The sequence below is a fragment of the Furipterus horrens genome, unplaced genomic scaffold (assembly GCF_987537825.1).
Source record: "Furipterus horrens unplaced genomic scaffold, mFurHor1.1.pri manual_scaffold_3, whole genome shotgun sequence".
NCBI lineage: Eukaryota > Metazoa > Chordata > Mammalia > Chiroptera > Furipteridae > Furipterus > Furipterus horrens.
Window position 1 is genome coordinate 160198403 of NW_028327173.1, and position 144179 is coordinate 160342581.

The 144179-nt window shown below is 38.2% G+C and overlaps 2 protein-coding genes and 2 pseudogenes across 3 annotated transcripts; 1 reads left to right on the forward strand and 3 right to left on the reverse strand.

The window, feature by feature from the left end:
- The first annotated feature begins 19226 nt into the window (after positions 1-19226).
- TEX9 (testis expressed 9) lies at positions 19227-80400 on the forward strand. Of its 2 annotated transcripts, XM_090272011.1 has the most exons (12): positions 19227-19271; positions 19415-19506; positions 28933-28996; positions 31294-31373; positions 49015-49060; positions 49835-49917; positions 52076-52251; positions 54488-54570; positions 54914-55087; positions 72657-72791; positions 79513-79647; positions 80219-80400. In XM_090272011.1, exons 1-12 carry the CDS (start codon positions 19245-19247, stop codon positions 80294-80296), a joined length of 1173 nt encoding a protein of 390 aa, XP_090128137.1. In that variant the 5' UTR covers positions 19227-19244; the 3' UTR covers positions 80297-80400. The 2 variants fall into 2 exon arrangements, with proteins under 2 accessions (XP_090128137.1, XP_090128138.1); XM_090272012.1 differs by lacking the exons at positions 79513-79647; positions 80219-80400 and adding an exon at positions 76044-76139.
- Positions 23894-29256, reverse strand: LOC150016540 (small ribosomal subunit protein eS4-like; annotated as a pseudogene).
- LOC150016541 (large ribosomal subunit protein eL20 pseudogene) lies at positions 38927-39363 on the reverse strand (annotated as a pseudogene).
- Positions 80401-81197: 797 nt separating the features above from the next.
- On the reverse strand, positions 81198-116934 carry MNS1 (meiosis specific nuclear structural 1). The gene is made up of 10 exons (XM_090268352.1): positions 116494-116934; positions 115425-115646; positions 105473-105600; positions 93980-94082; positions 88687-88916; positions 87677-87893; positions 87454-87561; positions 84680-84937; positions 83595-83720; positions 81198-81533 (listed from the first exon to the last, which is right to left on the reverse strand). The coding sequence occupies exons 1-10, from the start codon at positions 116932-116934 to the stop codon at positions 81441-81443; spliced, it is 1926 nt and encodes a 641-aa protein (XP_090124478.1). The 3' UTR covers positions 81198-81440.
- Between the last annotated feature and the right edge of the window lie 27245 nt (positions 116935-144179).

Sequence of the window (144179 nt, forward strand, 5' to 3'; positions counted from 1 at the left end):
GTTCAAATACTTGTAGAATTCAATTACAGAAAACTAGTTTTGAATTTGCAATTCCCATTTACAGTAGACGTAATCAAAAGAATTATTATCACAGAATACTTCCTTACCCAAGAAAGGCACTGTGAGAGAGATGTGGCATCCATGATTTGACTTACAGCTGATTCTTTTAGTCATTTAGTAGGTAGACAAGTATTATCTGGAAAACACCAGGAAGTTACTATTATTAAGGTAGGGCTGGAGGAGACCTTTGTGACCTTTGTCATTTGGGGGATGACAGATCAATATAAGGTGCAGCTTTGCAACCAGATCTAATAATTATTACACATAAGCATTGGCATAGATAGAATATTTTGAATAATTACAGATAATACTCTGCTTTTTCTCGGGAAGGATTTAACACACTCTTGCACTCTTGCCTGCCCTCATCTGACATTAATTACACAATGTTTAAAGGCAGGGAACAGCTGCTGAAAAATACATAGCAAAGAATAAGGGGAGTGAATGTGTCTCGTTGTTTACTGCCAATTGTCAGTCTGCTGAGGAAGAACACTCAGAAATCATTACTCCTTCTCAAAATAGATGTCTAAACATGTTTAGGGACAGCAATGAGATAGGAAAAGATTTTCTTAACTATTCATTTTATGTGTATATTCAGTATGACTCATAGGAAGTTGAATTTTCTATAGTATTGGACTAGTCTATTACTTAAAACTTAAATTTTTTTATGGTAATAATTTTAAAGTAGGCCATTTCAATAAAGAGATGGATTTTACTGAGGTGTCCATATTTATTTTAAAATATTGAAAAAATAAACCATCTTTAAATAACAGTAGCCTTTTTTCTATAGGTGAAAAGAAAGTGAGAACTTTCTCTGACTGTGTTACAAAGTTCTTTGATAACTAAACTTAAAAAAAAACATTTAAAGTTTTTCTACTAAATTTATAACCAAAAAGAGATTAATTAAGTTGGTTCCATAATCATTTTTTCTATTTCCCTGACTGGACTGGCCTTGTTTTCTTTATACACACTTTTAATTACTTTATACATTTAAATGTACATTTGATTTATTATACTGTTTGCATTTTCTTGTTTTAATTATATTAATGCATATGTTTTTTTCGGTTCTGGCTATAATTCTTCACGACAGTCATGTTGAAAATGAATAGTCACTTCCCACAGATGCCTCAAATAAATGTATAGCTTTGGATATTTTTAAATAAAAAATGAAAGTAACAATTATTACTTAATTTCTGATATCTCAATAAAACTATTACTCAATAAAGTAATGCCAATGCTGTAATAGAAAAGCACTTTTGAATATTTCTGAGTTGTGAATAATAGCTTCTTTTAAGGTTACATTAATTTAAAAGGAATCAAATAATTATTAAAAGAAATGTTGGCCATGGTAAAAATTGTTATTTTAAATGACATTGAAAATAAAATCTAACAAAGAGAGATAATGTGGTAAACATTTAAAGAGACATGTAAGCAACATGAAGCAATTCAGTTGGTCAGGCCTCAGTCTCAGATTTTTGGACATGGACTGATTCAAAATAGACATGCAACCACACTTTGGCATCAAATTCCTCAAACATATTGTTGTAGTAATTGCCTTCCACTCATTCCTTTGTAACATGGCTTCTAATTCTTCTTTACAATAAATATCCTTCCTGAAGCCAAATCCAGAGGCTTTTTCTCAGTCTGTTTATTGCTTAATCTTTCCACTGTATTTTAGGTGGTAGCCTCATATTTGTTTCATTTCATTTTTAGCATTTTAAATATTACAAAAGTAATATGTATTCTTTGTAGTGAATTAGAAAATTCAGATTTAAAAAATCAGTTGTGATAACCAAGGGTAACATTTTAGTGGTATATTTCCTGGCTTTTAAATACATTTATATACATCACATATTTTTATCCTTTCAGTTGGGGTCAGAGATAGGAATCATTCTTACATTAATACTCAGATGTTGCTTGCTTTTGCAATACCTGCCTACAGAGGACATTACCTATTTCTGCAGTGTCCTTCAAATATTTCTGGGAGTCCCTAGCCCTGTCTCTCTGGTACTTACAAACAGTGAGGAACCCACCTCCCCCCCACTAGGCATTATGGGCTCTGGTGAACACTAACATTGGCTCTTTAGCCCTTGAACTATGAGAGTAGAGCCCATCTTCAAAAGTAAAGAGATGGGGAAAAGATAGATGAGCAAAATGAATTTTAAAAACCCAAGTTAGTTATATGTATATCAGATAAAATTGACAAACCAAAATTCATTATTGGAGATAGACAGATTATTGCATAATAATAAATGGTTTTATTTCACCAATATTTAAACCTTATTAGCTTCTACCACATTGCAATACCAAGATGTCCTTATTTTTGCTCACATTTTAAAATATCTCAAGTCAGAAGGCATTTATAGTCACAGTCAGATAAGTGACAGGAGGAATGTGATTATCATTGTTTGAACAGTCACATCAAAACTTACAGAACAGGAGACTTCTGGCCAGTATGGAGGCGTAAATACACGCACTGCTTCTCCTCACAATTAGGAAGAAATTTACAACCACTTCAAAACTAAAAAAAAAACCCCAGAAACTCCAAAAAATTAAAACTATAGGGAAGTCCAGCAAGAAATAAAGAAAAAATAATCAGCCAGAAAGGTAGGAGGGGTGGAGCCCAGATGGAGAGAAAGAGGAGTGGAGCAGCGGCTGCGGCTGTGGGGCGGTGCTTGGCAGCAGCAGGGCTAGAGGCCGTGCGGCTCATGGGAGAGCGGCAGGCGCGCGCGACTAGCAGCAGCCCTGTTGAAAAACACAGTCATACTGTTTAAACCTGAGAAACGATCCCAGCCCCAAACTAGACCACACAGCTTGCAGTTCCAGAGCCTGGGAAAATAGAGCCACATTGCTTCTGACTGTGAAAGCAAGTCGGGGCTGGGGCGGAGGAAGAAGCTGCCAGTCTCAAAAAGGAGGCAGCTTGCTTAGTAATGGAAGGGGAAGAAGTGCCTGGAAAAGCAGTGGCAGCTTTTCCCTCTCAAACCCTTCCCCCACATACAGCGCCAAAATGTGGTAAACTGGTTGCCAGCACTAATGAATACCTAAGGCTCTGCCCTCTACAACATAAGAGGTGTGACAGCCCTTTCCCAAATCACAGAGGCAAACACAGAAAGATGAAGAGACAGAGAAGTACAACCCAGACGCGGGAGCAGGAACGTCCCAGTGACACAACTAATCAATGAGCAGCTAGCACGCCTAATGGATGAGGACATAGCTTAACAGATGCACAGTTTAAGGCATTGGTGATTAGGATGCTCATAGACTTAACAGCAAAGATTAAACAGGACAGGGAAAGAATGAAGGCTATTCTGGCTGAAATGAAGGAAAATCCATATGAAACAAGTGGTGAAGGAAAGGAAACCAGGGTTAAATCAACAAATTGGAACATAATGAAGAAACAGTCAACAAGTACAGAAGGAGGAAATAAAAACTTTAAAAAATGAGGAGAGGCTTAGAAACCTCTGGGACAGCAGCTATAAACGTGCCAACATCCTAATCATAGGGTTGCCAGAAGTTGAAGAGGGAGAGCAAGAAACTGAAAAATTATGTGAAAAAATAATGAAGGAAAACTTCCCTAATTTGGGGAAGGATATGGACACACAGTTCCAGGAAGCACAGGGAGTCCCAAACAAACTAGACCCAAGGAGGACCATACTAAGACACACCGTAATCAAACTGCCAAGGGTTGAGGATAAAGAGAGAATCTTAAAAGCAGCAAGAGAGAAGAGGAGAATTATGTACAAAGGCGTACTTATAAGACTGTCAGATGATTTCTCAAAAGAAACTTTGAAGGCAAGAAGGGACTGGCAGAAAATATTCAAAGTAATGAAAAGCAAGGCCCTACAACCAAGACTACTCTATCCAGCAAAACTATCATTCAGAACAGAAAGGGAGAGAAAGTGCTTCCCAGACAAGGTAAAGGTGGAGGAGTTCATCATCACCAAGCCATTATTATATGAAATGTTAAAGGAACTTATTTAAGAAAAAGGAGATCAAGACTATGAACAGTAAAATGAAAACAGTATCTCAACTATCAACAACAGAAGCTGGGGAATGGAAACAAAGGCAAACTAAGCAGACAACTAGAGTGGGAACAGAATCATAGGTATGGGGAGCATATGGGGGGAGGTCACTGGGAGGGGAAGGAGTGGGAGAGAGGGAAATGGTGCAGGAATTAAGAAGCATAGTAGGAGGGTGCAGAATGGACAGGGGGTGTTGAGAAGAGCTTTATGTATGACCCATGGACATGGACTAAGTGGGGGGACTACTGGAGGGAGGGGGGTTGCTGGGTGGAGGGGAGCAAGGGGAAAAGAAATTGGGACAACAGTAACAGAATAATCAATAAAACATAAAAAAAATTGGAAAAAAAAACTTGCAGAATGGGTGTCAGATCATGAAAGTAAATTCTGGAGAAAATAGTAGAGCCCTGTTAGTAAGTGCTATGCTACCAACACTTGACTGTACAAAAGAAAATACTGTATGGAGAAGAATGGACATCTATGACTCTTAAAAGAAAAGTGATTCAAACAAATCAAACAGGATACATATGAGGAATAATTTACACACAATGAAACTCACTTATTTTAAATGTATAGCTTAATGAGTTTTGACATTTAGATACAGTCATGTGTCCACCACCACAATCAAGATACAGAACATTTCCAACAACTAAAAGTTCCTTGTGGCCCTTTCCAGTCAAGGCCTTCCTTTCTCCTCCGATTCCATGCAACCATCAATTTGCTTTCAGTCACTATGGTTTGCCTTTTGCAGACTTTAATATTAATGGAATTATATAGTACAGCTATTTTCAACCTTTTTATCTCATCTTGTACATAAACTAATTACTAAAATTCTGTGGCACACCAAAAATATATTTTTTGCTCATCTGACAACAAAAAAATAGGTATAGTTTTGATTCATTCAATCTAGACAGCTATTATTGTGTTGACTGCTGTCATTTCTTAAATTTGACAATCTAAGGGAAAAGGGGTTAGTACCCCAGACTAAATACTCAGTTATTGCACGTTTAAAAAATTTTTGGGACACCAGTTGAAAATTGTTACTATAGATTATAGCCTTTTGTGTTTTACATGTTTACATTTGTCTTGGGTAACTACCTAGATTGCTCTGTTGTATGGTAACTATATGTCTAACTTCATAAGACACTGCCAAATTGATTTTTATATGGTATGAAATATGGATCAAGGTTAAATTCTTTCATATGGATTTATAATTGCTCCAACAATATTTATTTAAAAGCCTATCCTTTGGCTCCATTGAATGTCTTTGCACTTTTGTACCTTTTAAAAAAATGTGTGGGTTTACTTCTGAACTCTCTTCTCTTCCATTGATCCATGTGTCTACATTTTTTTGTCAGTATGACACTGTATTGATTACTGTAGTCTTAAAATAAAGTATTGTAAGTCCTGCAACCTTATTTTTCTTTTTCAAGATCGTTTTAGCTAGCCTAGTTCCTTTGTCATTCCATATAAATTTTAGAATCGGCTTGCTAATTTCTACAAAAATCCTGCTGGGATGTTGTTTGGAGGGAACTAATACCTTCACAATATAGTCTCCTAGTCCACAAACATAGAATATCTTTCCATTTATTTGAAATTCTTTGTATCCTTCATCAGTGTTTTGCAGTTTTCAGCATGTAGATTTCGCACACAAATTTTGGTAGATTTATGTGTATAGCTGAGCATTTCATGTTCTCTTGGTGCTGTTGTAAATACTACTGCATTTAAAATTTTAATTTCTAATTGTTCATTGCTAATATATGGAACTTCAATTACTTTTTGTATATTGGCCTTGTATTTTAAAATTTTGCTAAATTCACTAATTAGTCCCATGGAGATAGATATATATATCTATATATCTATATATATAGATATATAGATATTAGATTCTTTGGAATTTTCCAAATAGGCAATCATGTCATATGTAGATAGAGACCATTTTACTTCCTACTTTCCAAGATCAATTGATTTATAACCTATTGCACAGGATAAAATCTTCGGTTCTTCAGTATAATTATGAATAAGAGTGGTGAAAGTGGGAATCCCTGTCTTGTTCCTCATATTAATGGGAAAGCATTTGATTTTTTTTTATCATTAAATATGTTAAATGTAAGTTTTTTGAGATGCTCTTTATCAGGTTGAAGAAGTTTTATTCTATTCTCAGTTTGATGAGCATCCAGTCGTTTAAAAACAACCAAAACTCCATAATGTAGACAGTATTAATAGTAGGAATTTTAGAAAAATGATTTATTTAGACCTACATACATGTTTACCATTTTATTTGTTTACCATTCTTCTGGCATCCCAAAGGGTTCCTCTGGTATTATTTTATTTCTTCCTGAAATACATCTTTTAGAAGTTCCTTTAGTACTAGTATGTGGGCTGTAAATCTTGTAGATTGTATATATCTGAAGATATCTTTATTTCACTTTCATTCTTGCAATATAGTATTAGAGAGTGAGTGAGTGCACAGTTCTATACTCAAATTATTTTCTTTAATCACTTCGAATATATAATAAAATCCCCTCACTATAAGATTAATTAAGATGAAATTTTTTCAATTGTGTAAAGAGAAAAGTGGGCTTCTTGGGAAAATTAAAGAGATGAGTCATCTGAGTCTGTCTAGCTGATGGGCTAGCAGTTCTAGTGGTCTGATTCTATAATAAAAATCTTTGCTCATCCTGGTTGTGGTCTGGCACTACTTGGTGGTTGTCTGCTTCAAAATAAATGTCAATTCTGGATCCCATCTCATTGGCTACAGTGGCATTTGTAAATCTATCAACCTGGGACCACTTTGGTCAGTCTAATCAAAGAAGATAGGGCTGGAAAAATATTGGCAATAAAGGACTCACCGTCTGCTTCCCTGTTTCCTAATGTAGGGTGCTTACTTTTTCCTCACCCAGCCTTACCCTTTCCTCCATGTCCTCTAATCCATCCACTCAGAAGATAAAGGTTTATCCCATCCAATTTGAAAATGAGGGCAAGACAGAAGGCAGCCAATCAATAATGATTAAGAGATAATTAATCACCAATCATACTTGATCCAGATTCTCATTATAATGGGGCTTATTATCTTGAGATTTCACTCATTATTTTACTGTTTTCTGGCTCCCATTGTTGCAATTGAAACATCTGCTTTTAGCCTAATTGTTTCTTTGTAGGTTGTCTGTCTCATTTCTCTCTGGCTGCTTTAAAGATCTCTTTTTCTTTGATGTTTTGAATTTTATGACAGGTCTCAGAATAACTTTTCAAATTTATCCTCCTTGTGATATTTTGTGCTTCTTGAATCTGTGCATTCGTGTCTTTTCAAAATTCTGGAAAATTTTAAGCAATTTACTTTTGAATATTGCTTCTGAATATTTCTATGTAAGACCTTTTAAGTCTAATTTCTATAGTTGTTTGACATTTCTTTAACATTTTTCACTTCATTTTATTTTTTAAAGGTTTATTTTTTATTTGGCTGCCTCCTGCATGTACCCCACTGGGGATCCAATGAAGCCTGCAACCCGTTCATGTGCCCTGACCAGGAATCCAACTGGTGAGCCTTTAGTTATAGAACAACACTCCAACCAACTGAGCCAAGCTGGCAAGGGCTCTCTCATATTTTTTATATTTTTATCATTCTCTAATTTTCTTAGATAGTTTACAAATTATCTATGTCTAATCTGCCATTTAACCTGTCCACTAAGTGTTTCCATTTCCACAAATACGTATTTTATGTCTAAAAGCTTCATTTGATTATTTGGCACATCTGCTTGTTCATTTCTGATAGTCTCTGTTGCTTGCTCATCATTATGATTCTATCCCTTATTTCTTTAAATATTTTCTACATAGATATTCTATATTTCACACCTAATAAAATTTTAATATCTGATTTGGTGAGGGTTCTAAATATTATTTCTTCTCATTTCTCACTCATGGCTTGCTTCCTGGTCATTTTTGTTAATATACTCATATTTTCTTGATCTTAACCCAGGAATCTGGTGGGCTTAATTAGAAATATTTTTTGTCAGAAAAAGGTTTGTGTTTGATTCTGCTAGGAGCCATGGGCTCTACTAATCTAGAACTACATGGGCTTTTTTCAGTGAACTTAGAAAAATCAAGAATCTCAGGCTCAGCACCATCATATTACTGTTGACCTAAGCCTTGTTTTCTAAGTACAATTCTTTTATGGCATTTTCTCAGGTTAGTCCCTTTGTTCTTGTAGGGCAGGAGTTCAACTCCAGGCAGGGCTGCTTTGGATTCGCCGAGACCAAAAAACAACAGTGGAGGATTGCAGAGGGAATTCATACCAAGTTTCTTCTCGCAGCAGCGGGCGAGGACAGCAGCCAATCTGCCTTTCAATTCGCGCAGTGGCTTGTTGAGAACAGGGGCCAGAGAGAGGTTCATCCGCCTTCAGTCTCCGGCAGTGAGCGAGGACAGGAACAACAGGATCTGCCTTCTGGTCTCATGGAGGTGGATGAAGAGGACATGGGATCCAAAATCATCTGCGCCGCCTGAGCAGTAGGGGCTCGTATATATAGATGAAGTTAACAGAGGTGGCACTCGGCCAAACCAGAGCTGTGTGATAGCGTTAACACTTACATGCTAAGAAATTCTCTTAGATGAGGGTGACCTGGGAAAATGAAAATACATGCGTATGGAGGTGGGGATCCTGGCTACGGTCACCCTGACATCACAGTTCTTAACTGCCTATTTGAAGAATCAATTTTGTTTACTTGAGGGAGCAAAGAGCTGGAGGCGATATGTCAGGAGGACAGAAATTTTCTCTACTTCCTTTAAGTTCAGTAATGCATATATATGCATATGTATTGTATATATTATAATTTGTATAATATTATATATATATATATATAACATTTTATTTCTGTTCTTTTGCTCTCTTTAAGCTTAAATTGCTCTTCTTTCTCTCATTGCCTAAGGGGGAACATTAGATTGTTGATTTAGATTTACTTCTTTTTTAATATATGCACTTAATGCTAAGCACTCTTGTCTAAGCACTGCTTTCACTGCATCCCTCAAGGTTTAAAAAGTTGTATTTTCATTTAATTCAAAATGTTTTTAAATTTCTCTTGAGACGTTTTCTTTGACCCATGTATAATTTAGAAGGGTATGTTTAATCTCCAAATATTTTGGAATTTTTCCAGCTATTTTTCTGTTATTGATTTAGAGTTTAATTCCACTGTGGCCTGAGAACATAGTTTGTATGATTTCTGTTATAGGTTGAATTGTGCCCCTCCAAATACAATAGTCCCTCTCTATATCGCAGTTCACTTATCGTGGCCTCACTGTTTTGCAGGATTTAAAAAAATGTTATATTTAATTATTTGTCACCGATTTTTCACTATATCACAGGATTTGCGGTCGTCGTCGTCGGCAGCCGTCCGTCTCGAGAGACGATGGCGTAGCTTCCCGAGAGTCTATCTGCACTGCCGAGAATGGCTGTGCAGTCCGATTCGGGAGTGACAATCCCTGCCGCACTTGGTACAGGTGAAGGCAGATGGCTGTTGTTGCTGCTGCTGACGCTGCTTCCGCCTCGATCTTTTCTGGACCGCCTCCTCGTTGCGCGCAGCCTCCGCGGAGGCTGCGCGCAACAGGATTTGCAGTACTGTATACGTATGTTGTTAAAGTTACGTAGGTTTAAGAGTGTAGAATAAATGTAAGGTTCCTACTTCGTGGAGGGGTCTAGAATGTAATACCCACAATAAGTGAGGGAATACTGTTTATGTTGAAGTCTTAAACCACTACCACCCCCATCTGTGAATATGACCTTACTTGGAAATAGGGTCTTTGCAGATATAAACAAGTTAGGATGAAATCAGTAGAGTGAGTAAGTGCCTGGCAATGTGCTTTTATTGTAATATAAATTCCTGCTATTAAGCTTTTGGTTGCTGGAGCATCCATTTCAAAGCCATCCATCTTGGATACAGTATTCCCTCACTTATCGCAGGTATTATGTTCTAGACACCCCCACGAAGTAGGAACCTTACATTTATTCTACACTCTTAAACCTACATAACTTTAACAACATACATATACAGTACCGCAAAATCCCGCGATATAGTGAAAAATTCATGATAAATAATTAAATATAATATTTTTTAAAATCCTGCAATACAGTGACGCTGCGATAAGTGAACTGCATTATAGAGAGGGACTACTGGTAAACTCATTGCTAGCTGGGTGACACAGCTACTAGCTAAACAACTAGTTAAGGAGCCAGTCCTCCCCCATTCATGAAGTTCTCCTTTTAGAAAGCCTTTAATAACCTACATAACTGTTTGAGAGACTACTGTTTTTCATCCTGCAACCTAATTCCTGAATTTTAAAATTCACCAACAAAAAGTGAACCTAAAAAACCCTAGGCACCCCAACCTTGACTCCATTAAAGGAGAACCCAAGGTTGTGCTTTGTCTCTCTACCTGGAACCTCTCTGTGAGGCCATTGGACTTGCCATGTATCTTTCCTTCAGGACTTGTGAATAATAAACCTTGTCTTATCAGAGTTCCTTGATGATTGTTGCTGAGGTGCATCTTGCCATCACAGTAAGAACCACAAGGTCCAGTCCAGCCACAATGCTGGCTCTGGTTGTGGAAATGGCTGGGGAGGAGGGATGGAGGGGAATGTTTATGGGGGCTGGCCACAGGTAGTAAGAGCCCAAGTGAGTGCCCCTAGTCATTCCTATCCAATAGCATCACTATCAATAGACTGAAACTGATATGAAATCAGGGTCCTAAGCCAATTGATTGGAGTTTTTATGAGAATAAATGTAAAGGTAGAGACACACAGGGAGAACACTATGTTGATTATAGAGGCAGAAATTGAAATGATGCAGCTGCAAGCCGAGGAACACCAAGGAGTGACAGCACCAGAAGCTAGGAAGAGACAGGGTAAGATTTTTCCCTACAGGTTTAAAGGGGAACATGTCCCTGCCAACACTGATTTTAGACTTCTAGCCTCCAAAACTGAGACAATATGTTTATTTTCTGTTAAGCTACCTAGTTTGTGGTATTTTGTTATAGCAGCCTGAAAAAATGAACATAATTTTGATTCTTTTAAATTTATTAATGTATCTTGGTGGAATGTTCCATGTGACCTTGAGAAAAACGTGTATTTTGCTGTTGTTGGGTACAGTATTTGCTAAATGTCAATTAGATCAAGTTGATAGTCCTGTTCAGGATGATTATATCCTTACTGATTATCTGTTTGCTTAAACTATCAATTACTGAAAGAGGGGTGTGGAAGTCTCCAAATACATTAGTGGACTTATTTATATATTTTTTGCCTTCCTATCAGGGTTTGCCTCATGCATTTTGACACTCATTTTTAGGTGCATTCACATAAAGAATTGTTATGTCTTTTTGGAGAATTGACCTGCTTATCATTACATAATCCTCCTCTTTGTCACTGATAATTTTCCTTGTTCTGAAATAATCTTTGTTTGTAATTAAAATAGTTACTCCAGCTTTCTTTTTAATAGCATTAGAATGTTGTACTTTTCTATATCTCTTGACTTTTTCATTTTAATAATTTATTTTTAATGTTGAAACAATTTGATCGATGTCTTTCACAAACCTAAAATTCACCCATGTAAAGTGTACTATTCATTGGCTTTTTGTACAACATATTCACAGAGTTGTGCAACCATTAACACAATTTTAGAATATTTTCATTAACTCTCCCTCACCCCCCTCAAAAAAACCTCCTGGCAACCACTTAGTCAGTCCCCATCAACTGCCAGAGCTAGGCAACTAAAATTTAATGTCTGTTTCTATAGATTTGCCTGTCCTGGACATTTTATATAATATGGAGTCATATTTGAATGGAATATGTGCTTTTTTGTGAATTCTTTCATATAGCATTTTTTATATGTTTTGATTATGCTGTTATAGTTGTCCCAATATCTTTTCCCTTTCCTCCCCTCCACCCAGCAATCCCCTCCTCCAGCAGCCTTCGTCCATGTCCATGGGTCATGCATAAAGCTCTTCTCAACACCACCCTGTCCATTCTGCACACTCCTACTATACTTCTTAATTCCTGCACCATTTCCCTCCTTCTCCCTCCATCCCCCTCCCAGTGACTTCCCCCCACATGCTCCCCATACCTATGATTCTGTTCCCACTCTAGTTGTCTGCTTAGTTTGCCTTTGTTTCCATTCCCCAGCTTCTGTTGTTGATAGTTGTGATACTGTTTTCATTTTAATGTTCATAGTCTTGATCTCCTTTTTCTTAAATAAATCCCTTTAACATTTCATATAATAATGGCTTGGTGATGATGAACTCCTCCATCTTTACCTTGTCTGGGAAGCACTTTCTCTGCCTTTCCGTTCTGAATAATAGCTTTGCTGGATAGAGTAGTCTTGGTTGTGGTTCAGCATGTTTTTAAGGTTCATTTATATAGTAGTATTGTCAGTACTTTATTTCTTTATTTGCTGAATAATATTCTATTGTATGTATATACCACTTTTTATTTACCCATTACAGTTTATGATTGGTTATTTTCCCATTTTGGCAATTCTGAACAATGTTGCTATAAACATTTGTGTACACTTTTTGTGTGGGGAATGTTTTCATTTTTCTTAGGTATTAACCTAGGGATGGGTTGCTGGATCATGTTGTAACTTTATGTGTAAACTTTTGAGGAATTACCTCTTTTTTCCACAGTGCCTGCATAATTTAATATTCCCATCAACCATATATAAAGGTGTGAATTTCTCCATATCCTCTCCAACATTTGTTATTGTCTATCTTTTTGATTACTGTATAGTCATCTTAGTGGGAGGAAGTAGTATCTCACTGTGATTTTGATTTTGATTTCCTTGAAGACTAATGATATTGAGAAACCTCCCATGTGTTTTTGGCTATTTATATATCTTTGGAATAATGCCTATGTGGGTTTCTTGCCCCCAAATTACTTGGTTTATCTTTTTATTTTTGAGATTTAGTAGCTCTATATATACTTTAGACACAAATTTCTTATCAAATATAATTTTTGTAAAATTTTCCTCCCCTTCTATAGTCTGTCTTTTCACTTTATTTATGGTATCTTTTGCAACAAATGTTTTTAATTTTGTTGTTTGTGCTTTTTGGTGTCATATCAAATAAATCATTACCTAATTCAAGATGGTGAAAATTTACACCTATATTTTCTTTGAAGAGCTTTATAATTTTGGCTCTTAAGGTTAGGTCTTTGATCCATTTTGAGTCAGTTTTTGTACACAGTGTAAGATAAGGGTCCAACTTCATTCTTTTACATGTGGACATCTACTTACCCTAGCACTGTTTGTTGAAAAATTCTTTCCCATTGTATGGTCTTAGCACCCTTGCTGAAGATTAGTTGACCCTAAATGTGAAGACTTACTCTGGAGTTTATTTCCCCCAAACTGGAATTTTTGACTGTTTACTGTGTTCCAGGCATAATCCTAAGCACATTTCATTTACGCCTCATATCAACTGTGAGATGGGCTCTATTCTTACTCCTGTTTTACAGATGAGCTAATCGAAATAGAGTGTTTTTGTCCAATACTATGTTACAGTGTGAAAACAAAAGGGTCCCCAAAATTCCCCACAACACATGGTTTGGGGAATGGGGGATGGGACTCAGTGGTACATAACCACTTTTCTTAAAAGATGCCTTTGCATACCTATGGTGGGTGGCTAGCATCTTAGTTATGCAAATAGCCATGGGCCATCCAAAGCACCAAGGAGATGGGATGGGTTTTGACCATAGAATGATGATGAAAGAGCTTACAGGGCCTGTGCAAGGTTCTGCTAATGGTCAGAACTGGTTACCCTGCCCATTGTTCACAGGCCACGGTCAGGGATTCAAAAATAAGGCGGCAGCCATTGGGGGAAGTCCTTGCAGTTTGGGAAAGAGAGAAAGCTGTGCAGTCTGAAAGAAGGAAGGAGCAGCTCTGTAGTTCATAGGTATATGGCCATATGGCCTGGGCTAGTAAGAAAGCAGGCCTGCTGCAGCTTTAATTGTGCCAGCTTCAGCAGACTCAAAGCTGCCAAGAACTCCTCTTTGCAGACTTGGCCTTTCTGAACTTTTCTGGACTTCACCATGATCCAGTGCAACATCATGCATGTTTTCCTGTACTATTATAAGGAGGTTGATGACTTCATACTTCAGATCCTGAAGGAGAGAGGTGACAGATAGGAATAGAGAACTTCTGGGCATGTTTTTGGCTTATAGCCTTTTGGGGAGCAAGGGGAATGCTGGGTCCTGTGGAGGAACAGGGCTCTGAGCAGGAGAGCTCACACACACACCCCGCCCCGATCCCCCAGGTTGGAATATTTTAAATAAAAACCTTTTTTTTTTCTCAACACTAATTGTTGGGTTTTACACAAAGGCACCATGTAAAAGAGCCCCCTTTTGTTTGGTAACAACTACCAAGCTAGTAAATGGCACAACCAAGGCATAAACTTAGGCCTAATGACCTGAGAGTCTGAGCTCTGATGCATGCTGTAAATAATTGTGAGAAATCAGAACTTAGAATTCCACTGAAGAGTTCATTTTAAACAAAACAATGGAGGTTGGCTTGGCCACTAACTTTGGAAAAGCACAAGAGAGTAGGGGCTTTACTGTCTTGCTTCCCACTGAGTATTAGAAATGGACCTGCCAGACTTCCAGCAAAGATGGAGGCATATAGACAGACACACTACATTTCCCTCCACAACTAAGAAGAAATACAACTACCTCAAAACTAGAAACAACCAGAAGTTCCAGAAAATCAAAGTGCATGGAGGTCCAGCAAACAAAGATATAAAGAAGAAATACTCATTCAGACCGGTAGGAGGGGCAGAGCGTGGGCGAAGACAATACGGTGTGGTGGTGGCAGCAGTGGCAACAGCAGCAGGTCAGCAGAAAGTGCAGTTAAAAGTTTTAAAAAGTCAGGAGGGACACCTGGGGAGCGTTCCCAGCTCCTCACCAGAGCAGCTCACTGTCCCAGCACTGGAGAAAATCAAGCCTCGTTGCTTTTGACTGTACAAACCAGTGAGGGTTGGGATGGAGGCAGAAACTGCCAGTCTCTCAGCAGAATCTGCTTGTTTAAAGAGCCCCCACAGACCTAGAGTGTCCGCAGACCCACCCACTCTGGGAACGATGGCCAGGGCAACAGCTAGAGGGGTGCCAGTCTGGTGCGGAAGTGGGAGAAGTGCCTGGAAAAGGGGCGAGTGCTGGGCAAGTGGCATTTTTCCTTCTCAGACACCTCCCCACAGACAGCGCCACAACGTGATGAAACAGGTCGCCCTGTACTGACGAATCCCTAAGGCTACACTCCTTACAACGTAACAAGAGTGACAGCTCTGCCTGGGACATGGAAGCAGACAAACACAGGAGACTTCCAGTCAAGATGGAGGCCTAGATTGACACACTCCCTCTCCCTCCATAACTAAGGAGGAATACAACTATTGCTAAACCAACAATAACCAGAAGTTCCAGAAAATAAATGAAAGTCCAACGTATAAAGTTATAAAGAAGTGGTGCTCATCTGGACAGGTAGGAGGGGTGAAGCCAGGGAGGAGAGGTCAAGCTGTGCTGTCTGCGGCAGCAGCAGTGATGGTGGCAGGACAGCGGTAAGCACAGACATTCGTATTTAAGGGGAGGCGAGAAGCTCCTGAGGAGCACCCCCAACTGCAGACCAGACCTGTCAGCTTATGATTCCAAAGCTGGGAAAGGCAGACCTCCATTGCCTTGGACTGTGAGGGCTGGAGGGGGTGGGGATGGAGGAGGAGGCTCCCGGTCTCTCAGCGGAGAGTGAATGGCAGGAATCCATCTTGGACCCCCATCCCTGCAGAAAATGCCACAGCGTGGTGAGATGGGTCGCCCGGTTGTGACGACTGCATGGGGTTCCGCCTGCTATAGCATAGGAGGTGTGACAGCCCTGCCCAGGAAGCAAAGGTAAACACAAAACTGTCAGGATGGCACAGATCATGATAGAGATCCCAGTGACGCAGCTGACCAGACAGCAAATTTCTAATCTAACGAAGCAGGAAATAGAAAATCTTTCTGAGCCACAGTTCAGAGCCATGGTTATAAAAGTTATTACAGACCTAACAGCAGATCTTAAACAAGACAGGGAAGAAATGAAGGCTAGTCCTGCTGAAATGAACAAAACACATACAAAACTAATGGTGAGGGCAAGAAAACCAGGGATCAAATCAACAAATCGGAACATAGGGGAGGAACAAACAGTCAACCAGTGCAGAAAGAGGAAACGAAAAGTGAGGAAAATGAGGAGAGGCTCAGAAACCTATGGGACAGCTATTAGCAGGCCATCATCCAAATCATAGGGTTACCAGAAGGTAAAGAAGAACTAGAAATTGAAAAATTATGTGAAAAAATAATGAAACAGAACTTCCCTAACTTGGGGAAGGAAATAGACTTACAGGTCCAGGAAACACAGAGAGTTCCAAAAAAACTGGATTCAGGGAGAAACACACCAAGACATATTATAATCAAAATGTCAAAAATTAAGGATAAAGAGAGAATCTTAAAAGCAGCAAGAGAGAAGAGAATTACGTACAAAGGGGTCCCAATAAGACTATCAGCTGATTTCTCAAAAGAAACTCTGCAGGCAAGAAGGGACTGGCAAGAAATATTCAAGTTAATGAAAAGTAAAAACTTACTGCCATGATTACTTTATCCAGCGAAGCTGTCATTCAGAATAGAAGGGCAGAGAAAGTCCTTCTGGGACCAAGTAAAACTGAAGGAGTTCTCAGATCCAAACCACTGTTACATGAAATGTTAAGGGGACTTGTTTAGGAGAAGGAGGATAAAAACTAAGAACATTAAAATGAAAACTGTATCACAACAACCAACAACAGAAGCTAGGGAATCGAAACAAAGGCAAACTAAGTAGGCAATGAGAATGGGAAAAGAATTATAGGTATGGGGAACATTATGGGGGGAGGTCAGCAGGGAGGAGAAAGGGGGGAAAGGGAGGGAGATGGTACAGGAATTAAGAAGCATAGTAGGAGGGAGTGTAGTAGATAGGAAGAGGTTGAGAAGAACTATATGCACAACCAATGGGCATGGACTAAGGATGGGGACAACTGGAGGTGGGGATGTCACTGGGTGGAGGGGAACAAAGGGAAAAGAAATTGGGACAACTGTAACAGCATAATCAATAAAGCATATTAAAAAAATAAGAGAACATATGAATAACTTAAGCCAACTACATTCAACAACTAAAGGGAAAAGGACAAATTCTTTGGAAAACAGACAATGTACCAAAACTGATACAGGAATAAATAGAAAATCTGAATAGCGCCCCCCCCCCCCGCCCCCAAGGAAATGGCCCTGCATTCTTTGGTTGAAACTCCTCCATGCCAACTTAAGAATTCACTTATTTATCTTTTTGTCTTTCTAAAAAGTAAAGTGTATTGAAGTATTACTCATCTACAATAAAATACCATTTAAGTATACAATTTGTTGAGTTTTAACAAATTTATACACTATATAACTGAAACTACCGAACAGGGGTGGGATCCCCAACGTTCCCACAGTCCATGGTTTCGGGGATGGAGGAGGAGATACTGCTTTTAAGGTACTTTGCATATTGATGGCAAGCTGATAGCTAGATAATAGCTGTGCTACTGCCTTGGCAAAAGGTGTATGTGACTTCCAGGATTTAAAAGAAGGGCGGGCAGCCTTGAGAAGAGGAACATGTTGGAAATGTGCCTTGTTGTAGGAGCATTGAAACTGGAAAAGCCAGTGCCCATGCTGCCTGTCATCTACCAGACCCAATAAGCAGAGACAGGGATTGAGTCTTTATGGGAGCTTTATTCAGATGGTTGGCAGCCTGAGAAGACAACGGGTTTGTACCCTAATAGACTGTCTTAAATTCCAGTATAAAATGGGCCCTTTTATAAGGAAAAGAGTAGGTATGGGGGTTGGAATTCAGGGAAAAGTTGAATTGGATAAAAGCTACAGTGTCCTTTCATCTGTGTCCTGGGTGGTCCCTGTGTCCTCCGCGGTGGTCACCCTGGAGTACAATGGCTTGGATGCCAGCTTGAGTGCTTGCAGTCCTCCTGAGGCACAAAGGTGGAACTGCTTATGGTTTCCTGGAATCAAGGTGGGTCATACCTCCAGTTCCTCAAACGATAGCTTTTTACATACATTGGTTAGTAAGCTCATGCGCTGTTACTTGAAACTAAAATTTTCCAACATTTGAGTCCCCGATCAGCACGTTGTAGCAGCCATATGAGGAGGAGCGAACAGTCATGCAGTTTGTAGTCAGGATCCAGCCATGCAGCCTAGGCTAAAAAAAAAGCAGGTGTAGTAATGCTTTGATGGTGCCTGCTGAAGCCATGAAGGACTCTGCCTTGCAGACTCGAACTCTATCTGGACTCTTGGAACTTGAGACCTACGGAAAGGACACTGCTTAACAATATTGTATGGTGCTCTGGGTCAGCATTTACAATAAATGCAGGCAGAGAGAGAAGAGGGAGAGGGAGGGAGGGAGAGGGAGGGAGGGGGAGAGAGAGGGAGGATGAGGGAGGGTGAGGGAACTAGGGAGAGAGGGGGAGAGATCTGGGGTGTAAGGAGAAGCCACGTGGTTTTGAGAGTCTGCCAGGAGGTCTGGTACCTCTGACTGGCGTATTCTGTAATTGGCCTGCTTTGGCAGAGAGGCACTACTAAGTGTTTTAAGTGTTTTGGGGTATTTTAAAGGGAGTGGGACCACAGTAGAAACCTGATGTTATTCTGAATCTGTAAAACTTTTAAATGAACCCCCTTTCCTTTTCCACCAAACTTCTGTATTGGGAGTCACGCTTCATGGCAGCAGGCAATCAGACCCCACAGCTGTTATAGGACAGCAGAGGCTGGGGTTCTGTAACAGTCCCATCACTGTTAACCCTCCCCTCACCCCACTGCCCCATCACTGCCCCACCACTTAAGAATTTATAAGTCAACGCAGCACCTCGGCCCCTCATATTGGAGGCCGCAGTTCTTAATTGCTCTTCACGCTGGGGAAAAGAGAGGCCGAGAGGTGCGCGCCGCACCCCCGCCCCCCCCGCCCTCAGGCTCCGCCCAGCCCCTGCGGCTCCTGTTTAAGGGCGCGGGAGGGAGTGAAGGCATAGCCGGGGGCTTCAGGATGCCCGAGATGAGGTAGATCTCGCGGTAAGTTACGCCGTTGCCTCGGTAACGGCGTCTTGGTCACGAAAGATGGCGGGGCGAGGTCTTGGGGTCAGGGTCCGTGTAACCCCAAACTCCTGGGTCGTGAATAGGATTGGGGCGCGGGGGGAGGAGTGTCTCGGGTGGTGGTGGTGGTGGTGGCGGCAGGGGACGCCGAACCTCTTTAACTCTGGGTCAGAAAGTCTCCGTCTCTTTTACAGAGACGGACCGCTTCAGGGACGCCACTGCCGCCACGCGTTCAGCAACCTGCTACACCTCGACGAGACTTCCTCGCCCAGGAGGAAGAATATAAGTAAGAAATTTGGCGGCTCACCTTTTCCTTCTTTCTTTCGCCTGAGTGAGGCTGCTTACAAGTACTTTTTATGGTGATTGGATTTTTGGGACCACTCACTGCCCAGCATTCTCTTCTGTCTTTTTAACTTGAGCTCGCCTTCGTCCTAGGTGTTTAAAGTGAGTGAAAATTTAATTTCACCCAAGCAAATGTGTTCGTTAGTAAGATGATACTGCTAAACATGGTTTTGATAGCAAGAACTGCCACGATTAGTTCAGTTTCTTGGTTAAAGAATTCCATGTAATTCAAGTTCCTAGAGTTAACGTCTGTAAATTACTTTTAGGCTTGGTTTCTAAATTGAAAGCTTATCTCTCAGGGCATTTGGAATTACTTTTCTTGTCCACATGTGGTGGAGCCGAGAGAAGGATTTCCTTTTTTTTAAAATATCTGTTCAGCGTAATAAACTATGCTGACAACACGTGCTTTCATTCTTGGATGATTTCACTCTTCACCCCCCCACCCCACCCCAGTTTTCACACAGATGCCAAGAGTAATCATTTTATTTGATCAGGTCATTCCCTTGCCTAAAACTTTGCAGTGGTTTCATGTTGAACTTCGAAAGCTCTGTCAGATCTGGCTCCTGCGCCTTGTTTGATCTTGTGCTCTCTCTTATGCCTACAGCTCTCCAGTCTACTTGACCTTTCAGGTCCTCAAGCTTTTCCCTTAGCTCTCCTTGAAGGCAGTCACGCATGCCTGCTCCGTGTAATGCTCAGAGTGGCCTTCTTTGACTATGCTAAATAGGCTCCTCTGTTACTCTTTTTTTATTGTCTTATTAATTTTTTCTTTGCGTTTAGCATAACCTTACAATAAATTCATTTGTTAGTTTACTTTCTGTCTTTTTCCTCCACTGGATGATGAGTTCCACAAGGTCCAACGTCCAAGGTATTTTTTCATTGTATATACCCTTACAACAAAAATTATATTTTTAGCAGTTCACTTTCTTTTTAAAGTAACTAATTTAAATTTGGATCACATTCCAGCAGTTCTTTAAGCTGTTAAACAGAGTTACCATATAATCTGTACTTAAAATTAAAATATATTTAAAGTTAAAACTGATATGTACTCTCTTTAGACAGAGAAGGAAAACTCTGACTCCAAAAAACCTCCGCTGCCTTGCGGCATACCTCTTCAAGGGAAAGGCTAAGGGAGTAAACCCCGACAGAAAATCCGGAGCCGGAGTCCCTAAGGCGGTTTGACGTTGTAGTCAACACCGGCAACTCCTGCGGCGCACCTGAAGCCAAGCTGTATTGACTCCGTCTTTCCCTTGGACCCTTCAGCTGCGAAGAGAGGGGGGCTCTGCTGCATGGGCAACAGCAGACCCTCCATATCACCCTGCCCAGGCTCTGTAGCTTCAGCTCCACTGGAGAGGACACTCCAGCGTCATCGCAAGATGTCGATTCAACATGGGAGGAGACAGATACCGTGTCACTCCCGAGTCGGACTGCACAGCCATTCTCGACAGTGCAGATAGACTCTTAAGAAGCTACACCATCGTCTCTCGAGACGGACGGCTGCCGCCGACGACGACTCTCTTTAGATGAATGAGACACATGCCCCCTTGCCATAACTGTAGGAATATAATTATTCCTATTTGATGAAATGGGTCTATTCCAGTTTAAGACTGGACTTAAGAAACAGATCTGTTGTCCATACACAATTCTGAATCTGCTGTGCTCAACCTAAAAGTTATTTCCATCACCATACACCAGATAGCATTAACTACCTGTATTGATTAGGTCAATTCATTTGTTTATTGAAGGGTATATTTTGCACCTGGCTCTGGCTGTCTTTAGTAATATGGTCCTGCTTAAAGGCAGGCATCTACAGGAGCTGTTCTATTTTAGCAAAAGTTGTTTTGTGGTAAAGGCACCCAAGTGTTAACTTGTTCTGTAACCTGTACTCTGCAGTGTACAAATTGGAGGCATTACAATAGTAGTTTCAAGCTCTGACTGAAACTTGTAGATCATTTCTGCACCATGGAGAAGAGCAAAATGGCCATTTTTTATTGTGATAAAATTGGTATACATTATATATATATTAGGTGTCCGATATTATAATTCAGTATTTGTATATACTACATAGTGATCACTACTGTAAGTCTTAATTACTCCCTCTCCCAACCCTTACCCCTCTATTATCTATTTTTTGCATCTATGAGTTTATTTTTGTTTTGCTTTGTTTTCTCTCTCTCATTTTTAGATTCCAACATATAAGTGAAATCATATGGTATTTGTCTTTGGCCATTTTTATAGGCAAGAATACAAGTTCATAACACAGTATTTTGCTACACGTTGTTTTGATGTTAAGCATATTATGATGTCTTTTCAATCAGCTGAACACAGGACTTCCCAGGGGTTTCAATCCAGAATTGGAGGAAACAATCACTACGAGGATAGACTAAGGAACATGTTGATTATTGAAATCAATAAATTTTCCAAGTTTCATGTGTATATCATACAACCAGAGAGCTAAACAATAATATTATGTGACATCTGTTTTAATTGGTCTTGATAACTGGTAGGGCAAACCTCCACACCACCCCCCACCTCCCCAACCCCCTGCCTATAAATGTCATTTACATTGTATTTATAGATTAATTTGCAAAGAACTTACATTTTGATGCTATTGAATCTTCCATAAATATGGTACATTTCTATTTACACATGGGTATTTTGGTGTCTGTTAATAGTATTTGATCATATTACTACATAAAAGTCTTGCATATGTACTTTTCACATTGTTCCTTATAGTTTTTATTGCTATAATTAATGGCTTTTTTTCCTATTATATTTCCTAATTGGCTAGATGTATTGGAACATTGATTTTTGTATATTGATCCTAACACCTGTCTACATAAATATAGGTCATCAGGTCTGCTTAACTTTTTTTTTTAAGTTGTATCATAGCTGTCAGTTGTTAGAGTGAAAGGTTACAAAGCAAAAGCAGTAGGAAATGGTGCATGGTGGGAAGTCTGGGGAAAACCAGGCAAAAGCTTCTTACAATCCTCTCTTGGAGGTTTTCAAAAAATAATGAATGAATATTGGCTTTTTTTTCAAATACTTTTTCTGCATCAATTTATATGATCATATTTTTTTAGTTTGTTAATGTGATGATTGCATTAATTGATTTTGAATGTCAAATGAGCCTTACATACCTGGAATAAATCCTGTTTCATTGTGGTATATAATACTTTATACATTGTTGGATTTTATTTACTAATATTTTATTAAGGATCTTTGCATCTATTTCATGAGAGATACTCATCTGTAGTTTTAGTTTCTTGTAATGTCTTTTTCTGGTTTTGGTATTACCTTTATTCTGGCCTCATAGAATTAGTTAGAAAATGTTCCTTCTGCTTCTAGTTTCTGGAAGAGATTGTAGAGTATTGGTATCATTTCCTTCTTAAATATTTGGTACAGTACACCAGTTAAAAGCGTCTGGGTCTTGCGCTTTCTGCTTTGGAAGTTTTATAATTATTGATGTAATTACTTTTTGATATATGCCTCTTCATATTATCTATTTCTCCATGTGTGAATTTGATAGTTTGTATCTCTCAAGGACTTGACTTATTTCATCTAAGTTAATCACATTTGTGGGCACAAGTTGTTCATAGTACTCCTTCATTATCCTATAGTCCATGGGATCAACAGTGATGGCTTCTCTTTAATTTGTAATATTAGTATTTTGTGTGTTCTCTCTTTTTTTCTTGGTTAACCTGGCTAGAATTTTATAATTTTTTTTGTCTTTTCAAAGAATTAGCTTTGGTTTCATTGATTTTCTCTATTGTTTTTGTTTTAAATGTCATTGATTTCTGCTCCAATTTTTATTACCTCTACTTCCTTTAGGCTTAAATTGTTCTTCATTTTCTGGTTTTCTAAAATGGAAGCTTAGATTGCGGGTTTTAGATCTTTCTTTTCTAATACATGCATTTAATGTTACAAATTTCCTTCTAAGCTTTGCTTTTACTGTATCCCACACATTTTTACCCATTGTATTTTCATTTAGTTAAAAATATTTTTAGATTCCCTTTATCTTTTGACCTATGAGTTACTTATAAGGATTTTTTTTGTTTAATCTTCAAATATTTAGCAATTTTCTAGTTGTCTTTCTGTTTTTGATTTCTAATTAAATTCAGTTATGGTATGTGAACATACTTTATATGATTTCTACTCTTTTAAAATTATAGGGTGTATTTTATGGACTACAATATGATCTATGTTAGCAAATGTTCCATGTGAGCTTGAGAAGGATGTGTATTCTGTGGTTGTTAGATGGACTATTTTATTCTCATCCTGTATTTTTAATTAAGTTAAAAAAACTTTTCCAATTATATCACCTATAGATTATTTTATCCACTGCTCATTTTGATTGCCAGTCTCTTGTCTCTATCTTCAGCAGTAGTGAGGCAGATACCTTTTTCCATGGTGAAGAGAAATTGTCTTTGCCAATAATAAAGATATTGGAGAGCTGAGTGGCAAAGCTATTTATTGCCTTTGATATCTTTCACATGAACCATATTAAAAGAATCAGAATGTTTCTGTCTCTTGGTGATCACACCAGTTCTTCCCAGGTTAGCACCTCTGGTTACCACCATACAGTTTCCAATCAATCTGAATTGTGTCATTCACATTGATGAGGAAATCAGAGTGGAGTGAGCATCATGAGTAACCAGAGGAGAGATTCCTTTGGGCCCACAAAGATCTTTCTCACTCTGCAAACTTGTATGTGGCCTCCTCAGCTATAATATAATGAACAGCAAAGCAACCCTTGGTATTATAGATCAGACAGAAATTATTTCTGGTCTTGCTGATGATATCCATAAAACCAGCAGAATAGAATAGATTGTATTGGTTCAGACCTTGCTTCAGAGCTGCAACACACCTGCATTTACTTCTTGGGACCGAAAGAGTTGGATTCACTCCAAGTACCAGTGCTGGAGCAGCAGAGTGCTAAAAAGGCACCAGTCACACTGAAGTGTTTGGCATCAGGGCAAGACCTGGAGGGGCAGCTTTCTCTCAGACAGTAGTGCTGGCAGAGGCTTTTGTTCCTTTTCTGAGCCCTTCCCCCACAGAGCTGGCAGGCTGGCTCCATATCTGAGTCTCCATCAACCTCTCTGCTTAACTTTTATTCATTCTGTAGAGTCCCTTGGATTTTTCATAAACACAGTTATATGCAAATTATCATTGTTTTCTCCCTTTATACTTTCTCATGTACCTTTTTTCTTGATGTGGTTAGATCCTGCAGTTCAGTATGGAATAGAAAAAGTGGTGAGCATCTTTATCTTGTTTATGATTTTTAAGGAGCCCACTTTTAATAACTTATCACTGTGTTGGAGTTTGCTATAGAATTTTGGTAGATTTCTTTTATCAGGCTTAAGGATGCTGTTTCCCTTAATTCCTACTTTGAATGAATGTTAAATTTTATCAAAACTTTTTTCTCCAAATTAATTTAGGAGATGAAATGTTTTTTTCATCCTCTTGTTTAATGTTTTAATATACTGAACTACAAAGGCAGATTTAAAAAGTTTTTCTTTTAAAGACTGCTAAATATGTTGCTTTCATTTTATGTAGGTTTTTTTTACATCTATGAACAAAAATAAAATTGGTGTTTCACTTTTTTTCTAGTTCTTTTCCTTTCTGGTTTTGATACCAGTATTTTCCTTATAAAGTGAATCTTATTCCTGTTTTAGAAAAATTCTGTTCTTGGGAGCTTTTTGTTATCAGGGATCATCTGCTGCTCTTTGATTAAAATTGTGAAACAGACTGGTGTGGGCTTTTTTCCCCTTATCAATTTAGTTTCTTTAATAATTGTTGCTTCTAGAATAAATTTTGGTTATTTGATAGTTTTCTAGAAAAGTGTCCATTTAATGTGTTTTAAAATATATTAGAATAAATTTATTCTAATTATCACTTATTTCTTAAATCTTGGTTGTCTCTGTAACCCAGTATACAACCTTTTGGGGACTTGCCAATGTTGTCTATATATTTTATTGCTCTTTTCAGAGAATTAGCTTTTGGTTTTATTGCTAATTTGTATTTTTAAAATTTTTTCATTAGTCTTATCTTTATTATTTCTATCTCTTCTAATTGTGGTGGATTTATTTTTTCTTTTTTTTATTAGTTTTGTCTTTCTTATTTTTTAATAAATACATTTAATTTCTGTAAATTTCTCTCCAACTTTCTCTGTATTGCAGGACCTGTTTTGACATCTATTTCTTTTGTGCTAATTTAATATTTTTAAATATTTTATGATTTTCATATAGGTTATTTAAAGAGTGTGTTTTTTGTTTCTAAACATGATTTTTTCTTGTTTTAATTTTATTTTAATTGCACTATAGTCAGAATGTATATAACATTGATTTTTCAAAAATGTATTGAAACTTAGTTGTGATTAAATACAATACATGCTCACTTTTTAATAATATTCTTTGATAGTATATTACTATTTTTGACCAACTGTTAGATCAAGCTAATTAATTTTTATGTCCATAAGTATACCATCCTTTTTTCCCTAGTAGCTGCAATGGTTTCTGTTAAGAGATGTGCTGAAATCAACTATAACTATGTTTGAAGAATGATTATTAATGTAATTGTGTTCATTATTTGTTTGGAGGATATATTATTTGATTTATTTAAATTCTCTAGAGATGAATTATTCCTTTCATTATTATGTAGTGTCTGTTATATCTTTATTCATTCCTTTATAGTCAAACCTTGTATGTCATTTAGCTGTAAGAGAGTATTCCTTATATTGTATCTGATAATTTCTGCCTTCTAATAAGTGAATTTATTTATATTATTTTGTTGGTTAATTTGAAGTTGTTTTGGCCATAATATTTTTTGTGTTTTGTATTTACTATGCTTTTTTGTTGTTGTTGTTCCATCTTTTCTATTGAATGAGTTTATATTTTGTTTATTTTTCTTTTACTGGTTTGGAAAGACCTTATAATGCTTTAACTTGGTTTCCACCGGCCTGTCAGTTAGATACTAGATATTTTACTTCCTTTTGTTCTGAATATCCCTGCCTGATATTTTTATAGCCTGTACTAATTTAGATTTATCATTATGTTTTCTAATTTCTTTGCTCACCATGATTCTTTCTTTTTCCAGGTTTAATTTTTTTCTTCCTGAAGTGAAAATTTGAGTCTTAAAGCCTCCAGTCTTTTCTGAAAAATTTCTTACTTATTCTTCAAAGACAGTTTAGCTGAACATATGAACATAGAATTCGAGATGGCCAGTATTTTTCTCCCCACAGTTCATTAGAGATACCATTTCAATGTCCGTTGGAATGTAGAGATGTTGATGAGTCATGTACTTGTCAGCTTTTTAGACAATCATGCTGGTAACTATCTGTTCTTATTAAATATTTGCTTTGGTGGTTTAAAGGATACTCTCTTGGTCTTTGCAGTTCTGCCATCTCACTATAGTGTGTACAGATGTGCATTAGTTTTCTTAATTCTGTTGGAAATCCATCTCTTTCTTTGTTTCTGGAAAATTCTCAGCATATGTCTTCAAATATTGACATTCCCTCCTTATCTGGGATTTCCTTCTTTACCTTCTATTAGGTAGATATAAGTCTGTCTTTGTCATATAGTCTGTCTTTAATGAATGTTAATCTTTCCTTCATACTTTTAACCTTGTTTCTCTACCTCCTTTTAGGTGATTTCCTCATATCTGTCTTCTAATTCATTTATTCCTCCTTCAGTTCATTCTGTTGTTCAACTTATGCATTGACTTTGAACTTTAAATTTCTTTGACTGTTTTCATTTAGGTAATTTCTATTTGGTTCTTTTCCATATTCAGCGTTCTTTTCTAATAATGTCTGATTCTTACCTAATGGTTTCTATTCTTGCTTTGGTTTTTTCTTAAGTGAAAAATGCTTATTTAAAAATCTTTTTAAGATTGTTTTATTATCTTCAGTTCTTGTACAAATTTTGTTGCATCTGCCGAATCTCCCTTTTGGTGACTCATTTCTTCATGCCATTTGTTATCTTTGTGGAGTCATCTTTAGCAGGGTTTACTTTCTGAGGGGGTTGTATATGTTATAGATGAGTAAATGTCCTTAAGTGTGGTTTTGCATTTAGCTTACCAGTTTTTCACTGGCCAACTTTCTATATTAAAGTTTTGTTATAAAATCTCTCTACCATCTGAGTGAGATGAACTTGGACTACATTCCTCTATGTTCTCACTACTCACAAGAAATTCTTTTTCACCTCTGGCTATAGTTTCATTTCTGCTCACCTAAGGTTATGGTTAGTGTTTTTGTTTGTGTTTAACAGGTGTGGCTCTTCATGACTCCCACACATGCATCATTTTTTAGGTGTTAAGCTGTTTTGTCTTCTGTTCCTGTTAACTGCCCTCACATTTAGTTGCTGCTTTATTTTTGGTGCCAAGGTATTTCTCTTGCCTGAGTTTGAACTTAGCAATATATCCTTCATTATATTATATCCAGTATTTCCATTGGTTCTGAGCAGAAGAAAAGCCTTCTGAGTCATCTTGGTCTACTATATTGACCAGAAGCTTCTGATAGTTCTTGTTAGGGAAATGTGAAACCTCAGATAATTCTATCTTATATGGAACCTCAAGTCTTTATTAGGTAGTTTTCTTTTGATTAACTATCAAAATATAAAAATATTTCCTAAAACATTGGACTATTTTAAGAACGGATATGTTACTGATTTTTTGGGGGGAGGCAGAATTGGTGTTGCAGGTGGTTTGTGTTACTTCTGAATCACATACCTAATAAAAACAAACAACAAAAAATCTCATTTTAAAAGTTGCTCAACATGTTTTCTTCATATAACTTCAAAAGATCCTTGATGGTCTAGAAAATTTTTTTATTTTATTCTATGAATAGAAAAAAAAAAGTTACATGCTTTTGAATATGTTTATTACAGTGTTACTTTAAAAGTGAAAAAGGGACTTGAACTAACAATAGTAATAGATTAATATTATGTTAACTTCAACTATCAGAGTATTTTATATCCATTTAAGGCACTAATTATAAAGAGATAAACATCTATCTTCTATTTGTTATGGGAAAACAAATATAGTATATAGTATGTATATACTATAGTTCATCCCAAGAAGGTGGAGCATGGAATTGAGTTTATCCTTCCTAAAGAAATTATTCCACCTGAAGTGAGGGTCAGAGAGAGGCCAGGAGTTACACTGTTTGAATTTCTACCATAAAAAAAGAAACAAAAAAAAGAAAGGAATCATGGGGAGTTGGAGATAAGTGTTCTAATAGTTATGTTAATTTTAGAATAAAATGTGTTTATTTTGGAATTTGTTGCTTAGCTGAAGTGTAGTTACTGAAATTTAATTACTTGTATTTTTGTTAGAATCTTTAGTACATCCTAATTAGTAAATTATTTTCTGCCTTTAGGCGTTTAAACGCAGAATTGGAGGCAAAAACAGCTGATCTGGTTCGACAAGCTGAGGAAGCAATAGTAAGTAAATGTTGCTAGTAATTTCGTGTAAGTGCTAGATTTTTAATTCAATTTATAAGATACATACAAAAATACACAAAGTGTTAATTTTCAGCTCAATGAATTATCAGAGATTGAACCATGAATATGTGTATAGGTAGGTATATGTATATGTGCACGTATGTGTTTTTGGTAAGCACACATTTTCTAAAAGCCACTGAAAATTTTTCTATTTAGATGTCCAATCTAATAAGAACATTAATATTTACTAATCTTTCCATTATTTTAAGATTAATATTTTGAGAGTAGTTATGTGGAATTAACACTAATAATTTGGTAAGGAAAGAAAGTAATTTCTTGGCAAAAATTGGATAAAGGATAATAATCGTCGAACATCAGATGGTAATTTGTTTCTTAAATTCTGCAGTTGGTTATAACTTAAATTCTTAAGGCTAGACCATCATCAGATTTATAGTTAGGAAAAATGTAGTGAGGTTTTAACAGTAGACAATGTAAGTGTATTTTGCCTCATTCTGAGTACTGAATTGGTTATTCCTGCTTTAAGCATCTATTCTTTAGCATCAGCATTTCCATTATTAATTGATAGTATATAGTAGCATTCCTTAGAGGAATAAAGTGGCTGCTTTCAAACATACTTTCTTTAGTTCTTACTCATTTAAATATAATGTCTTTTTATAGATTTTATTTATTTTTAGAGAGAGGTGAAGGGAGGGAGAAAGAGAGGGAAAGTAACATCAGTCTGTGGTTGCCTCTTGCACACCCCAACTGGGGGCCTGGCCTGCAACCCAGGCATGTGCTCTGATCAGGAATCGAACCTGCGACCCTTTGTTTTCGCAGGCCGGCACTCAATCCACTGAGCCACTCCAGCCAGGGCATAATTCTTTCTTTTAAACCCCACCCTCCACCCCATCTTGGAGTTGATGGGGGCAGGGAAGAAGAGGCAATATTTTATTTTAAGGCCCTGTACAGCTTCATTATTATTTGTTAGTTTAGAATAAGGAACATTTTATATATATAGTACTCCCTCACTTACCATGGGTATTATGTTCTAGACCCCCCGCCATAGGTGAAAATCCACAAAGTAGGAACCTTATATTTATTTTAGTATTTATATATATTTTAAGGCTTTATAAACCGTTCCCAAACACTTATAAACTGTTCCCCGTCCCTTAGTAAGCTTTCCCACTCCCTTATTAACCTTTTCCATACTTTTATAAACACACTACTTAGGTTCTTAAACATATTCTACACTCTTAAACCTACATAACTTTAGCAACATACATATACAGTACCACAAGATCCCATGATATAGTGAAAAATCTGCAATAAGTAATTAAATATCATATTTTTAAAAATCCCACGATACAGTGAGGATGTGATAAGTGAACTGCAATATCGAGAGGGACTACTGTATGTGTGTATATATATACACACACGCACATATATATATATAATTTCTGGTAATATATTTAGGTAATGGTTGCAGATTTGCTAGTTATATTTGTAATTAAATATTTCACTAAAAAAGAAATATTTTTATTACATCTTTTTTAGTTTTTGCCAATGTCTGAAGAGCCAGAAAATACTTGAAGAAACCCAAAGTTATAGTAGAATAAAGGGTTCGTTATGTATTCTGCTCCAAGAGCCCTCTAATAAGGACCTCCTTTTACTTATTTATTTCGAAAAAAAAAAAAGAGTAGAGCAGAAAACTGGGAAGGTCTGGGAAAGGGAAGAAGGCATTCCTGCCCCCACAGAAGCTAATGGATATAATTTTTTGCCACATTGAATATTAGTTTACTCACTTTCATTGCTTGATACATCTTTGCCAAAAGGTTTTACTCTTACTGCTTCTTTTTTAGCCTTTTTGTGGTATTCTTAACATTGAAGCTTTGTGTGATTTGTGAGAAATTTTTCTAACCATTAAACAGATTTATGTTTTTATTTCTTCTGAGTCTAATTTCCTTTGCACGTTACACAAGATAGAAGACTAATGTAGTGTGGAAGCAGGAGTTGGATAAGATATTGTAATGGCATTGACACTCTTACATTTTTTTCCTTTAGAATTGACTTTCTTAACCCAGAATGAATTAAAGGTGAAACTACATTGTAACAGACATTATTTTCATACCATAGTGTTTAGAATTCTGTGCCTTGATTTCATGGAAACTGTGAAACAGCTCTGAAATGATGAATGATCAGAAAGGCACTTGAATAGATTCTACTTTTGTGGTTTTTTTTTTTTTTTTTTTTTTTTTTTTTTTTTATCCTATGTGGCTTATTTTTACTCATTTAACTAGAGAGATCAGCAAGAAGTACAATCTCGGCCTATTTCAGCACAAATTAAATCATATGAAGAGGAAGATAATTACAGTTCAAGGTAAGTCACTTAAACTCTCAAAATGGCCTTTTGTCTTAACTGGGTAAATACTTTAAGATTGATTTTATTTTTAATTAAGATCTGTTCAACATAGAGCATTATGTTATTTTCAGGTGTACAATAATTATTTGATATTTATGTATTGTGAAATGGCCACCACAATAAGTCCGGTTAACATCTATCACATACATGGCTACAGAGTTTTTTTGTGTTGATGAGAACTTTTTAAAACCTACTTTGTTATCAACTTTCAAATATGCAATACAATATTATTAAATATAGTCATTATACTGTACATTACATCCCCATGGGATTCCACCGAGAGGTGAGGGCTGTAAGCAGTTCGCTCTCGCAGAGAAGGAAAACTCTGACTCCAAAAAACCTCCGCTGCCTTGCGGCATACCTCTTCAGGGGAAAGGCTAAGGGAGTAAACCCCGACAGAAAATCCGGAGCCGGAGTCCCTAAGGCGGTTTGACGTTGTAGTCAACACCGGCAACTCCTGCGGCGCACCTGAAGCCAAGCTGTATTGACTCCGTCTTTCCCTTGGACCCTTCAGCTGCGAAGAGGGGGGGGGTCTGCTGCATGGGCAACAGCAGACCCTCCATATCACCCTGCCCAGGCTCTGTAGCTTCAGCTTCACTGGAGAGGACACTCCAGTGTCATCACAAGATGTCGATTCAACACGGGAGGAGACAGATACCGTGTCACTCCCGAGTTGGACTGCACAGCCATTCTCGGTGGTGCAGATAGACTCTTAAGAAGCTACACCATCGTCTCTCGAGACGGACGGCTGCCGACGATGACCGACATCCCCATGACTTATTTATTTTATACTAGAATTTTGTTCCTTTTTACTTCCTTTACCCATTTTCCTCACAACCCTATCCTCAGCCTCTGATACCAATTTGTTCTTTGACTATGAGGTTTTTTTTTGTTTTTTTGTTTATCTCACATACAGATGAGATTATATGATATTTGTCTTTCTCTGTCTGACTCGATGTCCATCCCTGTTATCGTAAATGGGTCTTCTTTATGGCTGAATAATATTTCATTGCATTTATATACCACATCTTCTTTGTTCATTCATCTGTCAATGGACATTCAGCTTGTTTTCATATCTTAGCTATTGTAAATAATGCTGCAATGAAAGTGGGGTGCAGACATCTTTTCAAGTGTGCTTATGTTTTCTTCAAATAAATTGGAATTGCTGGATCATATGTGTAAGAACGGTGTTGCTCAGAGAACCATGAGGAGGCAGCAAGCGGACAAAAAAGTTTATTGAGGGAATTAGGAAGTGGGGAGGAAGCTGTGCCGCGAATGGCCAGACTCTGGGGTCCTAGGGAAGGAGGGTGCTGTTTTATAGGGGGAAGAAAAAAGAAACTATTGAATTCAGTCGTTATCTCGCAGCTGTGAGTCTAGGGCTGATCAAGGTCAAACGGAGCTTGGGTTGATGTACCCCACTATCATGGGAAACTCCCAGACAGCTGCAGGCGGGTGGGAGGAGGGGGAACAGCATGGGAACCAAGGCTGTCATTCTATCCTTTTTGTTTTAATAAAAAGAGGCAAGGAGTGGGGTGTGTTTTTTTTGGGGGGGGTGACAGAGACTGATTGGGAGAGGGGTTGTCGAATCTATTCTTCTATAATGACTTCCTGCTGAGTTTGGAGCGATGAGAGGGGATTGAGTGCCGGCTTGGGGTTATCTCTTGCCACAGGTTGATAGCTGGAAGATCTTTTTCTTTTTTTTTTTTTTATTAATGTTTTTTATTGATTATATTGTTACAATAGTTCCAATTTTCTCCCCCTTGCTCCCCTCCACCCAGCACCCCCACCCCCAGCAATCCCCCCCAAGTCCATACCCCTGGTTCGTAAAAATTAACTATCCCCCCCCTCTCAAATATTAGGACCCTTTGTAATCTTGTAAAGGACAATGGGTGGAGGTCTCAAGGATAGCTGGAAGATCTTAATAAGAGTACATTATGGATGGTAGAGGTTGTCATGGATTGGACCGTTTTTTGAATAAAGTTAACTAGCAGTTTGAGGAAGCAAGGGCCAAGGGCGAGGAATAATAGGAGGAGAAGCAGTGGGGTTATGAGAGGCACTAGAATCTCTTTGAAGGGAGAGGAGAAGTATGAGAGGAACGTTTTAAATTAGGATTTTCTGTATGTCTGTTCCCCAGCTTGGGCAATAATGTCAATGTGTTTTTTATGTGTGAATGTATGATGTGATAGGTATATTTGGAGTTAGTGTATATAGTGACATGATGACTTTTTGTAAGAGCCAAGGCCTACATTAGTTTAATAAGTTTTGCCTGTTGGGAAGAGGTGCTGGAGAGCAAGTGTCCTGACTTAATGACGGAGGTGAGGGTAGTGATGGCATATTCTGCTCCTTCTGGGCTGACCTTGTAGGAGCTTTTATCTATAAACCAGGATTCTACCTGGGGTAGAGGGGTGTCTTGTATGTTGGGGAAGGGGTGTGAAAAGGAGGAGAGATGTTGAGTGTAGTGATGCGTATGGGTGTGGGAGTTGGGGAGGGGAAGTAATGAGGCAGGGTTGAGGGGAAGAGCTGATTTATGTAGGGAGATTTGAGGATTATGAAATAGTTGGGCGTGTAAGAACTGAATTCAGGAAGAGGAGGCTGCAGCGATGGCCTGGTGGGTTAGTAGGCCGGAAATAGCATGGGAGGAGTGGACTGTTACCTGGGCAAAGGGAACTAACCTAAGGGTTTTTTGACTGAGAATTGCTGCTGCTGCTAAGGTGTGGAGGCAGGCCGGCCACCCTAGAAAGGGAGAATCAAGTGGTTTGGAAAAATAGGCTATAACCCGTTGGTCTGGTTTATATTGCTGTGCTAACAGCTCGAGAGTAAAGCCATCTTTTGTGTTGGTGTATAGGAGGAAAGGTTAATTTGGGTTTGGGAGGGCTAAGGCTGGGGCTTGGCTGAGTGCTACTTTGAGTGTGGTGATAGGTTTAAGGAGAGCTCGAGAGTTTCCTAGGGGTTTAAACAAGTCTCTGGCTGTTGCTTGATAGAAAGGTTTGGCTAGGTATTCAAAATTAGGTATTTAAATTTTGAAAAATTGGCGAGGCCTAAAAATGATAGGAGTTTCTCTTTAGTATGAGGCAGGGGGAAGGTAGTTATTAGGTCCTGTCTTTCTCGAGTGGGGGTGATGGAGAGTCCGAGATATGTGACCTGGGTCCGAGAATTGGCCTTTGTTTCTCGACACACGGTATCCCCGACTGGCAGGAAAGTTTAGGAGCTGGGCAGTATGGAGATGAGAAAGGTTTTTAGATCGACTATAGAGAAGGAGATCGTCCACGTACTGTAGGGGGACGCTTGGGGAAGATTAAGCTGCTGTAAGTCGGCTGCTATGGCTTGACTGAAGAGTTGGGAACTATCTCGAAACCCTTGAGGCAGGACTGTCCGCATCAGTTGTTGGGTTATTTTTGTGGTTGGGTCAGTCCAGGTGAAGGCAAAGAGGTCTTGGGAGGCTGGGGAGAGTGGGATAGTGAAGAAGGCATCTTTGAGGTCTAGGATGATAAAGTGGGAAGTTTTGAGGTGGGATTATTTGGTGGGGGTATGGAGTCAAAATAACTAAGAGACATAGATGCGTGCAGTTTGGTTAGAATATCGCATCCGAGAAGTGGGGTTGGGCTGTGGGGCAGGACTAGAAAGGAGAGGGTGAATGCCTGATGCCCAATGAGACAGGTTAGGGGAAGGGTACTTAGAGGTTGGGTCACCTTGCCGTCTATTTTTATAACCAATATGGCAGAGGGAGTTAGGAGCCCTGAAAATTCGGGCAGGACAGAATACGTAGGTACCGTATCAAGGATAAAGGAGACAAGCTTACTTGCCACCAATATGTTTACCCTGGGTTCTGCCAACTATGATGGTGAAAGGCGCGGCTTTCAAACCCGGGCCCCGTCAGGCGGTGGAAAGTCCAAGGAGGTCTGGAACCGTAAGGCCAGCATTCAAATCCACTGCCGGGGTAGGTGGGCTAGTCCCTGATGGACAGGCTACCTTCCAATGACCTGTCTTTTGACAGAAAGGGCAGGGACTGAGGGGAGGTAAGTGGGGGTTTGGACAGAGCTTTGTCCAATGTCTCTCCTGACGGTACCAGAAACGGGCCCGGAGGCTGCCTGATGGTGGAGGCTTTGCTTTTAGGTTTAATTTAATTTTTATTTTCGGAGGAATTTTTTAGGGCATTAGCCAGCAAAAGAGAGTGCTTGTATTTCCATTTTTGTGGCTCCTTCTCCCTCTCCTCTTGTCGGTTTTATATTTGGAAGACGATTTGAGTAAGTGTATATTGTGGGGGGTGGTTAGGAGGACTAGATGTGGACCGGACCACCGGGGAATGAGAGCTTTAGGTGTAAGGATTTTAAGATAGATATAGTCTTTTGGCGTAATGGGGAATTTTTGATGATTAGTGGATGAGGTGGGTAGGATTGAATTGGCCTGGCTCTGGAGGGTGGATCTCAAGTGTGAGAGGATAGGGAGGTAGAAAATTTGAGGTGTTGGTATGATTGTGAATTTGGGCTAATATGTAAGGATGAGTAGGAGTTTTGGTCAACTTTATAGTGTATGAAGGCCAGGTCTAAGGTGTGGTTGTAGAGAAGGGAAGGGTTGAATGCACCTAAGGAGCAAGGCTGAATGTGGGTGTCGTTGACATGTCTGAAGCAGATGCAGAGAGCGGTGGCTATAGTGGGGAGTGGAGACTAGAGGGGAGATGCTGAACGGAGGTTGAGAGGAACTTGGGGAAGGGGAGGCAGGGCTGGGCCTCTGGGATTGGCTGGAGAAGGTGGCAGCAGCAAGGGCGGGCGGGGAGGAGGAGGAGGGATGAAGAGTAGCCTGGCAGCGGGGGTAGGGAGGGTGGGTGCTGGGGGGAATTAGGTGACAGAGGTCTTGAAAGCGGCGGGGCGCGGACACTCGGGGGACCAGCTGCGACTCTGGACACGAGTCGGGCCCTTCCTGTGGATCGTCCTAGCTGCGGCGGGACGGGAGCGGGGGCGCACGCACTCGCTCCAGGGCTGGGGCGAAGCCGTGCGCCCCTGTGGGCGCGCGCGACCGCTGAGATTCAGCACCGGTAGTCTGGGAGGCGGGCAGGGGCCGGGGGAAGCGAAGCCGCGCGTCCTAGTTCTCCCTTGGCCGCCTGGCCACTGTGCGGGGAGACAGGAGCGCACCGGGGACAGTGCCAGGTGGGGAGTTTGACTCGGGCTGCGGGTCTGGATTCGCCGGCCTCGCGGGTGCAGGTGAAATACCACTACTATGACCATTTTTTCACCGACCTGGTGAGGCGGGGGCGGGACGAACCCCGGGAGCTCTCACTTCTGGCGCCAAGCCCCTGGCGGCCCCCTCTCGAGCCAGGGTCTCGCGGCGCGGGGAGTGAAAGTGTTTAAATGTAAGAAGCTTTTAGATCAGTGGAAAGATGTTTAGCAGTAAAGGGCAAATGTAATTAGAGGGGTTTCTTTGAGCCAGATTAACAATACTAGCATTAGAAAAGGGGCATTCTGCAGCTCAGCACAAACTCCTCTGAGAACAAATGACATCCGAAATCCTCTGGTCTGTGAACAAATGTTTTGATTATTGTTAAAAATCTTTTGGCATTTATTTAATGTGTGTGTGTGTGTGTGTGTATGTGTGTGTAAGGAAGAAGGAGAAGGGGTTAAAGGGGGTGCAGAAGGTTGAGAGGAAGGTGGCTTTTTTCGGATAAGGAGAATTTGGTGGATAGTGAGCTGTTTGCAGAGAGAGAGTGGTCTGAAGAGTTTAGAAAGCCTAAGCATAGGGAAACGATTTTGACCGCCTATCCAACTGCCAGAGAGTTATGGAGGTCTGTGAGAACTCTGAAGTTAAGTGTGCCATTGTTTTGGCTACTGACTGGTTATTTAGAGGATATTGGAGCCACGTACGTGACAGTGCCTTGACTTCTCCATTTAGTTGGAGAGGTCTGAGATTATGGGTTAAACACTCAAGGGGGGTATTTTTGGGTGGGAGGAACTGGCTGATTCCCATGGTGACGGTTACAGTTATTGTGGGTCCGAGAAGGAAGGAGAGGGGTAGGGGAGTTCAAGCCAACGTTTCCGGCTCCACGCTGTCCAGACAAGCATCCCTGTTTCGACCAGAGAGTGGAGAGGCCAAAGGCCGAGAGGAGAGGCACTGATTTATTCCAGGTGTCCCTGGGTTTATCAGGCCCGGGAGAGAGGGATCTGGACTGACCCGGAAGAGGTGGTTCCGACTGAGCGCTCAGATTTAGGGCCAGACTACTTGGAATGGTCTCCGATTAGACCAGGAAACAGAACCACCAGAGAAAACGGAGGCGGAGACCTCACCCATAAATCCGAGGGCCGGTGTTGACTGGGGGTAGATGGCAGTTGGGGGAGGGGTTGGCAAGCCAGAGAGGAAGCTCCAGCCGCAGACCTATGGAGGTCTGAGTGACTCCAGGTCCAAGGATTGGGGCCGGCTTGCCCCCCCACCCCCCACCCCCGAGTCTGACTCAGGAGTCCCAATTGAGCTGGTGCCCCAATCCTGGGTTTCAACACTATAATGTAAGAATGGTGTCGCTCAGAGAACCATGAGGAGGCAGTGAGCAGACAAAAAGAAGTTTATTGAGGGAATTAGCAAGTGGGGAGGAAGCCCTGCCGTGAATGGCTAGACCCCAGGGTCCTAGGGAAGGAGGGACTGTTTTATAGGGGGAAGAAAAAAGAAACTATTGAATTCAGTTATCATCTCGCAGCTGTGAGTCTAGGGCTGATCAACGTCAAATGGAGCTTGGGTTGATGTACCCATGTATCATGGGAAACTCCCAGACAGCTGCAGGCGGGCGGGGGGAGGGGGGAAGGCATGGGAGCTAAGGCTGTCAATATGGTAATTGCATTTAAAATTTTTTGAGGAAGCTCCATACTGTTTACCATAGTGGCTGTACCAATGGCATTCCTACCAACAGTGCACAAGGGTTCCCTTTTCTCCATATCCTCACCAGCATTTATCTCTTTATCTTTTTTGATAACAGCCATTCTAACAGGTGTGAAGTGCTATCTCATTGTGGTTCTTAAAATTTTTATTTATTTGTTTCTTTTTTTTAGAGTAATTTATTTATTTATCTATCTATTTATTTAGAGAGTGGGAAAGGGAGAGAGAAAGAAGGAGAGAAACATCAATCTTGCCTCTTGTATGTGCTGGGAATCGAACTGGTGACCAATTATTGCTTTGTGGGATGATACCTAACTGATCCACACAAGTCAGGGCTCACTGTGGTTTTAATTTAGATTTCCCTGGTGATTAGGGATGCTGAATATCTTTTCGTATTCCTGTTGACCATTTTTGTGTGTCTTCTTTGAAAAATGTCCAGATTCTCTACCCACTTTTAATTGGATTTTTTTTTTATTTGCTATTGAGTTGTATGAGTTCTTTATGGATTTTGGATATTAACACTTTATCAGATACATGATTTGTAAAATATTTTCTCCCATTTAGTATGCTGTGTGTCCTCCCCCCCCACTCCCCCCTCCCCCCGGTTTTCCCAACAAGTTTATTTGGACAGACCAGGGGACAAGGAGGTCCAGCATCTAAAAGAAGAGATTGGACCTCTTGGTGGTAAAGCTTGGCTTGTGCTGGTGATGAAGGACCCAGTGGGGCAGTGAGAACTTGATCTTGGAGTTGTGGAACTGTTTGACCTGCTGGTCAGTGGCCAGACCTTTGTATTCCCAGTACATACTGTGAGTGCCACTCTGGGAGTCTTAGCTCAGCCAGATGCCAAAGTTCTTCACCTAAAGGGGGGTGGTGGTGGTGGAATTATCAAACACCTGCCAACAGGAGATGATTTCCCCTGAAGACTTCTTTATTTTCTGCAGCTGAGACAAAGAATACCAGAAGGGAGACTTGGGGAAGACATGGTTAGGTGCAAAGATGCTTATGTGGTAGCGGGGGATGGTGTGCGGCATTTGGACGTGGGCAGGCAGTGCCCCATCACCTTGTACTCTGGCAGTGTGCCAGAGGTCTTCATAGAGCTCTTTCTGCATTTACCAACACCTGCAAAAGGAGTAGGTTGACTTGTCATTTTGTGGATGGTTTCCTTTGTTGTGTAGAAGCTTTTTAGGTTCATGTAGTCCCACTTGTTTATTTTTGCTTTTGTTGCCTTTGTTTTTGGTGTTAAATCCAAAAAAAATCATATTCAAGAGCAACGTTAAGCAACTTACTACCTATGTTTTTTTTTTTAGGAATTTTATGTTTTTAGGTCTTACTTTCAAGTCTTTAATCCTCTTTGAGTTAATCCTTTGTAATGGTGTAGAATAGTGGTTCAGTTTCATTCTTTTACATGTGGCTGTGCAGTTTTCTCAGCACCATTTATTGTAGAGACTGTTCTTTCCCTATTGTATATTCTTGGCTCCTTTGTTATAAATTAATTGTCCATATATGTGTGCCTCTTTTGGGCTCTCTATTCTGTTCCATTAATCTGTGGGTCTGGTTTTTTTTTTTTTTTTTTTTTTTTATGTCCATAGTGTTTTGATTACTAGCTTTGTAATATAGTTTGAAACCAGAGGGAATGTTTTTTTGTTGATATATGTGGATCCTTTATTATATAAAACCTTTTTGCATTTAGGTATTATAAATCTATAATGTGAAGAATAACATAATATATAAAATACTAATAATTGGGAGCTTTACCAGTCAGATACAATGTAATCCCTTTACCTACCTTATTTTGTTTAATTCTCAAGTATTATTTTGAAATAAATATTATTGTCCTCATTTTAAAAATGAGGGAACTGCAGCTTAGAGGGGCCCCTTAGCTTCTCCAAAAACATAAGAATAGTACGTGATTTCACTGAGATCTAAACCACAGTTGATAAGACTTCTAAACCTATCCTTATAAAATTGCATATCAAGATTGGGTAAAAATAAATAACATTTGTAAAAGTAAAATGTATTAGATCTTCTTTTCCTTGAATTTCATATATATCAAGAAATTAGGAACCAAGAAAATATTCAGGATTAAATTTAACTGGAAAAGTATAAGATCTGTGTTAATAAAACTAAAATCTTGCAGAGGCAATGGTGATCAGCAAACATTCCAAGTCTCTTGCTATGAGCAGAAGTGAAATTTTTCTCTTAAGCCTAAACAGACAGGAGTTGGTGTTTGAACCTCCTGCTAACTATTTCTTTCCATGATCAGTGAAAATTCAATTGGTGAAACTTCCCAGCTTGGTCACTGGGTGACCATGTGGAACATAAAGAAAAATGGGCTCTCTCTTTCTCTCAATCAATCTCTCTCTCTCTTTCACCCACGGGCTCTCTCCCTCTTTCTCCCCCTCTTTTTCCCTCCCTCCCCTGCTCCTTTGACTGTGTTAAGCTACTGACATTTTGGGGTTATCATCCTAGCCTATCCTAACTAATATAGCAGTTGGTATTGAAAGTCAGGGTTACTCTGCCGAACAATGTGATAGGGAAACTGGAATTTAGTTTCCTGAAAGTATAGTGTACATATTCCTCAGTCTGCTGGAAGCAAGGTTTACCACACAAATCATTTCAATTATATCACACACAAACCTTTCATGGAGATGTTTAACAAAAATAATCAGAATACTGTGATTTTTTTTTTAGTTCATATTTTATAGAAATAATACTAGCAAAGTTATAGCACTCCTAAAACTGAGGGAGGCAGATAACTGTTAAACATCTTTTGGCTGATATGCATGTGTAGATAATGGGGGTGGAGGGGAGATAGAAGATACAAAAAAATGCGAAGAAATGGCAAGTATTAATTTAAGATGAGGGTGGTTGAAAGAGCACTTAAAATTTATATAAAGTTTGAAACATTTTCATGTCATATGTGAGAGTGATTTTTAAAAATTGATTTTAGAAAAGAAGGGGGAGAGGGAGAGAAACATTGATTTGTTGCTCCACTTATGCATCAATTGGTTGATTCTTGTATGTGCCGCAACCTTGGCGTATGGGGATGATGCTCTAAGCAGGTGAGCTGCCCAGCCAGGGCTGAGGTGATTCTTTAGTCTCAGTAATTTTAAGGTATTTTGAAATCCCTTATTTCTTCCAGAGCTATTTCTGTTTCTTTAAGAAGTTGTATTTAGTAATATCTACCAAAGTATATCTTTGTGTTTAATATTGAAAAAAATCTATATATGACTAGTTCAGTGGGTAACGTCTGATGGAAAGTAATTTTGTTTTTATGTCCTTTACTATGGTTTGGAGTTCTTAGGGCATATGATGGAATTTATTTCTCTGTTGATTTTTCATGGAACAGAAGATACTAATGTGGTAGGTTTTCAGAAATATTAAAACATGTGTTGGAGATTATGTAGAATATTGATCAGGGGTTGGCAAACTTTTCCTGTGAAGAGTCAACCAATACATATTTTTGGATTTGTGAATTTTACAGTCTTTATTGCAACTATTCGACTTTGCTGTTGTAATGCGAAAGCATCTATAGACAATGTGTAAATGAATGGACATGGGTGGATTCAGCCTGTGGACCATAGTTTGCATATCCTTATAACCCTCTTTGTTTTAAACTAAAAATATATTTTGAACTATGTATGGTGACAGGTGGGTACTAGATTTATTAGTTGGATCACTTCATAAATTATATAAATGACTAACCACTATGCTGTACATCTGAAACTAATGAATAATGTTAACTGTCACCTGTAACTGAAAAAAACTGAACTACAAATATATATTTAAAATTTTGTGCATAAAGGTGAGTTATATTTTAGATATATTTTTTATACATTTAACACATATTTAGTGCCAACTTAAAAGCTTATATGCCAAGTACTATAAATACCAGGGATAGAGCAGTGAACAATCACACATTATTACTGTCATCTTGGAGTTCACAATGTAATGGGGAAAACAGATACCAAGTATTTAAATGCATTGAGTGAGCTCACAGTAAAAAGAAAACCCTGTGGTGAATCATTTTGTAAAATAGATAATCCCTGTGTGTGACCAATTACACTCGTTATGGTTTTTCATTTATTAAGGTTTGTGCTATGTTTGTCTAAAAAAATTGACATTGTAGTATATTTTAGATGAATTTTTTAAAAACCTTTTTTATTTTTCAATTACAGTTGCCATACAATATTAGTTTTAGGTGTATACCCAACTGATTAGATATATAACTTATTAAGTGATTAGCCCAATAAATCTTGTACCCATCTCACACCATACATAATATCAGATTATTGACTATTTCCTATATTGTGCTTTACATCACTAGGGACTATTCTGTAACAACCAATTCATACCTCTTAATCCCTTCACCCTCTTCACCCATCTCCCCAAACCTCCTCCCATCTGGCAACTATCAGTTTGTTCTCTGTATCTATGAGTTGTTTCTGTTCTGCTTGTTCATTTATTTTGTTTCTTAGATTCAATTGCTGATAATGTATTTATAGCCATTTTATTGTTTATTTTTGATCTTTTTTTTTCTCCTTAAAATGACCCTTTCACATTTTATGTTATACTGGTTTGGTGATGATGAATTCCTTTCATTTTTTTTCATGTCTGGGAAGCTCTTTATATGTTCTTCAATTCTAAATGGTAGCTTTGCTAGGTAGAGCAATCTTGATTGTAAGTCCTTGCTTTTCATCAGTTTGAATATTTCACGCCGATACCTTCTGGCCTGAAATGTTTTTGTTGAGAAATCAGCTGACAGTCTTATGGGAACTCCTTTGTAGGTAACTGACTGCTTTTCTCTTGCTGCTTTTAAGATTCTCTTTTTGTCTTTAACCTTTGCCATTTTTATTATGATGTGTCTTGTAGTGGGCCTCTTTGGGTTCATCTTGTTTGGAACTCTCCGTGCTTCTTGAACTTGTATGTCTATTTGCTTCACCAGGTTAGGAAAGTTCTCTATCATTATTTTTTCAAATAGGTTTTCAGTTTCTTGCACTCTCTCTTCTCCTTATGGCACTCATATGATGTGAATGTTGGAATGCTTGCCAGCTGCTGTACAGGTGCTGACAAATCAAACCAAAACAAATGATAAGAATAATAAGAAAATAAAAAAATTAAAAAGAAAAAAGGACTAAGGAAAAAGATAAAAAGAATAAGGAAAGAAGAAAAGAAAAATGACAGAGAGGGGAAGATGGCGGCGGAGTAGGGGCAGTGTTCTCAGCTCGCTCCTGTTAAGGAGACTCCAGGAACGAATGTGGAGAGGAGTGACTGACACCTCCACAAAAGGTCTCAAGACAAGGTGGGCAGAGTGACTCTCAATCAACTAACCAGAGAAAAAGACCCACCAAAGAGTAGTTGAAATACAACCAGACAGATTAAAGAAATAACATCAAGGACAACACAGATGGAGATCCAAGAGGGCGGAGGAGTAAGTGGAAGCTACACTAACCTCCTCCCAGGACCAGTCAGTGCTGACTCAGCCCCAGTATAGCAGACAGACCATTCCCCTCCAAGTGGCGTCAGACTAAGGGGAAATAAAAGCCCTGCCTACAGGAATTAATCTGCCACTCACGGTCCTTAAGCCTGATGGCTAATCACAGATTGAGTAGATTAACAACTAAAGAAGACAGATAAAGGCAGTAGATCCCTGGAAGTCTCCAACAGGCTGCCTAGGCCCAGACTGGTACATGCTCTGACGCTACCAGAGGCAGATCCAGGAAGTGCAGATCATTCTAAGAAGCACCAACAAACAATAGGAATCACAAAAATGGGGAGACAGAGAAACAACCCCCCATCAAAAGGAAAGGTAGAATCCCCAGAGAGAGTGCTAAATGAAATAGAGGGGAGCAAAATATCAGATACGGAATTCAAAACATGGATTATGGAGAAGCTGAATGAGCTCAGTGGAAACTACAAAGAACTCCAGGGAAACTACAAGGAATTCCAGAAAAACTACAAGGAACTTACTGAGAATTACACCAGCATGAAACAGGACATATAAACTATCAATTAGAGCCAGGAGGAAATGAAGAATACGATCTCTGAATTGAAGAAAACAGTAGAAGGAATTAAGAGCAGGCTACAGGAAGCAGAAGATCAGAGCAGCGAGCTGGAGGACAATGTAGACAAAAGCTCACAAACAGTTCAACAAAATGAAAAAAGACTGAACAAGACTGAAGATGTTCTAAGACAGCTGCAGGACAACATGAAACGTAATAATATCCGTATCATAGGAATTCCAGAAGGAGAAGAAGAAGAGCAAGGGATAGAAAACCTCTTTGAAAAACTAATGACAGAAAACTTCCTTAACATGAGGACAGAAAGAGTCATGCAAGTCCAGGAAGCACAAAGGGTCCCAATGAAGATGAACCCCAAAAGGCCCACTTCAAGACACATCATAATTAAAATGGCAACATTCAAAGACAAAGAGAGAATCCTAAAAGCAGAAAGAGAGAAACAACTAATAACATACAAGGGAGCTCCAATAAGGCTATCATAGATTTCTCAGCAGAAACACTACAAGCCAGAAGGGAATGGCAAAAAACATTCCAAGCAATGAAAAATAAAGGCCTACAACCTAGAATACTCTACCCAGCAAAGCTCTCATTCAAAATGGAGGGTGAAATAAGGAGCTTCCAAGACAAAAAAGGCTAAAAGAATACATCTCCACCAAACCAGCAATGCAAGAGATGCTACAGGGTCTGCTTTAAGAAGATAAAGAAACAGAGAGAGACAGAGAAGAACACGAGTACAAAGGGGAAAAATGACAATGAATAAGTACTTATCGGTAATAACCTGGAAGCCTATAGAAGAAGCAGAAAGTCTGAATAGACCAATAACAGCTAGTGAAATTGAAGCAGTAATCAAAAAACTCCCAGCACACAAAAGTCCTGGACTGGATGGCTTCACAAGTGAATTCTACAAAACATTTAGGAAAGAACTAACTCCTATCCTCCTCAGACTATTCCTAAAGATACAAGAAGAGGGAAGACTCCCAAGCTCGTTCTGTGAAGCCAGTATAACCCTAATTCCAAAACCAGGTCAAGACACAACAAAGAAAGAAAACTACAGGCCAATATCGCTGATGAACATAGATGCTAAAATCCTCAACAAAATATTGGCAAACTGGATCCAGCAACACATTAGAAAGATCATACACCACGATCTAGTGGGATTCATCCCAGGGATGCAAGGATGGTTTAATATTCGTAAATCAATAAACATAATACACTACATAAACAAAATGAAAGACAAAAACCACATGATCATATCAATAGATGCAGAAAAAGCATTTGATAAAGTACAACACCCATTTATGATAAAAACTCTCAGCAAAATGGGAATAGAGGGAGCATACCTCAATGTAATAAAGGCCATATACGAATATATGAGAAACCTGAAGCCAACATCATACTCAATGGGGAAAAACTGAGAGCATTCCCCCTGAGATCAGGAACAAGACAAGGATGTCCACTCTCTCCACTCCTATTCAACATAGTCTTGGAAGTTCTAGCCACAGCAATCAGACAAGAAAGAGAAATAAAAGGCATCCAAATTGGAAAAGAGGAAGTAAAACTGTCATTATTTGCAGATGACATGATAGTGTACATAGAAAACCCTATAGACTCCACAAAAAAAACTACTCGACCTAATAAGTGAATTTGGCAAAATAGCAGAATACAAAGTCAATATTAAGAAATCGAAGGCATTTTATACACCAACAATAAAAACTCAGAGATATAAACTGAAAGAAAAATCCCATTTACCATAGCAATAAGAAAAATAAAATACCTAGGAATAAACTTAACCAGGGAGGTAAAAGACCTGTACTCAGAAAACTACATAACACTGAAGAAAGAAATTAAAGAAGATACAAATAAATGGAAGCATATACCATGCTCATGGATGGGAAGAATCAACATCATTAAAATGTCGATACTACCCAAAGCAATTTATACATTCAATGCAATCCAATTAAAATACCAGCAACATATTTCACAGACCTAGAACAAATACTTCAAAAATTTATATGGAACCAAAAAAGAGCCCGAATAGCCACAGCAATTTTGAGGAAGAACACAGTAGAAGGAATCACAATACCTGATATCAAACTATACTACAAGGCCACGGTAATCAAAACAGTCTGGTACTGGCATAAGAGCAGACATATAGATCAATGGAACAGAATTGAGAGCCCAGAAATAAACCCAGGTTCATATGGTCAACTAATATTTGACAAAGGGGGAAAGAACATCAAATGGAGTGAAAAGAACCTCTTCAACAAATGGTGTTGGGAGAACTGGACAAGGACATGCAAAAAAATGAAAGTAGACCACCAACTTACACCATACAGCAGAATAAACTCAAAATGGATCAAAGACTTAAATGCAAGCCATGATACCATAAAAGTCCTAGAGAAAAAAATAGGCAGGAAAATTTCAGATATCCGACGTAGCAACATTTTCACTGATATATCTGCTAAGGCAAGGGAAATAAAGGAAAGAATAAACAAATGGGACTACATCAAACTAAAAAGTTTCTGCTCAGCTAAAGAAAACATCAGCAAGATGAAAAGGAAACCAACCATATGGGAAAATATATTCGCCAATGACATCTCAGACAAGGGATTGATCACCTACTTTGCTGCCATCTTTTGAAGCGCTCCAGATTTTTTTTCTTCTTGTTCTGATTGGGTATTTTTTGTTTCCTTATATTCCAAATCTCTGATTTGATTCTGTGCTTCATTTACTTCACTGTTGATTCCCTGTAGTGTATTCTTCATTTCAGTTAGTGTATTCTTCATTTCTGGCCAGTTGTAGATATTTTCTGTCTTTGTTTTTGTTTCCTATCCCTTTGTTGAAGTTCTCACTAAATTCATTGAGCATATTTATAGCCAGTGTTTTGATTTCTGCATCTAGTAGATTGCTTGTCTCCATTTTGTTTAGTTCTTTTTCTGGAGTTTTGTTCTGTTCTTTCCTTTGGGACGCATTTCTTTGTCTCCTCGCTTTGGCAGCTTCCCCGTGTTTGTTTCTGTGTATTAGGTACAGCTGCTAGGTCTCTTTGGTTTGGTAGAGTGGCCTAATGTAGTAGGTGTCCTGTAGGGTCCAGTGGCACAGCCTTCCCTATCACCCAAGCTGGGCACTCGAGGTTTGACCCCTGTGTAGGCTGTGAACACTCTCCTGTTGTAGTTGAGTCTTGATTGCTGTTGGCACATCAATGAGAGGGATTTATCGCCAGGCTGATTGGCTGCTAGAACTGCCTGTGACTACTGGCCACTATGGAGGATAGCTGTGCAAGGGCCCACCCCTCAGAGGAGGACTTACTTGGCAGGTCTCTGGTGCCTGCTGAGTCCTCCCCTTGAATGTGTTTCTTGTGGAAGTGGTTGGGTGGTGTTTTGATGTGGTCTGAAGCTGTCACCTGGGTGCATTGGCTCTGGGGCCTTCTGGGAGGTGCAGGCCAAGGGTTAGTCACTGCCTTTGTTCTGCCCAGGGCCACCTGGCATGAGCTACAAAGCAATCTTCAGCTGGCTGCTACTTGAAGGTACTCTGGTGAAGCCAAGCTGTGAACTAAGGCCAACTGTTGCTAGAGCTGAATCTGGGGCCACTTGGCTAGAGATATGGGGCACGCTGAGGCCAGATGCTGCTTGTCTGAGAGATTTTAAGAAAGTCTGAAGCATGAGCCAAGGCAGGCCATTTGTATGGGAAAACCCCTGAATACAGATGGGCTCACAAGTTGGGTGGGGTCTCAGGGAGTCCATGGCATGGAGAACAGTGTGAGCGTGAAGAGTCAGATATGGCACCCACTTGCTGGCTCTGTGGGGAGTGGGGGTGTCTCAGAAAAGGAACAGTGGCCTCTGTCAACACTTTTTTAAAAACTTTTAAAAATTTATTGATTTTAGAGAGAGACAAAGGGGGAGGGGAGCGAGAGAAACATCCATTTTTCCTTCCACCTTTTGATGCATTCGTTGGTAGATTCTTGTATGTGACACAACCTTGGCATATTAGAATGATGCTCTAAGCAGCCAGGGCTCTGCCATCACTTCTGTCTGACAGAAAGTTGCCCCCCACCACCAGCTCTTGCCCTGATGCTAGACAATTTAGTTCCTACCTGTGTGTCTCCCTGGTTCCTTTAAGCTACTGCCCCAGCACTGGAGTTCAGAGCGAGTCGAGTCCAAGTAAATCTGTGCCTGGGCCCTTTAAGGGGAACTGCCTGTGATTCTAGAAGCCCTTGGTCTCCCTCAGCCACAATCCCTGCTGGTTTTTACAGCCAGAAGTTGTGGGGACTTCTCTTCCTGGCACTGGAACCCTGGGCTGGGAGCCTGGTGTGGAGAACTCCCACACCTGAGATATCGCTCCCGATTTTTATCCGCCACATATGGGTGGGGGACCCAGTTTCTTTCTTCCACGTCTCCATCCCCCCCACCCCCAATAGTCTTGATGTGGCTTCCTTTTTAAAGCCCTAGTTGTAAGACTTACATTCAGCTAGATTTCAGGCAGCTCTGAATGATGGTTGTTCTGTAGTTTAGTTATAATTTTGATGTGGTTGTGGGAGGATTCAAGTACTGCATTTTCAAGGTGAGTTATTTAGCCAAAGCACTTTTATTGTTTCTGACACTCATGTTAAATAAATTAACATATGCATTACTAGAATTATATCAAAGTACTTGATGTCTATTTTCCCTTTTATTGTTTCTCAACTTAGTATCATCTCTTATTAATTTATGTTTATTTTTGGTCTGTAGAGGTCTGTTATCTGATGGGTCAGTTCATCTACATTCAGAAACTCAGGTATGAAATCAGACTTTTTGTGAAAGTTACTACATTCTGTAAAATTTAGGATTTTTAGACTTTTCTTGGACAGAACAGAGAAGGGTTATGACTCTAGAAATAGTATATAAGCCTTGATACTCAGAAGAGATCTTCATGAAATTTTGCTTGTAAAATAAGTGGAATCCTTGTGTGTCTCATAATTTCACTGACAATTTGGAGGTGCACTGGAAAAAATTCTAAGTGAAGTGAGTCTGTACCCTAAGGATTTTTTAGTTTTCTCTCTGAAGCCCAAATTTACTAGATAGAAAATCTGAAAAATAAAAGTATTCATATACAAAGGTAATTTAAAAAATTTATTCATTCATTTAAATATTTACAGTGTAGAGATCACTATTGTAGGTGCTAAGCTTATTGTGATCTGAAGTACCCTACCCATAGGGACCTAGGTCCAGGTAACAGTATATGTACATGAAAGTCTTGTCTGGTGAATAATCAATAAGTAGAATTAAATTCTATGAGTCAGAACATCCAGTTTAACATTCCACCAGCTAGCTGAATATCCTTGAATTTTTGGGACTTATTTTCCTTATCTTGGACTCTCTTGGTCCTAGTGATATCTAGGTCTTTTCCAGCTATACAGTTCCGGGATTTTTAAAAATACAGTTTGGTTAATTTTGTGAAAATAGCTATTCTTTTATGTAGCAAACTAGCAAGTCTATATATTATAAAGTTGCTTTCCTTGGCAAATGGTTAGAATCTAATTAATTGATAATTTAAATTCTTTTTATGTAGCCAAAGACCAAAAACATTGATCCAGTAAGCAAGGTTCAAAAAAAACTATACTCCGCAAATAAAGGAGGGAAAACAAATTCAAGGTATAATACAGTTTTCAAAGTATACTTTCTTTTCTAAGTTTTATAATTAATAATATTATTCTTAATTATTAAGCTTTCTTTACCTCCAGATGTTATACCCTAAAATATAAAAAATTATTCTGTATGTATCTTCTACATTCAGTAATTTAAAACATTTTCTTCTCAGAAATGTCTTGCAGCAGTTATTTTGTATTTTCTTATGCAAAATCACATTTCAAAATTGTAAATGTTATTTTTGGTGAGATAATTTCTCAGAACTGTGACTAGAGCCTAGTTGTTATTTTCTGCCTCCCTCTCAAGTAGACTAAATAGTCATATATTTTGAGTATTTAATAGGGCACCATACCTTATTGTGTATATTGAAATATATTGCTCTAAATAAGACTATAATTATACATTCTGGTTTTTTTTTTAAATTAATTAATTATTTATTTATTTGTAGAGAGAGGGGAAAGGAGAGAGGGAGAGAAACATCACTGTGTGGTTGCCTCTCACTCGCGCCCCCAACTGGGGACCTGATGTGCAACCTAGTTATGTGCCCTAACTGGGAATTGAACCAGCGACACTTGGCTCGCAGGCCGATGCTCAATCCACTGAGCCACAGAAGCCAGGGCCACATTCTATTGTTTTTGATGAAAAAGAATTTAATGCTGTTCTTAGTATTTTAAGCATCAAATGATACCTAAGAGGCTCTTTGGTTTGGAGACCTTCTAGAAAAGGAGGGTCATACCTGTAGTGGGTTGTACCAATCAGCCTTTTATTCACAATAAGTTATTAAATATATATATCTATTACTTACCCAACCTGCTAATTGCATTATAATTTGGGAAGAATTTTTGTTAATTCTTGTGTCTTTTGATTGACTAAGTACCCTTTTGGTTTTTTCAATAAAAGAGAGAAAAATAGAGGGGAAGGATAGAAGAGAAAATTAAAATTAACTGAAGAAAAGAGAACATATACTACATACATAAGAACATATATACATACATAGCTGGAAGGGGCTGTCTTATTTTTAGACTTCAAGTTTACTCTAAAAAAGACGTTTTTCTAAATAGAATACAGACTTCAAGTTTACTCTGTAAAAAAAAACGTTTTTCTAAATAGAATACAGAAGCCTTTGCTTGTGTGTCAGAATTAAGTTACACTTAAAATAAGTAAAAAGTAAGGCTTTGGAACCATAACGTTGATGGGTTAAGCCTGGCACATTCCTCGGTGCCTTTAGAAGTAACTTTTATTTCATTTTTCTTCCCTTTAAAAAAAAAATCAAATTCAACATTTAGGTCGATTTTGATGCTGGTTACAATGTATTTCTTTAGGTTGAAAAAATGGTTGAGTTTGAGCTAATAATTGTTCACTCTGTATTCTTTCTAGGAGGTATTTTTCTTCAGTGTTTTCAGAATTATGACAATGTATACAGTTCTCCAGCAGAATGTAAAATTAAAAGCCACAGGCTAGATTTGACCTAGGGAGTCAAGTTCAGTGCTCTTAGTTTATTTATTTATTTTTTAATCCTGACCCAAGGACATGATTGATTTTTTTTCCCTTTCCTTTCCTTTCCTTCCTTTCTTCCTTCCTTCCTTCCTTCCTTCCTTCCTTCCTTCCTTCCTTCCTTCCTTCCTTCCTTCCTTCTTTCCTTCCTTCCTTCCTTTCTTTTTCTTCCTTCCTTCCTTTCTTTGTTTTTGTTTTTGTTTTTGCTTTTAGAGGAGAAGGGAGGGAGAACGAGAGGAAGAGAAATATTGATTTGAGAGAACATCATTAGTTACCCCTCGCATGTGCCCCTTACTGGGGACTGAACTAGCAACCCAGGCACTTGTCCTGACTGGGAATCAAACCCAGTCTTTTGGTTTCAGCCACACCAGCTAGGGAAGTACACTTAGTTCTGATGTTCACTTGTTTAGAGGCAATGTCCAAACAAACTGGCCCCATAAAGCCTTCTCCAGATCTGTGGTTGTGTGACTCATAAAGATTGAAAGTCTACTAAGTCTCTTAAAGTCTAGTCTTGAAAGTATCAATTATAGATTTCATTATAAATTTAAAATTTACAATAATTTTGATATGCTTTGTTATTTGGTTAAAAGTCATATTTAGGAGTTATAACTTCTTTTAATATTGTATATAAAATATATATAATATACATTAATATATGTAATTCTTTTAGCGTAAAATTGAAATATTCTGATGTACCAGCTGCCAATGATGTTGCCATTCCAGAGGATTTCTCAGACTTTTCTCTTGCAAAAACAATTAGCAAAATTGAAGGGCAACTTGAAGAAAACTTAACTGATTATACTTATGATGATATTTTTTGTGGTGTTAGTAAAGACATTGGAACAGGTAGGTTTTCTTTTGTTTATGTCATAGTTATATAGGAACTTTTTGCCATTTAAAAATGTATTGTGTTGTCTTGTATTTGTTTTAAAATCATCTAGTAGGACATGGTGGTGGAAGGAATGAGTGGGATTATAAATGAAGTAATTGGTTATGAGTCAATAATTGTTGAATTGGATGATGGATAAATAGGGTTTTATTGAACTAGTCTCTTTTGTGGTATTGGTTTCATTGACTACTCTTCAACTAAGGTTAAAATGCCCCGAGTCTAATCATTAAAACATTAAAATTAAAAAAACAAAACAAAACATGGTTCTTTGAATTTTTTTCATATACCATTACTGTATTCTACTTATTGCATATTAAATTAACATATGCAAAATGATAAATGAATTACAGATGTATCATGAGGTAAAATGATCAAGTGAGTTTTCTAATGAATATAATGTTCTTATAAACTTATTTTATTCATAGCACTAGAAAAATTATAATACTAAGTTTAGGTCATCTAAAAGCATTATGTCAGTTACTAGTAATGCCTCTAAAATTCTTTTACATTTATGAGGAGCCACCTGTGCTGTTGTAAACAAAATATGAGACAGTTGTGTGCATGTGAGTATAGTTAATGCTGAACTATAATTGTGAGTTCAGGCCAGCTACTTAGCCCCTCTATAATAACAGTATCTTAGTTTTAAAATTTAGCAGTTTGTATCAGATTATTGTAAACTTTATTTTTTAAATTCTCTGATTCTGTGAAAATCACAATTACATGTATTATATAATGATCATCATGCTGCATATTAGTTAGTCGTAAATGAGGAGCAATTTATTTATTACATTTATTGGCCTATCCAAGCTTTCTGGGGCTAGTTGTCAGGAGGACATTAAATGAAGCCAGAAGTTGCCTTTATGTCTCTGTTAAGATGCTTTCAAGGACACAATGGTTAGATGTTAGCTGTTCCTCAGTACCGGGAACCAGCACAGAGTGTCTTAAATTGCTACTTTTTCCAATTGCTGAATCACCCCTGTGCCTCTTTACCTCCTTTTTGACAAGTTTTGGCCTGGGTGTCTCCCCTTTTATTTATTTTTTATTCCAGATGATCGCCTAGGGTTACATGGGGAAGGAAAAAATAAAAAATGAGTTTGGCAGCAGTTTGCTTTTAAGACTGAAGTTGGAGTGGGATGGGGAGCATAGTGTTGTGGACCTAAAAGTTGGAGAGAGAAAGAGATAATAAGAAAAATTATGCTCTTCCATTCTTCCTTCTTCGCCCTTGGAGCTCAACTACTGCAAATGTTGCACTTTTGAATATATCATCCCCCTTCTAACCCCTGTTAGCCTGAATTACATGAGAAGCTAGAAGGAGAATTGATGCTAGAAATATCTAGGTGGGTTAGAGCCAACCGTAGTTCATCAGCTCCATGGTAATGCTGGGGACACTTTATAAGAGCTTGGAACAATTTCTTAGAGACAATTCAGTGTTTACTCAAGATAAGCTGTATGAGGGCAAAGCTTGCCTTATACATAAACCTGCTATGCCTCAAATGTAGTACAGACTTAATGTATACTTTCAGAATTAATGATTGAATGAATTACCAGTGAGTTCTATGTTCATTTTTCACTTTACTTTTATAGACCTGTAAACCTCTAAGATTTACTGCTGATGTTATTGAATAAAGGTAGATATTAAAGAGGGTTTGTGGGAGAAACCTCTGGCAGTAAGGTTAGTGTATTTCTTTGTTTCTAAAACACATTTTAATTTCTGTGAAACTGAGATGTGTCTTACAGTCAAAGGCATTTTATAACCACAATGACTGGGTTTGAAGTATAGTTTTGCTGGAGAGGATTTGTTTGTTTCTGCCAAACACTTGAGGACGTTACTGACCTGAGACCACTTTAAATTGTTTGAGGTATTTTGGACCACCTTGGTAAATGTAAGTTCAGTTTGCAAACTTATGTGAATACCGTTCGTGGTTCACATTCTCAGGAGTGTTTTTTGGTTTTTTCCTCCTTTCTTTACTTGGTTCCATTGTTGAGATGTGAACAGTTTGTTTGTGTTGGATGGATCTGTTTTTCATTTATCTTTACATTAGGGGTATTTAGGGTCTTTAGTGTTCCCAAACAAGGATATCCTGGTAGATTATCGTCTTGAGCATTTTTGTTATTTCATAATATAATGGTCTAACAAATGATGACATCTTAGTTTCATTGAAAGGCAATAAATATAATTATTTAAATCCACAGAAGCACAGATCAGATTTCTGAAGGCCAAACTTAATGTTATGCAGCAGGAATTGGATAATATTGTATGTGAATGCAATAAAAAGGTAAGTTTTTAAAACCTCTCATTATACATGCTCTAGTATTAAACAACATTTTAAGAGAAATTTCAGTTATGTTTTTAAAAATAGCTTCATTGAGATGTAATTTGGTGAAATTTTGAATTCAAAAATTTTATGTAAATACTGAACTTTATTCTAAGATGTTGAATTTTCAGAGCTAAAGAATTTTAAATGCTTGTTAGCATTTAGAATTCTCTATATTATTAGACTTACAGGTGTTAGATGAAAATCAAAGAGTACATGAAATTATTATTTTTTGTTTTCTGCTTTATGTTTTGATACCAAATCATGTGCATGTTTCACATAATCTATAATTTCATAACTATAGGAGGATGAAATTCAGGATTTAAGATCTCAAGTAAAAAATTTTGTGGAAGATTGTGTAAGACAGCAGCGAACAATTAATTTACATCAGTCTCAAACAGAAAAATATAAAACTCTTTTCGAAGAAGCAAACAAGAAATGTGACAGATTACAGCAACAGCTGTCTTCGGCAGAAAGGGTAATTATTTTATAGTTTTTCCTACCTTAATGCCAAGGATACACTAAAGTACTAAAGTTACACAGTTGTATAGACACCACTTTTGGTTGTTTAGTTGTTTTGTTAGTATTGACTAAAATGTCTTTCCCCATAAGACTAAATGGTAATGGGGAAAAATACAATACAGAAAAAAAAGCAACCTCTTCTCCCATATATTAGGATAGTATTTTTAACAGCTTTATCGAGATATATAAGGTTTGTCCAGAAGGTATCCAGCCATGTACTATGAAAATTAGAGACATTTATTGAAGAAAATAAAATATACAAGGAACATTGTACACAGGACAATGATACGTCAGTCCCATTCAAAGCAGGCACCTTGGGACCTCACACAGTTCTCTCAGTCACCATCAGCTGCCCTGTTGTATTTTCCTGAATCTCATCGACGGTCTGAAATTTCTTCCCTTTCAAAGGTGATTTTAGTTTTGGGAAAAGCCAAAAGTTGCAGGGCACCAAATCTGGGCTGTACGGGGCTGAGTCACCTGGGTGATTTGATGTTTCACAAAAAAACTTTGCACAAGACATGATGCATGAGCGGGTACATTGTTATGATGAAGCTGCCAATCACCAGTTGCCCGTAGCTGCAGCTACGTTTTGTTTACGTACTCATCTGGAAATAAAAATTGCTTATAGTATCTAATACTCTAAGCCTGTGCTGTCCAACATAGTAGCTACTCACTATGTGACTAGTCCAAATTGTGGTGTGCTGTCAGTGTAAAATAAACGTCACATTTTGAAGACTACATCTAAAAGAATAAAGAATGTAAAATTTCATTAATATTCTTATATTTTTATATTTTGAATATATTGGGATAAGTGAAACAGTATTAAAGTTAATTTCACTTATTAAAGCAACTACTAGAAAATTTAAAATTAAATATATGATTCATATTATATTTCTGTTAGTCTAAGAAATCTGGACAAGTGGTCAAGGAAAAAAAGCTGTTGTATCTGGGAAACAACTGTTTTTAATTTTTATTGGCACTTTATTGTTTGTCATTATGCAACCAGACTGGTCATATCACTGCTCTAGCCTCACATGATTTTGAAACCTTTTTTATATCTTTGATTCTTTTCCCATTTTTGGCCCTCATACCCAGTCCTGTACATTCTTTCTTCCTAATGTTTTTCATTCATCTCTTTTCAATTCCCAGTGGCACTCACTGCCTGGTTTAAGCTAAATTATCTTATTTCTGATCCTCCTCACTGGTTATTTTATATCCTTTTTCTTTTCCTTATCCTGTACTGTACTCTATCAATAGATTATATTTCCAAAGGACTATACTGATTATAACTTGACCTTTGTGTGGACAGAAAAATGTCTTAACATTTTTGGGGTGCTATGTGCCAGGCAAAACACATTTTACAGAAAAGGAAACTAAGTCTGAGAGGTTAGGAAATTGCTCAAGGTCATATAGAAGTAGCAGAGTTGGATTCTAACAGTGTTGGTCTGACTCCAAAGTGCATTTTTTCTACAAATCATGAAGACTCTTCTCCAACCACCCCACCACCACCACCACCACCACCACCAAATTATGGTAAATGGATATAGCACACAATTCTTCCAAAATCTCATTGCTGTTAAGAGTGAAATATTTGAAACTTTTGTTTCACAGTGACTGTACTAAATAATTATGATACATTGGCTCTCTGAAGATTTTTATGGAAATTTTCATTTGCTTTAAACTTCCCAGCTTGGATCCTTATCTGCCTAGCAGCCAGAGAAGTGTAATAACACTTGTGGGTTATATGGAACTCAAGATTGAATCTTTTTTTATTAATTCCACTTATTTTATTTATTTCTAGAAGAAATCTCAGTGTACAGTTCATAGAAATGCAAAACAGAGCTGCTTCTATAATCTGTAACGGCTATTTAAACAATTATGTATATTATTTTAGCTGCTGACACAAATGAAGTCATTTTTAAAATATAAAAACAAAGCATTTTATTTCAGCATGCAATTTTGTTTTTCTCTGACTGATATCTGTTTAAAAATCAACTTTATTGAGAAATAACTAAAATACAATAAAATACACTTGTTTCAATTGTACAACACATTGAGTTTTTACAACCTTATCCATCCTTGTAATCACCACCGCAATCAAGATAAAATTTCTATCATTGCTACTCCCTCCTCCCACCACCACCCCCCCACGCCAATTTCCTTTGTATCCCTTCCTCATCAATCCCTTCTCTAACCATGGCTCCAGGCAACCACTTACCTGCAGTATTTTAACGCAGATTAGTTTTTCCTGTTCTAACATCATACAGATACAATCATAAATATGTACCTTTTATTCACCTGGCTTTTGTTCAGCATAATGTTTTTGAGACTCATCAAAGCTGTTGTGTGCTTCATCAAAGCTGAATGTGGTTCATTCCCTTGTATTGCTGAGTAGTATTTGTTTATGAATGTACCACATTTTGTTGATCTGTTCACAGTTGACAGGCATTTGATTTGATTCCAGCTTTGCACCATTGAAAATAAAGCCACTATGAATTCTCATGCACAAGTGTTTTATGTAGACAAATCTTTTTGGTATGTGTAAACACATCTAATTTCATTCATGATGTTGAATAGATAACTAGGAGTAGAATTTCTGGGTATTATGGAAAGTGCATGTTTAACTTTTTAAGAAACTGTCCAGTTGTGTTTCACACTGATTGTACCGTATTTTATTCCCATTAGCAATATATGAGAATTCCAGTTATTCTGTAGCCTCATCAACACTTGGTTTTGTCAGTCTTGTTAATTTTAGCCATTCTAGAGGGCAGCAGTAGTATTTCATTACAGTTTCATTAGTATTTCCTTTATAACTATTGATCTTGAGCATCTTTTCATTATATTTTTGGGCCAGTTGTGTATTTTCTTTTGTGATGTGCAAGTTCAAACCTTTTGCCCATTTAAAAAACAATGGGTTGTAGTAAGAATTCTTTGTGATTTCTTATATAATCCTTTTACTAGAAAGATATGTATTGTGAATAGTTTCTCCCAGAGTTGGCTTTTTTATATTCTTGATAGTGTTTTTCTAAAGGCAGCAGTTTTAAATTTTGAAAACTTCATTATATTACTTTTTGTGGTTTGTGCTTTTTTCATCTTACTCAAAAAAATTTGTCCACCTCAGGGTCATGAGGATTTTTAAAATGTTTTCTTATAGGAGTCTTATGATTTTAGCATTTATGTATATATGTATGGTATATAAATAGATCTCTGATTTAGTTAATTTTGTATATGACATGAAGATGAAAGTTAAGATTCATTTTTTTATACAGATAATCAATAGCATTTGTTGAAAATAGTGTTCTTTCTCCATTTAATTACCACAGCACCTGTGTAGAAAATGAATTGACTATATTTATCGATTCTTGTTACATTATTCTATGTGTTCATTGATCTAGTTCATTGGTAAAACCTGATGGACTGCAGTTTTCCTTTAGGAAGAATTTTAATTACCAGTTCATTTTACTTAGTGCAGATCAGTCTATTTTGATTTACTATTACTTGTGAGTCAGTTTTGGAAATTTGTATTTTTCAAGAAATTACTTCAACTCATCTAAATAGTCTAATTTATTGGTATAAGTTTGTCCAGAATATTCCCTTATTATATTTTTAAATACCTGTATGACCTATAATAATGACCCATATTTCATTCTTCATGTTAATAACTTGCCTATTCTCTGTTTTATTCTTATTCCTTCTAGATACTTGTCAATTTCATTGACCTTTTCAATGAATGAACATTTGGCTTCATTAATGTCTTTTCTACTGTTTGTCTGTTTTCTGTTTAATTGATTTTTACCCTTTAGCATTTCCTAGTCTTAATTTTTACGATTTGTAAGATAGAAACTTAGATAATTTTGTATTTTTCTTTTTTCTAATACAGGCATTTAAAGCTACACATTTTCCTCTTAAGTTATGCTTTAACTGCATCCCACAAATTTTGTTACTGTATTTTAATTTTAATTAAGTTCAAAGTATTTTCTAATTTCTATTCTGATTTTTCTGGATTATGGGATTATTTAGAAGTGTATTGTTTCATTTCTAAATAACTATGGATTTTTTATCTTTTTATTAATTGATTTCTAATTTAATTCTGTATTGTGAGAGCCTACTCTGTATGGCTTTTATTCTCCTAAAATTTGTTTCAATTACTTTTATGGACAAGCATTTGGTCTCTTGGTGAATACTTCATGTGCACTTTGAAGAATGTATATTATGCTGTGTGGAGTGTCATGTTCTATAAATATCAGTGGAATAAAATTTGTTGATATTGTTCTAATAGTCTATATCCATATTGATTTTCTACTTGTTATTTCAGTTATTGAGAGAGGGGTGGTGGTACTGAATTCTGTGACTAGAATTGTGAATTTGCCTGTTTCTCCTTTCAGTTATATTCATTTGGCTTCATGTATTTCCAGTCTCTGTTTTGGTTTTTTGTACATTTAGGATTATAATAATATTTTACTTTATTTTTCCATTACAGTTGACATTCAGTATTACTTTATATATTAGTTCCAAGTGTGCAGCATAGTGGTTAGACAATTATATAACTTATTAAATGATCATCCCAATAATTTAAATACCCACCTGGCACCATACGTAGTTATTACAATAATATTGACTACATTCCCTTTTTCACCCAGTTCCTCAAACCTCCTCCCATCTGGCAACCATCAGTTTATTCTCTGCATCTATGAGCCTGTTCCTGTTTTGTTTGCTCATTTTGTTCTTTAAATTTCAGTTAGCATAATATCCTCTAGGTCCTTTCGTGTTGGCATGTGTGGTAAGATTTCATTCTTTTTTATGGCCGAGTAATATTGCATTGCATGTATGTACCACATCTTTATACCCTAGTCTGTTGATGGGCACTTGGGTTGCTTCCATATCTTAGCTATTATGCAATAAATAATGGCAATGAAAATGGGGGTGCATATATCTTTTCGAAGTAGTGTTTTAGGTTTCCTCAGATATATAGGAGTGGAATTGCTGGGTCATATTTTTAACTTTTTGAGGAACCTCCGTACTGTTTTCTGTAGTGGCTGCAACAATCTGCATCCCTACCAGCAGTGCACAAGGGTTCCCCTTCCTCCACATTCTCACCAACACTTCTTTTTGTTGATTTATTGAAGATCGCCATTCTCACAGGTGTGAAGTAATACCTCATAGTGGTTTTAATTTGCATCTCTCTAAATGATTAGTACCATTGAGCATCTTTTCATGTCTAATGGCCATCTGTATGTCCTCTCTGGAGAAGTGCCTATTCAAGTCCTTTGCTCATTTTTAAGTTATATTATTTGTTTTGGTGTTGAGTTGTCTGAGTTCTTAATAAATTTTGGATATTAACCCCTTATTGGATGTATTGATGGCAAATATCTTCTTTCATTCAGTAGGTTGTCTTTTTTTGCTGATAGTCTCTTTTGCCGTGAAGAACTTACTAGTTTGATGTAGTCCCATTTATTTTTTCTTTTGTTTCCCTTGCTTTAGGAAAATATATTAAAAATATTGCTGAGAGAAGTGTCAGAATTTTCTGTCTGTTTTCTTCCAGGAGTTTTATGGTTTTGAGTCTTACATTTAAGCCTTTACTCCATTTTGAGTTTATTCTTATATATAGTGTAAGAGGGTGATCTAGTTTTATTTTTCTGTGTGCATCAGTCCAATTTTTCCAACACCATTTATTGAATAGACTGTCTACCCTCTTGTATGTTCTTGCCCCCTTTGTCAAATATTATTGCCAGTACAATGCTGTTTTGATTACTGTGGCCTTGTAGTATAGTTTGATATCAAGTAGTATGCCTCCAACTTTGTTCTTCATTGTCAAGATTGCTGAGGCTATTTGAGATTTTTCGTCGTTTTATAAACTCTGCTTCTTTCTATCTGAAGGGTGTCTTTTATAGGAGTGTATGTATTGGTCTTTTTTTTATCCATTCAGCTGTCATATTAATTTTGATTGGAGCATTTAGTTCATTTACATTTATTTATTTATTTTTTTATAATTTATTTATTTATTATATGTTTGTTTGTTTTTATTTATTTGAAGAGAGAGGGGAAAGGAGAAAGAGAGGGAGAGAAACATCACTGTGCGGTTGCCTCTCACTCGCGCCCCCAACTGGGGACCTGATGTGCAACCTAGTCATGTGCCCTGACTGGGAATCGAACCTGCAACACTTGGCTCGCAGGCCAACGCTCAATCCACTGAGCTACAGCACCCAGGGCTTAGTTCATTTACATTTAAAGTGATTATTGATAAGTATGTAGTTATTGCCATTTTATGTTTTCTGATTACTTTTGTAGTTCTTCTCTGTTCCTCTCTTATTCTCTTGCTCTCATCTCTTGTATGTTGATAACTTTCTGTAGTGTTATGATTAGATTCCTTTCATTTCTTGTACATATCTCATAAATTTTTGGTTTGTGGCTACCGTCTGTTTCCTATATACCAAGCTATATATATAGCAGTCTATTTCAAGTTGGTGGTTGCTTAAGATTGAACACATTCTGAAATCACTGCAATTTTTACTCACCACTTCCACATCCATGTTTTTGTCATTATTTTTTACTTCTTTTGGTAATTTCGCATAATTTCTTTTTTTGCTTTTTAACCTTTGTATTAACTTTATAGTTGATTGGTCCACTGCTTTTATTAAGTATTTGCCTTTGTCAGTGAGAAATTTTCTATATTTTTATTAATTAAATTTTATTGTTTATGCTATTACAGTTCCCACTTTCCCCCACTTTACCCTACTCTACCCAGGCACCACTCTCCCTCAGGTAGTTTCCACACCATTGTCTGTGTCCCTGGGTCATGCATATATGTTCTTTGGCTACTCCCTTCACCTTCTTTCATTCAGTCCCCACTTCCCTCCAACAGCTGTGAGTCTGTTCCATGTATATCTGCCTCTCTTTCTATTTTGTTTATTAGTTTACTTTATTCATTAGATACCACATATAAGTGAGATCATATGGTACTTAACTTTCACTGATGGGCTTATTTCAGTTAGTATATAATCTCCAGTTTCATCCATGCTGTCCCAAAAGGTAAGAGTTTCTTCTTTTTCACTGCTGCATAGTATTCCATTATAGAAGTGTGTCACCGCATTTTTATCCATTTATCTACTATGGGCGCTTAGGCTGTTTCTAGGTTTTGGCTATTGGAAATAACCCTGCTGTGAACATAGTGGTGCATATATTCTTTTGAATTTTGTGTTTCTGGATTCTTAGGATATATTCTGAGAAGTGGAATGGCTGAGTTGTAAGGCAGTCCCATTTTTAATTTTTTGAGGAAACTCCATACTGTTTTCCACAATGGCTGTACCAGCCTGCATTCCCAACAAAAGTACACTAGTTCCCTTTCCTCAACATCCTCACCAACACTTGTTTGTACTTGATGGTAGCTATTTTGGCAGGTGTGAGGTGATATTTAATTGTGGTTTTAATTTGCATCTCTCTGATGATTAGTGAGGTCTAAGGGCTTTCTGTATGTCCTCTTTTGCAGGAATGTCTATTTGAGTCCTTTGCCCATTTTAAAATTGGATTGTTTGTCTTCTGATGTATTACACTGGCAAATACGTTCTCCCATATAGTGGATTCTCTTTGCATTTTGTTGATTTTTTCTTTTTCTTTTTTTTACAGGCTTTACTTAATCTTTGTTTTTTATTGTATTTTTTTTTTCCATTACCACTTAGTCCTCTTATACCTCCCTACCCCTGCAATTACCACACTGTTCTCAGAAGCTTTTTAATTTGATGCAGTCCTCTTTGTTTATTTTTTCCTTTGTTTTTCTTGCCCTGGGAGATATAGCAGCAAAAATATTGCTACGTGAGATATCTGAAATTTTACTACCTATATTTTGTTTTAGGATTTTTATGGTTTCATGACTTACATTTAAGTCTTATCCATTTTGAATCTATTCTTGTGTATGATGTAAGTTGATGGCCTAGTTTAATTTTTTTTGCATGTACCATCCAGTTTTCCCAACACCATTTATTGAAGAGACTGTTTTTAATCCATTGTATACTCTTGCCTCTTTTGTCAAATACTAATTGACCATAAAGTGTGGGTTAATTTTTGGGGTCTCTGTTCTGTTCCATTAATCTATATGCTTATTCTTATGCTCATGCCACGCTGTTTGGATTACAGTGACCTTATAGTATAGTTAGATATCAGGTATTGTGATACCTCCAACTTCGTTCTTCTTTCTCAAGATTGTTGATGCTATTTGGGGTCTTTAGGGTTCCATATAAAGTTTTGGAATATTTATTCTAGATTTGTGAAATATACTATTGGTATTTTAATGGATTGCATTGAATATATAGATTGCTTTGGGTAGTATGGCCATTTTAATGATGTTAATATAACAGAACCCCTGGGCTGCTCCGATTTTAAACAGAATGCACAGGCTGTTTAGTTAGGGGCCCGATTGCCCACTGCCAGAATTATAACTCTCAATACCAGAGTTTAGTGAAAAGAAAAAGAATCGTTTATTTAATAGTTATATAGATTTAGATTATTTGCAGATTTCTGCCGTTAAGTCTTACGTTTTTTAAAACACCCACAAACACATAGTTCTAGTTGTTCTTCTTCACCTTCTGGCAACTCTATAATTCGGACGTTCACCCGCTTATAGCTGTCCCATAGGTTTCTGAGCTTCTCCTCATTTTCCTCGCTTTTCATTTCCTCTTTCGGCACTGGTTGACTGTTTGTTCCTTCCCTATGTTCTGATTTGTTGATTTGATCCCTGATTTTCTTGCCCTCATCACTAGTTTCATAGTGTTTTTGTTCATTTCAGCAGGACTAGCCTTCATTCCTTCCCCATCTTGTTTAAGATCCTCTGTTAGGTCTGGAAGCACTTTTATAACCAAAGCTCTGAACTGTGCCTCAGAAAGACTTCCTATCTGCTGTTTTGTTAGATTAGATATTTGCTATCTGGTCAACTGCGTGACTGAGATCTCTGTCATGATCTGTGCCATCCTGACAGTTTTGTGTTTACCTTTGCTTCCTGGGCAGGGCTGCCACACCTCCTACGCTATAGGGGTCGGAGCCCTGTGCACTTGTCACAACCAGGCAACCCTTCTCACCATGCTGTGGCATTTTCTGTGGGTGTGGGAGTCCGAGATGGATTCTTGCCGTTCACTCTCTGCTGAGTGAACAGCATCCCCACCCCCTCCGGGCCTCACAGTCCAAGGCAATGGGGGTCTGCCTTCCCTGGCGTTGGAATCGCAAGCTGACGGGTCTGGTCTGCAGCCGGGGGTGCTCCCCAGGTGCTTCTCGCCTCCCCTTAAATATGGGTGTCTGTACTTACCGCCATCCCACTGCCATCGCCGCTGCTGCCGCTGTCAGCACAGCTTGACCTCTCCTCCCTGGCTTCACCCCTCCTCCCTGGCTTCACCCCTCCTACCTGCCCGGATGAGCACCACTTCTTTATAACCTCATACGTTGAACTTCCATTTATTTTCTGGAACTTCTGGTTATTGCTGGTTTTGCAGTAGTTGTATTCCTTTTTAGTTGTGGAGGGAGATGGCGCATGTCAGTCTAGGCCTCCATCTTGGCCGAAGTCTCCTGTGTGTGTCCCTTACTCTTTATTTTTCTTCATAGCCATTATCCCAGATATTACATGTATGTATGTATGTATGTTTTTATTATCTGTCTCCTATAGAATTCAAGCTTTATAAGAGGAGGAACTTTGGTTAATTAGCATGTGCCCATCATGTAGAATAGTTCGTGACACATAGTAAGTGTTCGATAAATGTGTTGGATAAGTCAAGGTATTGACTCCCAACTTCAGATATGGAAACTGGGTCTGTCATAGCTGCCAGGTTTTCAGACTCCAACGTTTATTGCTTTTTTTTTCCTCAGCCACTTGTTTCTAGAACCTTATCTGATTATTTGTCCATATCTGATTATTCCTCATCTGAATTATTATGGCATTTTTTGTTATTCTTAAAGCATTTACAACATTTTGTCTTGTGCTACTGGTACACATTTTCTTCTTGCCCTCTTCTAGTGCCTTAGGAATGCTTTAAAAATTATGAAATGATGACAGATTATTTCTTGAATCTCATAGTATTTGAGTTTTAAAGTTAGATTTGCTTTTCTTTAAGCTATACAGCTTTTCCTTTTAAAACTAATACAAAATTCAGGGCTAAGATTTTTCATAAAAATTTTTTTCTCTAGCAATATGAAAACTGCTTAATTTTTTGTAACAATAGATTTACTTTATTGACTATTTTTAGGATGCAAGCTCATAACAGTATTGGTATCCTGTCTATACTTTGTAAAAAGTACTTGAATATCATTGAAAACGGGAATGCTTTCAAGTTTTTTATAAGGTTTTTCCTTTCTTTAATGGATGTACTTATATAGGAAAACTTTATTTCCTACTTTACTAGTCTTCTGACTATCCTTTTTCTTTTTCACTTCTCCCAAGAAAGAGAGCAGACAGTATGACTCAGGGGTAGGGGGACATCATGTGTTGAAGGATGATTTTCATTTTGCTGTGAGGTAGGTTACAAAGTCACCAAGAATCATGTACTTTGTAGTTAATGAGAATCTCTGCCTTTTCCATGTGAACAGTGAGATAAATCAGGCTTGCTCTTAGTGTAAGCTACCACCCAGAAAGCTGTGAAGAAGGCTGGTGATAGCAGATGGTATATCCATACACAGTTTGATTTGTTTAGAAACCTACATAAAGAGCAGCATGTGTTTTGTTTTGTTTTCCCCTTAATTACTCAGAAACAGGGAGATCAGTTTTCAAATAAAGCTTAGTGACACAGCCAGGAGGAAAGCTTAAAAAGAAAACAGACAACTGTATTTTTAACTGCATCATTTCAATTCCATATTTATTGAGCATGTTCTTTGTAAAAGGCTCTGTATTAGGCATTGTAGGTGATGCAAAGAAGGTAAGTATTACAAAATAAATTCCATTCAATAAACATGTCATTATTGCCTCTTATCACTCAGATGGTCGGCGATCTGAGACGACAGTGGGTTTGCACCCTAACAGAGTGTCTTAAATTCCAGTATAACCCACTGTCGTCTCAGATCGCCGACCATCTGAGTGAAGCGCCCATAGAGATTCAATCCCTGTCTGCTTATTGGGTCTGGGAGATGAGAGGCAGCACGAGCACCTGCTCTTCCGGTTTCATATTCACAGGGCAAGGCGAGGTGGTATCCTTGAGTCAGCAACAAAGACAACCGTCGAAACCTTTCATTGTGTGCCAACCTCTTGACTTGCTGTCTTGGAAAAAGTGATTTCAAACCAAGGGGATTTTAAACAAATACCTCTAGGAGGGAATTAAACTGCAAGGTAGGTGAGAAGGCATTAAGAGAATACACAGTCCCATAAATGAGCTTGTCTTCAGGTCCAAGGTTCTAGAACAGTGGTTCTCAACCTTCCTAATGCCACAACCCTTTAATACAGTTCCTCATGTTGTGGTGACTCCTGTTAGGGATAAAGAAGCAAGCCAGTGACTCTCAAACCAGTAGGAGATAATTAACAGATGAATCATGGAAAAGGGGGGAGGAAATGACATTCTGCAGCTCCTCACACATATCCCTGGAATCAAAAGGAGGAATATTGTTACCAAACAGAGAAATGGGAAGATGTAGCTAGATAACTTTGCAAATAAGTTGGAGATAGACCTATAACTAGATTACTCTTAGTTAATCACATCCTGAACCCTGGCTGGTTTGGCTCAGTGGATTGAGCGTCGGCCTGCGAGCTAAGTGTCGCTGGTTCGATCTTCCAGTCAGGGCACATCAGAGAAGGAAAACTCTGACTCCAAAAAACCTCCGCTGCCTTGCGGCATACCTCTTCAGGGGAAAGGCTAAGGGAGTAAACCCCGACACAAAATCCGGAGCCGGAGTCCCTAAGGTGGTTTGACGTTGTAGTCAACACCGGCAACTCCTGCGGCGCAACTGAAGCCAAGCTGTATTGACGCCGTCTTTCCCTTGGACCCTTCGGCTGCGAAGAGAGGGGGGGTCTGCTGCATGGGCAACAGCAGACCCTCCATATCACCCTGCCCAGGCTCTGTAGCTTCAGCGTCATCGCAAGATGTCGATTCAACATGGGAGGAGACAGATACCGTGTCACTCCCGAGTCGGACTGCACAGCCATTCTCGGCGGTGCAGATAGACTCTTGAGAAGCTACACCATCGTCTCTCGAGACGGACGGCTGCCGACGACGAATCACATCCTGAGTTAAGTAGTTAATCATGTTAGATTGTGAACCCGGATTAACCAATAATGGAGAAACAGGGGAGAAGGAGAAGGAAGGGGGAGCTAACTGCGTTAGGGAGGGGAGCTAATAGCATTAGTATAAAACCAGTTTCCTTTGTCTACTTGGCGCGCACATTCTCCTGGCTGAGGGTGCGCCCGACTCTGCAGACGCGTGAATAAACGCCTCACTTTGCTGCCCAAGTCCTGTGTCCCGGTTTTTATAGTGAGCATTTCTCACACCCCCAACCATAACTAAAGAATAGTGATTAATTGCAAAAACAATATGTAATTATATAAGTGTTTTCCGATGGTCTTAGGCGACCCTGTGAAAGGTTTGTTCCACCCCCAAAGGGGTCGCGACCCACAGGTGGAGAACTGCTATTCTAGAAGAACCTGCAAACATGATCATAAAGCCAAGGTAGCAACCCTTTGATGAGAAGCCAGGAAGAAAGTGTTAAATGAATTTGTAACTCGTTGAGGAATTTGTTGAGGAATTGTACCCAAAGGGATTGATGAACCTATCGAACCCAACCTAGGGAAAGCCCTCCAAGAGAGATTCCTTGGTGAATTAGGAAACAGGAAGAACAATCATCAGTCAGGAGGCACCACAATCTGGAAAGTACATCACTGGGTCTAGAGAGAAGAGGTGGCAGAGTTCAGCGGAAAAAGTCCAGAACTTGAAGTCTGGAACTTGGTCTCTCTTCCTGACAATTCAGATGACTCAGGGTACACAGCCTTCCACTGCAGTCATAGAAATGCTTGGTGAGTAAAAGAGGAAGTATGACAGGCTTTATATCTCTAGAAGGAAAAAATAGGTATGAAGGCATTAGAATACTTTTCATTTAGATTTCGGGCTTCACTGGACTCCTTAGAAGTTAATGTGGCTGGAATTACCAAATGATTTGAAGAATAAGCTGCATATTATGGAAAAGCAGGCAGTTCTAAAATGAATATCAGTGAATTAGTAAGATAGTACCTGTTTTATTGATAGTAAATATAGGATTAGTAAAGCTGCTGAAATACAATTTGTTTTTCTTCTGCCAGTGTAGAACCACTTCCCCAGAACTCACCCTTACGTCTTTTTTGTTGTTTTCCTCCCAACCTTATCGTTTTTCTCTTTTTAAAAACTTTCCATCCATCTACTTTGGAGGTGAGGGGTGCTGCTGAAGAATTAACTACCTAGCTTTTCTCACCATTGCCTTGAATTAAAGTAGTCTTGATATTCTTAAACATTTTCTGTATATGAACTTGGGTGAAAAATATTAATGCTGAGAGGAAGGTCAAATTGGGGATGTAGACGCATTGGCAAGGAATTGAAATCCAAACGCTTGAGTCATGAAAAGGAAACGAAAGAGGCTAAAATGTGATCAAGCCATGTGATGAGTCGGTTTTTTCTTCAGTGAAAATTATTGTTTAAGGCCTTTACAATACCAGAAGAGAATTCAAGACTCCTCAAGTCTGTGAAACTTAGCTCTGAAAGGAGCTGCTTCACTGTGTTACCTTGTTTCAATAACTTCTTAGGTTTGGATTCATTTAGTACACTAGCTATAGATAAAAGAAGCCAGAGAGGTGGGGAGGAAAGAGAAGCCTGAGAATATGTTGCCAAGGTTTTCTTTTTGTAGCAAATGACTCTTAAAGAAGGAAGAGCTCATTCTCTTATCCCTTTAAATCTTACTGTTTCATATTCTTCCCCAAACTTGACCTTCCTGTCAACCTGTAGTGTAATCTCCAGAACGAAATTCTATTGTCTAACTCAAAGGATAATTTTTCCAATTTCTTGCTTATCACCTGCCCTATTACAAATAGGTGGCATAGGCTTGCTTTTTATTAAAACTTTCTTGTAACCAATGTTTATTTTTATTAAAATATTCCATGCAACCAATTTAGGAATTCAAGTAACGCTTTAAAAAAAAGACTTACACCAAAAGCAAAGTCTCCTGATGCCCTCAACCCCCATTTCATCTTTATTTCCTGCCACTGAGAGGCAACTACTCAACTGGTTAAATTGATCTCTCCTGACACTTACCTCCATATTTCTAAGAAGGATGCATGTATTATCTTTTTTTTACTTTGTCACATAGCAATTTCATAAGTTAGGCAATTGTGAAAAGCTTAAAGATGTGGACAAGCTATTGATCTGGTCAAGATTACTGTTCTTCCAAATTCAGATATTGAGTTTGACTTAGTCTTCAAAGTACAGAATTAACAACCAACCTACAATGTATCATTCTGAATGATAGTTTTATAAATGCAAGCCCAAAGAAGATACTATATTTACCCAACTATAAAATCAATATAGTCAGTCAGGAATCAATTACAGAAGCAGAACCCACTAGGAACTGTGTGTATGTGTATGTGTATCATATATACTGTATACCATACCTAGCCTTACACAACTGTGGGAACTGTTTAAGAAGTCACTGTAAAGCTGTTGTCTTCACACCTAATCCTGGAGCTTGAAGACTTCAGAGAAAGCATCCTAGAAGGGAAGATAGATGTAAAGTAGGGAGAAGCAAGCATCAGCTGGAAACTCCAAGCATGAGTTAGAACCCACGTGCACAGAGTGAAACCATGTCAGTTCTCACTGCCTCTGACTTGATGGTGTAAGGTACCCTGCCCGAGAAGTTGTCCCCTTTTATCATTTTTCTAGCCCAGGAGTTGCAAGAGCTGGAGGAGGATTCAGGGGAAAGTGGTGCACTTGTAGGCCCAGCCGCTGTCCCATGGCAGCAGGGTAAGCAATAATGTGAACCACAGAACAACTGCTTTTTGACTTCAAAGATCCAACCTGTAAGAATGTCTCTGGTAGTCCAGCCTAGCCAGAAACATACAGAGAGGGAATACTGGAAAATGTAGTTCAGCCTGGCCAAGCTGGTGTGTCACAAAGCCACCCCAGTACACCCCTTTTCAGTTTGGCACCCATATGTATTTATTATTATTATAAATAAATAGTTCAGGATTCGCCCTGGCTGGTTTGGCTCAGTGGATTGAGCGTCGGCCTGCGAGCTAAGTGTCGCTGGTTCGATCTTTCAGTCAGGGCACATCAGAGAAGGAAAACTCTGACTCCAAAAAACCTCCGCTGCCTTGTGGCATACCTCTTCAGGGGAAAGGCTAAGGGAGTAAACCCCAACAGAAAATCCGGAGCCGGAGTCCCTAAGGCGGTTTGACGTTGTAGTCAACACCGGCAACTCCTGCGGCGCACCTGAAGTCAAGCTGTATTGACTCCGTCTTTCCCTTGGATCCTTCAGCTGCGAAGAGAGGGGGGGTCTGCTGCATGGGCAACAGCAGACCCTCCATATCACCCTCTCCAGGCTCTGTAGCTTCAGCTTCACTGGAGAGGACACTCCAGCGTCATCATAAGATGTCGATTCAACACAGGAAGAGACAGATACCGTGTCACTCCCGAGTTGGACTGCACAGCCATTCTCGGCGGTGCAGATAGACTCTTAAGAAGCTACACCATCGTCTCTCAAGACGGACGGCTGCCGACGAGGTTCAGGATTCAAATGTCCAGCATGGCTTTTTACCAAGAGAATAATGGAAAAGGGGAGCATTTGAGATCTTGCTTCTTGACATGTCATCAGTTTGGCTCAAGTAAAATCTTATGAGAGAGGGAGGGGAAGAGAGAGAGAGAAAGAAAGAGAGAGAGAGGAAAGTCATCTCACATTCCTGGGACCATGTGGGAAAAATTGCTTGTAAGAGAAAAAATAACAATAGTTGTATCTAATCTCCAGAAACTACCGAAAAGTTCATCATCAGGGATGTTTGCCCAGCTCCTTTTTCTTTATAAAGGTAGGTGCTGAATAAGCTAAGGTTTCTGAAATTGTATTACCAGTAACAGAGAAGGAAAACTCTGACTCCAAAAAACCTCCGCTGCCTTGCGGCATACCTCTTCAGGGGAAAGGCTAAGGGAGTAAACCCCGACAGAAAATCCGGAGCCGGAGTCCCTAAGGCGGTTTGACGTTGTAGTCAACACCGGCAACTCCTGCGGCGCACCTGAAGCCAAGCTGTATTGACTCCGTCTTTCCCTTGGACCCTTCAGCTGCGAAGAGAGGGGGGGTCTGCTGCATGGGCAACAGCAGACCCTCCATATCACCCTGCCCAGGCTCTGTAGCTTCAGCGTCATCGCAAGATGTCGATTCAACACGGGAGGAGACAGATACGATGTCACTCCCGAGTCGGACTGCACAGCCATTCTCGGCGGTGCAGATAGACTCTTAAGAAGCTACACCATCGTCTCTCGAGACGGACGGCTGCCGACGACGACGATGATTGCCTCTTATATGCCACTAAAGTACTGGGAATATAGAAATTAAGACAGTTCTATCCTCAAGGAGATTACACTATAGAGGGGGCAGGGGGTAGTGAACAACATGGTTAGATTTAGTTTCACAAAAGAGCTGCTGTGATGCTATAGAAGCTCTGAAGAAAGGGTACCTGATCTAACCTGGGAGGATAATGAGAAAGATAGTGAGGAAAGGCTTCTGGGAGGAGGTAAACCTAGGTGTCTTAAAGGGTGAGTAAGTCCTAGCCAGGTAAAAATGAAGAGTAGGGAGGCATCAGGACAGAAGGAAGAGCATGAACAAAGGGTCAGAGGCAAGAAATATCATAGTTTTTGGGGGGGAGAGATCCAGGTACAGTTGCTGATATAGCCAAAGGCAACATCTGTGGCAGGAGATCAGATTATGGTGCCAGATTATGGTGGAGTTTATAGAGTTTATCCTTTATGTTCTTGTTTCTTCATGTGTGGAATATAGATTCTTTGCAATAGCATCAGAATATCTGCAGAAATGCAGATCTAAATTCACCATGATATGTGAAAAATAACCCATAAGATATGTTGTTTATGCTCAGAATTGAGATTTCCCTGTAAGGTTAATGCAGAATGTTCTGTATTTAACAACTTTTTTTTTTTAAATGATATACTTCGTCAGGTTTACAGAAACACAGTGTTTGAGTTTGTGTCCTACACTGGTGTTTTAGGTAGTTCCCAAAGGAATACCTATGGTTTTTAAGAGTTGCTTATAAAATAGAGGTCATATATACTATATCTTGGGGTCAATAAAAAGAGGCAGAAAATTCCAAACAAAGTAATTTGAAAGTTTAACTTATGATATTTTTAAAGATATATTTTCCTAATACCAATTCAAGGTAAAATCCTCTGAGACCTCTATCACTCAGTGCTCAGCCTCTGGCAGGGTGTGTGTGTGTGTGTAATTTGGAAGAAAGCAAGGAATATGGAAATGGAAAATGTTGCAAAATAGTAGAGGGAATTTATGATATATTTACAAATGTTCCATATATTTCTTTTATTGTACAGGAATTAGAAAATAAAACAAGACTACAAAAACAAGCTGCCACTAGCCAAAGTGCCACAGAAGTTCGCTTGAATAGAGCTCTAGAAGAAGCAGAAAAGTATAAATTGGAGCTAAGTAAATTAAGGCAAAATAACAAGGTATGGAAAAGTTGAATGGTTTTGGTAGTGATTGCCTTTGGTAATTATCTCTTTTATGCAAGAGTCAAAACTAAATAGTTTTTTTTAGCAACAAAAACCTGTTTTATTTTTTCCAAATACAGATACAGAAGTTTGCATGTTTTGCAAATATTGCTTCAAAGCAACATTTCTATATACAGTACCTTCTGTTCTAAGAGTGTGTAAACATAGATATGTATCCACAGTGCAATGTTGGCTTATCAAGGGTCCACCTTATATATACTCTTATCACTTAAAAAAAAACTAAGTAGTTTTTAAATTATAATTCTGGTCACAGTGAACATTTCTCTTTTCAGAAGAAATACATTCATTATTAATATGTACATTTTCAATAAGTTAGGATTGTATTGCTTGGGCTATTGCTATAATTGGGTGATAGCATAACTCTCTGGAGGATTCACTCATTTTTTTCAGCCAACAAATCATTGTGTCCTCATTTTATATGCCAGACACTTTTCTAATCTTGGAATAAATGGTGGAAAAAAGTGTCTTTTGTATCTCGTTTGTTTTATTCTACTTTGAGCCTCAATTTTCTAATATACGAGGTCTGTCCAGAAAAAGTCCAACCATTGTTAATATAACAAGAATGGTTTGCATGACATCGACATTGATGTTACCTGTCAGCCAAGGAGAGTGGACTGGAATTCACATGTGTGAACAATGATGACTTCACTGTACTAGTCAGTGGGGGCCATGCTGTTGAGTGAGCATGTGCACTACGTGGCTTTCACATTCAAAAATGACTGAGTAGAGCAACGAAGCTGCATCAAATTTTGCATTATGCTTGAACATTCCTCTGTGGAAACTATCTGGATGATTCAGAAGGCCACAGCTATGGGCAAATGATGATTGGCAGCTTCATCACGACAATGCCCTCTCTCATGCATCACATCTTGTGCAGTTTTTTTGCAAAACAAATCACCCAGATGACTCATCCCCGCTAATGCCCAGATTTGGCACTCTGTGACTTCTGGCTTTTCCCAAAAGTAAAATCTCCTTTGAAAGGGAAGAGGTTTCTGACCATCTATGAGATTCAGGAAAATATGATGGGGCAGCTGATGGCAATTGGGAGAACTGTGTGAGGTCCCAAGGTGCCTACTTGAAAGGGGACTGAGGCGTCATTTTCCTATGTACAGTGTTTCTTGTATCTTGTATCTTCTACAATAAATATCTCATTTTTATAGTACATATATGGCTGGATACCTTCTGAACAGACCTAGTATAATAAAAAGGGCTATTTTATATAGGTCAGTGGTTCAGCTGGAGGGCTTGTTTAAACATAGATTGCTGTGCCCCCTCTCCAAAGTTTCTTCTTTCATAAGTCTGGGGTAAGGCCAAAGAATGTCCAGTCTTAAGAAGTCCCCAATTGATGCTGATGCCACTGGTTCTGAGATAACATTTTGATAACCACTGTTGTAGAATTATTATGAGAATCACCACTGTATTCCCAGTATCTAGTAATGATTGGCAGACAATTAGCACTCAATTCCTAAAACAGCTGTTGAATAATGAAGGCTCAGATATCAGTGTGTGTGAAAACATTGCTTACACTATAAATATTTGTTAGTTTTTGGTTCTGTCAAGCTGAAAGTGATGTTGCATTGGAATCTCCTTTAGGACAATATTTAATAACTTTAACAATGGCTCGAATGATGAAATTAGGACCACCTTTATTACATACATAAAGTGATATGTTTGGGATTGAATTAGTAGCATAAGAAGACATTGAACAAAACTGATCTTGGTTAAGCCCTCACATTTATCAGGGGCAAATATACTGCAGTGATTACTGAGTTTTAAGATCTCTTCTGTGAGATTAGTTTATACTGTATGACCTTAAGTATGTTCATATTTAAGAGCCATCAGTGATGGCATCGTGATGGGAATTTATCAATAGAAGTTATTAAATGAACAAATTAGGAAGTCTTTACAAAGTTGCCAGTAATTAGCATGTTATTAGAATATTATTTCCAATTTGGTGCATTCTAAAGGGAGTCTGAACAAAGTGAACTGGAATAACCGATTATGTCAGGATTTGCTAATTCTGGTTGTAGATTTGATCTCTATTTTCGCACACACATTAGAGAAGTAAAAAGAAAACTTGTTTCCATGACAACAGATGAGTATCCTAATTCTAGCCAGCCATTTTGCAAATTCAAGTAATGACTTGGTATGTGAATGATTCAATATAAAACCATCAACTCTGTATAAAGAACTTGGATGTTCAAGACAAACATCTGACCTTGGAACTGCATTATGGGTTATTGATTTAAACACAGTGGAATGGCATTTTGTGTATATATTACTTACTATTTACTATCAAGTATTTTTCTAGTTTTATGGATTTTGGTCTTAGATTTAAGTCTTTAATCCATTTTGAGTTAATTTTTGTGGGTGGTGTGAGATGGGAATCTAGTTTCATTCTTTTACATGTGAATATCCAGTTTTTCCAGTACTATTTATTAAAGAGACTGTTTCCCCATTGCATATTATTGGCTCCATTGTCAAATATTAGCTGACCATATGTGCATGGATTTGCTTCTGGGCTCTCAATTCTGTGCCATTCATTGGTTTACATTTGTTTTTATGTAGTATCATACTATTTTGATTTCTATATAGCTTTATATGGGGTTTGAAATCAGGAAGTGTGATGCCTTCCATTTTGTTTTTCTTGCTCAGGAATGCTTTTCTGTGGTATCTTTTGTTGTTCCATACAAATTTTAGGATTTATTTTTCTTCTATCTGTAAAAAATTCTATTGAAATCTTTATAGAGGTTTACATTGAATTTATAGATGGCTTTGGTTGTATGGCCATTTTAACGATATTAATTCTTCCCATTCATGAACACAGGATTCTTTTCCATTTATTTTTACCTTTCATAACTTTCATCAGTGTCTTACAGTTTTCAGTGTATAGATTTTTCACCTCCTTGGTTAAAAATATTCCTAAGTATTTTATTCTTTTTGATGCAATTTTAAAGGGGATTGTTTTATTTCTTTTACAGATAATTTATTATTAGAGTGTAGAAATACTACTGATTTTTGAATGTTAATTTCGGATCCTGCAACTTTAATTTGCTGATTAGATCTAACAGTTTTTTCATGGAATCTTTAGGACTTTCTCCACTTAAATTTCATCAGCAAATACAATTTTACTTCTTTTCCAATTTGGATACCTTTTATTCATTTTTCTTGCTTGATTGCTCTGGCTAGGACTTCTGGTACTATGTTGAATAGGAGTGGTGAGTGTGCACCCTTGTCTTACTCCTGATCTTAGAGGAAAAGCTTTCAGCCTTTTACCAGACTATGATGTTAGCTGTGGACTTGTCACATATGGAGTTTATTAAGTTGAGGTATGTTCTTTCTAAATCTAATTTGTTAAGAGTTTTTTTTTTTTTTTTTTTTTTTATCATGAACAGATGTTGAATTTTTTGAAATGTTTTTTCCGTGTCTATTGAGATGAGCATGTGATTATTTTCCTTCATTCTGTTAATGTGGAGTGTTACATTCATTTTAATATATTGAATCATCCTTGCAAACCCAGCAATAAATCCCACTTGGTGTATAATCTTTTTTGTGCTATGGGATTCTGTTTGCTGTTATTTTGTTGAAGATTCTTGCATCAATATTCACCAGGGATTTTGGTCTGTAATTTGTCTCTGGCTTTGGCACCATGTTAATAATGCTGGCCTCATAAAATGAATTTGGAATTATTTTAAAGACAATTGGTGTTAATTCCTCTTTAGATGTTTGGTAGAATTCACCAGTAAAGCCATCTGATCCTGGGCTTTCTTTGTTGGGAGGTTTTTGATTACTGTTTCAATCTCCTTACTAGTTATAGGTCTGTTCATGTTTCCTGTATCTTCATCATTCAGTTTTGGTAGGCTGTGAGTTTCTGGGAATTTATCCATTTCATCTACATTTTACAGTTTGTTGGTGTTCATAGTATTCTCTTATGATCCTTTCTAATTCTGTGGTATCAGTTGTAATATCCCCTTTTATTTCTGATATTATTTGAGCTTTTTTTTTATTTTTCTTAATCTAGGCAAAGAAGCAACTGTTGATTTCATTGACTTTTCTATTATGTATTCATTAACTCTGCATTAATCTGTTATTTCCTATATCTTCTACTAGTTTGAGGTTTTATTCTTTATCTAGTTACTTAAGTTGTAAAGGTGTTGAGATCTTTTTAATGTAAAAATTTACAGCTATAAATTTCTCCCCTTAGAACTACCTTCACGGTATCCCATAAGTTTTGGTATGTTATGTTCTATTATAATTTGTCTGAATGCATTTTCTAAATTCCCTTGTGATTTCTTCTTGCCCCATTTGTTGTTTGAGTATGTTGTTTAATTTCCACATATTTGTGAATATTTCAGTTTTCCTTCTGTTGATTTCTATTGCATTATATTGTGAACAGGAAAGATACTTTATATGATTTCAGTCTTTTTAAATATACTAAGACTTCTTTAGTGGCCTAACATGATCTATTCTAGAGAATGCTCTATGTGTACTAGAGAAAAATGTTGGGTGGAATATTCAAATGTGTATATTAGGTCCAGGTAGTTTATAGTGTTCAATTACTGTACACTTAATCTTCGAATTGTTCTATCCATTATTGAAAGTTGGATAGTGAAGTCTCCTGTTGTTATTATAGAGCTGTCTATTTCTCCTACCAGTTTGCTCCATATACTTAGCTCTGATGTTTGTGCATATGTATTTATAATTGTTATAGCTCCTTAGTGAATTAACTCTTTTATCATTATATAATGTCCTTCTTTACCTGTTTTTGACTTTGTTTTGTCTGCTCTTAGAGCCACACCTCCCTCTTTTGGTTACTATTTCCATTGGTTACTATTTTGCATGGAATATCTTTTTCCATTCTTTCATTTTCAATCTGTGTATGTACTTAGATTGAAAGTTAATCTCTGTAGGTAGCAATCATTGGTACTGTTTTCTTAATCGATTTATATTTCAAGTTATTACTAATAGGGAAGAACTTCCCATTGCCATTTTAATTTTTTTTCTGTATGTCTTAAACATTTTTTGCCTCCTTCAAACGTCTTAATTTCCTAAGAGTCTTGGCCCTGCTTCTTCCCAGGGCCTCAGATGTCATGTTTTATTCTCTGCCCGTAATCTTTTGCCCTGGCCCCTGAGGTTCTGCAGCTCCCCTGCAGTCCTCCTGTCCGCAGTGCCCCACTGCTTTCAGCAGCCTCCAACCTGATAACCAAACTCTGCTCCCTTCCATGAGGTGAGACAGAAAACAGTCCCTCCGGCAACCCCATACAAGTCAGAACATCACAACCAAGTTCTGCTCTTTCCTTTCCATCCCAAAGGAGGAGTTAGGAATTGAGAGACTTCTTTCCACTCTGCCCAAGAGGGTGAGGTGAAAGGGTGAGCATAAATGCAATGAAATTACCTTCCATTTTGAATGTGGTTCTTGCGTGGTTGCTGTTGCTGCTTAATTGGCTTCTAGAGTTCTCACAGTGCTACACTGATCTGTATATTATCGTCAGTGCTCCCATGGTGTTCCTTGGGGAATAAGGGCCTGGGCGCCCTACTCTGCCATCTTGCTGACATTCCCAATAATCTCTAAAGAAATTTTTTTGAAGTCTAATATTTACCTTGTTACTATTTCTGGTACTCTTTTTGCATAATGTGTATGTAGATTCAGATTTCCTTCTCGTATCATTTTCCTTTTGCATGATAGACTAACCCTTTTTCAAGTATAGCAGATCCTCAAAAAATGTCATTTTATTCAATGTTTTGTTATAGTGTTCATGACATGCCACAGGAACTTATCTCTTGTTGATATCGATTAGCCTATAATGAGACTGGTTTCATGATACGTTATTTTACTTAATGCCAGAGAAACTATTGATGATGTTAAGTGAGGACTTACTATATAAGATCTTCTTATACTTAATAACTTCTGATCTGTCTAAAATGTTCACTGATCCTTTTCCTGCATTGTCCAAATTGCTTCAGAGTTCATCCAGTTAATTTTTGTCAAGATTACAAACTCCCCTGCCACGGGCAGTGGCTGAATTCTCTAACGCAGCGCTTTACACCACAGCTGTTGCTTTTCATGGGTTCCTAGGACTCTCACCCTGCACATGGTATTTAGGTGTCTGCCGAGGATTTGAGGGAAATAAAAATAGAGATATTGAGGACTCCCTTCCTTCCAGGACTTCCTACCTGGAAATGTCTACCACCCTGGCATCCCTGCTGTCTTCATTCCTCAGCCCAATAAGGTGGTTTCTTTTGGCTTAAGGTGTACCCCTGTGAACCTATGGACTGGAAAGTGCTCTCAACCAGTATGCTTCCATTTTTTCAAGGATCACATCACCTCCACTTTCTGCTTACTATTGATTACTCACGTCTTCAGATGTTTTTCATATGTGTCCAGAGTTAATATTGCTACTGTTTGAAGAGATGGTCCAATACAAGCTACTTTGCTTTTACTGGAATTAGAACTGAGTTGTTACTTTAAAAACAATCTTTAAAATGTGAGAGATTGAGCATCGTTAAAAGTTATCAAAGTTACAGTAATTTAGTAATGCAAAGAAAACTCTAAAATTTTATATTTGTTAAAAGTTTTTTTTTTAATGTGATGATAGTTTTATAATTTTTTCTATTAAAAGACTGCAATAAGTATATGGAATTATTTTTTCTTTTGCAGGATATAGCAAATGAAGAACACAAAAAAATTGAAGCATTAAAATTCAAAAACAAGAAACTAGAAAAAGAAAAAGGAGAATTAATGATAGGCTTCAAGAAACAACTAAAATTAATTGATGTTTTAAAAAGGCAGAAGGTGAGTCTCTCCTTTAGGTATATTTATTTTGACATACTTAGGCACAAAATTTTATATAAAATGCATGAAACGCATAAAATTTACATAAGATTTATATATGTGTCATCAGGGAAATAGGAATGCGGTAACTAGGACCGGTAAATACAGTATGGGTACTCCCTAACTAAAGAACATACCATAAGAGGAATGAATATTATCTTAGGGGACTGGTTTGCCTCTTGAAATCTTAAAGAGTAAAAATTGATTCTAAACCACTATTGTTCCATTCTCAACATAAGTTTCCTGGTAGTGAGAAAATATGAATTTGTGGTTCTGTCTCTTTTCCTTTTTGAAAAGGTTATTGAATTGTCTCTCAACAGTAGGTTGGTATAATACCACCACTGAACAAATACTTTTATAGGCTGATCCTTGAATGTAATTACTGTTTCAAATGTCATGTTTATTGGAATTAGAGTACACATTCCTACAACAGAGCTTACAAGTGGTTAGCATATTATATACACACTTTCACAAAATTATTGTGTGGTTTATTTTTAATACTAAATTAGACAACTGACTTTTAATAACACAGATGCATATTGAAGCTGCCAAGATGCTGTCCTTCACGGAAGAGGAATTTATGAAGGCACTTGACTGGGGAAATTCTTAACGTGGGCTACTTTAGTGAGTCTATAACCAACAATATGTGATAAATACACATTTCATTTACGCTGTAATGGTTTAAATTACTTTTACTCTTAAGTAATAAAGATATTTGATAATGAAATCAAAATAATTCCCAAGAATTCCTTGTTTGGGGGAATACAAAATTGATATATATATAATTATTAGGAAAAGGAAACATTTTATAAAATTAAGAAATAGGAATTTAACTTTTGATTCTGCTGTATTTCTTGTGACCTATTAGCCCTTTCTCTACTGCACTTGAATAGAAAATTTTTTATGTTCTGGAGATTTAAATATCCCTAGGTCATAAATGAGTTTCTCTCAGAGAAATTCTGTTTTTAAGTTCTTATTGACAAATCGGGCAACTTAGGTAATAAAACACTTTGAAATTCCTCACCCTTTACTTTTCTCTTCCCTTACAATAGAATGAAAAAGACGCTAGAATGAAAAAGACGCTTTAAAAAAGTTACTTCTAAAAATATTTATTAAAAAATTAATGTTTAAAAATACATACAAGATAGATTTAACATTGTATTAGTTTGCTTTGTACCACAGACTTAGTGGCTACACAATAGAAACTGACTCACAGTTCTAGAGACTGGATGTCAGGGGTTGGCTTCTCTGAGGCCTATTTCCTTGGCTTGAGCGTGGCTGTCTGCTCTCCACAACGTCGCATGCCCAGAAAAAGATGCTTTAAACCCAAATTAATTCTAAATACTTATTTCCCTGGCCAAATCAGGGAAGTCAAGTTCCTAAACACAGTCATAGAAAGCACTGTAGCTTGAAGAGGAATGCAGAAAAGGCTCTGAACAGTAGGAGTATGGAAAAGTTCAGTCTCCTGGGTTTGGTTTTATAGACACGTAAAATGCTGTAACGTGGTGTAAAACTCAGATCTTCAAAGTTTAGTACAAAAGCAGTTTGACTAAAAGAACTTAATTTTGCATTTAAAAATATTCAGTAATTTTAATTAAGAAAGTTTTTTTCTTATAGGGAACCATTTACAAATTATAAATCAGATGTTTTAGAAATTTCAAATAGGAATAGATTCCTACCATCACTAAAACAGGAGTTACACTGACATCTAGTGGTAACATACAAAAGAACCCAGGTTTTACCAAGTCTTGATATCACTTTTCTTCACACATTTCACTCCTTTTCTGATATGCCTTCCTAAACTCTTCACCAAGCATTTCAATATCATCCTCTTTTTTGAATACACCCTATAAGAAAAGTATTTTGTGGGTTACTTTGAATGTCAGAATATTCCCCTGAATAATTGTACGATTAGCAAATATATAGACATGAAATTACTTAACAGATTTATGAAAAACATTATTTTCTGAAAATTATGATTTGATCAACATACTGAATATTCTTAGACTGACCTGACTTCATGATTAATCAGTTCTGGTGTTGGAACTTGTAGTAGTAAAGTAGAAGATTCCTATGACAAATACTACTACTTCGATTGGCTGAAGGAGAAGGAATTTAATCGATACTGTATGCTGCCCTTGTCGTGAAACAGCCCTACAATATTTTTAAGAGGGGTCAGGGTAGAGTCTGAGCTTGGCCAGATTCATGCTTGGGATTGGCTCTTGCTTCAGTTCTACGGCTAATCAGCAAACATTCAAACTTGCAGGAAAAATATCCAGGTTTGGAGGTAAGCCATTTAAGCAAGCCCTTTGAAATTCTTTACTCTTTTATTTTGTTTTCCCTTACAGTAAGAGTCTCTTTAAAACAAAATTGAACTTAAATTTTACTTAGCTTATAATTAAAGGGCTAAAGAATAATTTAGGTTATTTGGGACCATTAGGACCTGAAGAACAAAGTCATTTTAGGGTATCTCCCCATCTCCACAACTATATCCCTACAAAAATATCTAAATCCCAAGACTCTCCCAGAATCTGCAGTCTGTTTCAAGGAGTATCGATTCCATATGGTATTTGTAATTAATACATCATTTTGTATTCATTAATCCTGTCTCAACAATTAAGACTATAACGTCCTGTGGGCAGGCAATAATTACTCATGTTACTCCTTCTCTCCTTCCTTACTTTGCACTGGACTAAACATAAAATATACACTTGATTCTTCCAATTGAATAAAATATCAAAGAAAACAATTTCTATATTGGATGGATGGAGATTTTATTTATGTGTCCAGTTGTTTGTGGCCTATGAAGCTCAGTTTATTTTAAAGTCACAGTGTATCTCAGATGTACATGAAAATTTGGTATCTTCTGGAAATACTTTTAAAAACCAAGGTTACCTATATCTTCCACTTTAACAAACCCTGGTCGCGGGTAGTTTGTTTTTTAGTGCTTCAGATTTAGATTGTATCATCTGTTAACCTTGAGGGCGCATCTTTGAAAGTGGCCCTATCTCTCTTGTCCTTTTGTACTGGGAGGGACAAAAAATAGAAACTGACCTGGATCATACTGTATGATCTTTTTGATGTATTGCTATATTTGGTTTGCTAATATTTTGTTGATAAAACAGCTATGGTACATTTACACAATAGAATATTACTTGGCCATAAAAAAGAAGAAAATTTTACCCTTGTGACAGTATGGATGGACCTGGAGAGCATTATGCTAAGTGAAATAAGCCAGTCAGAGAAAGACAAATACCATGTGATCTCACTCATCTGTGGAATCTAGTGAACAAACTGAACAAACAAAACAGAGACAGACTCATAGATGGAGAGCAGGCTGACAGCTCTAGGAGGGGAGGGATTGAGCCAAAAACAAACTCATGGACACAGACAACAGTGTGGTGATGGTGGGGGTGGGGGGGTGTTATGGGAGAGTAGAGGTAGAAGAGGGTATAAGGGGATAAATGGTAATGGAAAAATACAATAAAACGATTAAAAAAATTGAGGTGATCTAGAACCTAGTTATAACACAACCTCCTGTTATAGAGCAGATCTGTCACAGACTCAGTTCAAGCATGTATCTGCTACTGGTGTTACTCATAAGATTTTCTGTATATCATCAGCTTTGGTGTATAAAGTATTATGATTGCTTTACGGTAGTTTAGTTTTAGAATACATACACTAAAAGGGGAAAAAAATCTCAAAACCTTAAAGTTGATAAATCTAGCTCATGACTTTAAAACTGTGCAACCACGAACTCTCATTTTGGAGATGATCAGTGATTGGCCAAAATCCCACTGCTGCTTGATAAATGAACGAAACCCAGGACCTCTGTAATCCTAACACCATGGTTTTTCCTCCACTAATAGATGTCATGAGGATTACACCTGGAGTTAAATCTCACTTACTTTAGGGAGATATCCTAGTAATTCTGTAGCATGTTCTTTGAGAAGTTTTAATCTTTCTTCTTCAATAATTGCATTAATACGCCCCTGTCTCCTTAGCTGCAACTGCCATTCTTCCAGTTCGTGTTGCTGGAAATGTAAAAAACGTTATTGTCACAGTACATTAATCTTAAGAAGTTGTCAAAAACAATTCTTGCAGTGAATTAGATAAAATTGATGAAGTCTTTATTGATACTAACTTCCAAAGATTCTAGATGATATACATGGTGAGGCAAAAGTTGGTTTACAGTTGTTCCTGTGGAAAATACAGTAACAAATAATACAAGAATAAACTCTTTGTTTCGTGTACTCACAACTGTAAACCCACTTTTGCCCCACCCCATAGTTAAGACTGGGATTTTAGTGAGGCTAGTACGTATTTTCAGGACAATAGCATTACCAAGGAAAAAATGTTCAAAGAAGTGATTTCCTAATTAATTCAACAAATATTTATTGAATGCTTACCATATGGCAGGTGCTAAAGGCAGCTTACAGTTTAGACAAAAAAAAAGGGGGGGTGTACAACAGAATAGGGATAGCTAAAGAAATATTTCCATATATTAATTTTTTTAAAAACCGGTATGAAGCCCAAGAGTAGCAGCAAGAGTTCTACAGGGAGAAATTTCTCAGGAATGAGTTCTGAATACCCAACCACACCAAAATTCTGTGCCATGTGATATGGAAGAGGTGACTAGCTTTAAAAAGTTTTAGGGCTTAAAAGAACTGTTAAGGAAATGTATCCAATTGTTGCACAGGGAGGGATGCTAAAAGGCAGACTGTTGAAATAGTCATTAATTCCTGCCAAGAATTATTTTAAAGTAGTATTAATGCAAAGTTTTTCTTTGAAATAACTAGTTTACTAGGGTCGCTATTTCTTCAGACCATTCTTTGTCAAAATCATGGAAACCAGAAAGAAAAAATATATGTGATTAATATCTAACATCATCTGGCACATAGAAGGTTCTCAGTTAACTGTTTAGTGGATGCGTACATAATCTGATTGCTGTTAAATGATAATGGCAAAAAAAAAAAAAAACACTTTTCCTTACTTTCTCTGCAAGGAACTGTTTCCGGCGCTCTTCAATAAGTTTTTCCACAGCCCTCCTGTGTTCCAGCTGCTTCATTCTTTGTTTCTGAGCATTCATTAATTCTATTCGATCATCCTCAGCAAGTTTAGCTAACATAGCTTTTCTAAAGATCTCCTCTTCCTCTTTTGCAGCCTGTAGTACTAGTTCCTTCAAGGCCATTTGTTCTATAAAATTTTGCTTCAACTCTTTTTGCTTTCTTAATTTCTCTTCTGCTTCTTCCTAAAATAGAATTTACATGTAGAAGTAATTCGGTAACTGTTTCTTTAAAGCAGGTTTATAAAGAAAGGGTGGGATAGTTCGGTTAAGCTTAAAAGAACAGGGCAGTGTTACGTAGTTAGATAACTAGTGTAAACTAGTTGGATAAAGGATACACTGCTTTTGAATTGCCTTCTGTTACTTGTTTTTACATTCGCAGTTGCGTATATTTACCATCTTGCTTCTGTACTCAGAATTAACACATTACTCCTTTGAAAAGGACTGATATAAAAACTTTTTTTGCTCACCTAAGTTTATTAAATCTGTATTCTGTGAAATCTGAACCAACTGTGAATCATTCTAGAATCTTGCATGAAATTATTGATCAGATCATTGATATTTTTCAGAACAAAAATCTAGCAATGATAATCAGAAGTTTTTCAGTGAAATTCAAATTTACTTGTAATAGTTCAAGTCCTTTTCTACAAACTTTAATTTTCCCAATATTTTATTATGAAAAATGTCAAACATAACCAAAAAAATAAAGAATAGTGATCACCCACATACCTAACACCTGGATTCTATTCATAACATTTTACTGTTTTTGCATTATTATCTGTTCAGTTAGGACTGATGTATGTTAAGTCCTTCTCTAATCTAACCAACTTTGCCCAATTCTTACACAAGCTCCAGGTAGTCCAGCATCCTCAAGGCATTCAGAATAATCTTAACAATGACTGTCTGGATAGGGCTCTTACTGACAGATAATACACACTGTAAGGGATTTACTACAGGCCATCAGCTGGCGTATACAATTCAGAGGTCCAGGGAACCAGGCTGACGTTCCGCTGCCTCAACGCCCTGACCTCCCTGGCGTGGCTGCTGTCCCATCTCGCTCCCTTGCATCATCACACCCTGAAAGGGGAGGAAATACCTGCTGGAGATAACCTAGGTCATATGGAGAACTGTAGCTAAAAGAAGAAAAATGCAGTTTTAACTTTATAGTATTTATAATGAAGTAACACAAATGTTTTTTAAAAGGGGTGGGAGTGGGTTTTAAGTGAGCCAATATGCAGTATCAGCTGTAACAGCTTTGATCATTATATTGCATGTTCAGCCTTTCTTCATCTGTCCCTTCCTGATCCCCTTCTCAAACCCTCCCTCCTCTGCAATCTTTTCTAATCACTCTAATTCACAACTCTCTCTTATTGGCCTCATACCATTTAACTTTTCCATCTAATTTGGTTTCATATGTATATGTCTTATCTCCTCACTACAAATAAGTTCCAGGAGGGCAATCTTGTTTTTCTTTGGATGTACTATTTTCTTTATCCATTGATGGACACTGAGGTTATTTCTGTATCTTGGAAAGGCTGCAGCTGGACATCCAAAAGCAAAAACTGGACCTTGACCTAAGTCTCATACCATATTCAAAATATTAACTGAAAATGGATCACAGACTTATAAATACAAAAGTCAACAACTTTTAGGGAAATAATTACTCAGGATCTAGGCAAAGACTTCCTAGAATTAATACCAAAAGTATGATCCATAAAAACGAATGCTAGACTGACTTCATAGAAATCGAACACATTTGCTCAGAGAAAGACACTGTTAGGATGAAAAGACAAGCTATAGACTAGAACATATTTGTAAATCACACATCTCACAAGGACTGGTATCTAGAACACATAACGAACTCTCAAAATTTTACAATAAATGAACAAACAACCCAATTAAAAAATCGGAAAATCATCTTGACTTGAGGTCAAGTTTGTTGATATTGCTTTTCAACACTACATCCCTGTGGTCTTCCGACTACTTATTCTATATACAGTGGTACCTCAGTACTTGTTAATGCATTTGGAAATTGTGACGAGTGCCGGAACCAATGAGTGATATAGCATTTTCCCTTGTGGGGCGGCACCATGAATCATACAAGTTTTAGCAAGTGTGACGAGTCCTGAGCAAGTTCCGAGTGCGGAAACATTGTTTTCTCATCATAATGCTACAAGTACAGCGCTGGACAAGTTCTGAAGCGGACAAGTACTGAGGTTATGACTGTATTGAGAAGCGATATTCAAATCTTCAGTTATAATTATGGATCTATTTCTCCTTTTTGTTTTTGTTAGTTCTGCTTCATGTGTTTTGAAGCTTTATTTAGGTTCACATACATTTACAATTATTATATCCTCCAGATGAATTAACCCTATTATCATGATCTCCAAACCTGCTTTCGATTAGTGTCTGCATGGTATATCTTTCTCCATCCTTTTGTTTTTTAAAAGGATATGTGTCCACGTATTTAAATTGTGTTTCTTATAGACAACATAGTTGCATCATGCTGCTTAAGTAGTTTGTGAACTGCTGCTTGGGTCTAGCTTTTTTATCCATCCTGAAAATTTCTCTTTTAATTGTAGTGTTTATACCATTTAAATATAATTATCAATATTGTTGGGTTTAAATCTATCTTTCTCCTGCTTCATCTCAAAATTGTATTATTCTCTCTGTTAACCATTCTTTCAATTTCCAAAACTTACCTTTAGTTTCATCTTATGTATTTCAGCTTGTTCTTCCTCGTATAATTCTTGTCGCACTTGTTCCAAATCTTCACGCTGCCGTAGCATCTCTTGCAATTTCTGAGTCAGCTATTAAATTTTTTTTTAAAAAAAGAAAAAACACCACTCAGACATTACAGGAACCAAATCCTATAAAATTTCTTTCACAATTTCTCCAGTGTTAAGAAAGTGGTTATTTTAATACCATATTTTGAAGCTGTAGCCTTTTTTCTTCATTTTCTTGAACTTTTGCCATCCGGTCTTCTTCTCTTTGTTGCTGCAAGTTGGCAAATTCTATGATTTTTCTGTTTTCTTCTTCCATTTCTTCACGTTTCTTTTTTCTCCAGAGAGCCTGCTCTTTCTGAAACTCTTCTATATACCTTCGAGTTGCATTCATTTTTTCTAACTTTTGTTGTCTTTCCCTAAAATGCAGTAATGAGGCAGTTTTATAGTAGCAGAAATAATAAAATATCGAAGAATGTGTCATTTCCATCAGTCAATAATGTTGGGAAAATGTAGTTTGTTCATTCATGCAACAACCATTTCCAATATCTATTATGTGCCACCAAATATATTACAGGTATGAGTTTTTCTGTGTAAAATACTTCTATACCTCTTTTCTAACCTGTTAATGAAGTTTTATGCATCGCATTTCAGAAAGGCTACAACCTGTTAAAATCTGCCTCACAGCACTCTATATACACTTCAGCTAACAAGGAAATTCATAAGATTTTCTGACATACAATATGACATATTTAAGAAAAAAAGGTTTAGCGTTGGCTGGTGTGGCTCAGAGGATTAGGTGCCAGCCTATGAACCAAAGGGTCACCAGTTCGATTCCCTGCCAGGGCACATGCCTGGGTTGAGGGCCAGGTCCCTAGTTGGGGGTACATGAGAGGCAACCACACATTGATGTTTCTCTTCCTCTCTTTCTCCCTCCCTTCCCCTCTCTCTAAAAATAAATAAATAAAATCTGAAAAGAAGAAAAGAAAGAAAAAGAAAAAAAGGTTTAGTCATTGCCATTTAATGAGCATTTCTTAATTACCACATAATTAACTATCATGCTAGGAGACAAATAAGAGCTGGTCTCAGTTTATGTGATAACTTACTGAGGACGTACTGTGTACTGGGTACTGTTTAGGTGTTTTACCTCTTCAAAACAAGTCTGAGATTAATGTCAATGTTTAGCCGTTAACAAAGTTGAGATTAACTTACAATTGATCTTCTTCATAGATTTTCCTAACAATTTCATCAATCATGAGTTTCTCTTTCAGCAACTGCTCATAAGCTTCCTGCTTTTTTTTCTCTTGTTCTTCAAGTTGTTTCTCTAAGTCAAGATAGTACTGTGCTTTTCCTTTATTTCGTCTGTCTTCTGCTGCACTCTCTTCCTTTATTATTCTCTCATGTTCTTCCATCATGGTTTTGGCTATTTCAGCATCACGTTTCTGTTATTAAAACAAAATTAATCTTTCCATTTTCAAATCTGAGCAGAGTGTGATAGAGTATTTTAAACAGATGTAATTGAATATCATAAAGCCTGTTACATAAAATATTTTCATCTGTGTAAGTAAAAGGCAAAGGTAAGTCACTGTCACCTGAAGGGTTTGAATGATGAGTCAAACAGTAAAGAGGCCTTCCAGGACCACAGCTTTGAGACTTCCAGCCAAGATGGAGGCGTAGACAGACATGCTACATCTCCCTCCACAACTAAGAAGGAATACAACTACCTCAAAACTAGAAACAACCAGAAATTCCAGAAAATCAGACTGCATGGAAGTCAAGCAAACAAAGAAATACTCATCCGAACAGGTAGGAGGGGCGGGGAGGACGCGGTGTGGTGGTGGCAAGCAGCAGCGGGCCAGCAGAAAGTGCAGTCACACACTTTAAAAAGTCAGGAGGGACACCTGGGGAGCGTTCCCAGCTCCTCACCGGACCTAGCAGCTTAGGGTCCCAGCACCGGAGAAAATCAAGTCTCATTGCTTCTGACTGCAGACCAGTGGGGGTTGGGGTGGAGGCAGAAACTGCCGGTCTCAGCAGAGTTCGCTTGTTTAAAGGGACCCTGCAGTCCTAGAATGTCTGCAGACCCACCCACTGTGGGAATGACGGCCAGGGCAGCAGCTAGAGGGGCGCCAGTCCAGTGCGGAAGTGGGAGAAGTGCCTGGAAAAGGGGCGAGTGCTGAGCAGGTGGCATTGTTCCCTCTAGGACCCCTCCCCCACATACAGCGCCACAACGTGGTGAAATGGGCCACCCTGAACTAACGAATCCCTAAGGCTCCGCCCCTTACAACATAAGAGAAGCGATAGCTCTACCTGGGACGTGAAGGCAAACAAACACAGGAGCCTGTCAGAATGAGGAGACAGAGAAGTATGGCCCAAAAGGGGGAACGGATCAAGGTTCCAGTGGGAGAACTAAGCAACGAGGAGATAGCCAACCTAACAGATGCAGAATTCAAAACACTAGTGAAAAGATGCTCACAGGCTTGACAGATATGCTTGAGTACGGCAAACGCTTAAGAGAAGTGAAGGCTATGCTAAGTGAAATGAAAGAAAATCCACACAAAACCAATGGTGAAGGGAAGGAAACCAGGGGTCAAATCAATGATTTGGAACATAGGGAAGAAAAAAACAGTCGACCAGTGCAGAATGAGGAAGCAAGAATTGAAAAAAATGAGGAAAACTTCCCAAATTTTGTGGAGGAGATGGGCATATAGGCCCGAGAATCAGGGAGGGTCCCGGACAAGCTGGACCCAGAGGAGACCACACCAGGATGCATCATGATTGAGATGCCAAAGGTGAAAGATAAAGACAGAGTCCTGGGGGCAGCAAGAGACTGGCGGAGAGTTGCCTATAGGGGATTGCCTATAGGACTATCAGCTGATTTCTCATAGGACACTTTGCAGGCAGGAAGGGCCTGGCAAGCAGTATTCAATGTGATGAAAAGCAACCTACAACCAAGATTACTCTATCCAGCAAAGCTATCATTTGGAATGGAAGAGCAGATGAAGTGCTTCCCAGACAAGGTGAAGCTAATGGAGTCCATCATAACCAAACCATTATTATATGAAATGTCAAAGGGACTTACTTAAGAAAAAGAAGATCAAAACTATGAACACTAAAATGACAACAAACTCACAACTATCAACAACTGAATCTAAAAAATAAAAACAAAATCCAACTAAGCAAACCGAAATAGGAACAGAATCATAGGTATGGGGATCATTTGGAAGGTTATCAGCTGGGAGCGGGGAGGGGTGAAATGAGGAAATGGTGTAGGGATTAAGAAGCATAATTGACTGGTACAAAATAGGAGGAAGTTAAGAATAATATAGGAAGGGTAAAGTCAAAGTACTTATATGCATGACCCATGGACATGAACTAAGGGGTGTGGGATTGTTGGAGGGAAGGGTAGTAATGGACAGAGGGGAGCAAAGGGGGAAAAAATGAAACTACTGTAACAACATAATCAATAAAATATACTTAAAATTAAAATTAAAAAAATAAAAACATTAAAAAAAAGTGGCCTTCCTGTTCCTTCAAGTAGCTCTCTGAGGGCAATTCATAATAAGGGTAATCAAGAACTCTACATTTGAAAAATAGTAACTCAGAGCGTCGGCCTGCGAGCCAAGTGTCGCTGGTTCGATTCCCAGTCAGGACACATGACTAGGTTGCATGTCAGGTCCCCGGTTGGGGGCGCGAGTAAGAGGCAACCACACAGTGATGTTTCTCTCCCTCTCTCCTTTCCCCTCTCTCTAAAAATAAGTAAATAAATAAACAAACAATTAAAAAAAAAGAAAAATAGTAACTCAAATTAGAAGTACTCTATTAGTAACTGTATTATGTTAACTGCGAAAACAGTAGTCACCTTTTTTTTCTATTTTTCTTCTATTTAATATTGGCAATTTTCACAGTTTTTAGCTTTATTATGTATGTGGACAGAAGAAAGGTTCTGTGGAGAGGTACCTTCACAGGGTGATCTGATCATGGATTCCTAACTGGGCAGGTCAGTAGGAGTCATCCCTCCGGCATATAGCTTTTCAATAAAAAGTTAATTTTTGCCTTAAGTAAGCTCTGTCCATTGTTTCTGTGCATCCACATTAACACGCCTTTGCAATAAAGCAGTAACCACCCTCAGCAGAGCACAAAATCTTAACTACCCTATAATCCAGTCCCCACTTTGCTTTCTCCCACCTCCATGTAATCTTTCTTACGTTCACTCCTTAATTTCAAATGCATGAAAGAAGCTACAAAAATTTTTCTCTGGAGCATCTGAGTTCTTGCTTCCCAGCATAATCAGTTTGGCTCAAATAAACTCATGAAAATTCTCTACAGGTTGGCTGTTTCTTACGTTGACATGTATCAGCTGCTATTTAGGGTAGGCACACCTCGGTGATACCGTGGGTTCAGGTCAGACCACCACAGTAAAACGAGTATTAATTTTTTTGCTGGTGGAGAGTCTTGCCTCCAATTTGTAAAAAACTCAGTATCTGTGGAAGCATGAGGAAGTGAAGTGCAATAAAGTGAGGTGTCTGCCTGTATTATCTTTTTTATACAGGTCTGCTATTTATAGCTCTGAGTAAGTCTTAAGTTATTCCCAGCCTAAACTTTCTTTCCTGCCACTGGCCTTTTAAGTCTCATTTACTAAAGGCCTTTTGTAATCATTTTAACTTAAAAGGGTTATATATGTCACTGTGTTTTTTCTTCTGCAGCTTTTATTTCACTCATTCAAGATCATTCCGAGTTAGAGACAGTATTGCTTCTTGAATAGGTTCAACCCCTTACTTGTTTTGAGCATTTTTAAATCATTTAACAAAATAAGTTTTAAATTAAATATATATCAGGGCAGTTTTTAAAGTTGCCCTTTACTATTATGACCACGGCCCAAATGTTTTGATGCCAGAATAGTTAGCAGCATCAAACATAAGAGAAGAAACAGATCAAAATATGAATGCTACTAAATGCCATTCCTGATCTCACTGATGCCTTTGCTTCTTTTCTCTTAGCACATGTTGTACTAGGTTCTTTAGAAAAAATGTAAAATGATAAAAACATGTATTACAGATTTCCATACACTTATAGAAAGACTGTTCTCATTTCACAGTTAAGAAAAATAAAGCTTAGAAAGACTGAAACCAAAACTAGCACCTAGATATCCTGACACCTAGTCAAGTCCTAGGAGCATTTGACTAATTTTTGTGGATCAGTTTTGTTAAGGAAATAGCATTTGTTTCATGAATCAGACAAAATGTCTACAATTGCTTTGAATAACCTCGATTATCAAGGTAATTAAAACTGCAGACTACTGGCCAAACAGTATATTGTTTATATTCTACTTTATTTTTGAAAGGGTAGAATAAAACTATGTGGCTTACGAAATGAAATCTTACCCTTTCCTACACATCACTGTTAACAGCATGCTATATAACCCTCCAGGTTTTTTCTGTATTTTTCTACACAGGCACACACATCGCTATGGTCAGCATCTGTTCTCACTTGATGCCTACAGTATACTGTACCAGTTAACTATTTGATATCACACTCTAATTGTGTATCAGTACATGTGTGTATTGCTATATACAACATATATGTATTAATATACATGTGTTGATATCCATATACATATATGTACAGGTTTTTAAAATAAAAATGGTCTGTGATATGTATTATTCTCCAATTTAATTTTTCTGCAACTTTCTTTTCTTACATTTAACCTAAAATATATATGGTCCAACATTAAATGCCAGAAAATTTACCTCTACCTCCTTCTCTTTAACCGCTATAAAACATCTTTTGAGAAGGATCTAGGAGAGAGGGGACTCTACCACCAAAATGCTGTACAACATAATAGAGCAATGAGAGAAGGGGAGTGTAAGGCTGTGTAATATTGAATGAGATCTTTTCATCTATGTCTAGCCTTTCTTCGTGACAGTGAATCCTCAAGTTATGACATGCACCTGCTTTGAAGTGTTAACTCAATAAACCCTGTTTTATATTGGTGAGTGTGTCTGAAACTCCTTTGCCCAAGAGGAAACCTTGCCCTGAACTTGGCAGTTTGTCGGGAGACAGAAAAAAGGATAAACAGAGGGAAACATATTAAGAGATTGCTGTTTATAAAACAGAAAAGCTTATATAAAATAGTCTATATTTAGAACATTTGAAAATGAAAAAGCAACATTAAAATATATTAATCATGCTAACAACTTGTACTGTATTGGTTTGTCAAAGAATATTGGTTAGAGATCATAAATGCCGAGAGCCACTGAATACAGCCATTCATCCTAAGCAGCAACCAAATCCTTTGTCTCTGAAAGGCTCTAGTATTATATTAAACAAGGCTCAATATTAAATAATCCCTGATCCCCTATACTTCAAGGATTTGAAAAGTATTAAGTATTTGAGAAATCTAGCACTGTAAATTCTTTATAGCAACAATTTTTTTTAAATGGTCTATTTTTGGTTTTATAAATGAACCTAAAAATACAGAAAACATAATGAGCAGAAACATGATTACCATTTGTTCATATTTAATGGCATCCTTTTCAGCAATCTGAGCTGCCCTTTCTTTATTCATGTAAGCCGCTTTTAATTTCTTCTCCAATTCTCTGAGTTCAATACTGTTTAGAAAAAAAAGGACAAATTTAAGTTTGAGGACCATTACTGTAAAAATAATTACATATGAAATTAAAATATTTTTTTCTAAATGTGTAAAACATACTTACATTATTAAATATTTTGAAAAAATACCCTTCTCCCTTCATCCAAAGTAAAATCATGCATGTAAAATGGGATGCCGTAATTTTCTAAACAAAACAACCTTTTTATTTTCAACAATCATTACTAAAAATCTTTCTGCCAATGCCGGGCTCAGGTTAGATGCTTTACTAATATTGGACAAAATTTCTGGCCAGCTACTAATACTATCAAATTAAAAGAACTATAGTAAGAAGGGTTTAGACCTAAGCGAGTCACGTAAATTTTGTTCTTTGGTTTGGCTGTATGTAAAAGGGGCAGCTGTGGGAATTAAATTAGTTAATGTGTATAAAGAGCTTAGAAAAGTATCTGTTCCGGGGGAGGGGGGTGCTGGGTGGAGGGGAGCAAGGGGGAGAAAATTGGAACTGTTGTAACAATATAATCAATAAAAAACATTAATTAAAAAAAAAAAAAAGAAAAGAAAAGTATCTGTTCCACAGTAAACTCTCTATGAATGGTGATTATTTTTTGATAATGAAGATGAAGAGGGAGTGACGGTGGGGAAAGTTTGCTTCACCTCTCCGAGCTTGTTTTCTTATCCGTTTCAAAATGAGAATTGGCCTCAGACAATTCTGAATTATTTTGAATCCATTACTTTCCTAATATTAGTGAAAACAACATGCCACACAAAACTTTTCATTTTAATGTGCCAGTCATAATTCTGAATATGATAGAATATGAGAATTCTGAGTTGGAAGGACCCTTAGTTGTCACCTAGATGTACATCTTAATTCTTACAGGAACACAGAGGCACTCACCTAATTGTAAACTCAACTTACGAGTACCCCATACCTACAAAGAGATAATCAAAGGGTAAGGGAGGAAAGATACTCCTGGTGTTAAGGTGTGTCCTTCTTGCCCTTACTGCTGTAGGCATAAATGTATACAACACGAGATTGACTTCTTTCATAAAAATATTATACATGAGGATTAAGGTTCTAGGTTAGTGTACATATTTTACTAAGAGGCTGATATATATTTACCAGGATTTTTGGGGGGGGTGAAGGGGAGTTTGGTACTGATTGTGAACCAATGTACAAACCCAATCACAACTTATAATAATTGCTTCTACAAAAAAAAAAAAAAAAGTGCATCAAATTCCAAACAACCAATTTGCAAATAAATGACCTTCATTTGAAGGACAAGAACACACATTTCCACTGGATATACAAGGTCTGTCCAGAAAGTATCCAGCCATGTAATATGAAAAATAGACATTTACTGAAGAAGATACAAGGAACATTGTACATAGGACAATGATGACTCAGACCCCTTCAAAGTAGGCACCTTGGGACCTCACACAGTTCTCCCAATCACCATCAGCTGCCCCATCATATTTTCCTGAATCTCATCAACAGTCTGAAATCTCTTCTCTTTCAAAGGTGGTTTTAGTTTTGTGAAATGCCAGAAGTCACAGGGCGCCAAATCTGGGCTGTAGAGGGGCTGAGTCACCTGGATGATTGAATGTTTCACCAAAAAACTCACATGAGTGGGTGCATTTTCGTGATGAAGATACCAATCACCAACTGCGCATAGTCTTGGCCTTCTGAATCATCCAAATAGTTTCCGCGGGGGAATGTTCAAGCTTAGTGCAAAACTTGATGCAGATTTGTTGCTCTACTCAGTCATTCTGAACGTGACAGCCACACAGTACACGTGCTCACTCAATGGCATCCACCCACCCCCCACTGACTAATACAATGAAGTCATCATTGTTCACGCATGTGCATTCCAGTCCACTCTCCTTAGCTACCAGATTACATCGATGTCATGCAAACTGTTCTCATTATATTAACAATGGTTGGACTTTTTCCAGACAGAGCTCATATACCTAGGAGTGAAATTTCTCAGTCACAGGATAGACTATGTTCAAATTTAGTAGATGATGGTTTCTCAATGATTTATACAGATTTACACTTTCATTAACAGTGCCTAAGCACTATCTAACCACTCTTGTGGCTATCTAATACATCCCTGGAGTTTTAAGTTATGTTTCCTGATTACTAATGGAACTGAGACCTTTTCATATGTCGTGAGTAATTTATATATTTCTGTGATACTCTTTTTCAATATACTTTGTCCATTTTAATACTGGTTTATTTACTTCTTACTGTTGTATAAAAGTTCTTTATATATTATGGATACAAGTCTCTTGTTGGTTATACACATTGCAAATCTCTCTTTCCAATCTATGGTTACTCTCATAGTCATTTCTTTAGATGAAGAGAAGTATCCTAATTCACCAATTTTTTTCTTCATTGTCAATGACTTTTGTCATGTTTTAAGAAATACTGCCCGCCCACAGATATAAAAGATATTAGTCTCTCAAAGTTCTGTTGTTTCATCATTCACTTTTGGACTACGATTTTTCAGGAACTAATTTTGGGTGTACGAGGGAGAAATCAAGTACATTTTCTCCCATGTGGATATATAATTGATCCAGTGCCATTTTATAAAAATGTCTATTTCTTCTTAATGCTCTGCAGTGTCAGTTTTGTCATAAAGTAAGCGTGCATGCATGCATGGATCTGTTTTTGGATTTTCTATCCCATCCCTCCTCAACTGCCTCACAGAAAATTAAGTGATTTGTATTTTTAATTTTCTCAGAGACAGTATATAGCTGGTATTATTTTAGACCCATAGGAGGTGTGTTAATTCATTACATATACAGTGGTACCTCAATACTCATCAAATTCATTCCAGAACTTGTTGCGAGTACCAAAACCGACTAGTACAAGCAAGCAATGAGTGATGAAGCATTTTCTCTTGGGGGGCAGCATCATGACTCATACAGTGCTAGCAAGTGGACGAGTCTTGAGCAAGTGCCAAGTGCTGAAACATTTTTTTCTCATCAAAATGCAGAGTACAGGGTTTAATGAGTTCTGAAGCTGATGAGTACGGAGGTATGACTGTAATGGATGCCTTAGGTCATTATGGCCTAAACTTTCTGGTTGAGAAGAGCTACTTTATTCTAGTCCACTGATCCATTTCTTTATCCTGTGCTAAAACCACACTTTTAAAATTACTGTAGCTTTTAAATAAGTGCTTATATACTGAAGGAGAAGTCTCCAGTTTTGATCTTAAAGATTGCCTCAGTAGGAGACTTCCGATCAAGATGGCAGAGTAAATCAACACTGTGCTCACGCCCTCCCATGACCATATCAAAATTAGAACTAAATTATAGAACAGCCATAATTGAGAACCACCAGAAGACTAGCTGAACATAATTCCTATTACTAAGGATATAAAGAAGAAGCCATGTCAAGACTGACAGGAAGGGTGGAGACATGGAAAGGGAAGGTCCCGCACACACGGTGTGGTGATTAAGAACTGGGCAGGATATCTCGGCTATAGAGGTTCTCCATGAGGAGCAAGGGGTCCAGCCTGGAACACTAGTGCAGGGAAGAGGAGTCTCCATAACATCTGGGTGTGGAAACCAGTGGGGATTGCATCCAAGTGAGATAGAGGGCTCTTGGAGACCAAAGTGGTCTGCTTGAGGAGCCTGTGCATGGACTCACTAGCTCAGGGCTCCTACGCAGGTGCAGCAGTTCAAAAAGCACTAGAGACATACAGGGAGGAACTAAATGGACTAATGTCAGGGTGAAGTTGGAAGGGAATGAGTCAGGGCAGCTCTAGGTCAGTTCTTTCCAGGGACAGAAGCACTGGCAGTGCCATTGTTTCTTTCTTCTTTTTTAATCCTCACTCAAGGACTGTATTGATTTTAGGGAGAGAGGCAAAGGAGAGAGGGAGGGAGAGAGAAACAGCAATGTGAGAGAAAAACATCTATCAGTTGCCTCCCATATGAGCACAACTGGGGCTTGAACCTGCAAGCTAGGTATGTGCCTTGACTGGGAATCAAACTTGCAACCTTCTGATGTGTGGGATAATTCTCCAACCGAGGCACCATTGTTTCTTAGTTGAGCACTCCCACCCAGCCATCTGAGCTCTCCCTTGATCCGGTCTGATGATTCCCTGAACCCTGACTTGCCCAACTTGAAAGCCCAACCCAAACCTCTTCCACTGTGTTTTCCACACCAGCATCCTGCCTCTGCTCATGCTGCAGACTTTTGTAAATATCTCAAGTTTCCAGGAACCTCCTCAAAACTACAGCTGGTCTCAGTGTTCCCTCAACTTCTTGCTAATCAGCCCCAAGCCAGGCACAAGCAGTGACCAGTCTCAACTTGCATTGTAAGTCCCATCAGGCGGCCTCAAGCCTGGAATGAGGTGGACAGTCTTGGCTTGGAACACAGCTTCAGTGAAATGGCTTTAAGCGTGGCACAAATGGCAGCTGACCTCAGCTCACATCCTAGTGCCCACAACAGGGTTCCAGCTCGGAACCAGTGGCAGCCAGGCTCCGTTCACAGCATAGCCTCTCACAAGAACCTCAAGCATAGCACAGAGAGCAACCAATCACAGATTACTTTGTAGCTCCTACTAGGCGGCCCCAAGCTGGTCACAAGCAATGGCTGAACTTGACCGTACTAGAGGCAAGGCCACAAAACAAATCTCAATAAATTTAAGAATACTGAAATATCAAAAATATTCTCCAGCCACAATGGCATGAAATTAGAAATCAATTATAAGGGAAAAGAGCTGAAAAACACTAATGTGGAGGCTAAATAACATGCTACTAAACAATGAATGGATTAACAAGATCAAGGAAGAAATCAAAAGCTACCTTGAGACAAATAAAAATGAAAATAAAATGTCCCAAAACATATGGGATACAGCCAAAGCAGTTTAATATGGAAATTTATAGCAATATAGGCCTACCTCAAGAAATAAGAAAAATATCAAATAAATAATCTAACCTTAAACCTAAAGGAACTGAAAAAGAACAGCAAATAAAGTTCAAAGAGAATAGAAGGAAGGAAATAATAAAGATCAGAGTGGAAATAAACAAAATAAGAGTCTAAAAAATGATAGAAAAGATCAATGAAGCCAGGAGCTGGTTCTTTGAAAGAATATACAAAATTGATGAACCTTTAGTCAGACTCATCAAGAAAAAAAGAGGGCCCAAATAAAATTAAAAAATGAAAGAGAAGTGACAACTGACACCACAGAAACACAAATGATTATAAGAAAATACTACAAACAGTTATATGCCAACAAATTGGACAACCTGGAAGAAATGGATAAATACCTAGAAACGTTCAATCTTCCAAGACTGAAACAGGAATAAACAGAAAATCTCAATATATAGACAAATAATTACAAATGAAATCAAATCAGTAATCAAAAAACTCCCTACAAACAAAAGTCCTAGACTAGACAGCTTCACAGGTGAATTTTACCAAACAGTCAAAGAAGATTAACACCTATCCCTTCTGAAACTATTCCAAAAATTTAAGAAGAGAGAAGGCTCCCAAACTCATTTTATGAGGCCAGTGTTGCACTGCTTCATAACCAAAGACACTACCAAAGAGAAAATTCTGGGCCTATATCCCTGATGAACATAGATGCAAAAAACCTCAGCAAACTAATAGCAAACAGAAGTCTTCAATACATTAAAAAGTCATACACCATGATCAAGTGGGATTTATCCCTGAAATGCTAGGCTGGATCAATATCTGCAAATCAATTACCCTGATACATTACATAAACAAAGTGAAGGATAAAAATCATGTGATCATATCAATAGATGTAGAAAGAGCACTTGACAAAATCCAACATCCATAATGATTAAAAAAAATAAACTCGGCAAAGTGGAGATAGAGTGAACATACCTCAACATAATAAAGACCATGTATGTCAAACCCAGAACCAGCATCATACTCAACAGTGAAAAGCTAAAAACTTTTTCTCTAAGATCAGAGACAAGGATAGCCACTTTCACCACTTTTATTCAACATAGTTTTGGAAGTCTCAGCCACAGTAATCAGACAAGAAGTGAAATAAAAGGCATCAAAATTGAAAAGGAAGAAGTAAAACTGTCATTACTTGCAGATGACATGATACTATAGAGAATCCTGAAGATTCCAACAACAAAAAAAAACTATTAGAACTAATAATTGAATTCAGTAGAGCAGCAGGATACAAAATTAATATTCAGAAATCGGTTGCTTTTTTATACACCAGTAACAAACTATCAGAATGAGATATTAAGAAAACAATGCCATTTCAACTGTATTAGAAAGAAAAAATACCTAGGAATAAATTTACTTAAGGAGGTAAAATACCTGTACTCAGGAAACTATAAGACACCGAAGAAAGAAATTGAGAAAGACAAATAAGTGGAAGGATATACTGTGCTCATTGATAGGAAGAATTAAAATCAATAAAATGTCCACACTACCCAAAGCAATCTACAGATTCAGTGCAATCTCTATCAAAATACCAATGGCATTTTCCACAGAATAAAACAAATAATCCTGAAATTTATATGGAACTACAAAAAACACCAAATAAGTAAAGCAATATTGAAAAAGAACAATGTTGGCAGTATCATGCTTCTCAAAACCAAACTATACTACAAGGCCTATTGTAATCAAAATAGCATGGTGCTGGCTTAAAAACACATAGATCAGTGGAACTGAATAGAGCCCTGAAATAAACCCATGCCTATGTGGTGAACAAATCTATAACTAGGAGGAAAGAATATACAAGGCAGTAAAGACAGTCCCTTCAATATATAGTGCTGAAAACTGGAAAGATACATGCAAAAAAAAAAAAAAAAAAGAAAGAAACTGGATTACTTTCTTACATCATAGAGACGAACAAACTCAAAATGGCTTAAAGGCTTAAACATAAGGCCCAAACCTACAAAATTCCTAAGGAAAATATAGGCAGTAAAGTTAGCAATATAGCATTATTTTTTTGGATGCCTCCTTGGGTAAGGGAAACAGAAGAAAAAATAAACAAATGAGACATCAACTAAAAAGTTTTTGCATAGTAAAGAGAACCATAAACAAAATAAAGACAATCTATTGAATGGAAGATGATATTCACCAATGATACCTCCAATAAGTAAAAGTCCAAAATATTTAAGGAACTCATACAACTTAATATCAAAAAAATAACAACAAAAAAACCCACAAATAAGTGGATTAAAAAATGGGCACAGAACCCGAATTGACATTTCTCCAAAGAAGACATAAAAAGATGCTCAACATCACTGATCATCAGGGCAATACAAATTAAACCCACAGTGAAATTACCTCACACCCATCAGAATGGCCACCACCAATAAAACCACAAACAACTGTTGGAGAGGATGTGGAGAAAACAGAACCCTATGCACTGTGGGCAGGATTATAAATTGGCTCAGCCACTGTGGAAAACAATATGGAGATTCCTCAAAAAGTTAAAAATAGAACTACCATATGAGCCAGCAATTCCACCTCTGGGTATTTATCTGAAGAAATCCAAAACAGTAGTTTCAAAAGATATATGCGCTCCTGAGTTCACTTCATCACTATTTACAATGGCTAAGATATACAAGCAGCCTAAGTGTCCGGCGATAGACAACTGGGTGAAGAACATGTGGTGCGTATATACAATTGTGTACCACTCAGCCACAAAAGTGACAGAACTCAGACAGAGAAAGACCATATTATTCTTCTTATATATGGAATCTACAAAACAAAATATATAAATGAACAAACAAAACAGAAACAAACACACACAGAGAACAAACTGGTAGTTGCCAGATGGGAGCGGGGCTGGGGAGACGGGTGAAAAAGATGAAGGGATTAAGAAATACGAATTGCCAGTTATAAAAAGTCACAGGGTATAAAGTACAGCGTAGGGGATATAGTTAATAATGTTGTAATAACTATGTGTGGTGGCAGGTGGGTACTAGTCTTCTCAGGGTGATCACTTCATAAGGTATATAACTGTCTAATCACTATACCGACACCTAAAACTAATATAATATTGTGTATCAACTGTAATTTTTAAAAAATTTTATAGTTTTGTCTGGTCTTTTTTTTTTTTTTTTGGCTTAATTCCTTCACCTTTTATTCCAGCCCCCAACTGCCCCTTTCCATTTTTTAAGAGGTGAAATTTTATTAAAAAAAATATTCTTGACCACTTTAACTCCATGTACAATATCCACTTCCTATCTCACTTTTGTTATAATTTATTATTTTAACTCTTTACATATATTAAATCCCAACAGACATAATAAATGATTTACACATTTAAATTATCTAGATTTACTACTTGTTTACCTTCCTGAAGCTCTGAAATTAATGTTGGGATCAATTCCATTCTCCTACCTGAAGAACTGCTAGTATTTCCTTCCATGTGGGGTACTGGTGATGAATTCTGCTTTTGTTTATTTGAAAATTTTTTTTGTATCTATATCACATACTTAATTATAATCAATATCTTGACTATGAGTCTGGAATATAATTGTATGGCATCAGCAAGGAACAGGTTATATATTTAACAAGGGAAGACTGTCTCTTCTTTGAGCTTGTTTTTGATGAAGTTAAATACAAATTATATATGAAGTCTTGTTTTTACTTTCACAAATACATTTTTACTATGTAATAAACATATAGTTGCTAATAACTCAATAATTACTAACTGTATTATAATTATAGAATTTATGAATACATTTTAATAATTATAAATAATTGTGCTATTAATTATAATTATTCATTAATTTGCACTATATTTAACATAGGATTTCTAAAAATAGGCAGTGAGTTTCCCAACTCCAGTTACAAGCAGTGATAAAATTAAATTGTTTTAAATATTTTCTTGGATTAAAAAAAATGTGTTCAAAATGAAAAATATCATGACTTCTGAATGTAATTATTTTTAAAATAAATTTCAATGATTTTAAAAATGTACCCTGAGTTTAAAAAATTAATTTATTTTAAATGTAAATACCCTAATCTTAATTTAGGTGACTTACTTTGGATACATTTTAAGTACCACAGCAAACATTTCCTTAGACTTGCCAATTTGCACAAACTCATCAAGAAACTGGTCCATTTCTGCATGTCAAAAGTTTACCATGGCATATGCACACAATACAGCATACTCTATTTGAAAGAGTGCTCAACTGAATTACTTTTGCCTTAAATTTGAAGAATATTTTCACAAGGTATAGAATTTTAGATGCGCTATTACTTTCTTTCAGTCCTTTAAATCTACTGTCTTCTAGTTTCCACTCCTGGTGCTGAAAACTCAATCATACTTTTTATTGTTGCTCGTTTAAAAGTACTAGTCTTTTTGTGTGTGGCTACTTTTTGTGTGTTATTTCATGGTTTTCTCTACTGTTGGATTTCAAAAGTTTGACTACAGGTGTAGTTTTTATTATTTATTGCATTTTAACCTGTGGCTTTATGTCTTTTATCATTTTTGGAAATTCTTGGCTAGAACCTCTTCCAATATTGCTCTGCATCATCCTCTCTCATGTCCCACACCAGGACTAAAATGATGTCTGTTAGAACTTTCCATCATCTCTCTTTTAAGTTCTCCAGTATATATTTCTATCCTTTTGTCGCTCTGTGCTTTATTCTGGATACTTTCCAGTAACCTGCTAACACTTTTTCTCTTTATCTGTTTCAGTCTAACGAAATCTAATTAAATTCTGTATTATTGAAGTAAAATATACAGGAAAGTACACAAATCTGAAGCGTACAACTTGTAGAATGATGTCAAACACCTGGGCATCCAATTATTAGCCAAGCTCTGCTTCACTTAACTCTCATCATACTTTTGGAATCAGCAGATTACAAACTCTAGGCTCACCATTCTGGTTTCTTTCCTCACCTACCTCTTACTTTTATACTTTCTCCAGATACTGTCTTCTTAGAGGGAGAATTTATCTGCATCACCTAGTTCACAACTGCTAGAAGTGGAAAGCTCTTCTATTTAAATCTTCTATCAGTGAATTAGACAAAGGCATGTCTGATAATATAAAACCATGAGTTGTAGCTAACAATGATTGGAGAATTAAGGTCCAAAAAGATAGTTTGAGATTAGAACAACATGAAGACATTAGCAGTAATTCTAAATAATTTTTTAAGAATTAATAACCTCTTATAGAATTTAAAAGTTGTGGACATACAAAAATACACATGGGTTTATTTGCCAAACATGACTTTAAAAAATGTTTACTGATTTTAGAGAGCAAGAAAAGGAGAGAGAGAGAAAAACATCAATGTGAGAGGTTGACTGGTTGCCTCTTATATCCACCCCGACAGGGGATGGAACACTAAACCTAGGTATGTGCCTTGACTGGGAATCAAACCCCCAACATTTTGGTGTACAGTATGATGCTCCAACCAACTGAGCCACACCAGCCAGGGACATATAAATATAATTTAGTGAGACTCAAAACCTCTGAAACTCATCCATGGGTCCTATCATATTCTACAGAAACCCTGCTAAGATAAAATGCAACAACTATCAAAGAAAATTTCCAATATATCCAGCTGTATACTCATAAGTACAGGCTGGGCATTTAGTTAGCCTTGAGTTTTAATTAAAACAGTGACATGGCTTCCCCTAAAAAGTAACTCAATCTTAGGCAATAATAAGCAAACATATTCTAAATCAGTATGATTAACAGTCGCAATATCAGGGTACTAAGCAGTACCCAGGAGTTAGTGCAATGATATAAATAAATAAATTGTGGGGGCAACACTTTGTTAAGGAACACCAATAATCTAAATTACATCTACAGAAGAGAATCTGGATGGTGAGCAAATAAAGAAATGAGGGATACTTAACTTACAGAAGAAAACATTTAGTGGATTCATAAACATAAAAGGATGTCCTAAAGAAGAACTAATTTTTTCCATCTGATAGCAAAACTGAGATAAGCGCATAGAAGTTACAGGGAAATTAACTTTGAGACGACAGGGGAAAAAAGATGATTCCAAGTTGGGGATGAATGAGAAGGCGGTGTTGACCACAGCTGACCAGCCACTTTCCAGAAGGACTATGAGAAGTTTACAAAGGAGTAAAAAGTTAAATGCGGTATCACTTAAGGTTTCTCTGAAGAGTAGGTTTCCATGCATATTTTTCTTATAAGAGGTCATTTTTAAAATTATGTTTAGAGAAAAGAGCAGAGGGAATTAATTTTTTCCACCTTAAATATTAACACTTTACTTCTAGAAATATAACTTCTTTTCTCAAATTAATATATATAGGATATAAAGCAGGAAGTATTTTCAGGCAAAATTAACTAAGTACAATTATATAAAGAAAGATTTTACTCTCAGGTACTAAGCATTACATAAAAGTTTAAAGATAAAAACTAAATAAATGAAATTTATAGAAACCAATATACCTGTTTTCTCTTACTTGCTGCCTCATCTTTTCATCCTTTAGACTTTCGTGTTTTAGTTTTGCCAGTTCCATAGCCAATTTTTCTTCTTGTTCAAGCTGGAATTCCCTCAATCTTTTATTTTCTTCTGCCTGAATAAAAATATATGACTTTAGTTATTTATCTTCCAGAAGCAAATATTTTTCATCAAGGCTGAATTTGTTTATAACAGAACACTGCAAGTGCCTCCAGAGCAACACTCACTTATGTTTTATTTTAAAATACAAACTATTATTTAAATAAATAACTTTCCAAATATTTTATTATGGAAAATTTCAAACATCGCCAACAGTAAGAAAAATATTAAAATACACCCTCAGGTAGCCATCATTCATCTTCAATGATTATCAATACTTTGTTAACACTTTTTCTCTATTCACAATTCCAGTCTTACTTTTTCCTTTGTTTCCTAGAGAATTTTACTATTTAAAAATATTATTTTTAATCCTCACCGAAGATATATTTATTGATTTTAGAGAGGAAGGGAGAAAGAAACCTGCAGCGAGGTGGTACACTTGTTACAATCAACCTACAACGACAACTCATTAGCACCCAGAGTCCATAGTTTGCATTAGGGTTCACTCTTGGTGTTATACATTCTTTGGGTTTAGACAAATGTATAATGACATACAGAGTAGTTTTACTGCCCTAAAATTCTTCTGTGCTTTGCCTATTTATCTCTTCTTCCCTGAAATTCCTGGCAACCACTGATCTTTTCACTATCTCCATAGTTTTGCCTTTTCCAGAATGTCTTTTCATGGCTTGATATCTCATGTTTTCTTTAGCAATGAATAATATTCTATTATTTGGATTATTTATCAATATACCTTCTGAAAGACATCTTGCTTGCTTCCTAGTTTTGGCAATTATGAATAAAGCTGCTATAAACATCCATGTGTGGGTTTTTGTATGGACATAGTTTTCAGTGTTTCAAAACATTTTCACCATCCCTACCCCCCCTCAAAAAAAAAAAACCATGCCTGTTAGCAGTCACTCACCAGTGCCCACCACGGCTATCTTCCTCTGGCAACCACTAATCTTTCTATCTCTATGGATTTGTCTATTCTAGGTATTTCATTTAAATGAAATCATACAATATGTGGCCTTTTCTGTTTGGCTTCTTTCACTTAGCATATTTTCAAGGTTAATCCATGTTGCAGCAAGTTTTAGTAATGCATTCCTTTTTCTGGCTATATAGTATTCCATTGTGTAGATGAAAGAAATTTTGTTTATCAATTTACAGGCATTTGGGTTGTTTCCACTTGTTGGTTATCATGAATGATGCAGCTATGAACATTCATGTAAAAGGTTCTGTGTGGACATGTTTTCAATTATCTTAGGTATACACATTGAGTGAAATTGCTACGTAATATAGTAACTACATTTAACTTTTTGAGAAACTACCAAACTGTTTTCCACAATCACTACACTATATTAGATTTCTGCCAGCAATGCAGAAGAATTTCAAGTTCTCTACATCTTTGCAAACACTTGTTTTCTTTTTTTAAATTATAATAATTGCCCTGGACGGGTAGCTCAGTTGATTAGAGCATTGTCCCCATATACCCAGATTGCAGTTTGAGCCCTGGTCAGGGCACATACAAGAATCAAACATTAAATGCATAAATAAGTACTGGAACAACAAATTGATGTCTGTGTGTCTTTCCCTCTCTCAAATCAATAAAAAAAATAATCATCAAGGGTCCAAAGTGGTGTTTCATTGTGGTTTTGATTTGAATCTCCCTAATGACTAATATTGTTGAGTATTTTTGTGTGTGTGTGCTTCTTGCTCATTTGTATATCTCCTTTGGAGAAATGGCTAATGAAATCCTTTGCCCATTAAAAATTGTTTTGTCTTTTTATTGTTGAGTTGTACATATAACACTCTTGAAATGACAAAATTATAGAAATGGAGAATATAGTAGTGATCACCAAAGTCAGAGAGGAAGTAGACGCAAAGAACAATTAGATGGGTTTGCTTATAAAAGAACAAAATGAGGAATCCTTGTGGTCATGGAACTCCTGTATCTTGACTGTGGTGCTGGACATACAAACTTACACATGTGATAAACTGTATAGAACTAAATACACATGCACACATGCATACATACAAACACGAGCTCAAGTAAAACTGGGAAATCTGAACAAGCTGATGCATGGTATCACTGTTGACATCTTGTTAATGACATTGTACTTTACTTTTGCAAGATGCACAACTGGGAAAAATTTGGTACAAAAAATATAGAATCTCTGTACTATTTCTTACAACTACATATGAATCTACAATTATTCCAATAAAATTTTTAATTAATAAAAAGCAACAGCAAAGCAACTGGAATCCTTACACGTTACTTGGGAAAATGCAAAACAGTGCAGCAGCTTTGGAAAAAAAGTGTGCCAGTCTCATAAAATGAAATATACAGCTAACATATGACCCAACCATCCTAATCCCAGATTCCCATTCAAGAGAAAAGAAAATTTATGCTCATACAAATTTCTTTTTTTAAATAATTTATTTGTTTATTTTTTTATTTTTAGAGAGAGGGGAAAGGAGAAAGAGGAAGAGAAGGAGAGAAACATCACTGTGTGGTTGCCTCTCACTCGCGCCCCCAACTGGGGACCTGATGTGCAGCCTAGTAATGTGCCCTGACTGGGAATCGAACCAGCGACACTTGGCTGGCAGGCTGACGCTCAATCCACTGAGCCACCGTAGCCAGGGCTCGCTCATACAAATGTTTATAATCAAAGTTTATAGCAGCTTTATTCATAATTGCCAAAAACTGAAAATAACTCAGATTTCCTCCAACCTGTGGATGGATAAACTGTGGTAAATCCACATACTGGAATACTATTATACCATACAGCAATTAAAAGGAGTAACTCATGCAACAACATGAGTTGGAATCCAGTGAACAAACTGAATGAACAAGAATAGATGGAGAGCAGGGTGACAGCTAGTGGGGGAGTGAGAGGGTGGAAGGATTGAGCACAAAGGAAAAAGGACTCATGGACATGGACAACAGTGTGGTGATTGCTGTGGGGAGGAGGTATAACCCCTTATAGGTGATAATGGAAAAAAATACAATAAATATTAAATTGAAGAAAACTAATATGAACAATAGTCTTTAAAATTGTCAAGATATGAAAGACAGGAAAAAGTGAGGAACTCTCGAGCCCTGGCTGCTGTGGTTCAGTGGATTGAGCGTCGGCCTGCGAACCAAGTGTCGCTGGTTCAATTCCCAGTCAGGGCACATGACTAGGTTGCACGTCTGGTCCCCAGTTGGGGGCGCGAGTGAGAGGCAACCACACAGTGATGTTTCTCTCTCTCTTTCTCCTTTCCCCTCTCTCTAAAAACAAACAAACAAACAAATAAATAAAATTGTTTTAAAAAATCTTTAAAAAAAAGTGAGGAACTCTCATTGACTGGAGGAGACTAAGGAGATGTGACAACCAAATTAAATTTGTGATCCTGGAACAGAAAAAAAAGACATTAACAGAAAAACTGAAGTAAATCAGTATTTAAAATCTGAATAACTCCTGTGGTTTAGTTACTAGTATTGTACCAAGGTTAATTTCTTCATTTTAATAATTGTTCTAAAATGATGTAAGATGTTAACATAAAGGGAATTCAGGTGAAGGATACAGAGAAATTCTCTATACTAATTTTGCAACTACCATAAATCTAAATTTATCTCAAAATAAAGTTAAAAACATGCATATTCGACTAAAAGACCTGGAATCAATGATAACTAAAGACTAGTAAACACATCTAGCACCCAAATTGTCTTTAAATATTATTTCCACTAAATGATAATACAACACCTTGGTACAATAGCACATTCCAGGTGTGAAGCAAGAAATTTACAAGATAAGCTGCCTTGTAATAGTCAGGACTTCCTAGAGAAACAGAAGCAACATGATAAGAAATTGGCTCAAGTGATTATGGAGGCAGGGAAGTCACGAGATCTGCAGGGTGAAATGGAAAGCTGGAGCCTCAGGAGAGCCCATGGTTTCGTTCCAGTCTACGTCTAAAGGACTGAGAACCAAGAAAACACCAAAAACACCCAGGATAATGTTTGACTAAATATCTGGTCACCCCATGGCCTAGTCCAGTTGACACATAAAATTAACCATCCATCACTAGCCTGGAACATTTTGTTCTGACAGAAAGCAAGGATACCATCGCAGATTAAGGGAGCCTTGCCAAAAGGACACAGAAGCAATAAAAGGGCATCCGTTGGCTAAAGATGGGACAATTAGAGCATCAAAAAAATTGTTTTTCAATTAATAATAAATGTAATTATAAAGACTCATAAGTCCATAAAGATATTTTTAAAAAGAGAAAGAGTCAAAAACTAAAGAAAACAAAATTTAAAAACAACAACAGCATAGGTACCAGTTCTTTAATCTGAAAATTAACGATCTCCCATTCCAGTAAGAACTAGATTTTAGGATATCAAATAACCCTAGCTGATGTGAAAAAGTCCTCTACAGAGGAATTTCAGCTAAATGTGAAAGGAATAACAAAATTAGAAATCAATGTTTTGCAACCCCTAACAAAGGAAAAGATTCATTGGTGAACTATAGAGGAAAGTGTGATGGAGATCTTTACAGTGGAGGAACCAGGCTGTCTCACTAAACCCACTGATCAACATTAGCATCACTAAAAGTCACCATGTGCCTGCTGATGTGATACAATGTCAAGGAGAGCATCATCTGTGGAGTAATTGCCCAAAAGTTGTACACAGAGCTAACCATGCATTTAAGGCTAACTTCCATTTAAAGGAAATATAAGAGATAGGAGAACAAATTAAAGAGACCAATGAGGAAGTAAACAGATAAATTCAGCCTAGTTAACAAGCTAGAAACATGAAGTTAAAAAAATTAAGGATGACGAAGGGACCGCCTTAGATTAAGAGGAACATAACAGGCATGACAACCAAATATATTGTGTGAACCTTGTTTAGACCCTGATAAAAACAAAACAACTGAAAAAATATGTTTCTGACACAATCACAGACATTTGCTTATGAAATGGTATTAAATGATACCTTGAAGTTATTGATCACTCTGTTGGGTGAGATAGTGGCATTATGTAAGAAAATATCTATTTTATAAGATGTATACTGAAGTATGCAAGAGATAGTTGATAGAGTATATGGGATTATCTTTAAAGAAAAATTAAGTAAAAAAAGAATAAGAAAAAATCTAAACCCAAGGCTCTTGCCCAGGGTTACAAAAATAATGTCTAAGTTTCTGGAATTTGGAATAAAGAGATGGCTACTATTTTTAAAACTTGCTTTTGCTACTTCCCACAATGTCCTACACACTGTTGAACTTAAAACAAGCCCGCAAAAAATGCTGAAATATCAGTATTTTTAACATTCATAAGAACTCATTTCTCATCGGTTTCCCTTTTTCTACCATCTTCAACCCTTTAAATATTTAGAAATTTCCACTGAAAAAATTATCTCCATGTTTTAGGAGTTACATATATATAAATTGTACTTGAATTCTTCAATTCTTCAAAGCAGTATTTCAAAGATAAAAAATACAAATAAATTTATACCTAATACCTAAGTGTTCATTTTCTGCCACTTAATAATACACATGTTTAGACTTCCAGCCAGGATGGAGGCCTAGACAGACATGCTGCATCTCCTTCCACAACTAAGAAGGAATACAAACACTTCAAAACTAGAGACAACCAGAAGTTCCAGAAAACTGAGCTGCATGGAAGTCCAACAAACAAATATATAAAGAGGAACTATTCATCCAGACAGGCAGGAGGGGCGGAGCCAGGGTGGAGAGGACATGGTGTGGTGGTGGCAGCAGTGGCAGGCCAGCAGAAAGTGCAGTCACACGTTTTAAAAGTGAGGAGGGACACCTGGGGAGTGCTCCCAGCACCAGACCAGACCCTGCAGCTCACTGTCCCAGCACCAGGTAAAATAAAGCCTCATTGCTTTTGACTGTGAAAACCAGTGGGGGTTGGTGCAGAGGAAGAAATTCCAGTCTCTCAGCAGAGTACGCTTGTTTAAAGGGCCCCCACGGTCCTAGAACATCCACAGACCCACCCATTCTGGGAACGATGGCTAGGGTAACAACTAGAGAGGCGCCAGTCCCATATGGAAGTGGGAGAAGTGCCTGGAAAAGGGGCGAGTGCTAAGCAAGCAGCACTGTTCCTTCTCGGACCATTCCCCCACACACAGAGCCACAATGTGTTGAAAAGGGTCTCCCTCTACTGACACATATCTAAGGCTCCGCCCCTTACAATGTAACAGGAGCAACAACTCTACCTAAGACACAGAGGCAAACAAACACAGGAACCTGTCAAGATGAGGAGACAGAGAAGTATGGCCCAAAAGGGGGAACGGATCAAGGTTCCAGTGGCAGAACTAAGCGACGAGGAGATAGCCAACCTAACAGATGCAGAGTTCCAAACACTGGTGATAAAGATGCTCACAGGCTTGGCAGATATGCTTAAGTACGGCAAACGCATAAGAGAAGTGAAGGCTATGCTAAATGAAACGAAGGAAAATCCACACAAAACCAATGGTGAAGGGAAGGAAACCGGGGTTCAAATCAATCATTTGGAACATAAGGAAGAAAACAGTCAACCAGTACAGAATCAGGAAACAAGAATTGAAAAAAATGAGGCGAGGCTTAGGAATCTCTGGGACAACTTTAAACATGCCAACATCTGATACATAGGGGTACCAGAAGGAGAAGAAGAAGAGCAAGAATTGAAAACTTACATGAGAAAATAATGAAGGAAAACTTCCCAAATATGGCAAAGGAAATAGACATACAAACCCAGGAAGAAGAGAGAGTCCCAAACAAGCTAGACCCAAGGAGGACCACACCAAGACACATCATAATTAAAATGCCAAAGGTGAAAGATAAAGAGAGAATCTTAAAAGCAAGAGAAAAGCAGAGAGTTACCTACAAAGGGGTGCCTATAAGACTACCAGCTGATTTCTCAAAAAGAAACTTTGCAGGAAGAAGGGACTGGCAAGAAGTATTCAACGTGATGAAAAGCAAGGACCTACAACCAAGATTACTCTATCTAGCAAAGCTATCATTTATAATGAAAGGGCAGATAAAGTGCTTCCCAGATAAGGTAAAGCTAAAGGAGTTCATCATCACCAAGCTATTATATGAAATGTCAAAGGGACTTACTTAAGAAAAAGATTATCAAAATTATGAACATAAAATAGCAACAGACTTCCAGCCAAGATGAAGGCCTAGACTGACATGCTCCATTTCCCTTCACAGCTAAGAAGGACAACAACTACCACAAAACCAGAAATAACCAGAAGTTTCAGAAAATAAAGCTACATGAAAATCCAACATATGAAGTTATAAAGAAGTGGTGCTCGTCCAGACGGGTAGGAGAGGTGAAGCTGGGGCAGAGAGGTCAAGCTGTGCTGGTGGCGGCAGCTGCAGCAGTGGGACGGCAGTCAACAAAGACACCTGTATTTAAGGGGAAGCGAGAAGAGCCTGGGGAGCACCCCCCGCTGCAGACCTAACCTGTCAGCTCGCAATTCCAATGCCGGGAAAGGCAGACCCCCATTGCCTTGGACTCTGAGGGCTGGAGGGGATGTGGACGGAGGAGGAGGCTCCTGGTCTCTCAGCAGAGAGTGAACAGCAGGAATCCATCTTGGACACCCACACAAAACGACAGTGTGGTGAGAAGGGTCGCCCAGTAATGACAAGTGCACAGGGTTCCCCACCCTATAGCGTAGGAGGTGTGACAGCCCCGCCCAGGAAGCAAAAGTAAACACAAACAGTCAGGATGGCACAAATCATGATAAGAGATCCCAGTGTCGCAGCTGACCAGACAGCAAATGTCTAATTTAATGGATCAGCAGATTCGAAATCTTTCTGAGGCTCAGTTCAGAGCTCTGGTTATACAAATGCTTACAGACCTAACAGCAGATCTTAAACAAGATGAGGAAGGAATGAAGGCTAGCACTGCTGAAATGAATGAAAACACAAACGAAACTAGTGGTGAGGGAAAGAAAACCAGGGATCTAGTCAACAAATCGGAACATAGGGAAGGAACAAACAGTCAACCAGTGCAGAAAGAGGAAATGAAAAGTGAGGAAAATGAGGAGAGGTTCAGGACCCTATGGGACAGCTATAACTGGACCAATATCCGAATCATAGGGTTGCCAGAAAGTGAAGAAGACAAACTAGAAATTGAAAAATTATGTGAAGAAATAATGAAGCAGAACTTCCCTAACTTGGGGAAGGAAATAGACTTACAGGTCCAGAAAGCACAGAGAGCTCCAAAAAAAGCTGGACCCAGGGAGAACCACACCAAGACACATTATAATCAAAATGTCAAAAATTAAGGATAAAGAGAGAATCCTAAAAGCAGCAAGAGAGAGGAAGAGAATTATGTACAAAGGGGTCCCAATAAGACTGTCAGCTGATTTCTCAAAAGAAACTCTGCAGGCAAGAAGGGACTGGCAAGAAATATTCAAAGTAATGAAAAGCAAAAACCTACAACCATGATTACTCTATCCAGCGAAACTGTCATTCAGAATAGAAGGGCAGAGAAAGTGCTTCCAGGACAAAGTAAAACTGAAGGAGTTCATCAGATCCAAACCACTGTTATTTGAAATGTTAAAGGGACTTGTTCAGGAGAAAGAGGATCAAAACTATGAACATTAAAATGAAAACTGTATCACAACAACCAACAACAGAAGCTAGAGAATCAAAACAAAGGCAAACTAAGTAGGCAACGAGAGTGGGAAAAGAATTATAGGTATGGGGAACATTATGGAGGGAGGTCAGAGGGCTGAGGGAATCGGGGAAAGGGAGGGAGATGGTACAGGGATTAAGAAGCATAGTAGGAGGGAGCGGAGTAGACAGGAAGATGTTGAGAAGAACTATATGCACAATCAATGGGCATGGATTAAGTGGGGGGAACAACTGGAGGTACAGGGGGTCACTGGATGGAGAGAAACAAAGAAAAAAGAAATTGGGACAACTGTAACAGCATAATTAATAAAGCATATTAAAAATTAAAAATTAAAAAAATAAATGGCAACTCACAACGATCAACAACTGAATCTAAAAAATAAAATCCAAGTAAGCAAACCAGAATAGGAACAGAATCATAGGTATGGGGATCATTTGGAGGGTTATCACCTAGGAGGGGGAGGGGGAGAAGTGGGGAAATGGTGTAGGGATTAAGAAGCATAATTGGTTGGTACAAAATAGATGGGGAAGTTAAGAATAACATAGGAAAGGGTAAAGCCACAGAACTTATATGTATGACCCATTGCATAAACTAAAGGGGGTGGGACTGCTGGAGGGAATGGGGGTACTGTACAGGGGGGTTAAAAGGGGAAAATAATGGGACTACTGTAACAACATAATCAATAAAATAAACTTTAAAAACATATATGTTTAATTTCAGTAAATTCAAAAGGTACTACATTTTTGTCTTTAGAATTTTACGGAAGGCAACAGAATTGTACATATGTGAATAAAACTGGATGTTAGTAATTACGAATTTCTTATTTATGAAATAAAACCTGTGCTAACTCTCTTCCTGGCACTATCCTAAGGGCTTTGCACATATTAACTCATTAACTATTACAACAATCATATGGAGTAGGTACTGTTATTATTACCATTTTATAAATGAGGCATAAAAAGTAAAAGCACCCTACCCAAGGTTCCACAACTGATACACAGCAATAATAGACTTCAAAGACATAATCTAGCTCCAAAAACCAAGCTCTTAAACCACTACGCTGGGCTGACTTACAGTGAGGTATTCTTTGTCTGATGCTGTTGTCTATCTACTCAATTCCAGTATGAGTAGTTAGCTTTCATTGTTTCAAGGAGAAAAATAAAGAGAAAAAAAGAAAACATGTAAAGAATAAACAGTAAAACTTACCTTTTGAATGGCCTCTTCCATATCTAACTCAAATTGTTCATTTTGTAATAATCTGAGGAATCTCTTGCGCTCAGCACGGTCCTCATTTTCATTCCGCACTCTTTGGTCCCTGATTTGATTCTCTATCTTTCTTAGTGCCTCAACATGCAATTTTTTGCTGTGGTTCATATCTACTAATTTCTGGTGCCTTTCACTGTAACTCAATGTTCTCCTTTTGGAAGCCTGTAATGCAAAAATAAAATAAACTAAAATAAATGTATGCATGTTTTGGTGTTCCAAAATCTAATTTTTAAAAATGTATTTATGTAAACCCCAGGGACAAATGATATAAAGGTAGGTAACAATAATAAAGTTAGAAAGGGCATTTGGCGTCCTTCCTAAATTCAGAGAAGTATATCATAATGAAAGTATAAACGTGGTCGGTAAATACATCGATATATCAATGAAGTAGAACTGTTAGTCCCCATCTTATAAATGAGGTGACAAAAGTACAAGCACCTTTACAAGGTTCTTCAGCTAATAAAGAGTTGTACTAGGATTCAAAGACATGAAGTTGAGGTCTGCACACAAGCCCAGCTCTTTACCACTACGCAGGGAATTCCTCCTCTTCTCACCCCCCATTTCCACCCCCACCCCAGCCGCCGTCCCCCAGCTTGGCCATAAAGTTCTGTTCCGATGCCTGTCAGGTTTTCCTAATATAGAGTTAATACATCAACCCACTGCTAATTATTCATTCGCTCTCTGTTGGACTTTAATTTCCACTCATTCGTTTTTTCAGTTCTTAATCTTTTCCCAAAGTTCCTGACATTCGGGAAATAAGATTTTTACCGGGCAGGTCTAATAATAGTGTGAGGAAAATGCAAGAAGAGCTGGAAGCTACGGCGTTGTGGCCCTTAAGTAATTGCACCTAAGGCCTCTGAAAGCAAATGCAACTTTCTCACTAATTCTCAGGTTGGGCATTTCAAAATAAATTTCTTAGAAGCAGGCTAGATCTAAACTACAACGCAATCAATAGGTAAACAAGAAGTTTCGAGACCTCCTGCTGCTCCCCTCTGCCCCAGCTGCTCACCATCTTGGTGGACGAAAATCCCGCCTCCGGCTCCTGCTGCAAATATGCAAACGCAACGGCCCGCTGTGCTCTCTGGTGTTTACGTGGTTTCCCGGCAACGGTCTCCGTGGTGCCCCACAATCTAACCAAGGCGCGGTCTCCCATTGGACAAGCAAGATCCAATGGGCTGCGAGCTTCTTGCGAGGCTGGCAGAACATCTACTTCAATAGGTCTAAAGGAGACAAGCGGGAAGTTCGGATCTTGGGGCCAGATGCAGACCCTTTGCAATCTGGTAGGGAGCTCAAGAATTCCCTCAGTGGCTGACCTCTCTTGGCGGGGTAGGGCGCCACTCTGAGGACACTGTTCACATAGAAATACACAAACTCTTATCTGGTACGTGAGGCTAAAGTCACTTTCCACGCACAGAACATGGTTGCCTTTGTCCTCAGCAGTGGGAGGCATGGTCACTGTAATACTTGCTGGGACATTGTGAGGCACTGTGGGTGGCCTGTGCTTGCAGGAGGCTTCTCCTCACCCCCAAGGTGGTACACTTAGGGCCACATAGATATCATTCTGCTAGGTAATACATGGTCTGGGTACCAATGACAAAAAAATCAAGATGATGGTGGGATATCCATAGGTTTATCTTATCATCAACTTAAACACTAAAGTTCATTTTAAATGCAAGAACTTAAGGACAGGAATTAGTCAAATATTGATAGTAGAGGTGACATACAGAAATCTCATCAAAACTAAAAAAAGAAAAAATTAAGGTAGTGTGAGAACCTGTTTGTGCTATCTAATTTGAAGTCATCTTGTGTAGCAATATCTCTGCTTAAAGATTAATAACAAAAAGGACATCCAATTCCAGCTTCAAAATACAAAAAGCTTATAAGTCATCATTTCCATCTTTACCACCAGAAAAAAACTGAATAAGCTAAAACTTAATAATTTTTCTTCGTCTAATTATAGAACCAAGGTCACAGGGCAGCCCACATCCTGAAATCTGGAGAGAGATGTGAAATCAGGAAATCACTGCCAAGACTCCTCCCACAGCAGAAGCCATTGAAGCCCTAAACTAGTAACACTTAAGTGGTAATTTTGATTAATTGACAGAGACTGAGTGTAGACTAGTGTAAGTGAAACTACTGGGGGCTGCAGTCTTAGGGAGTCCCCCTCACTTCCATGGGTTTTGCTTCCAGGAAACCCAGCAAGTTTTCACAGTGTAAAATCAAGAACGATTTCCTCTGGGATGGGAAGAAAAGTCACTGTGAAATATGTCCAGAACGTTCTCATAACAAAGGCCTACTGTCCAGAGAACAGTTGGGACATGTCTCAGACAATAGCCTCCTCCAGCCTCCCTTTCTCACCTAAGTGGAGAGAGAGAAGTTAAGAAACACTTGCAAAGGTCACAGCCCTACAAATAGAGATTTAATTATAAAATTAGAAATGCTTTCCCTTTTCCATGCTTCACCACAACATCAGCAGTGCTCCAGGGTAATAACAGTTGATTACAGCTGGAAGTGGGGCAAAACACACTATCTGACAAGAAATTCTTAAGGAAACTCAAGCGCAACAGGAGACAAAATCAAAACACTAGAGGAATGTCAAGCCTCTGGCACCTACAAATACAGCAAACATTAAATGCAGCCCAACTTCTAGCCTCACTAAAGCCTTATGTACCTCAGTTCCTGTTACCCAATATACCAGGTCCAGCTTTCAACAGAAAACTACAGGTCTAAAGGCAAGTTGCTAAATGGCAAGGAAAAACAGTCTGAAACGCAGAGTAAGCATCAGAACTAGACTCAGTTTTGACAGGTTTGGTGATTATTGACCAGAAATTTAATATCACTATAATTAATATGCACAGAGTTCTAATGGAAAATATGGACAGCATGCAAGAACAGATGGGTAACATAAGCAGAGAGATGGAAACTCTAAGAAAGAATCCAAAAAAAGTTCTAGGAATCAAAAACACTAGCAAATCAAAAGATGAACACCTTTGACAAGCCTGTGGGTAGACTGGACAACCATGAGGAGAGACTGAGTGAGCCTGAAGAAATGTCGATAGAAACTTCCCAAACTGAAATGCAAAAAAATTGATTAAAAAATGGTAACCCCTGTTGGGCTTGGAGACTTCATCTTAGACCCAAATTATTTTCCTACATTAGAAGAGGACTTAAAGTGGATATTGTCAATGTTTCTGTCTTTTGGGGGCCTTATTATAAACCCAGTTACCACAAAATTAAACTTGACTACAGGGTGTAACAGTGCAAAACATTTTGAAACCAGCATGCAACTATTATGTGCATTTAATCCCATTAGCTGAGCAACTTCCACATGAACTGTACCAAAGACACGGCTTATGTAAAGCTTCTCATGAAGCAGCATTTAATTAAATTGTTTGCTAGGCTGTCACCAGAAATTTTTGATTGTTTTAGACACTGATGTATCCTCAAGCATTTAAGATATGCCTGGCATATAAATGATACTAAAAAGCTCTACTCAGAAATAATTTTGAAGAAATATTGTTCTTCATCAGTTAGTTTTATTAATTTTATTTGTATTTTCAAAGAGCAAACTTTTATATTTATTAATTTTTTTCTAATTATTTTTCTATTTCCAAGTCCATTTATTTTTGCTCTTACCAGCATTAGTTACTTCTCTTCTTGTTTGGTTTTAATTCACTCTTCTTTTTATACTTTCTTAGGGCGGGAGTTTAAATCTTAAAGACCAGTCTTCTTTTAAAATACAAATTTATAATATAAATTTCCTTATAAGCCCTGCCTTAGCAACTTGCACAGGTTTTGATATGTTGTGCTTTCTCATTCATTCAATTCAAAATATTCAAAGACTTCTTTGATCAATGAATTATTTAGCAATGTTTTGTAAACTTTCCAAATAGTTCAGTTATCCAAGTATTATTTTGTTATTGGTTTCTAGTTCAGTTACAATACAATCAGAGAACATACTCTGAATAACTTCAAATCTTTTAAATGGGTTGAGGTTTATTTTATTGTGCAGACTATGATCTATCCCGGTGAGTGTTTCATGTGCACTTGAAAATTATGTGTATTCTGGTGTTGTTGGTGAGCTTGTTCTATAAATGTCAATAAGGTCAAATTGGTTGAGCATGCTATCAAATATTCTATATTCCTAAACTATTTCTATCTATTTGCTTTGTCAACTACTGAGAGAAGTGTTGAGGTCATCAAATATAATTGTGGGTTTGCTTGTTTTTCTTTTTAGTTCTTTTTTTCTCCATGTGTTTTAAAGTTCTATTGTTAGGTGTTTACACCTTTAGGATTATTATTATGTCCTGGTAACATTTTGACATGACTTCTTTATCCCTGGTAATAAAGTCTTTGTTCTGAAGTCTATTTGATATTAATATTGGATCTCCATCTTCTTCTTTTTTTTTTTTAGAGCTGGTGTTTACATGATACATTTTTCTCCATGCTTTTACTTTGACTCTGTCTGTGTCTAAAATGGCTTTCCAGCCCTGGCTGGGTGGCTCAGTTGGTTGGAGCATTGTCCTGTATACCAAAGGGTTGTGGGTTCAATCCCCAGTCATGGTATGTACAGGAGGGCAATCACTGAAAAATAATGAGATAAATAATAAGTTGATAGTAAAAATAAACAACTGATTGTGCTCTCTCTCTCTCTCTCTCAAATCAATAAAACATATCCTTGGGTGAGGATTAAGAATATATTAAAAGGGCTTTTCATAGATAGCACATAGTTGGATGTTGCCTTTTTATTCAACCTGACAATCTGTGTCTCTTAATTGGTATATTTATTATATTTACATAATATTTATATGGATGTATTAAAATCTACAATTTTGCTAATTTTAAAATTTGTTGCATCTGTTCTTTGTTCATTTTCTTTTTTGTCATTTTGTGATTCCATTTTATTTTTACTATCAACTTATTATTTATCTCATTATTTTTTAGTGATTGCCCTAACATATATATGTATATTTATATATTCAAATACTGTAATTCTGCCTCATTTGTTTTGTATAACCCTTATAACTGTATGATTTCAATTCTTCTGTCACATATTTTGTGCTATTGTTATCATACATTTTATTTATACACAAATAAATCCACAATATATACGTTTCTACATATGTTAGACTGATATTGCCTCAATGCTCTCAAATGCTGTTTTACTTTATGTTTTCTTTCTTTCCCTCCAATCTTTTTCTCCTTGTGTTTCTGTTTGGGTCATTTTTATTGATATACTCTATCTTCAAATTCACTGACTCTTTCCTCAGCTGTGCTAGTCTTTTGTTGAGCCTGTCAAAGGCATTCTTTATGTTCATTACTGTTTTGGTTTTTATCTAACATTCCCATTTCACTCTTTCTTATAGTTTCTATCTTCTCAGCAAAAATTACCCATCTTTTCATGTGCTGCCTACCTTTTCCATTAGAGGCATTAATTTTATTAATTATAGTATTTATAATTTCCTGTCTGAGAGTTTCACCATCTGGGTCATATATGAATTTTGTGCTATTGATCACTTCATTTTTATACACTTTTTAGAATGTTTTTTCTTGCTTTCTTTGTGGGTCTCATAATTTTTTGATTAAATGCCAGACATCATGTGTAAGACAGTAAGGACTACAGTAAATCATATTTATGCCTGGAAATAAAAACACCTATTCTTCCTTTACAACATCAGTGTAGGAGGTTGAGTTAGTGCAGTTGGGAGTTGAACTGGATTTGAACTTGGTTGTTACTATGGTTACCTTTAGTGCTCCACTATCTTCAGTTTTCTATAGCATAATCTTGTGTTGTTATGTTGGGGAATGGTTTTCAGAAGGTTTCTCTCAACATTCCTGATCAACAGCTTGCATTAGGCTTTCCCCACGTTCCAGTATGTCGGAGAGTGTTTCTCTCAGACCCAAGCTCTTGCCCCCAGCAGTAGATCCCTGGTTTTGGCTGCTCATGCTTGCTCGCCAGGTAGTGGGAGGCGCGGGGTTCTCTTTTGTCCTGGTTCAATCTCGGCGTTAAGTTAGCTAGGTGTGAAGGTTCTCATAAGTTGAAAATATTTTCCCTAATGCTAATTATTCACTGTCTTTTTATTGCCTGTAAAGGGTTGTATGTGTACTTCAAGTTTCTTCTTCAAACTCTAGCCACAGTGGACTTTCTGAGTTCTTTCCTGCCAGATGGCCTTTGTATGTATGGGTTCCTGCCCGTAATAAGACTGAAACTCCACCAGCCATTTTGTCAATGAGATAATACATGCTCTGGATAGCGGAACAGAAAAATGGCTTTTTTATTTTTATTTTTTTAATGACCAAAGAGCAACCATACCAGCCCTGACTAATTCTTGACCTCATGCTATATGAGAAAAAAAATCATAATTTATCTAAGCCTCTATGTCCTCTTTTCACCTAGGAGTCTATTAGTGCTAGCCAAATGCAATTCCTAACTGATACGAGCACTATCTCTTTTTAAACTCATGGGTAAAAGTGATTAAGAAAAACAAAAATTTTTGCAATATTAATTGCCTTTTTAAATCAATGTTTGATTTTGAAGATTAGTAGATAAAGTAGAAAATCTCTAATTTCTTTTCTCATACTTTCCTTACTCTTTTATCTTCTAGAAGCTACTGGCCAGTTTTTCCCTTCCCTTAATGAATGTGTTCTGAGAGTCTTGATCACAACATTTGATTCTTGGTTTTATTTTCCAAAATACCCAGGCAGCCCATTTGTCTAGTAATTTAATAAATCCCAGAGTCATGTCATTTACAAACTGGATAAGCATACCTTTTATATTTTCAAGCATTCATAGATAAAAATGTAGACTAAGACTGGGTGAACGCAGAGCCTTGACATATACCACCAATGGACCAATTTTACTAATATACTACTAATACCTCTATACTTTTTCTGTAAGGATTTACTGGGAGAATTCTCCAAAAAGACTTCACTAAAGTCTAGATCCATTATGATTTCTTCATTTCACTTGAACTCCTTGCCAGGGCACAGGCCTCGGTTGTGGGTTTGGTCACTGGAAAGGCCTGTGCACAAGGCAATTGACCAATGTTTCTCTCACACTGATGCTTTCTTCCTCTCTTTCTCTCTCCTTTGCCCTGTGACCATTCATAATCAAGTTAAAATATAGAACATTCATATTGAAAGAAATTCTGGTAAGGAATCTGAGAAAGGTATATATGGGGCAAAGACTGAGACAATAAGGAAAAGAATATGAAGCATGATTGAGACGCTTAACTCTTGAGCCTTGAAAGAGTTCCAGGAAGCTGCAAACCTCCTCTCTCTGTCCTTGGGTCTTTGATCACATGATTGTATATCAACATTATCTCTACTGCTCTGCTCATTGGTAATACTGTCTGAGAGGAACAGAGAGAGAGCACAAGCTTGCCCTCCTGGTGTTCTGTGCAGACTGAGCTGGGATGAAGCAAAGCATCTCTCCAAAAAGTTAGGCTTCCTGTAATGAGGGTAAAAGATGCGGATGATTCCAGGCTAAAACAGGGTATAACCAATTCGATAGTATAGAATTTGTTAATTCCTAATAGTGAAATGTGTTGCAGCATTGCCAAATATTCTAGCAAATATGTATGCTTTTCATTATTTTTTTGCTTCCCTGACTGAGGACCTTTGGTTCTAAAGGAAATTTTAGTGGTAACTCTTTGTTTCCAGGTTACCTATGGATATTTCAGATTCTACAATAATTTATGTAATTCAATAGGTGATCTGTCAGAGAAAGGTATTCTTGGCCTGAATGTCCATCTAAATCAAAGATAACTTTAATCATTGCAATAATTAGTTGATTTTAGCTGCAAAAAATAGTCTAAAAATTATTTTTAATTAGTAGAATTTGCTTTTTAGAGCAGTTTTAGGTTTATAGAAAAATTGATGGATCACAGAGAGTTCCCATATGTCCCATTTCCTCTCCACACCCATATAGTTTCCACTATCATTAGCATTATATAATACATTGTGTGGTACAGTTGTTAAAATTGATGAACCAATATTGATATATTATTAACTAAAATTCATAGTTGACACTAGGGTTTACTCTGTTTTGTACAGGTCTATCTGTTTTGACAAATGCATAATGTCGTGTGTCCACCATTATAGTATCATGCAGACTAGTTTCATTGATTTAAAAATCCCCTGTCATCTACCTGTTCATCCTTTCCTCATTCCCCCTAAACCCCTGGAAAGCATTAGTCTTTCTACTGCCTCTATAGCTTTTTCGTTTCCAGAATGTTATAGTGTAAGACTCATATAGTATGAAGCCTTTTCAAACTGACTTCTTTCACTTAGCAATATACATTTAAGGTTCCTCCATGTCTTTTTGTGGCTTGAAAGCTTATTTATTTCTATTGTCTAGCTTTTTAAAAACAATTATTACATTTAAAATTATTTCTCATGATAAATTATTGCTATCATAAATGGTATATCATTGTTAAGGAAGGATTTATGCCCTCTGAGCATTAAGGAGAAATCTTCTGGTTCATTTTCCTTTGGAAGGTAACTTTTCACCTACAAGTCTAGGCTAAAGGTTTAGAGTACTGAAGGGAAAGAGCATTTGCTAATAATAAATGATGGATTACACTGATTAATGTTTCCCAATAGTTGCAGCACAACAGGGTAGAACACATCAGAGTTGCTAATCTGAAATAAGTCATGTTAACAGGTATACCTTAGAAGTTCTAACTAAACAGTAGAAATTATTTACAAACTTAGATTGCTTTATAAAATAAAACAATTAGAACAAATTTTTTCTTTCATTCAAAAATATGCCCAAATCTAATCTAATTTGCTGCAGCTGGACACCACCTGCAGATGCCTATTTAAGTACTCTGAACATTACACACTTAGCTTTTAAATATTGATAATGCCATTTTTCATTTTCTTGATGTGAAATCCCAGAGGGAATAATTATGCTAATAAACCTTAATGATTCTTGCAAATAAATGATCAAACCAAATTGCTACTGTTGATTTAAATTAATGGATGCCTTTAGGATGAGATTTGCCAGTACGGTGCTGCCTCTTGAATCTCAATTCATCTTATTTAGCTGAAGAGTGTTCCATAGTTTGTTAAATAGATGAAGTGTTTAAAATATAATGTGTTTGTGCAGTTTTTTGCACTTCATAATGTTCTAGCATTACCATCTTTGCCTTGTGGCAAATCTGCACTTAATGGTTTCATTGTATATAATTTCCTTTCCTATTTTTGGTCTCGTAATGTTATATGTGTGACTTACTTTCTGGCTGATTCTGAATAGGTCAGCTTCCATATGTTGAATTGGATTGTTTCATTAAGAGAGGAAGACCTATTTCTGGATATTTTAGCTACCATGATTCAGGAATCACACTGACTATGTGATGATGTGATCAAGAGCTGAGTAACTGGTGGAGGATAGGGCACTATTAAAGGGCTTATTTCTTGCCCCATTTAAACCTAGATGAATAGATCTCTTCATTTCGTGCTCCCTCACTTTCACTCTTGCCCTTGCACCCTCACCAAGTCTATAGAAATAGGAAATTCCTGACTTCATGACTTCCAAAATAAAACAGGGAAATAACTACAGAATTGTAATCATGCATTTTCAAGGTTGAGGAACACTACACAGAGAATGCTTATTCATTGTGGCTATGAATAAAATTTTATTTGGTTAATTTTGTAAAAATCCACTTTTATTTAAGATGCCATACAATTGAAAAGCATGACCTTATCCAGATGATTGCTTCAATTGTCCTTTTTTTTTTTTGCATGAAAGGTCATATTCTAAGCATAGGAGAAAGAGTGAATGAATATACAACAGGTAAAGGCACAGAATTCAATAAAAGTGATGTAAATTAATAAACAGGCAATTGGCACATATATATAATGTTTACTTAAACAGGGTAGGGAACTTGTGATGTCTAATAACAGTTACTCAGGGATTTGTCATGTGGGGCACAGAGGCTGTAATTTGGTTAGTGACCACATTTAATTCATTGTGAAGAGCAGAGAAGTCTTCTTCTGAATTACAATGCTCTTATCAATTATAAAAAAGTATGTGTATACATTTAACATATATATACATATATATATATATAAACTACCTTTAGAAAGGTGTTATTTATTTTTATTTATTAACTTCAAGAAAAAAATGCCTAATTTTATCAAATATTGTACATTTATGGCAGTTTTTTTTCTAATGAAAAATTAACCAGTCCAAAAAATTTAAACCATCAGATGCATTATTTTACTTCTGTAGAATTTTCCAGTTAAGCAAAATAATGAGGGATGATCCAAATATGTAATGATAAGGAAATGATTAAATAAATGATAATACCTCAGCTCATCAGGACCATGTGCCCCGGACTTACTGCAGACCTTCCGTGGATCAAGGGTGCCAGGAAAACCGCTGTCATCGATAGGGAACTGACACGACTAAACATCGACATTGCGGCTCTACAGGAGACCCGGTTGGCCGACAACGGAACTATCAGAGAAACCAACTACACCTTCTACTGGCAAGGGAAGTCTCCGGACCAACCAAGACAGCACGGTGTTGGGTTCGCTGTGAAGAACACGCTTGTTAACTCCATAGAGCCACCCACAGGAGGCACAGAGAGATTACTTACCCTCCGATTGTCAACAACTTTCGGCCCAGTCAGCATTCTTAGCGCGTACGCCCCAACCCTCTGCGCCACCACCGAAGAGAAAGAACAGTTCTACCATGCACTGGACGAAGCGTTATCCAAGATCCCCAGAAGTAACGCTCTTTATCTCCTTGGAGACTTCAACGCAAGAGTAGGAGCCGACCACATGGCCTGGCCCACCTGCCTCGGAAACTTTGGGAGAGGAAAGATCAATGAGAATGGTCAGCGACTGCTTGAGCTTTCGTGTCACCACGGCCTGTGCGTGACAAACACATTCTTCAAGTGCAAAGAGATCCACCAGGTGTCATGGAGGCATCCCCGCTCCCCCCACTGGCACCAGCTTGACCTCGTCATCACCAGAAGAACGGATATTGGCAGCACCCTCCTCACCCACAGCTACCACAGTGCAGACTGCGACATGGACCATGCCCTCGTGGTAAGCAAGGTGCGCATAATGCCGAAGAGGTTGCACCACTCCAAGATGAAGGGTCGCCCACGCATCAACACCAGTTGTGCCAGCAACCCAGTTAAGACCCAGCAATTCATCAACAAGATGGAAGATGCACTCGGCGAGGGAATGGCGGCAGACGACATTATCGAATCCAATTGGTCACGTCTCCGCGACGCCATATACAACTCCGCCATTATTGCTTACGGGAAGAAAGAGCAGAAGAACGCTGACTGGTACGAGGCTCACTGGGAAGAAATGGAACCCGTGATCGAGGCTAAGAGGAAGGCCCTACTGGCTTACAAGGTCACGCCCACTCCCAGTACACTTCAAGCTCTACGGGCTGCCAGGAACAAAGTCCAGAAGACCGCCCGCCACTGTGCCAATACCTATTGGCTAAACCTGTGCAGAAGCATCCAGGAAGCCGCCGATATAGGCAACGCACAAGGAATGTATGAGGGTATCAAGAAGGCAACAGGCCCAATCCCCTCCAAGATCGCCCCCCTTAAGTCCAAGACAGGTGAGGTCATCACTGACCAGGAACAGCAAATGCGGCGGTGGACCGAGCACTACCTCGAGCTGTACGCAACGAAGAACACCGTAACAGACACTGCTCTTAACGCCATCCCAGACCTACCAGTCATGGAGGAGCTAGACACCCCACCTACTGCAGCAGAGCTCGGCAAAGCCATCGACTGCCTCGCTTGCGGGAAAGCACCAGGAAGTGACGGAATCCCTCCAGAAATCCTAAAGAGCGGGAAACCAGTCCTGCTACAGCCGCTCCACCATCTACTCTGTCTCTGCTGGAAGGAGGGTTACATCCCCCAGGATATGAGAGACGCCAACATTATCACCATGTACAAGAACAAAGGAGACCGCAGCGACTGCAACAACTACCGGGGCATCTCTCTCCTCAGCGTCGTCAGCAAAGTATTCGCCCGGGTCGCTCTTGCCCGCCTGCAGACCCTTGCTTCCCACGTCTACCCAGAGTCCCAGTGTGGCTTCAGAGCTGGCCGATCAACAGTGGACATGATCTTCTCCCTACGCCAGCTGCAGGAGAAGTGTCACGAGCAGCATAAACCACTCTACCTCGCCTTTATCGACCTCACGAAGGCGTTTGATCTGGTCAGTCGAAGCGGACTCTTCAGCTTGCTACGGAAGATTGGCTGTCCACCACATCTGCTTGCTGTGGTCATGTCCTTTCACGACAACATGCACAGCACGGTGTCCTACAACGGCGCAACCTCTGAGGCCTTCCCAGTCAGCAGCGGAGTAAAGCAGGGCTGCGTCCTCGCGCCTACGCTGTTCGGAATCTTCTTCTCCATGCTCCTCCAATACGCCTTTAAGGACTGCAGCGAGGGTGTCTTCATTCACACCAGATCCGATGGCAAGCTCTACAACCTGGCCCGTCTACGAGCCAAGACCAAAGTCAAAGAGGTGCTCATCCGTGAGATGCTCTTCACCGACGACGCAGCTTTGACATCACACTCCGAAGAGGGACTCCAGCAGCTAGTCACTTGCCTTTCCCACGCATGCAAGGAGTTCGGACTAGTCATCAGCCTGACGAAGACGAATGTTATGGCTCAAGGCACGGGGACTCCCCCATGCATCACCATCGACGGATACACCCTGGAGGTTGTCAACGACTTCACTTAACTCGGGTCCACCATCTCGAGCTCTCTGTCAGTCGACTTGGAGGTCAATCGGAGAATCGCCAGGGCAGCCACAGTTATGGCCAGATTGAACCGGCGAGCGTGGAACAATTCCAGCCTCACTGAGAAAACCAGACTGCGCATCTACCAAGCCTGCGTACTCAGCACTCTCCTCTATGGCAGCGAGACGTGGACCACCTATGCAAGGCACGAAAGGAAACTCAACAGCTTCCACATGAGGTGCCTGCGACGCGTCCTGCATGTCACCTGGCAGGATAAGGTTCCCAACACCGAGGTGCTGAAGCGAGCCAATATGAGCAGTTTGCATGCAGTTCTTAGTGAGAGACGCCTCAGGTGGCTCGGCCATGTCAAAAGAATGGATGCAGGCCGTATCCCCAAAGACCTCCTCTACGGCGAGCTAGCAGAAGGCAAGAGGATGACAGGGCGCCCAAAACTGCGGTTCAAAGACATCTGCAAAAAGGACATGACACAATGCTCCATCAATCTCAACACATGGGAAGTTCAAGCAGACGACCGCCTAGCCTGGAGGCTCGCGGTCAGGCAAGGTACGTCACGCGCGGAGGCTGCGCGCAACGAGGAGGTGGCCCAGAAAAGATCGAGGCGGAAGCAGCGTCAACAGCAGCAACAACAGCCATCTGCCTTCACCTGTAACAAGTGCAGCAGGGATTGTCACTCCCGAGTCGGACTGCACAGCCATTCTCGGCGGTGCAGATAGACTCTCAAGAAGCTACGCCATCGTCTCTCGAGACGGACGGCTGCCGACGACCTCAGCTCTGCACCTAGAGAAACATGGGTGTGTCTGGACAAGCAGAGGGGCAGGACAGGGAGATATGTTGTGTGAGGAGCCTCAGCAGCCTCCTTGGAAAGCAGAACGACTGGGCATCAGAACCTGAGCAGCAATTCTAAGGCCCTGGGGACAAAGAGGGACATAATAACCCTCCAAGAGGAATGGCAGATGAAGAAGGCAGTCTGAGATGTCCTCAGACCCAGCCCTGCTTGGTCAACTGCCATAAGAGGGCAGCAGGGCAGTGGAAAGAGAGATTGTATCAATTAATTGATAGAGCTAACAGACAATAATAGCCCAGAAATTGTGTAACAGATAAGGAGTAAAGTAACACTCATGTTTTTTCAGAGGCAGAGACTTCTCCTTATTCAAAATACAGGGAATGCTAATGGAAACTGATCCAGGCATAAAGACTTTTTCTGGAGAGAAATGAAACAATGGTTCTAATCCTCATTTTAAAAGAAGTTGGTGCCAAGGAATCCAATATTAGATCAGCAGATATATTTTTGGGGAATCCAGGCAACAGATCCCTCCATCTCATCCATCTCCCTGGAGGCGACAGGTAAGCTTACTGAATGTGCTTGGTTCTCCATGTGGCCCTAACCGCATATCAACATGGGGCTTGACACAGAGAATGAAAATCTCTGTTTTGTAACTCATTATATTGTCCAAGATACTATGGCAGTGTGACAGAATAACCAGAAGAACTCTAAGGCAGACCATGGTCTATAAGTAAACATCAGTCATAAAAGTAGCAAAAAAGGGAAGAGTAAAAGAGTGAATAGAGTCAGGCACAAACAGAATATTTTCTTCCTTTGATTTTTAATGCTTCATTGGATCTCCATTTCTATACTAATATATCCATAGAAATAGTTATCCACTGTACCCCTCTCCATCATATAATTCTGCTCCCTAGGGTTTTCCTTTCCTTTCTTAGCAGATATACGTTGGAAATAGCCAAATAATAACCCACAAGGCTAATTCATTCCCCCAGTTTTCTAGAATCGATTACAGCACCTGGCATCTGATGACCTGAATTGAGCTAAGGCATTTCAGTGAATCGATGACACTATCAGTGGAAGGATGCACCATGATAATATTCATCAGTCAAGAAGAAAAAACTGCCAATTAAATTGGCACATCATCTATTTTAAGACCCATCTTAATTTCAGAAATGTTAAAACGCAAAAAAAAAATTTAGTCTATGAGACATAGATTTTTTTCCCCACACTCAAAGCAAATTTTACTACAATATGAAGGGGATCCCCCCCCCAAAAAAACCCAGTTTACTTATTTTAAAAATTGTGTATTTACTCTTAAAGGTTTAAGCTTTAGTCACCTTCAGAGTACTCTCCATTTGATGTAATACACCTATTGAGATGTTTTTTCCACTGCTCCAAACAGTTTCTGAAGTCATTGATTTTGATACCTTTTAGTGCTTCTGCTGTTTTTTTTTTTTTTGTTTGTTTTTTTTTTGTCTCACCTCTTCCACATCAGCAAAGTGTTTCCCACTGAGGACTTTTTTCATTTGTGGAAACAAAAAAAAAAATTTGCTCGAGGTGAGATTGTGTGAATACGGAGGGTGGGGCACAGGAGTCATGCCATTTTTTTTGGTCAAAAACTGCTAAGCACTCAGTGGTGTGCCCAGTTCACTGGTAAATCACCCATCATGAAATGGGCAAACTCATTTAAACAGCCTTCAAAATAAATTCACTGAATCCAAACACAGCCTCTCACAACAACGCCAGCTAGTACATTGGTACAGATGGGTTTCTAGAACACACACTTAGCCAAGGAAACCTGTACTACAAGAGGCCTGCCCTCCAGAAGATAATTCTGGTGTTTTGGGCCTCCCATCTGAGTAAACATACCCAAAAGGCCGTGCTGTTATGAAGGAACACAGTTAAGGAGCTGCAACAATGGCCATTATGACAGCCAAACAGAAAGCATTCCTATTAGGCCCCCACCAGCAAAGCAGGATCCGAATTCTTTCTCAGGTCATTCTTTTATCCCTCCTTGGCCTCAACCTGGGTAATTGCTATACTCTGCATTGTCTAGGGTCTTCTGAGATGTAGATGCCAAGACAGAATTGGCTGGTCAAGAGGTTTATCTGGGGGAAAGCCTGTAAAAGATAAAGTGGGAGGGGAAGTTGAGGTCCGCAGGGAGAGTCTTCAGAACTGATACAGGTCTGATACCGGGAAAACGAGAAAGGAAAAGAGAAAGCAGGAGCTTCAAATGGCAGCACAGCTGCGAAAGTCTGCACCAGGATGAAGGAAGTCCCCAGGCAAAGACTGCCCGTTAGGGATTAGAGACACAAAGTCCTAGCTCTAATAGCTGGTTGTGTTCTGGCTCTGTCTGGGAGCTGCTTTGGGTTAGCGTTGCCTCAGCACAAACCCTGCAGCAAATCCAACCATGCAGCAGCAGGGGGTTCTTGACCACCCTTTGTGCAGCAGGTCCCCTTAAAAGGACATTTGAGTGGAGTAGCTCCATGGCTGTCACAGTGACGCATGGCTTGCCTCTATGCTTCCCACATTTATAGTGGCTGCCTCATTTCCTCTGATCATCTCACGTGTCACCTTTGTTATCATTGTTGCCCTACTGATATCTTCTCTATGCTCCATGCACCAGCTTTTTCTACTTACATCTTGGAATCAGGCACTAAGAAGACTTGAGGAATGGCATGGTGTCACTCAGACAGTTGAACTGGGCCCCCTGTTTCTCCACAAGTCCACACAGGGCTGCACCTCTCTCTCCAGAGTTCTGTTGAGCATGTGGACTTAGGACAGTGTCCCTCCCACTTCTTTGCTGCATCAACATTATGAACCAGGCTTCACATTTTAAAAACTGAGGCTTAAAAACCCTTCCAAGGAGATTTTCGGGAGATACATTTCCATATATTTTGAGAAAGGCTATAATGTAAGAAAAACTTGTGTTCAAATGGTATTTCATGATCACATGCAAAAAAAAACTCATAAAGGCTTTAAGGAAGCAATACTGAACCTATTTACAGGATGCAGTAGCAAGGACAGACAGTATCTTTGACCTTGAACAAGCAATTTAACCTCCCTTCCGTCTGTTCTGTCCTCTATAAATTGAAGAGGGTAGGCTAGATAATCCTTGAGGCCTCTTCTAGCACTAACATTCTATGAAATAAAAGTCAACTTAAAGATTAATTGGGTTTCTGAGCCTCAAGCAATTAATTACACTGTCGCTGCCCTTTAACAGACCCATCACAGAAGAAAATTGGATTCAACTGACAGATTTTAATCTTCACCAATTCATGTTGATTTAAAGTACAACATTATTTTTAAGATTTGCAAATTAATGCTTTCACAAAAGGTTCAATAGCTTTCTGGGCAAGAATTTTGACCTGATAGACATATTAGAATACTAAAGCCATTCTTTTCTTTAAAAAAAAAAAAAAAGGACTGTGATGGCTTTTTTTCCCCTATATTCAGAACCTCAGCAGGCCTTCTACCAGAGTTTTATCAAATGACAGACAGTGGCTTTCTGAAATTCTTTACCAGTTTCTGAAGTTCAAGGATATCTGAGGTCAGGGACTTTAGTGTTGCCCACACCTGCTTCATCTAATTCTATTATGTTTTTCTAATTCTTCTTTGGCTTCTGCATTTCCTTACCTTGGCTTTACTTTGGGTTAACATTGAATTATTAGAAAAACATGTAGGTTAATTTTCTAGCAAAAAATTAGTTTTGATTTCCCATTAGTAAGAAAGCATTTTATTTTATCTTCCTTTTAATGCCTATACATATATAGTTTAAAAACTAAATCCCATCACATTTATGGAACTTGGATTTCTGATATCTTAATTTCTACTTTTGTCATGGCCACTTCCATTGGTAATATTTCTGACATGCAGAAAGGTATGGAGAACATTATGAACATCCACACTTCCGTACCTGACATAAAAAGTATAGGGCTCTGTACTGGTATGCATCTTCGGGTCTCATTTCTTCCCCCTAGAGATAACACTATTCTGTACTTAATAGCATTTATCATTCCCATGCATGTCTTTATACTTTTAATACTATAAATCAAACTTAAAAAAATGTGATATTATTTTGCGTGCTTTAATGATACTTCCTCAAATTGCTTTTAACTCCACATTATGTTTATGAGATCATTCCATGGTATTACATGTACATCTATTTTGTTTGCTCCAAGCTATAAATTATATTTTTACTTTCTCTAAAATGCCTTTTAATGTACAGAAACTGAAAATCCAATATAGTTAAGTTTATTGATTATTTCCTTTGTTTTATGTGGGGTTATACCTTATTTAAACAAGCCTTTAATAATGTGAGATCATAAAGTTTTCATAATCCTCCTATATTTCACATGAGGTTTACATATTTTTTCAGTAACGTGAGATGGGTGTACAATTTTATTATTCTTTTTTCCATATAGATAACCACTGTCCCAGCATCATTTCCTTTCCTTGTTGATCTGTAATGCTCCAATTTCACAGTTTTAATTACTACACATTTATAATAATGCTTGCTACCTAGTACAGCAAGGCTTTACCTGATTTACTGTTCTTCAAAACATTTTTGGATATTCTTTGCCTTCCATCCTTTATATAAATTTAGCTTTCTCTTGCCAGGTTTCATGAAAACAGAAGAAAATATTGGAAATTTGACTGGAATTACATTAAATCTATGGATCAATTTGGAGAAAAACCAATGTCTTCATGACAGTATATCCCCTACCTATATAGAGGGTACATCTCTATAATGTCTTTTTAAGAAATGTCTTTTAATTAAGTGTTGTAATTGTTACTATCATAAATAATATCTAAGTCATTTAAGGTCTAAGTAGGCAACAGCGCCCTCATTTGGGTCATTTACAAATACGTAAACAGGGTTTAAGAAAACCACCAGGGATTGCACAGTAACTTAGGGGACCTATTGGCACTCATAAACTTAAGGGTAAGGGCTGGAGACATTTTTCCAAAACCCAAAGACACAAAAAGCTATGTGGAGAGAATCTTTTGATGGAGACTATGATCTTCAATCAAGGCATATAGCCAGCCAGGAACAACCCTGAAGGGAGAGAGGTGAGGTAATATAATCCCCACTTTCCCCCCTCCCTCTCTTGATCTCCAACTGGTATTACCACTGAGTGAAACTAACCAGAAGCCAGAGAACAAGGGACCCTGTTATTGCAAGTCAATGAGGGACCACAGTGTAGCTAAGGGTGGAGAGTAAGTCTGGAGGGGCAAATAGATGTCTACCACTGTCTCTTTTGCAAAAATAATTTTCTCTTTATTGCTGTTATATGGGAATGCAAATAATTTCTGTATATGTATTTTATACCCACTATTATACCCACTAGTTTTGCTGAATTCCTTTTTAAAATTCTATTTATCTGTAGATTCTCTTCAGTTTCCTATGTTCGTGAACTTTTTTTTTCTTTTCTTTCCTCTAAATACCATTTTTTTTTCCCTTCCATTATTGAACTGGCTAAAACCTACAATAAAATTATAAATAGAACTAATAGGGGCATCCTTGACTTACATGTTTGACATCTCACTTCTAAGTATAATGTTTGCTGTAATTTTTTTGTTTTTATTATTGCAAAAACAGTATATGGGCATTGTAAAAAGCATATATAGATAACTAAATATATGACCAGAACATTGTATTTCTATCACCCAGAGATTACAACTATTAACAACATAGGAAACTATAAATATATTTACAGATGTTTAACAAAAGCTGATTGTACTATGTATGTTGTAGTATAAAGGCTACACACTGTAAAGTGCTTCTCCTGCTGAGTTTTTATTTCTTTGCTTGTAAAGAGTTTCTTCCTAAATGGGAATTCAATTGTATCAATTTATTTTTATATTCAGAGAATCAGTTTTTTATCACTAATCAGTTAATGTCCATCAGAGTAACATTCTAATAACACTCTTACTTGGTTGTTTTGTGAAAGTAGGTGGGGGGTGGGCTTGTAATATGGACAAAAGCTTGCTAGCTAACTCAGTTAACCTTGGGTACACTGATTCCCAAATATACTGTGTTAAATAGAAAATACCTTCATCTTATTTGTCTTATAATTTTTATTTCATATTTTATTTCTTTAATAGATTTTTAAAGTTTATTATATTTGATAATTTCATAATATAACGTTCTTAGAGATCTAAATTTTGCTGTTAGGTTTTTCTGCCGACTCCCACAATTGGTTATTATTTCCTTGGATATTTATAATTTTGGGTCATGAGCTCATCTTTATGGAAATATTATTTGTGGAAATACTGTGAGGCCTAGGTTGCAGATATGTCTACCAACAGGAATATAGTATTGGTTTTTGTTCCAGGGACCAAACTACTTAATTTTAAAGACTATTTATTTTTAGAGAGGGGAAGGAAAAGAGAGGGAGAGAAACATTGATGTGTGAGAGAAACATTGACTGGTTGCCTCTCGCACACGTCCTACCATGGATCTGGCCAACAACCCAAGCATGTGCACCTTCCGGGAATCAAACTGGCAACTTCTTTGTTTGTGGGAGGATGCCCAGCTTACTGAGCCACACCAGTCAAGGCCCAACCAGTTTTTAAATGTTTGTACCTAGGTTTCTTAAAAAGGTATCTGGAACAATTAGATGTGGATAAAGCAGAGAAAATGTGGAAATGTCACAGTCACAAAAGGACAAATACTGTATGATTCCTCTTATATGAGGTACCTAGAGTAGTCAACTTCATAAGTGGATAAAGCAGATGCCTCTTATATGAGATACCTAGAGTAGTCAACTTCATAAGTGGATAAAGCAGAGAAAATGTGGAAATGTCACAGTCACAAAAGGACAAATACTGTATGATTCCTCTTATATGAGGTACCTAGAGTAGTCAACTTCATAAAGAGAAAGTAGAATGATAGTTGCTAGGGGGAGGGGGAGGAGGAGGGGAGGTTAGACTTTCAGTTTTGCAAGATAAAAAGAGTTCTGGAGATGGATGGTGGAGAAGGTTGCACAACAATGTGACTATACTTAATATAACTGATCCACAGTGGCATTCAATAAATACTTGTTGAATTAATAAATATGGAGTATGTTCAACTATAAAAAGCATTATGGTATGTCAGAAACACTTCTCTAAAACATAAAACCAAACAGGCATTATAACATATGTGAGAAACGCTCACAATAAAAACTGGGACACAGGACTTGAGCAATAAAGCGAGGCCTTTATTAATGAGTCTGCAGAGCCAGGCGCACCCTCACAGAGAGGAGAATGTGTGCGCCCAGTAGACAAAGATGGCTGGTTTTATAGTCTTAGCTTCCCCACCCTAAAATTGCCCTGAAAGTGATTAGCTTCCCCGCCCTAACGCAATTAGCTCCCCCTCCCCTCTCCTTCTTTGTCCTTTCTCCATTACTGGTTATACCGGAGTTACAATCTAACACGGTTATCTAAGTGCCCCTATTGTGATTTGTAGATATGCCAGTGCTGTCAACTGCCTTCTCAGATACCCTCTAATTACATTTGCCCTTTGTTACTAATGACTTTCTACTGGTTTGGGAGTCACTGTGTCCTTGTTTCTTACACATAGAAGTTATAAATTTCCAAATAAAATACCTAGACTGTGTAAAAAGAGTGCTAGAAATGTATTAAGTTTCGAAGAGAACTGTTCCTCCTGCCCAGTTACTAATACCTTAGTGGAGCAGAGCCTAAGTTGCCTTTCAGATCAAAATTTGAAGTTTTGTTCTTGAGGTTTTTTTTGACAAATAAGTAAACTATTACTTATGTCATTAGTACTTTCTTGTGAGAGAAGCAGGTTGTTAAGTTTGGCAAGTCCACATCTTATTCTGCTCAGTTAGGGAAGGCTTTTTGGTGTAGGAAAGTCCAGTTCCTTGACTGACTTGTATCTTTCATGATTGACAGAAATGTGTTCCAGAACTTCTACTGACAGCAATAGTCATTACTAACTTAATATTTAATACTCCCTTTGCTATTATTAAGTTGCTTAATCCAGCTCCCACCATTACATCTAACTTTAAGAGGGAGTCTATCTCATTGGCTTCATCTCTGCATGGAAACTATTCTTCTTTATTGCTATTTTATATACTTAAATGTATGTATTCAAAGTATTGTCAGCTCAACCAAAGCTAGTGTCCCCTCTCTTTGTCCCAGAAATTCTCCAGATAATTCTTAACCTACTCTTATACCTATGAACTCATTCCTAAAAAATAATAAGATCTCATATTTACTGGTTTTACTATGCATCATCAGTACGTCATATGTATTATCTAATTGAATCATTTTAACTCCTCTAGGAATAGGCACTAGCATGATTGTTAATTTAGAGGGGAATAAAATAAGGACCAAAGCAGATAATTTGGATGCCTCAGATAATACAACTACTAAGTGATAAAGCCAGGATTTACAGTCACATGCCAAACCACTGAACCACTGCATCCCAACAAAATATTGAGTAGAGCACCCTCGGCAATAAACTGAAGCCGCGAGGAAGCAGGTGACTGTTTCCCATATTCCCAGATGCTGGGAGTAGTGCAGTGAGTTGGGCCCAGGAAGCATCTGGTACCAACTCCTCATCCCAACCACATTAGAGCTCCTGACAAGCAGACCATCTCTAATAAGAATCTATTATTTGCTTAATGTGTTCTCAGACATACATAGATTTTATTAAGTATAACTTCCTTGGTCTTTCATGTTCACGTGTTCTGCAGAGATGAACAAGTTCAGGTATAATTTAGCCTTATTTCAGAGACTAAATTTGCTAAGGTGGGAAATCCATAGTAGAAAGAAGGTCCTTCTGTTTTTGCCCACTGGCTAGGCCTGAGCAATAAAGCCTGCCATCATAGGTCCTTAATGTCTCACTCATACAATAAGAACCATCTTTCCCACTCATGTGGGCCATCTCAGTTTTATTTCCCACCTCTGAGCCACAGGACACACTAATTCTCACTTATGCTTACTCAAGGCCTCAATCTGAAGTCCTTACATACACAAAACTACAATGGGAAGCCTAAGTAATTAGTTCCTCCAACATTGTGTAGGCTTAGGGATTCATTCTGTTTGTTTGTTGTCTGTTTTAAGGAAAACTCCTGGGAGCTGGACTCAAATGAGTCTACAGGATTAGTGAGAGTGGAATCTTATCTTTCTAATCAGGGAGACTGGCCTGATGGTGAAGGAACAATCCCAGGTGCCTGGTGCATCCTGTGAGTGCTTCCCAAAATGTTAAATAAGAATGACAATAACATCAAAAAACACACTCTTATCTGCATATGATTATAGCACTTATTATGCATAGAAAAGTGAAAGCCTTTCAGAAGCAGAGCATTAACAAGAAAAGATTCCTCTGTAGTAAAGCCAACTCAGTGGAGACTCTTAGTAAATAATTTATCCAACTGCCTTGCAGTAGATACCCAGAATAACGTTAGCGACCAAAAAGGAACATCAGCATGAAGACACTAGTTATAATGGATGCCGTGCCATGTTTCCCAGCTTTGTCTTCAAGTTGAAGTACTTATTTTCCCTTATTGCTGGGAGTGCTGTCTGTAGACAGTCCTCAGCTCTCAGCCCTCTCCAGAACTTGCCTGTGGCTATAGAGCAAACCTCTCTTACCCAGAATTGGCTCGCATCCAATCCCTGGTTGATGTGAGTATGTGGAAGTCTAGCTGCCTCACTGCAAGAGGAGTCAACTCTAACAGGCCATCCCAGCTCTTCAGGAGAGCTCTCCAGGGTGGAGCTGAGGCCTTTGTTGACTGCTTTGAGCTCAGCTTTTCCCTCTGCCCAGTCCTGCCTCCTTCCCTTCCACAAATGGTGATCCCATGGATACTTTCTAATGCATGCTCTGCATGCTAATTAATCCCTGTCTCTGAGTCTGCTTCTTGGAGAACCCAGATTGGAATACTAGGAATATCAAGTTCTTTGTTTCTAACATGTTATTAAAAGTACTACTTTATAATGAGAAAGTATGTTTTAACCAGAATTTAATAATATAACATTGTTTAGGTATTTTAAAAGCATCTGCTACAGGTAGGGTTTGTTGATTTAATGTGATAGAAAAACACTCAGGAGAGGGTCTGGTCAAAAGGTGGCATAGGCAGATGTGGCTTGACGCTGCACAACCACATGAAAACTACAACTAAAATATAGAAAAACCATCAGCCCCAAACCATCAGAAACCAAGTTGAATGGAAGTCTGACAACTACGGAATTAAAGAAACCACATCCATCGAGATGGGTAGGAGGGGCACAGACCTGAAATGAGCTGGTCTCTCACCCATGGGTGGTGGATACAAATTCAAGAGGGACACCCCAGGAGCAAGGAGTCCCAGCCCCACACCAGGCCACCAGCCGAGGGTCCCAGTGCCAGAAAGATAACTCCCCACAACCTCTGGCCGCAAAAACCAGTAGGAATTGAATCAGTGGAAGAAACTTGTGGAGCACCAAGCAGTTCCTCTTAAAGAGCCCACACATGGACTCACCTACTCAGACTGGCTCCCTCTGAACTCCAGCACTGGGGTAGCAGATGGAAAGGCACTGGTGGTACACAGGGAGGAACTGAAGTGTCTGGCATCAAGGCGAGCAGAGGCCAATGTCTCTTTTCTAAACCCTCGCACCACAGAGCCAGCAAGCTGGTACCTTATCTGGGACTCCATCAACCTGGCTAACACTGTTTGACCCACCTTGGAGATCCCCAGAGACTCTGCCCCACCCACATTAAGGGCCAACCCAAGCTGCTTTTCCATATGAATGGGTGGTCTTGGCTCATGCTTCAAAACTTCCTAAATCCTATCAAACAAGCAACAGCTGGCCTCAGTGAACTCAAGGCCCAGCACTAATAGCAGCCAGCCTAGATTCACTGTTTAGCTTTGTCTGGGAATCCCCAAGCCTAGCACAAGTAGCAGCCATCTCAGATTGCTTTATAGCTCAGGCAAGGTACCCTAGGTAAAACACAAGTTGGGGCTGACCTTGGCTGGCACCACCTGGGAAACCCCAGGGCCAGCACACCCAGTGAACAGCTACAAACCACATTGGAGCACCACCACCCTGCCCCTGCACAGCAGATCCTCCACAGAAGGTGGAGGTTGGTGGTGAATCCTCACAGCCAGTCCTTGCAGCTAACTGGCCTGCGTAGATCTCTCCCATTTACCTGCCAACAGCAACCAAGTTTCAACTATAAGAGGAAGGTGTACTCAGACCACATGAAGGGCGCACCTTGAGTACCCAGCTTGGGGGATAGGGGAGGCAGTGCCACTGGACCCTACAGGATACCTACTACATTAGGCCATACTACCAAGACAGGGAGTCAAAGCAGCTCCACCTAATACACAGAAACAAACACAGGGAGGCTGCCAAATTGAGGAGGCAAAGAAATATGGCTCAAATGAGAGAACAGAACAAAACTCCAGAGAAAGAACTAAATGAAGATAGCCAACCTATCAGATTCAGAGTTCAAAACACTGATGATCAGGATGCTCAGAGAAATGATTGAGTACAGCCACAAAATAAATGAAGAAGAGAAGTTTATACAAAGTGAAAAAAAGAAAAATGTATAGGGCACCAACAGTGATGGGAAGAAAGCCAGGATTCAAATCAATGATTTGGAACAAAAGGAAGAAATAAACATTCACCCAGAACAGAAAGAAGAAGCAAGAATGGAAGAAAATGAGGAGAGGATTAGGGACCTCTGGGACAACTTTAAATGTACCAACATCTGAATCATAGGGGTGCTAGAAGGAGAAGAGGAAGAGCAAGAAATTGAAAGCTTGTCTGAAAAAATAATGAAAGAAAACTTCCCTAATTTGTTGAAAAAAAATAGACATATAAGTCCAGGAAGCACAGAGAGTCCCAAACAAGTCAGACCCAAAGAGGCCCACTCCAAGACACATCATAATTAAAATGCCGAAGGTTAAAGATAAAGAGAGAATCTTAAAAGCAGCAAGAGAAAAGCAGAGAGTTACTTACACAGAAAATACCATAAGATTATCAGTTGATTTCTCAAAAGAAACTTTGCAGGCAAGAAGGGGCTGACGAGAAGTATTCAAAGTGATGAAAAGCAAGGACCTACAACCAAGATTACTCTATCCAGCAAAGCTATCATTTAGAATGGAAGGTCAGATAGAGTGCTCCTCATATATGGTATAGCTAAAGGAGTTTATTATCACTCCTAAGGTGGCTACCAGAGCCACCTTACAAAAAAAAAAAAAAAGCCAAACGAACTTTTTGGCCAAGCCACAATGGCAATGTACAGACCTTGAAAATGACTAAGAGTGTCGTAAGCAGTCTCCCTGGATCCAGTTTCTTCCTTCTTGCTAATTTAGTTTACATGCTGCCAAATTCCTTTTCCTAAAGCACAACCTCTCTTCATATCATTCGTTAATTGAGAAAGCATTTATTTAGCACCTACTAAGAACAAAAAGAAATCCTATAGTTTTCCCTATGACATAGGGTCAAGTTCTTGGTCAAACTCCTGATTATGTAATCTGAATTAGAAGTAACCTTAGCAGTTAACTAGTCCATGCATGGATCCCTTTTATGAATCTCTATACATCATAAATGGATAGCTTGATAAAAGCACATCCAGTTGGACTCAACCTTCCAAGGATGGAAAATTAACCTTTTAAAAAGGAGTTCAGGCCTGGCTGGTGTGGCTCAATGGATTGAGTGTCAGCCTGCAAACTGTAAGGTCACTGGTTTGATTCCCAGTCAGGGCACATGCCTGGGTTGTGGGCAGGTCCCCAGTTGGCGGCCTGCAAGAGGCAACCAATCAATGTATGTCTTGCACATTGATGTTTCTTTTCCTTTCTTTCTCCCTCCTGTCCCCTCTCTCTAAGGATAAATAAATAAAATCTTTTTAAAAAAGGAGTTCAATGCATGTTCAAAAGGCTGGAAAATTTTCTAAGTTCTTCCTTTATAGTGCCTCCTGCTCCCCAGTGAAAGTCAAGCTTCCTGGCTGGCATTCAAGGGCGGCTTTAATTCGACCCCAAGGTGTTCTAATCTTAGGTTCTAATATTCTCTTTCACGTTTCCCTCCCCAAAGGTGCTTTTATACCACACACTTTCCTCCTACTCCCTCATCAAATCCTTCAAGATTGGGTTCAGGTGCCAACCTCTCCATAAAACCATCTTTTTGTTCTTCAGCGGACCTTTTATCTCCCTCACCTGCGATCCCTCAGATTTATCTTTACATTCTTTGTGGGCTTTCACCTTTGGTGATTGGGGCACATGACCCGTTTTTCACACCTCACTGAAAGGTCCATGAGAGCTGGACCCACCTCTTGGACGTCTGTCTCCTCTACAGCACCCAGCACAGTGACTTCAAAGTTCCATTAAACACTTGTGGCATGATTAAAGCAGCAATTTCCTGGTTCTGTTTCCTATTTTGTGAAAGAAGGAAGCTATATTAGCTTTCCTACTGACTCTAAGTCTCTGAATTCCAAATGTAAAGTATTAGACACTTAACTGCACACCTGGTATGTGTTTTTCTGATTTCAGAGTAAAACACAATCGTGATTTTGGGGAGGAAAGCAACACCCTTTAAACAGTTATTTTATAAACTAAATATAGTAATATATTAGTTATGAGCAACGGAAAATAACCAAAGAGCTCACAGAGCGAGATGTGCGCGATCAAGAGTCAATATGGAGGGTTAAGTGGAAGAGAAGTTAGTTGAACTGGGCTTTGAGTTAAGTCCTGGGCATTTTAAGCCTGAGACAAAGGCTGAGCCAGGGACACTAGAGGGAGCCAAGGCCTGCAATGGGAAGAGAAAGCTTGCTGACTCAGTTGGCCTCGGGTTCACAGATTCTGAAACATTTGCTTAGTAAATGAGAGTGATGATATTCTTTACTAGACATTCAAATGCTTCTACAGGACAATTGAAAAAATAAAAACTATGTTGAGTCTGTCTCCAGTTTCTCCTGGTGTTAAACTTCTTTTAAGGAGTTAAGTATTCAGTATTTAATGTCTGTGCATTTCATGTTATTTTTGCCAGTGAATAGCTCCTGAATCCTAACTGTGAGCTAATCTAAGACATTGAACAACCTGGGGTTGTTGGGCTATTAAGTAGAGAGGAATCTGGTGGAAACCTGTTCCAAAGACCACCCTGCCCACTCGGACTGGCCCAGAGCTAGGCTGCTCTGTGACCACAGGTTCCCAGAGTTGTGGTACCTCATCACCAGGCCAGGAGGGTAGGTGCTGCTGCCCATGCTTCAGAATACCAGCTCCTGGGGCTGATTACAACACAAAGGTCACCCCTCTAGCTTTTTCACTTGGTTCAAATCCACAGAAAAACCTCTGCAAGAGTTTTAAAGTACCTGGAAGTTGGGGTTAGTCTGGCTAACAACAGCACTGCCTGTGCCTGCTGACAGACAGCTGAGGCTGAGACTCCCATCCTTGGGGCAGGTGATAAGAGGAGTATTTGGGAGGTGGGAAAAAGCAACTTGGGTACAGCCCTATTTCACTGTCCTACCTCAGATAGGGTGGCATTAAACAGGGTGAAATTGTACTTCTACCAAAGGATTAGAACCAGGTCCTATTTTTTTGCCACATACAAGGGTTTACTTGTGATAAATTCTGGGGTAAAGGAACTTTAAAATAAAAGGTGAAAAGGAAATCACAACTCTAAAGCGACAGTGAATTATGGCTTGCCCCAGCCTAGGGGAGACGAATCTGCAGGGTCACCACCAGAGAGAAGCTTAAAGAATCAGAAGGCAGGAGTGACTCACCAGACGCTGGAGGACACAGGACGCTCGCTCCTTTCCACCCAGGTGCCACTTTCAGAACTCCTTGATGTGACTGTCGCCAGTTTACTGTGAAGTTGAGGGCAGGACACTGAAGAGCCAGGTCTAGAGGAAAGAATGGAGAGGAAATTGGGGGAGGGGGGGGAGACTTTGACGTTAAGAAGAAAGGCACATTCTCCAGCATCTCTCTAAAGCGTCCAGCTTTTTATGGGACTGCCCATACATTTACCCTTGCCTCTACTCATGGAGTGTTTTTTTCAGTTCTATTTATCCAGGTAGCAGGGAGTGATTCTGATGCTCAGCTGAAAGGCCTGGGGAACACTTGTCTTCAGCTCAGACATCTGAGATGCTTCTAAGTCCCCTACCTGAGAAGTGAGTCTTTCCTTCTCCAGACTCTGGTCCCCGTCTGGTTTACTAGACAGGAAAGTCACTCATCCT

Coding starts and splice junctions, on each gene's coding strand:
- MNS1 (XM_090268352.1), bottom strand. CDS start 116,934: ATGCCTCCCACTGCTGAGGACAAAGGCAACCATGTTCTGTGCGTGGAA. Junction 94,083..105,472: donor CAGCAAGTAAGAGAAAACAG/GTATATTGGTTT, acceptor TTTTCTAAACAG/TATTGAACTCAGAGAATTGG. Junction 87,894..88,686: donor ATCTATGAAGAAGATCAATT/GTAAGTTAATCT, acceptor ACTGCATTTTAG/GGAAAGACAACAAAAGTTAG.
- TEX9 (XM_090272011.1), top strand. CDS start 19,245: ATGGCGGGGCGAGGTCTTGGGGTCAGG. Junction 19,507..28,932: donor GCCCAGGAGGAAGAATATAA/GTAAGAAATTTG, acceptor TTCTGCCTTTAG/GCGTTTAAACGCAGAATTGG. Junction 28,997..31,293: donor GACAAGCTGAGGAAGCAATA/GTAAGTAAATGT, acceptor TCATTTAACTAG/AGAGATCAGCAAGAAGTACA.